The 119971-nt window shown below is 41.0% G+C and overlaps 3 protein-coding genes across 4 annotated transcripts; 2 read left to right on the top strand and 1 right to left on the bottom strand.

Annotated features, from left to right (window-relative positions):
- The first annotated feature begins 19076 nt into the window (after window positions 1–19076).
- Window positions 19077–26657, top strand: zgc:92380 (uncharacterized protein LOC445086 homolog). Of its 2 annotated transcripts, XM_061226192.1 has the most exons (8): window positions 19077–19573; window positions 19912–19994; window positions 20537–20693; window positions 20801–20965; window positions 21237–21362; window positions 22628–22863; window positions 24645–24679; window positions 26360–26657. In XM_061226192.1, exons 1-8 carry the CDS (start codon window positions 19181–19183, stop codon window positions 26536–26538), a joined length of 1374 nt encoding a protein of 457 aa, XP_061082176.1. In that variant the 5' UTR covers window positions 19077–19180; the 3' UTR covers window positions 26539–26657. The 2 variants fall into 2 exon arrangements, with proteins under 2 accessions (XP_061082176.1, XP_061082177.1); XM_061226193.1 differs by lacking the exon at window positions 24645–24679 and having other exon boundaries at window positions 19079–19573; window positions 26360–26512.
- Window positions 26658–27849: 1192 nt separating this feature from the next.
- arpc2 (actin related protein 2/3 complex, subunit 2) lies at window positions 27850–42185 on the bottom strand. Its single transcript, XM_061226429.1, has 10 exons — window positions 41943–42185; window positions 40407–40441; window positions 39133–39245; window positions 37189–37234; window positions 36706–36892; window positions 36156–36249; window positions 34760–34886; window positions 34088–34188; window positions 32838–32938; window positions 27850–28318 (listed from the first exon to the last, which is right to left on the bottom strand). The coding sequence occupies exons 1-10, from the start codon at window positions 42014–42016 to the stop codon at window positions 28297–28299; spliced, it is 900 nt and encodes a 299-aa protein (XP_061082413.1). The 5' UTR covers window positions 42017–42185; the 3' UTR covers window positions 27850–28296.
- A 24253-nt stretch (window positions 42186–66438) lies between these two features.
- On the top strand, window positions 66439–72255 carry LOC133116763 (C-X-C chemokine receptor type 1-like). The gene is made up of 2 exons (XM_061226679.1): window positions 66439–66535; window positions 70443–72255. The coding sequence occupies exons 1-2, from the start codon at window positions 66529–66531 to the stop codon at window positions 71519–71521; spliced, it is 1086 nt and encodes a 361-aa protein (XP_061082663.1). The 5' UTR covers window positions 66439–66528; the 3' UTR covers window positions 71522–72255.
- The last annotated feature ends 47716 nt before the right edge of the window (window positions 72256–119971 follow it).

Raw genomic sequence — 119971 nt, 5'->3', positions numbered from 1 at the left:
GAGACACTTGCATACAAAACAATCACATAAAAATAAAAACCAGAAAAACTATAACTGACACAATATTCTGACTTGCAAACATATTACTATATTATATAGATAAAAGGATAAAAGTGTCAGCTAAATAACAAATTGTTACTATTATTATTATTATTATTATTATTATTATAATTACTATTATATTTTTATTATTATTATATATGTTCCTATTCATATACTAATATTATTATATTACTATATATCTCTCTGAGTGGAGTTTGCATGTTCTCCCTGTGTTTGCGTGGGTTTCCTCCAGGTACTCTGGTTTCCTCCCACAGTCCAAAGACATGCAGGTTAGGCTGATTGGAGAGTCTAAATTGCCCATAGGTATGAGTGTGTGAGTGAATGGTGTGTGTGCCCTGCGATGGAGTGGCGCCCTGTCCAGCGGGTTAAGATAATGGATGGATGGGTCCTGTGTTTTTCACTGTCTAGTTTTTGTTTAAGTTGCCGTGTATTGTTACCCTCTAGGCTTTCCGTAGTCTGTCTCCCCCGTTCATTCACTGTTCTTCATTTCACCTGTTTCACTTCCTGATTGTTTCTCACACATGATTGCCATTCCGTCTCATTACCTGTGTTATTTAAACCCCTTTGTTTGTTCAATTCCCTGCCAGATTGTTATGTGTTTAGACCATACTCTCCCGCGGTTTCTGATAGATCTCTATTACAACCTGTTTCGTCCCCGAATTCAGTATTTAGATTTTCCCGTCTGCTTAATATTGAACCGTAGTTTATCTACCTGTTTTTGGATATCAACCTTTGTTTTCAAATTCAGTTTTTGTCTGCTTAGCCTGCCTGTTACTGACCCTTCGCTTGTGACCATGACTGCATGTTGGATTATCCGTATTGTACCTGTTTGCTGGAGAGTTGAACCATTTTCCGGACTACTAACCACAAACTGCCTTAACAACTGCTGATTCTGTTTGCTGGCTCTTGACCTTCGCCTGTTTGACCTGCCTGATAATAAAGACTTTTATTATAAAATCTACACCTCTGTCTCGCACCTGGGTCACTTGTTCTACGGACCTGATAATACCCAAAATTCATAAACACTAAGTACACAAAATGACATCTTATCACATATTAATATACATAATATTCCGATACATAGAAACATCGATAGCAATCTGAGCTGGAAGTGAGTTCCATGCAACCATGGCTCGATATACTACTGTGCCTTGCTTTGATTCCAAATTTAGGAACTGTGTAGAGTCCCCTGGTGGCATCTAGATACCAAATGAGTGAGTTACCAATATTAAATGTCATGCCAAAATGATACAAAAGTAGATGCTTGTGTTATTTCACTATGGCCTTACAGACCGCTGAAGTGAAAATCTGCGTTCAGGGCCACTAGGAAACAAAATACCAGCACCAAAAGTCAACTTCCCATTATGTGATACCAGTTACCATGTAATTTGCCTACAGCATTGTGATCCTGCCTTCTGGTTGGCACTGAGGTATGTTTTTGTCATCTTTTCGTTGGAAATACCACAAGTTTCTTGCCCAACCCAAATGAAAATCCACAAACGAAAAAAACATCTATTTGTTTCTGGACTTTGATTGGACTCATGACTGCGCTGTTGGAAACGTTGGCCTGCCCTTGCAGTGCCACTTGTGTGTGAAGGCTGGGGCCCGCTCCATAAGCTCGCTCCATAAGCTACACTTACATAAGCTGCCATAGCAGTGCCAACAGTTATGTATACTCTGGTAATCTGATCCTTCTCTGTTTTCTTCCCCGAGGCGTGTGGCTGCACCCTCAATCTCAGAGTACTTCAGCGCTGTCCCACGGACAAGCCCACGCCATTGCGCCACCTGTAGGCATAGATGCATCACTACACCCTTACTCATCTCTCTGTTTTACCACCGGCAGTGAATGAACTACCTCTGTCTGATTGCACCATTCCCTCCCTCACTGCACAGCGGCCGGGTGTTCCCTCAGGAGCCGGGTTCCTCCCAAGATTTCGTTGATCGCTCTGATTTTTGTTGCCCAATTCCACTGTAAAGCATCGCAGTAAAAAGCACAGCAAAAATGAATTAATTAAAATTCACTGTCTGACTTCGGTAAATATCCAAATGTTTTTTGAGTGATCTAGTGACAGTGAACGAGTTTACGCCAAACTGGCCAGGACCGCCATTTTATCTGGCTTATAGCACTACCAAGTGGCCAATCGGCACCAGAAAGATCTCGTCAGCAGTTTGGAGAGTTCATCTGACCGGCACAAAACTTTAATAGCGTATAATTACGTGACAGTAGCACCATGAGTAAACTGTTCAAGATCCTTTTTTTTTTTTTTTTTTTTTTACATTATCAACGTATGTACCAAAGCAAAAGCTGGGCCATGGCGACGACTACAATTCATAGAAATTAACTAAAATAGTTACTAAACGGGGCAAATTCACCAGGCCAATCATGTATTGCATATCCAAGAAGAATGCTTATATAAACTATGCAAATGACAGCGATAAGAAACCGGTTCTGCCACCTGTTTCATCCTACAGATGTAATAGTACATACAAATATAAATATATATATATAAATATAAGTTCAGCTTGTGTGGTCTAAGCTGCTCTGACTTTTGTTAAAATTTAAATAATCTTTTTGTACAAAAGATTTTTTACCTGTCAAATATGGTTATTTCTCATGAACAAGTATGATTTGCATGTCCTCTGAGCTTCAGCACCTGCTGCAGTCCCCAGAGCACCAACTAAGTCTACAGGCAGAGGTATGGTGAGGCTCTCATAACAAATATTTTATTACCTTGGTTAGTTTTTTTGGCTGTGTTCTTTACTTTATCTTGTGTTCTATTAAGAGAGAACCTTGCAGTGTCAAACATCTTTTAATGGATTGGTGAGTTCACAATTTTAATCTCTGAAATATAGCATTCATAAAAAGAGATGTAAATGGTATCAGAATGTGAGCTTGACTCTTTCTATTGTGACTTTTTCCTTCAGAGCTGAGTGGTCCCACATCAACAGTGTCCAGAGGGAGTCCTGTATATGTGCATGCCTCCTCCTTGCATGGTAAATATATTCATAACCATTACATAATTTTACTTGTTTATGCTGAAATTAGATCCTAACATAGATTTTTTTGCCTGAATAGCTTCTCCTGCACCATGTACAGCCTCCAAAAATCAGCCCACAGCCACTGTGTCAAGAGCAGAGGGTACTGATGTACCTTCAGCGCCAGTGAAGGCCCCCATTCCAGTCCCAGTGGAACTTCTGCCTGTGTTTGTGGAGCTCACTGAAGCAGTAGCGCAAATATGGCTTTGAATCTTACCCAATAGTAAATACTCCGTGAAGAGCCACTTCCATTGTGATAATATACTACAATTGTGGAAATGATACAATAGTTTGACTGATGACCCTTTGTCTCAAAGTTCACAGTGGAGTTGCTACAACAGCGCCACATCTCTCTGTCTCTGACAATATGTCCTCTTTTACATCCTCCAGCCCCTGCCACACATGAGCCAGAGACACGCCTGGATGAAGGTGAGCCTCACTCCGTAAACACAACTGAAGTGATTGTTGAGTGTTATTGTGTCAGCTCTTAGATACTTCGTGTTTTAAGTCAGTACCCCCATACTTTGTGTTTTGTAGCAGTAATACAGCCAGCAACAACTTCTCCCCCTCCGCCTCCACTCCCTGGTGTGCCTGGCAATTATATATACTGCCCAGCTAAGGTTTTTTCCCAATACCAAGCACAAGGCATGGCAAGGGAGATGACCTGGAGTGAGTTTCAGACCACTGCCTTTTATGAAAAGGAGAAACAAAGATCAATTATCATTGATCAGCTGAGAGAGGAAAATGAAGCACACACGTATGCACACACAGACACGCGCATGTACACACATGCACACACACACTACACACACACACACACACACACACGCATACACACACACACACACACACTCGCACGCACGCATGCACACACACGCACGCACACACAGATACATACAGTTCTTCCAAGCCCCCGCCCCCCAACATTGAACATTGGAACATTGCAAAATGCCTTTTTTTGGTACAGGTTTATATATTTGTGTGAGTCCCTTTGTTTAAGTGTATGTTTGTGTTGTTGCTGCACTTTTGTTTTTACATAGATGTTGCATACCTAGTAATTAAAGAGTATTGTATATGGGTGTCTTCATGTGTGTGTATTGGGTACTGTATCAGGATGTGTATGTGTGTCTGTTAATATCAGTGAAATTAATAAATTATGTCTGTATTAAAGCAATGACTCCAGTGTTGCTATGTGTAGGAATTTGGTCCTTTGTGAAGTAAAAGTCCAAAATTCAGATCAATAACTATTTATTAATACAGCAAAAATAGTCTTAATTACAGTATGAAGCATAGGCAGTTCAATCACAAAATCATGTTGTATTAGAATGAGCTTTTATGCCCCAAACCTCCTGAAGTAAAATGCTGAAATAAGATGCAGGTACCTGTCCCTGATGAGGTGACAGGCAGACGAATATGCATTATTTTGTACGCATGTGATGTGAGGAAGGAAACCAAATGGGCATTGTCACCAAAGCAAACAGTAATCTCCTGTTTCACACCCATCTACCGTCCTGGCATCCTCCCTGGTGGTGCACTGAAACAGGAAATGTATTCTTCTTGATGATATTCATTTTTCCTTTTTATTTTTATTTTACTGAAATTTTGTCAAGAAACTAAACTTTTTATCTTGAACCACTTTGTGTACTATAACCAATCAACTAAGAACATTTTGATTTAAATTATCAAAAGATCTAAATAAAATGACCTTTCAGAGAGTCATGCTCCATGTGCAGTTGAAGGTGGTTTTGGGGCCGACATGGCTCAGGCAGTAAGAGCAGTCGTCTGGCAGTCGGAGGGTTGCCAGTTCAATCCCCTGCCCGGGCTGTGTTGAAGTGTCCCTGAGCAAGACACCTAACCCCCAAATGCTCCTGACGAGCTGGTCGGGGCCTTGCATGGCAGCCTAATTATCTCTTAGGCCTGTATAAAATCACTGAATCATAAATGATTATGCTCATGATTTATCACAAAGCATTCAAATATCAAATATCTAATGAGTCTCAGGACCTCAAAGGAATTAGTCTTCCTTTGTTTATTAGCAAAGTATGGAATTATACAAAACAAATATAAAATGGAAATTATTTTATTAGTATCTGTATTTGACCCACTTGGCAGACTGCTTCATGTTTATTTGTCTCATGATAAGGTGTAAAAAAAAAAAAAAAAAAGGAGTCTTTTTAACAGAAAAATTATGTTTATCTGATGGAACAGCATTTGTCACAGATACAGGCAATGCACTCTGGATTCAGTGGATTTTCTTAATCCCGCTATTAGGAATAGCTTTGAATACCCTTTTCAGGCTGTTATCTGAGGGGGGAAACAAATGTTTATTCCAAAGACAGGAATCATACTCAAAACTAGAATTGAGTATTACACCCATCAGCATTGTCACTTTATATTTAAACATTTTCCTTTTTATAAGTTGCTATAAAAGGTTATTGTACAACATCACTTGAGTGGATCATATTAACTTAAAAAGGTGAGGTGTATAATGTTTAAATAACGGCCAGATCATATTCTGTTGATGAGTGGCTGGATTCGAACCCTTATTTCAAGAGAGGGGTCACCTTAGGCCACAAGATCTGTTACAGCAATTTGCGACTGGCCACCGTGTGATAGTCGGAGACCAATCCCCTAAACCACCAAGGAACTGAGGATGACTCAATTGCGGAGCAACAGCAGGTTAAGTCCAAAAATTTATTTCACAAAAATTCAAAAAGCTCAGAAGATATAGAACAAAAATCCAAAAGCAAAAGTTCAGTCTGTAAAACCAAAAAGGCAAAAAACATCTGACAGATAATCCAGAGGGTAAACCAAAAAAATCCGGGTACAGAGATTACAAAAAATATAAATCCAGGTACGGCAAACAAATCCACAAGGCAATCCAAGTATCACAGAGTACAACAGTCCAGGGTCAAAAAACAGGTGAGGCCATCAAAGTTTTAGCGGTTCAGGCAAAAATTACTCACAGAGGGTTCACTGAAGGCTCAACAAAGACAGAGTGAAAAGAACAACAAATCACATGACTGAATAACAGGTGAGTCTAACAAGATAATTAGGCAGTGAAACAAAATCAGGTTCAGTGACACCTAGTGGACAACAACCAAAAGTTCAACATTGTGACACTCACAAGATATGAAAGACTAGGATTACCCAAAGGGAGTCTGATAAAAGCAGAATTCATTTGGTTTATTGATGAGATACAAGTCTGCCTCAATGTTCAGTGTTGAACCAGTGTTAATGTCACGTTTTATGCTTGTCATGTCATGTTTCATGTTTGGTTTTTGTCTTTGTTATTTTATTGTCATGTCACGTATTATGTTAGTCTGGCATATCGTTGGTGCATATTTTGGTAAGCACTTCTTCAGGTAACCCCACAATTATGTACTCCTGTATATTGTAATTGAAATGCTAATTCTGTTATCTGTTTCCATATGTATTTCATATATCCGTGCCACCTAAAACGGAAACAGTTATGGGGCATTCTTGTCTGAAATGTACTGTTTGTGCATATTTATCAAGGAGGGGAAATTATTCTGGTGCAGTGGGTAGCACTGCCGCCTCACAGCAAGGAGGTCCTGGGTTCGAATCCCCATCGGCCGGGGCCTCTCTGTGTGGAGTTTGCATGTTCTCCCCGTGTCTGCGTGGGTTTCCTCCGGGTACTCCGGTTTCCTCCCACAGTCCAAAGACATGCAGGTTAGGCTGATTGGAGAGTCTAAATTGCCCGTGGGTATGAGTGTGTGAGTGAATGGTGTGTGTGCCCTGTGATGGACTGGCGACCTGTATTCCTGCCTTTCGCCCAATGTATGCTGGGATAGGCTCCAGCCCCCCTGTGACCCTGTCCAGGATAAGCGGGTTAAGATGATGAATGGATGGATGGATGGAAATAATTCTGGAGCCCACTGTAGGTGAAAAAATTAATGAATGACACTTTGGGATCTAGAATTAAGATGAGCAGAGTGCTGCTTGCAAACAGGAAAACCCATGTCCCTACCCAGCATAGGATGGGCTTCAACTGAAAGTCATTTCCCCATGAACTACACTAGATATTCCAGAACATGCAGTCGTTGAATACATTACATTAATTTAGTAGGTCCTCTTACCCAGTGCAATTCACAGTGTATGGAGGAAAAAATGAATACATTCACCCGATTAATTAGTACCAGACCAGGACAAGAACATGTCTAGACCAGGAAACATATCTCTAAAGCACCAATGCAAGCTAGCTATGCTAGCTAATATCCTACATGGTAAAATATCAAGTACAATACAGTCCAATAGAGACCATACGTTTATATTTATTCATTTATTTTTTACTCTGTGAAGAGTAAAGACAGAATCTGAATACAATCAGATTGCATCCATAACAAGCCTTAAGCCATTGCCAAGCCATTTACAGTGCCAAAATGAACCTGAAATAACATATTGCACTTTGCTGATACCTTGATGACTTTAAAAGCATCAATAAAATACACCTCTTGATTCATAATACAGCTTTCCTTTGGTCAGGGTTGCGGACTCAGGAGTGAAGGGAAATGGTCCAGGCAGTGCGTCAGGATCCAAGTGAAGAAGGGATCAGGCAAGTGGACGTTGAAAGGCAGGCAGAGTGAAGAAGGGTGCTGGAGGATCGGTCTGGGGCAATAAATGAAACAGGTTGGCTTATAAGCCACAATGATGAGACAATGAGTCAATAGGCAAAATATCCACCAAGACAGACACCAAAGGGCAGGAGTAGCAGGGAGGGCGGGTGAAATCAGGGGATGCTGGGAAACACAGAGCACATAGCATTTGGCAGACGCTCTTATCCAGAGAGACATACAGTTGATTAGATTAAGCAGGAGACAATCCTCCTCTGGAGCAATGCAGGGTTGTGCAGATTTTATTGTGGCTCCGGGGATCGAACCACCGACCTTGCGGGTCCCAGTCATGTAAATGGTAAATGGCAGGCATTTATATAGCACCTTTATCCAAAGCACATCTACAATTGATGATGCTTTTCCATTCACCCATTCATACACACACCGACACACCGACACACCGACCAGTTCGTCAGGAGCATTTCGGGGGTTGGGTGTCTTGCTCAGGGACACCTCGACACAACCCGGGCGGGGGATCGAACCGGCAACCCTCCGACTGCCAGACGACTGCTCTTACTGCCTGAGCCATGTCATGTACCTTAACCACTACACTACAGGCTACAGGCCAACATGCATTCAATCCGGCAGTGGTGGTTTGGGATTGAGGGGTATGGCAAATACAATATCAGATGTTATGCTTTTTGATATTAACAGGGATTGGAAATGTTCTTCTTTTTTTTATTTCAGGTTTACCTGGACAGTTGAGGCGAGTTGTCTGTTACAGGGCATTCTTCAGCCGGTGTACCGGGTGGGCAAGGGGGCTACCACGGCGGTCCCAGCACATCTCCAGGCCATCAACGAGTGGACAGCCACGAGCAGGCGCTGGTTGACTTCATTTTCAAGGAGCGCAGGACAGAGGAACGACTACTGGTACGTATGTGAGGAAACAAAGGTGGAGAAAATGTTCAGTGAGGTATGGGCGTGTTTCTGTGTTAGTTTCTCTCTGCATACACAGGCTGTGATCCCTGGAAAGGAGCCCTCCATGTGGCTGAAGGGTTTCCAGACAACGTCACCTCAAAGAGTCCCAGTGTACCTAGACAATGATGCCCAGCAGGACAGGTTGTTCTACTACCTCAAGACTATCCTGAAAAGTGCATCTCCACTACCTTTCATCCGGGATCATGTACTGTTCATTCTAGAGGTGTTGTTCCCATAGTGTTGTTCCCATAGCTATCACCGGTGCACTTTCTGCTCTTGGGAAGATGACCGGTGAACACTGCTCCAGGAGGGGCAAGGTTAGATTTAGATTATTAGTTAGTTGGGTCTAACCCTGATGTTACCATGATCCATTTGACACCTCTCATTTAATCCCTGTTTGTTTTAGTGAAAAAGACGACTTCGACAGGAAGGTGGAGAAGGATGCAAAGAGAAGTGGAGTATTTAAATTTTCTTTCTCTGTGCACTGTTTCTGCATGCTGTATGTCAATGTTCTTTCTCTGTGCACTGTTTCTGCATGCTGTATGTTAATGTTCTTTTTCTTTATTAATTTCTTCCCCCCGGGACCACATTTGGGAACCACTACCCTTGTTTATAATGTGTAAATAATGCTGTATGTGACAAGAAACATGTGCAGTCCAGGCCAAAAGCATTAGCTTACTAACATACAGACATCATCATTAATTTTCTGCTTAAATGAACACACAAAGATGCATTTTACTTCAAACATAATCGTAGGTCTTAATTATATAAGGTGGGAGGTGGATGGGTGGGATGCCAGTGGAGATATAGTTCAATTTGCTTTATCAACCTTAGATTTTCTTTCAAACGACAGGTAGCCAAATTCCTTTGGCCTGTACTATATTGTTGTGGACCCCAGGAAGACTAGCTCTCGGGGATCCTCATCAGAAACAATAAAACCAATTAATTAATAGATTTATTAATTGAACCGATGAAGCTCATGCGTGGAAGTGGGGAAATGACTGAAATAACACACGCAACTGTGGCAACTAGCAAATGCTCAAGTTTTAAAAATATATGTGAACAGTAATAAATATAAGTAATGCATGGATATGCTGGTGCACTGAACGATCACTGATCACAGAAATTTGAAGTTCTGTCTTCAACAGAACGTTGTTGGAAACAGCATGCTGAAATTGCATAGCTAAATCAATAAAACAGCATTACCGTTTTTATTTTGCTTTAATACGTGTTTCTGCAATGCGAGGATGAAGAGCCTGTTCTGCCAGCACAGGCAGACTTCACAATCATGTGGACCAGATGTCCTGTCCTGTTAGCGTATTGGTAAATGCTTGGAATTTATATAGTGCCTTTATCCAAACTGTACAATTGATGTTTCTCATTCACCCATTCATGCACACACTCACACACTGACACACTGACACACCGACCAGCTCGTCAGGAGCATTTGGGGGTTAGGTGTCTTGCTCAGAGAAAAAAAAAAAAAAAAAAGGTGTCTTGCTCAGGGACACTTTGACACAGCCCGGGCGGGGGATCGAACCAGCAACCCTCCGACTGCCTCTTACTGCCTGAGCCATGTCGCCCCGCATTGCACGATTCCACTGTACCGTCATTAGTATGCATTTACCCCTGTGCGTGTTTTTTGTGAACAGCATATGCTCAGTCATTCTGTCACTAAGCATGTATTTAGTGTATGCAGGTTAGCGAAACATATACATTTCCACTTCCCCTACAGTTTAATATAGCGATAGAGATAGTGCTCATCTTTCGGTGGACTAATATCAGTACCGTTAGCTAGTTAGCGAAATGGATGGTTAACCATTCAGCAATAAATATATATAGAGTAGTGGATAAGCAGGACATCTAACATTAGATAGACAGACTTAAGTTAGCTCCCTAGGTAGCTATTTGAAATAATAATTTATTATAATAAATAGCTAGCTAGCAAGACAGCCCGACGGATAGATCACTCACTAACTAGGAAGATAAGCCGAGCTAGGGATCTTTCTATCTAGATAGCTAGTGTTGTGTCTAGGAAACGACAGAATTCTAAGTCCAATCTCCAATTTGTCAAAAAACATCTTCACGAGGGAAAAGACACCACGGCAGCAAGCTCTTCAGGAAAATCAGACTTTATTAGCACAAGTGCATAAAGCTGGACCAGTTTTGCAGAAAAATGGACCTTGAATGTCATTTTTACACCAATTTTATACACTGTTCTTATCTCAACTCCTCCTACCTAAAACAGGTGGAAACATCATTGTGGCAAATCACCCACACTGTTCTTATCTTAACTCCTCCCAAAGCTCCTCCCACGGCTCCTCCCAAAACAGGTGCAAACATCATTGTGACAAATCGCCCACGGTCCTCATGCTCTGCCAACTACCTACAAAGTTCAGGACGCCCCCGCCCCCGAGAACTGCTTTCTAACAAACACATCATATTGTATTTTTCCATGGTTTTTTCTAAGCATACACGTCACTCTGTATTTTTCCACTCAGGTTACATATGAGTCACTGTTCTAACACAAACTTATCAGAAGTAAATCATTGAAAATATACCGACATACTAAACATTTGATTAATATTCTCTTCTAATATTCTTTTCTAATATACAGACATACTAAACATTTGATTAACATTCTCTTCTAAGTGAGTAAATGTACGTTGCATTCTTTGCATTCTTTGCTCTCATTTCAACAGTTTTCACTGTGGTTTCTTGCTTTTTCATAAGCTCAGCTGTAATTAATGTTCTAGGTTCATTTAATTTCATAACAAGCAGCGTACATGTGATATATTGATTATAAGCCACTTACATATAGATACACTGTTAGCATAAATCATCGAGAGTTTTGGAGGAACCAGCCTGCTCATCGAGGTTGAGTCTGATTTTGACTTGTGATTGTTTATCATGCTTTTAGGAGGGAGATTAGGAGGGAGATCTTTTGTTCTGTGAATTTTCCCCTACACTAGATGTAGCCTGTATCGTGGTTCAATGTAAATATACATATATATATATATATATATATGTATATATATATATACATACATTGAACACAAGCTATTACACATGCTAGCTTCGAGTGTAATATCTTGATTATATAATCGAGATATTACACACGAAGCTAGCGGATTCAGAGCCTACACACATAGCAGTAAACAAATATGATTGACGTCATTAGGGGGATATAATTTGTTGTGACACCGCCATTCTGACCCTTTTCAGTTATCAATGAATGGAGAACCCACTGCACCAGAACGATGTAAGAATTCTCACTGTTGCGTCATCTTGGCGTCAGCCAGTAGAATTTGTGATTTGCCTTAGGGGTGTGGCATTGAGCCCCAGTATTCCGTGATGATGTCACAAGAAATTCTGTCGAACTGGTAACGGAGAGCTGTCTTGACGTCTTCTTGCAAAATGAGAGAAACACCTTGTCTCATGCAATTACAGAGCATTGTCGCAGTTGTTAATTGTATTTTAAATTACAGCAACTTTAATCAGTCATTTTCCCTGGACAAGTACAGTACAGTTAAAATACAATAAAGTAAAGAGCATAAAGATGTCTGCACAGGCAAAGGAACATACTTACACAATTTGATTGGTGAGCTAGTGCATTAAAACTACAAAAAGGATTTTTAAGAAAATCCGGATTGGAATGAAACAGAAACTGATCATAGATTTAAGTGCGTAGCGTTAAGGTATAGCTTATTGTTTCAGTGATATTGTATATATATATATATATATATATATATATACAGTGGTGTGAAAAAGTGTTTGCCCCCTTCCTGATTTCTTATTTTTTTGCATGTTTGTCACACTCAAATGTTTCAGATCTTCAAACAAATTTAAATATTAGTCAAAGACAACACAAGTAAACACAAAATGTAGTTTTTAAATGAAGGTTTTTATTATTAAGGGAGAAAAAAAATCCAAACCTACATGGCCCTGTGTGAACAAGCGATTGCCCCCTAAACCTAATAACTGGTTGGGCCACTCTTAGCAGCAACAACTGCAATCAAGCGTTTGCGATAACTTGCAATGAGTCTCTTACAGCGCTGTGGAGTAATTTTGGCCCACTCATCTTTGCAGAATTGTTGTAATTCAGCCACATTGGAGGGTTTTCGAGCATGAACCGTCTTTTTAAGGTCATACCACAGCATCTCAATAGGATTCAGGTAAGGACTTTGACTAGGCCACTCCAAAGTCTTCTTTTTGTTTTTCTTCAGCCATTCAGAGGTGGACTTGCTGGTGTGTTTTAGATCATTGTCCTGCTGCAGAACCCAAGTTTGTTTCAGCTTGAGGTCACAAACAGATGGCCGGACATTCTCCTTCAGGATTTTTTGATAGACAGCAGAATTCATGGTTCCATTTATCACAGCAAGTTTTCCAGGTCCTGAAGCAGCAAAACAGCCCCAGACACACACCTTCCAAAAAGTTCAACTTTTGTCTCGTCAGACTTTTCCCAAAAGTCTTGGGGAACATCAAGATGTTTTCTGGCAAAATTGAGACAAGCCTTAATGTTCTTTTTGCTGAGCAGTGGTTTTCGTCTTGGAACTCTGCCATGCAGGCCATTTTTGCCCAGTCTCTTTCTTATGGTGGAGTCATGAACACTGACCTTAACTGAGGCAAGTGAGGCCTGCAGTTCTTTGGATGTTGTTGTGGGGTCTTTTGTGACCTCTTGGATGAGTCGTCGCTGCGCTCTTGGGGTAATTTTGGTCGGCCGGTCACTCCTGGGAAGGTTCATCACTGTTCCATGTTTTCGCCATTTGTGGATAATGGCTCTCACTGTGGTTCGCTGGAGTCCCAAAGCTTTAGAAATGGCTTTATAACCTTTTCCAGACTGATAATTCTCAATTAATTTCTTTCTCATTTGTTCCTGAATTTCTTTAGATCTCAGCATGGTGTCTAGCTTTTGAGGATCATTTGGTCTACTTCACTTTGTCAGGCAGGCCCTTTTAAGTGACTTCTTGATTGAGAACAGGTGTGGCAGTAATCAGGCCTGGGTGTGGCTAGAGAAATTGAACTCAGGTTTGGTAAACCACAGTTAAGTTATGTTTCAACAGGGGGGGCAATCACTTTTTCACACAGTGCCATGTAGGTTTGGATTTTTTTTCTCCCTTAATAATAAAAACCTTCATTTAAAAACTGCATTTTGTGTTTACTTTTGTTTAAATTTGTTTGATGATCTGAAACATTTAAGTGTGACAAACATGCAAATAAGAAATCAGGAAGGGGGCAAACACTTTTTCACACCACTGTATATATATATATATATATACATCATTGTTAGAATTACAAAGGTGTCAGCGTATGTAGCTCATATGGAAATGCACATGAACCTGCCACCCGAAGTCTTATTTTTATTCTTGTTTAATCTGCAAGTCTGCATGCTGGTCAGTCACTCCGGAAAACGAGCTGGTCAGTCACGCCGGAAAACGCCAGAAAATTCCTCCCAGTCCAAGACCGTGCTTGGGTCCTGTTAATCTCTCAAAGGCAAAGATTAGAAATAAAACATTATTTTCTCAAGACAAACACCATCCTCCACCTCTTACTCTTCGGGATTTATCTTTCATTCCTTTCATGAGAAATGAAAGACGGCAGGTGGTGATTGAGCATGTTTATACAGATTTATTTTTCCACGCAGAGTACACGTTTGGGAAAGGCATCAGTAGTAATTTAATCTGTAAAGTTTGTCAAATCAGGGACCCCATTACCTGTCATGATTCCCAGAACTTGTTGTGGTTTTCCAATCGAAAACATTTGCAGCTTTAAGATTTTCAATAAGGAGGATGGGGCAGAATCTTCAGAATATCAGACTTTATTCTCTAACAGCGATTATAAAGCCGTGGTGTCTCTGCAGAGTGACCCAAAATCGTTTAGTTACGGACAGGCTTTATACAGTTTCCAAACTGTGTCTCTTTTCACCTCGACACAATGATCTCACAATTCTAGGTAAGGATAGTTCAATTCTGATTGTTTGGCGGCGACCGGCCCTCAGGGCCCTAGGAGTTCACACACCACTTCACCAAGGTCAAGCACACCACTGTCATACTGCTTAAATCTGTACCACTGTGGTCGGCCAAGTCTTTCTTGAACAATGCAAGTTTATTTTTCTTTTTGGTAAAATAAAGACAACGTGAAACTTTACAGAGGCCAAAAACAAAATGTCTGAATTGGGCTGGAGGACCACACCCCTGCTTGTGTGATGCATGTGGCAATTCTGTCTCCTAGTACATACAGTAATTATACTGTCATACCCCCCCACAGTCTGCACCACTGCAAAGCCCGGGGATTTCCGGATCAACACACCTGACCAACAGGCATCCTGTGGCGTCCAGGCCTGTTGGTTCTCATACTCTCCTGAGCTCCACATCAGACTCAGTTAACACACAACACACTGTGGACTCCAGCTAACACACAGCACACTGTGGACTCCAGCTAACACACAGCACACTGTGGACTCCAGCTAACACACAACACACTGTGGACTCCAGCTAACACACAGCACACTGTGGACTCCAGCTAACCCACAGCACACTGTGGACTCCAGCTAACACACAGCACATTGTGGACTCCAGCTAACACACAGCACACTGTGGACTCCAGCTAACACACAACACACTGTGGACTCCAGCTAACACACAGCACACTGTGGACTCCAGCTAACACACAGCACACTGTGGACTCCAGCTAACACACAACACAGTGTGGACTCCAGCTAACACACAGCACACTGTGGACTCCAGCTAACACACAACACCACAGCACACTGTGGACTCCAACTAACACACAGCGCACTATGGACTCCAGCTAACACACAACACACTGTGGACTCCAGCTAACACACAACACCACAGCACACTTTGGACTCCAGCTAACACACAGCACACTGTGGACTCCAGCTAACACACGGGTTTGGTTTAATAAGACAAAATAGCAAGGTTGTATATTTACTTTACTGGTTTATATATTGCTTTATTGTCTATTACTGCTTATTTACTTTACTGGGAATAAAACTTCCTATCATTGGAAAAGGCTCAATGACATATTGACTCATCCTCTGCCAGTGTTTATAGTCCTTAAATTTAGGTTTCAAAATATACAGTTGACAGGCCAGCACTCTGTACCAAAACATCGTATAACTGTACAATAATTCAAACTCATTGGTTTAAAATGGGGTCTTATTGCACCAGCCAATTGTGTTTCAACGTCAGCACGTTCACAGGGAAGGGGTGGGATAAAGTGTTTAAGCGTGTTTGTTGCTGCAATTCCTCTCTTGACCGTTAGAAGTCCAAAATTACCTATTGTACCTTCAAGTATAACAAATGCCTCTACAGAATTCTGTTGCGTATATTACCCCAAATAACCCCAAAAAAGAAAACCACACACAAAATGGTGGGTGAGTAAACCTCACTATCCAGGGTGGATCAAGGTTGCTGCGTGTTCTACTGCCATACCCATAACCACCACTAGGAGGTACGTTTGGAGAACCACTATTCAGGCTAGCCAAGAGGTTCTAGCAAGGATAGGCCCTCAGCCCTGACACAGGCAAAACAGACAGCGCTACCAAGCCCCAAATTCGGCAGCAATTAGAGCAGAGAATTAAACAGGAGATTAAACAGGTTTAATAGGTTTTAATAGCATTTCTAGGTCTTTCTGCCACGATGACTTCCCTGGAGAAGACCGGATAAGAAACAACAATCCTGGGTGTTCCCGGTTCCTACCTCTTTTAAGAGCACAAGAAAGGGTGTGGTCACACCCTGATTGGCCATGAGGGGAACGCACACGGCTGCTCTCAATGATCATTTAAGAGCCAGTACCCACACCCTGAGCTGCAGGTCCATTAAATACTCTTCCAGTGAACTCAGTTGTAGTTTGCTCTGCTGCAAACCCAAAGAGGAAAAAGTCTCAGAATAAGCTAAATGAAAATAACTCAGTAAAGAAACGACTAATAAGCACCAGAGAATGGGTGACTGCTACAAAAATATATACTGGATTTGTGTGTTCGGATGAAGGCTCTGCTTGTTGTGTTAACATCCTGTTCTTCTGCAAACTCCTTGCTTTGCTATGCCAGCAGATAAGACAGGGAATGAGAATATATTCCCGCAAATTACTTGTAAAACAGAGCCATCGCTGCACAGTCAAATTCTTTAAAATACTGTAGGGTGCCACCCTTTTATACATCTTGTTTGTGATTTTTTCCCCCCATTATAGATCGTTGTCATGCAACACCATCACACATTATTATTTCACTACTATTGTCTGCCCCTTCTGCAGAGGTCCCATCCCTCCTGAAGTATTTTTGTGACTGGATGCAACTCAGTCATTCACCACTAGAGGGAGTATGTGGGGAATGTTGTCTCTGTGGTTATTGTAGGAGGGATTGTGTGCGTATTCTGTGTGTATGCAGAAGGGGATTTTCTGTTAGAAAGAAACGCTGGAAGGACACATCCCTATCATGGAAGACAGTCATGTCTTTCACAAGCACCAGTTTGCTTAACAGGTGTAACAACAAATAGCTAACCACAGGGATACTCTGCCCTCTTGACTATTTTGATTGTGCAGGGTAAATGGCAGCCACACCCTTATTGAATGAAGTCAGTCCTGTGAAATTTCCAAATCATGAGTAAATACGCAGGTATCAAGCAGGGTAGCCTTTTTTAAATTTACTATTTTGCACTTTTTATGTGTATTGCTTTTATCTTCAGTAACTGGACTTTAAATTGTATTCGTTTTTTTGTGTGTGTATTGTATGTTTTATTATATTGAGCATAGATGTATTGTGTATTTGCAAGGCTGTGTAATCTAATTGTTGTTGTTGTTTATTTTGTTGTTGTGTAGTATGACTGAATCGTGTGTTTGTATTGTTGTTGTGTAGTGTAAGTGAATTGTGTGTTTGTAGTGTTGTTGTGTAGTGTAAGTGAATTGTGTGTTTGTAGTGTTGTTGTGTAGTGTAAGTGAATCATGTGTTTGTATTGTTATTGTGTAGTGTAAGTGAATTGTATTTATATTGGTCTTGTGTAATGTAAGTGAATTGTGTGTTTGTATCGTTGTTGTGTAGTGTAAGTGAATCGTGTGTTTGTATTGTTGAGTAATGTAAGTGCTTTGTTTGTGTTAGGTTCATGTTTTCAGGATTGACCTGAATATTTACACACTAGTGCACACTAGGAGCTGTAATATTTTACTCCAGTGAACTGCCCCACAATAAAATACAGTATCAGTATTTTTATTGCCATTTTTTCCTGTTATCAATGACATTATGAGCTCTTTAATAAGCATCAGTTTGCATCAATGACTTATAATGGTATTATTATTATTATTATTATTATTAAGCATTGCGTAGTGCTGTCATGTTAGCATTACAGATTTTTTAAAATAAACTTAAATGTAAAATATGATATCAGAGAGCATTATAGCGTTTAATATGTCCATAAATAGATAATTGTCAATTACATTCACAAACAGAAACAAAAAAAGATTGGCAGTGTTGCACAAAAACCCTGCATCTTCAAATAATATAAATCATTTATTTCTCTTCATTCACCAAAGCAGCTCTATTGTTTAGTGGGATTTCAGCCTGCAGAACATGGTATGGAGTCACTGGACATTTAGACTGCAAAGGGTTAGATAGAACTTCCAAAAAGAAACTGCATTCAGATGGAACAGATGAGGAGGAGGACTTAAAACCGCCCAAGGAAGCCACAGCATTGTTTACAGTCAACTGTGCATCTCTGTGAAATCCTGAAGGAAAAAAAACTTTCATGAAATGTGGAAACTAGATTGTGCTGACTTTAGACATTATTATACCTGAGTGGATGTACATAATTTCAGGTTCAGTTGGCAATGTCCTATTGTCATCTCTGTGTGTGTGTGTGTGTGTGTGTGTGTGTGTGTGTGTGTGTGTGTGTGTGTGTGTGTGTGTGTGTGTGTGTGCATACTGTGTTTAAAACACAGAAACACATTGCCTGTAACAACACACTGCCTTATAATTCCTTCCACTTTAGACATTATTATACCTGAGTGGATGTACATAATTTCAGGTTCAGTTGGCAATGTCCTATTGTCATCTCTGTGTGTGTGTGTGTGTGTGTGTGTGTGTGTGTGTGTGTGTGTGTGTGTGTGTGTGCATACTGTGTTTAAAACACAGAAACACATTGCCTGTAACAACACACTGCCTTATAATTCCTTCCACTCAAATGTATTGGATTCGTCTGATATATTAAAGATAAAAGGCAGTATATTAGGAACTGCTAAATGCATTGTGGGAAGTACAGTTAAAGTTGCAGCCGTGACAAACGCTGTGTTTATAATGAATAACCGGTGAATGACAAAGACTTCTGTCGCGAATCTGGTTGGTCCACAGCCGCTGGGTTATCCAGCCCCCACGGCAGGTGGGACAGCACACATCACGATGAGGTAAACGTTCGTATAAAGGCGATTCCACAAAGCCTCCTGTACTACACACCTGTCCAGGTGAGAGATCTGCGCGACGTTCCTTCTGTTATCTAACCAAGACTCTTCGTTACAGTATGCCTTTCGTGAAATCCGCGGCCCGTAATTTCTCCAGCTTGAGTGCTTCAGGCGCGCCGGGTCGGCTGGGGAGTCGGCACAGCTCTGGCAGCCTGCTCGAGGGCCCCGGGGGATACGGCTCCCGCATCTCCATGTCCAATTTCCAGGGTGTTTCAAGCGCGCCGCGCCCGTTCGCCCAGCAGAACAGTGCGGATATGATCAGGGCGGACGACAAAGAAACGATGAAAGGCCTGAACTGCCGCTTGGACAAATATCTGTCCCGAGTGCGGACGCTGGAGGAGTCCAATAGACAGCTGGAAGACAAAATCAAGGAGGAGCTGTTGAAAAAGGGAGCTGAGGGTGGGCGAGACTGGAGCGTCTACGATGAGCCCTTAGCTAAACTTAGGGCACAGGTAGATGTTTATTCATTTATACGAATGTGAATCTCTTTGCATTATATGTGATGATGATATGCGGTAATCGTAACTATTATAATTGGTTATGGAAATTTTAAAATCAATTATAATTCTCACGCCCTAATTTAAGGTGGGAAGCCGGACTGTGGCCACACCCAGACAGACTTAAGGAAATAGTCTAAGAACTTTTAGAACTTTAGTCAAAATAGTAATTACTCTGTAAATAATAATTTTAGCACGTGACGACGGAAATAACCACTTCCCTTTACAACGGAGAGTCACGTCGCATTAACAAAAGTTGAGAAATTAAAGAATTTTTTATCTTTTCCCCGTAGATCCGAGACATGACCATGGAAAACGCTACACTGCTGCTGCAGATTGACAACGCCAGGCTGGCCGCCGACGACTTTAAAGTCAAGTGAGATAAATTAAACAGAGAAATAAATTAAATTTAACCTGTAATCCTTTATATATATATATTTAAAAACGAAAAAAAAATAATAATAATAATAAAAAATAAAATAATAATAATAATAATTATTATTATTATTATTATTATTATTATTATTATTATTATTTTATTTTGTATTATTATTATTATTAAAAATGTATTATTATTATTTTTTTTTTTTTTTTTTTTTTTATGTGATTCATTGATCGGGATATGAGCAACAGTACAAGAATTAGCGTGCGTGAGTGGGCGCGTGCGCATGTCTGAGTTTATTTTATTTTTTAATTCTAAGACCGCATTTTAACATGGGCGGTATATATCTCTCAGACAGGAAGGAAGCGTAACTTCCCGATTATGTGCCGAAAACGTAATCGAATTTAGGCTTCCTTTATACGAGTATAAAAAACGATGGATTTGTTTTAAGTTTTGAACAAGAGTAACTTTCATAACGTATGGGCGGTCTGAGTCGGTTGTTCGCTGTTGTATTTAAATGAACACTCCCTCTGCAGGTTAGAAGCGGAGCTCGCGCTGAGGCAGGGCGTGGAGCAGGACATTGCCGGCTTGCGTAAGATCATTGGTGACACCAACGCGACCCGCGTGCAGCTCGAGAACCAGATCGATGCGACTCAAGAGGAGCTGGCCTACCTCAAAAAGAACCACGAGGAAGTAGGCTGCCTCTTCTTTAAAATATCTGTCCTTCCCCCTTTTAAATCTCTCCACTACAAGGCGGGTCTGTTTCATCTTGCGTTTTGTCGCGGTGTATCCCCTTGTAGGACTTGGCCGACATACGCAGCCAGATAAACAGCGCCAACGTCTCCGTCGAAATGAACTCTCCTAAAGGGCAAGACATGAACGAGATTATCTCCAAGATCCGTGATCAGTATGAGAAGGCGGCCCAGAAGAACCGTGACGACACGGATGCCTGGTACCAGAGCAAGGTGTGGGCACTGACCCTTGCCATTCTTGAGATTGCAAGTACAGACTTGCTGCCTCTATGTACTGATCTGTCTCTCACTCTCTCAATTCAATGGTGCTTTAATGGACGATCAGTCAGAGATGCATTGCCAAACCACCATGTGAAGTATAACAAAACACAAATTACATAACTTTGACTGCTTGAATTATAACAACAACAGCAGTAACGATAACAACAACAACAACAAAACAACAACAATAATAATTATAATAATGACAATAACTGTGGCTCAGTTTGACAAGCTGACGGCGGAGGTGTCGGAGAACACAGAGGCTCTTCAGGAGGAGAAGAACGAGCTGAGCAGCCTGAGGAGGGAGAAACAGTCCTGCGAGGTGGAGCTGCAGGCCCTGCACAACATGGTGAGGGAACCCAAACCCTCTCACCCTCACACACTCACCCTCACACCCTCACACACTCTCACCCTCACACTCTCACCCTCTCACCCTCTCACCCTCACACCGTCTCACCCTTACCCTCTCACCCTCACACACTCACCCTCACACCCTCACACACTCTCACCCTCACACTCTCACCCTCTCACCCTCTCACCCTCACACCGTCTCACCCTTACCCTCTCACCCTCACACACTCTCACCCTCTCACACTCACACTCTCACCCTCTGACCCTCACACTCTCACCCTCTCTCACCCTCACACCCTCACACTCTCACCCTCACACTCTCACACCCTCTCACCCTCACACACTCTCACCTTCACCCTCTCACCCTCACACTCTCGCCCTCACACCCTCTCACCCTCACACTCTCACCCTCTCACCCTCACACTCTCACACCCTCTCACCCTCACACACTCTCACCCTCACCCTCTCACCCTCTCACCCTCACACACTCTCACCCTCTCACACTCACACTCTCACCCTCTGACCCTCACACTCTCACCCTCTCTCACCCTCACACCCTCACACTCTCACACACTCTCACCTTCACCCTCACACTCTCGCCCTCACACCCTCTCACCCTCACACTCTCACACTCTCACCCTCACACTCTCTCCCTCTCACCCTCACACTCTCACACCCTCTCACCCTCACACACTCTCACCCTCACCCTCTCACCCTCACACCCTCACACTCACTCTCACCCTCTCACCCTCACACTCTCACACCCTCTCACCCTCTCACCCTCACACACTCTAACCCTCACCCTCTCACCCTCACACCCTCTCACCCTATCACACTCTCACCCTCTCTCCCTCACACTCTCGCTCTCACACCCTCTCACCCTCACCCTCACACTCTCACCCTCTCACACTCTCACCTTCACACTCTCACACTCTCACACCCTCTCATCCTCACCCTCACACCCTCACACTCTCACCATCTCACACTCTCACCTTCACACTCTCACACCCTCACACCCTCACACTCACACTCTCTCTCACACACCCTCACCCTCTCACCCTAACTGTCTCATCATCTCACTCTCTCACCCTAACCCAACCAGGCACTCCTCTGCATTCCGCATCTCATATCCAGAAAATCTGGCAGTAGTGTTAAGGCAGCAGTGTGCACAGTAGTGTAGTGTGTAGTGTTAAGGCAGCAGTGTGCACAGTAGTGTAGTGTGTAGTGTTAAGGCAGCAGTGTGTAAAGTTGCCCTCCCCTCAGAACCACACCCTGGAGGACACGCTGGCCGACACGCAGAACCGCTACGCCCAGCAGATGGGCCAGGACAACCAGAAGCTGCAGCTGCTGGAGGCTCAGCTGGGGGACCTGCGGAGCCGGGCGGAGAGGCAGGGAGCCGAGTACCAGGCCCTGCTCAACCTCAAGAGCAAGCTGGAGGAGGAGATCGCCACCTATCACCAGCTCCTGGAGGGGGGCCACCAGGGAAGCCAGGGTGACCGGTAAGGTCCTGGGGGGGTCCTGGGCGGTCCTGGGGGGTTGATCATCAGTGCTTCAGTGTCAGACCTACCTACTGTATTTAATCCAGTGGTCTTAAACTCATAGCCATGGAGGATTGTGTGTATGCAGGGTTTCATTCCAACACATTAATGCTGCCTTCATTGATTCAGCCATATACACCATGCTGAAAAGATAGCTCAGGCTAGGTTTTGAAACCGCTGGTAGCTGGTTCTCCATGTCTGATCAGCTCCCAGCTTGACATGGTTTGACCAGCTCAAGCTATGTTTTGAAACAGCCTGTAGCTGGATGACCCAGCTAGACCCACTTATGAACAGCTTGGCCATGCTGGTTGACCAGCTCATACCCAGCTAGACCCGCTTATGAACAGCTTGGCCATGCTGGTTGACCAGCTCAGCACAGAACATAAGCAGCAGTTGTTCAGACAACACAGCATGTTTAACTGCATATGCATTGTGTGGAAGCCTACAGCACTAATTCAGCAAATAATTTAACAAGATCTGAGGCTGGAATAAAATCCAGTGTACGCACGGCACTCCATGGAGTTCCAGACCACTGACTTAATCCCTTAAGTGACTTAACTGACATACACCGAACTTCAGAACAAAATCTCTTCTTTCAGACATGTGTATTATGTCTTTGTTGGTCAGGGATTTTATTCAGTGAAATTTATCAGGGATCCGCAGGAATCCTATCAAATTTTACCCACTTCTAAAGACCCTAAAAAAAGATGCTTATCTAAATCAGATCTGTTCCATATGCTTTAGCCATCTTCCGTATTTCATTCAATTCTACACCACAGCGTGGGATCTAAGCCAGCAGAATGCTCCCCACTGATGAGTGTTCAGGCACAAAATGGCGTCTCTGCATTGGCTAGAATGACTCATAGATGTCCGTCCCCACCTCCCGCTGTGAAGCGCTTTCAGATCAATAAAATGTGCTGTGCACAGCCTCCAGTGATGCAGTGCGACTCACGCCCGTGGTTACAGTGAGAAGGTCCTCTTTTATATAGTCACACCTGTGGTGAAACTGGCTCATATACACCCAGGACATTTTCAAGTAATACATAATCTATTATCTATTAAATTATAATTATCTAAAATATGTTTTCTTTATCTCAATTACAATCAATATAAATAGTAATATATAGTTCATGCCATTTATCTTGCTAGCTGACATTTAACAGTGAAAGTCTCAGTTATTTGTGATTTATATAAAGAATCCGCTTTAATGAAGGCATTGGGGGCATGAATCATGTTTATCTTTATGAAATATTCCTGTGAATTAGAATGAAACAAGGTTCTCCCGCAGTAGATTATTAGTATTTGATTTGAACTGACATTCAATTTTTTTTCCACCTTTACCTTATTATCTTTAAATGAACCACGCAAACAGACATAAAGCCAATAAAGATGATGACCAACAAGCTCAAACACAAAACAAGAAACACATTTACACTAGTTTAATCACTCAGAAGTGTCATTGCGCTTTTACGAGACGTTTTGACCCAGGGGTGTCATGAAGGGCCAAGAGTATGCCGGTTTTAATTCCAACCAGTTTTTCTTCCTCTCTGGTTGACGGTGTGTTAATTAGGGTGTGTTAATTAGAGAAATCAGAGGGTGAGGTGGAATGTAATCCTGCATAATCTCAGCCCTCCGTGGGCACCCTGGTTTGGCCCTGGCTGAAGCGCCAGGCTCCCTGTGTTACTGGGCCGTGCCACGCCCCAGTCTGTTGAGAACGCTCTCCCTGTCTTCTCCTCCTACAGAGTGGAGTTTTCTTTAGATCAGGCCCTGCAGGCGGGTAAGTCATGGTCCTGTAGTGGTCGTTAGAGGCATGAGGGATTTAACTGCACCACTTCTTAAATTATCACTGTTCTGTCATAACCCCCTGTGTGTCCAGCATGTCTGTAACGTTAAAGAACAATACTTTCACTCCTAGACCAGGGATCAGCAACTAACGGTCAGTCTGCCCAATCAGTGGCACTAATTACCTGGAAAAAAAGAGAACCAGGGATAGATTTCGATTCCAGTTGATGATCCCTGTCCTAGAACCTAACCTGCACCCTTTACCTCTCTGCCTGCTCACCCTCTCTGCATGCAGAAAACTACTGAACCGGTGTCAAAACACACATTTCAGTCATGATTTCACCACTGAACCGGTGTCAAAACACACATTTCAGTCATGATTTCACCACTGAATCGGTGTCAAAACACACATTTCAGTCATGATTTCACCACTGAATCGGTGTCAAAACACACATTTCAGTCATGATTTCACCAGTAAACCAGTGTCAAAAGAACAATGATTCCAAGTGTCTACAGTAAATAAGAACAGTCAATTTATTGTGGGCATTTTGGTGTTTTTATGGAGAATGTAAAAATGGCTAGCAATAAATTAACCAGCAAAAGCACATTAGTACACTTACTGTATGGAGTCTGGTACAGTGCTATCCAGTGTTCATTGCCTACTGTGTGGCCTTTGTTTATGACATAGCCAGAGCTATAGGCTGTGTTCAAAACCGCATGCTTAGCATTCAACTCTACTACATTTCAATGAAAATGAGCCTGAACTTAGTATGAGTAGTATGCCCCGTACGCAGTTTTGACTGAGTCTCTGCACAGGGATACTGAAATCTATCCCTGGAGGTCAGTAGCACTGCTGGGTTTCTGATGCCCATAGTCCTATAATGTCACTCAACTGCCAGAGATTACAGCCACCCGGAGTGTTAGGTTAGGTTTGTCCCTGATTTGAGGGGAGGAATAAGCAGCAGCAGGGTCAGATTACAGGCTGTCCGTCATTATCAGGTGTGTCCAATCCTAGGGGTGTCCAGGGCTGGTGTGGGTGCATGTTTTTTTTAGTCCAGCATTACCACATCCAATTCAACCACTTAACTAATTAATCATAACTTCAGTCAGTTGTCTTGGTGCTGGGCTGAAAACAAAAGCCCTGTACGCACACCAATTTGTTTTTAAATAAGACAGGACACTGTGAGCTGGGGTCCTCACTCCTGGTCCCGGAGAGTCGCAGGGTGTGCTGGTTTTTGTTTGTTACTCAGCATTTAGTTAATCAATGAAAACAGGTAATTACATGGTTGACTCGCCTCACCTGGGTCTCAATTGGTTGCTGATATTAAGGTGAAAACGAAAGCCAGCACACCCTGCGGCTCTCCAGGACCAGGAGTGAGGACTACTGGTGTAATCCAACTCCACTCAAAGTTTGTCAGCATAGATCAGTGGCGCCCAATCACGCACCATAGAGAGTGCTGAGAGTGTGTATGTTCTCATTCCAGCCAATCACAAATGAATTCTCTCCTCTCTGGTTGAAAGTGTGTGAAATCAGGTGGCGTAGCGATTGGTTGGAATGAAAGCCTGCATATTCTCGACCCTCCGTGGGATATGCTTTGTTTGATGGTCTCCATGATGCAGTTTTCCACAGATTACCGCTCCACTGTGGAGCCTGACCGTCTGCTCTGTTCCACAGCTCCGCCCCCACAAACGCATAAGAAGGTGATCATCATCAACCAGGAGGTGGTGGACGGGGAGGTGGTGTCGGAGCAGGAGACGGAGGTGCCCACCCCGAACGGGGAGGCGGAGGAGGAGGAGGAGGAGGAGGAGGAGGGCACTCAGAGCCCCCCCGAACAGGAAGTGACCTCGGACTGAAGAACGAGCCGTCTGCCCGCCGCGCTGGACCATCCAGGACCCCCCTCCCTGTGTGTGCCTCATCTGCTGCGAAGTTAGCAGAGCCTTCGCTCAGTAATAAAACAGTGATTCACACCCCACTCTCCGTGTGTGTGTTCTCATTCAATATTGCATAAACCACTGCAGGCTTGCAGGGTGAGTTTCAAATGGCTGACATGATCGCTGTAGATGTGACAAACAGGCTGAATCTCCCCCGGTCGTACTGTACACCTTTAAAATGGCTGCCTTCAGTACACACGCCACTGGGGATTAACCACTCGTTGACCAGGTTCAGGTCATTTCAGTTTTTATGCAGTTGTACACCTGCCTTTAGATATGGACAGAACTATGAACTACCCATCCATTTTCAAACCCGCTTATTTCCGGTCAAGAATGCGGGGGAGCCTATCCCAGCATGCATTGGGTGAGAGGCAGGAATACACCCTGGACATGTTGCTAATCCATCACAGGGCACATACACCATTCACTCACACACTCATATCTACTGGCAATTTAGACTCTCCAGTCAGCCTAACCTGCATGTCTTTGGACTGTGGGAAGAAAGCACACAGCTAAACGTCACACAGAAAGACCCTCGCTAGGATTCACTTTCTTTCAGACGACTGGTAGTGACTGCACCACCACGCTAACTATGAAACACCTATTGATCAGAAATTACAAACAGTGCCCCAGGAATTTACCAAAGTTGTCAGAGTGCAATTATTTATACCTCAGGCTCAGCAACATTGGCTCAGGCGGTAAGAGCAGTCGTCTGGCAATCGGAGGGTTGCCGGTTCGATCCCGCCCTGGGTGCATCAAAGTGTCCTTGAGCAAGACACCTACATTTAGGGGAATGCTCCCAACGTGCTGGTTTGTGCATGACAGCCAATTGCTGTTAGGGTGAGTGTATGAATGTGTGAATGAGAAGCATCAATACAGCGCTTTGTACAGCGTTATATAAACACAGACCATTTACTGTTCACCTTGATAATGAGTAAATCTGATTTGTAGATGAAGCTCATGTTACAATTATACCTGATCAGAGGCCTCAAAGAATAACAGCTGTTTTTTTTGTTTGTTTTTTTATACATTTTTTTGACAATGCTTTATTATCGAGTCATAATTTCAGCAGAATAGTAAAATAATCATGATTGCTGACATACCAGGGACATACATTAAACACATGGCTGTCACAAAGTCACATACATACAGACGGGTCCCCCTACAGTGTGGGCAATATGTACACGAGAATTGCAGACATGATACGTTATACTATCATTAAAAACAACACCGTTTTTTTTTAATTTTTTTTATAAGACTGGTTTATTTTCTTACCAACACGTGATTTCAAAATGGTACAGACAATACATAGCCATAGTTACCAAAAGAAAAAAGGGATACTGCATTTTTCTAGCAACACTGTTGGGTATCAGCAGAGAAGTGGCAAGGCAAAGTGACCAAATGTCCAATAGAATAAAAGATCTTACTGTATCAAAAAAAACTCATTTATACACGGATACGTGACTAAGAGTGACCCTTCTTTCTAACTACGCAAAGTAATGAATGCTCTTATTGGATTCCTTATTTTCCTCACAGATCCCCCGCATGGAAACGTGAGCTTCTACTGGAACGCGCTGAACACGCTGGCCAAAGAGGGATCTGATTGGTGGCGGGGGGGTTGGGGGTGGGGGGGGGGGGGGGGTTGATGCTCGTCTGAAGTGTCCAGACTCGTCCGGCCGCTTAGCGCATGAATGTCTTGCCCCTGAAAAACAAGAAGTCAGTTCAGCCTTCAGTGGTTACATTATATTAAAGGCATTTAGCAGACGCTCTCATCCAGAGTGACGTACAACGAAGTGCAAAATGGACCCAGGGACAAGTGTGAAGAGGACCCAAGAGGAAAGCACAGTTCCGAGTCCTAGCGTGACCACATAGATACAACTCGAACCCTTGAAGAGTACATCACCTTCCATAGAACACCCCCCGAGTGTGACAATACTGTGATACAGGCGTGTGTGCGTGTGTGCGTGTGTGTGTGTGTGTGTGTGTGTGTGCGTGTGCGCGTGTGTGTGCGTGCGTGTGCTTGTGTGGATTTTGTGAAATTGTGCAAAAGGAGAAGCCCTAACCCAGGGGCCCTGGAGAGCTGCAGGGTGAGCTGGCTTTCGTTGTTACTCAGCACTGAATTGATCTATGAAAGTGGTTGATTAAGCTAAGCTCACATTACCTGGATCTGAATCGGTTGCTGATTTTAAGGTGAAAACAAAAACCAGAGCATCCTGCGGCTCTCCGGGGCCAGGGAAGGCGACCCCTGCCCTAAACACTACGGGATGAGAGAGGTGGTCTCAGGTCAGAGAGCAGGGCCTTGAACAAACGAGACCCGCTCAAACGAACCGATAACGTTCCGCCAACGTTCCCCGGAGTGATACTCCAGCCCTGACAGCCAGCACCGTCTCTGAGACACTGTCCCTACGCAGCTCCGGACACTCCGGACACGCTGGGGGAGTGGAAAATCCCCGTCGGGAGCAGAAGTGTGGGAAGGACATGGGAACAGCAGAGGAACGGCCCCTGGCTCTGCACAAACAGGATGTGGGCCAGCCGCACTGAGGCAGTCAGTAAGCCTGAATAAACAAGCCGTCCTGCACGGCTAGGCTATCATCGCCGCCCCGGCCCCCACAGGTACCGCCGTCAGTATTAGCACAGCAGGGGGGAAGGGCTTCTGTTCACCCGCCCAATCTCTCCATCCTGCAGAAATGCTAATGCTAATGGAGGAAAATCGAGTAAAAAAATAAAAAAATAAAAAACCCTTAAAAGCCACTTCAAAGCCGCCCACGGAATGTAAAAATACCTGCTTTCTTAGCTCAGGTGTCTGCCACATAAAAAGAGAAGAAAAGAATGAAAAGGTTTCACTGTGGCTTGAGTTTCTTCATCCAAGAGTCTTGGTTTCGTCGTAAACATTATTACCACAAAAGATTAATTGTACTTTGAAATAATAAAGTCATGTGTAATTACAGGGCATTTAAAATGTTTGCCCTTGGTTTGGCCATCTTGGTTTAGGCAAATCTGGAGCCATTTATAAAAAATTAAAAAAATTAAAAAAAAACGACCAACAATATTGTTGTGGAACTCAAAACACAGAGATGCAACAGGTCAGATTCGGCACGTGTTGCGCATTTGTTTTGATAATGCAAAGCTACCGAGCATATAGCTTAATGGAGTTGAGCAAGAATTGTTCATTGTTCTTTAATTGTGCCATTTACACCCAACCATAGAGTAAAGTGCAGCAGTGAGATTAACTTCTACCCACACACAGACATGACTGCAATCCCTGCCCAACCATCCCTACGTGTGCTCATCGCTGTCTGCCAGGAGCAGGCTGTTGTGGCCACTGCAGTGAGAACCAGGCCCTAATATAACAATTAAAACAACGATTTCATAGTTTAATCGTTGTAGCTCTACTCACCCTTAAACAGTTCTTATCCAATAGAAGTTATAAACCAATGATGACTCACAGACATTACACTTACATTACAGTGAATCAGCAGGCGCCTAAAGTGACTTACAGTTGATGAGACAGGAGCCAATCCCCCCTGGAGCACTGTGGGGTTAAGGGCCTTGCTCAAGGGCCCAACGGTTGCACTGTGCATCGTGGCTACACTGGGGCTTGAACCACCAGCTTTTCAGGTTGCAGTCATGTACGTTAGCCCCCAGGCTACAGGCTGCCCCAGTCATGTACCTTACCCACTACGCTACAGGCTGCCCCAGTCATGTACCTTAACCACTACGCTACAGGCTGCCCCAGTCATGTACCTTAGCCACTACGCTACAGGCTGCCCCAGTCATGTACCTTAGCCACTAGTCTACAGACTGACCCAGTCATGTACCTTAACCACTAGTCTACAGACTGACCCAGTCATGTACCTTAGCCACTAGGCTACATGCTGCCCCAGTCATGTACCTTAGCCACTAGGCTACAGGTTGCCCCAGTCATGTACCTTAGCCACTAGGCTACAGGCTGCACCAGTCATGAACCTTAGCCACTAGGCTACAGGCTGCACCAGTCATGAACCTTAGCCACTAGACTACAGGCTGTTCCAGTCATGTACCTTAACCACTAGGCTACAGGCTGCACCAGTCATGAACCTTAGCCACTAGGCTACAGGCTGCACCAGTCATGAACCTTAGCCACTAGACTACAGGCTGTTCCAGTCATGTACCTTAACCACTAGCCTACAGACTGACCCAGTCATGTACCTTAACCACTAGTCTACAGACTGACCCAGTCATGTACCTTAACCACTAGTCTACAGACTGACCCAGTCATGTACCTTAGCCACTAGTCTACAGGCTGCCCCAGTCATGTACCTTAGCCACAAGACTACAGGCTGCCCCAGTCATGTACCTTAACCACTACGCTACAGGCTGCCCCAGTCATGTACCTTAGCCACTACGCTACAGGCTGCCCCAGTCATGTACCTTAGCCACTACACTACAGGCTGCCCCAGTCATGTACCTTAGCCACTAGTCTACAGACTGACCCAGTCATGTACCTTAACCACTAGTCTACAGACTGACCCAGTCATGTACCTTAGCCACTAGTCTACAGGCTGCCCCAGTCATGTACCTTAGCCACAAGACTACAGGCTGCCCCAGTCATGTACCTTAGCCACTAGGCTACAGGCTGCCCCAGTCATGTACCTTAGCCACAAGACTACAGGCTGTTCCAGTCATGTACCTTAACCACTAGGCTACAGGCTGCCCCAGTCATGTACCTTAGCCACTAGCCTACAGACTGACCCAGTCATGTACCTTAACCACTAGCCTACAGACTGACCCAGTCATGTACCTTAACCACTAGTCTACAGACTGACCCAGTCATGTACCTTAGCCACTAGTCTACAGGCTGCCCCAGTCATGTACCTTAGCTACAAGACTACAGGCTGCCCCAGTCATGTACCTTAGCCACTAGGCTACAGGCTGCACCAGTCATGAACCCTAGCCACTAGGCTACAGACTGTTCCAGTCATGTAACTTAACCACTAGGCTACAGGCTGCCCCAGTCATGTACCTTAGCCACTAGGCTACAGGCTGCACCAGTCATGAACCCTAGCCACTAGGCTACAGACTGTTCCAGTCATGTAACTTAACCACTAGGCTACAGGCTGCCCCAGTCATGTACCTTAGCCACTAGGCTACAGGCTACACCAGTCATGAACCTTAGCCACTAGACTACAGGCTGTTCCAGTCATTTACCTTAACCACTAGGCTACAGGCTGCGCCAAAGAGATCCAGTGCTTCTCTCAACCCGTTATCTGTTACACTCCTGGAGTTCAAGCAAATTATTTGTTTTCCAACTAAATCCCAAGAGCAATTTATTTGCCTCTGTGGAATTTTTGTTTATGGCATAACCTTTTTATTGTTGTTCTTGTTGTTTCACTGTAGCTTTTTCCAATTGTGCATCAAGACTGCCTGAACTGGGATGGATGATAACAGTGTATTCCTGTGCCAGAATTAATGGAATATCGATGATTTACATAGTGAGGTGAATTTCATTTTAGGCTCAAGAAGTGAACACAGTTTTGTTGCTATATTAAATATTTGGCTCTCGTTTAATATTTAAGCCAGACCTGTATGGAGAATTAACCGACTGACCCAAGAAGGTAATCTGTGGAAGTCAAACCTGCTCCCACCCCAGCATGTATACACACACATACGCTACACACACGCTATACACACACACACACTATACGCACGCACGCACACTATACACACACACAAACCAGACTCATGTTTAACAGCCCGAGGGTCCTGTCTGCTGTGGGGAAAGCAGGGCTCCCCTACCTTTCACTCACTAATAAAACTGTGATTTACAGCCCTGTGTGTGTGTGTGTGTGTGTGTGTGTGTGTGTGTGTGTGCGCGTGTGTGTGTGAGTGTGTGCGTGTGTGATTGTTTGTGTGTGTGTGTGTGTGTGTGTATGTTCTCATTCAGTATCAAAATAAACCACTGCAGGTTTGCAGGGTGTTTTAAACTTCTGACATGATTACTGTAGATGCGTCACAAACTCAATCTCCCCAAGCGTACCGGATGACTTGGCACGACGGCTAGCCAGCTGTGTGAATGCACAGGCTGTGTAAAATGGCTGCCCTCCATACACACTCCACTGGGGATTTGTGAAAGTAAACAGCTCATGGACCAGGTTCAGGTCATTTCAGCTTTAGAAACTGTGAACCACGCATGAACTGAGCACGCCGATCTGGTCACGCAGAACGCTGGGCTCAGAACTTACGACATGGTCTTCATCTCCTTCTTCTCCGCGTCAGGCCGGGCGCGGTTCAGGACCTTGAGGAAGTCGGAGGTCTTGGCCCTCATGCGGGTGTGGATGTAGGCCTGCGGCGAGGGAAGACACGCCCGTAAAAACAGGGAACCAACCAGAGGACGGCCTGACTGCGGAGGCCACGCCCCTTAACCGAATGTTTGGCGACACAGACGACACAAAACAATGGAACAAAGACCACACGCACAGGCCCTGTGGGCTGAAAGCCTGCATTGTCTCTTCAGAGAAGGTAAACAGGAGGCACCGTGGAAGCTTTCTGCCTGTCATCAGTCATTCAGTCAGAATGCCACCGAAGGAGCGGTCTTGCAAATGTGTTCATGTGTATTTCTCGAGTGCAACCTTCCAGCACATTAATTTTTATATAAATAAAAAATGAACTACAGGACTAGAGAGAATGAACAGTGGGGTCTGCGGTCTACACACAGAGAGAGGGTGTACAGGGTGGTCTACAGGCAGGGAGAGGGTGTACAGTGTGGTCTACAGGCAGGTAGAGAAGGTGTACAGGGTGGTCTACAGGCAGGTGGAGAAGGTGTACAGGGTGGTCTACATGCAGATAGAGAAGGTGTACAGTGTGGTCTACAGGCAGGTGGAGAAGGTGTACATGGTGGTCTACAGGCAGGTAGAGAAGGTGTACAGTGTGGTCTACAGGCAGGTGGAGAAGGTGTACAGGGTGGTCTACATGCAGGTGGAGAAGGTGTACAGTGTGGTCTACAGGCAGGTGGAGAAGGTGTACATGGTGATCTACATGCAGGTAGAGAAGGTGTACATGGTGGTCTACAGGCAGGTAGAGAAGGTGTACATGGTGATTCTACATGCAGGTAGAGAAGGTGTACAGGGTGGTCTACAGGCAGGTGGAGAAGGTGTACATGGTGGTCAACAGGCAGGTGGAGAAGGTGTACAGGGTGGTCTACAGGCAGGTGGAGAAGGTGTACATGGTGATCTACATGCAGGTAGAGAAGGTGTACATGGTGGTCTACAGGCAGGTAGAGAAGGTGTACATGGTGATCTACATGCAGGTAGAGAAGGTGTACAGGGTGGTCTACAGGCAGGTGGAGAAGGTGTACATGGTGGTCAACAGGCAGGTGGAGAAGGTGTACAGGGTGGTCTACAGGCAGGTAGAGAAGGTGTACAGGGTGGTCTACAGGCAGGTAGAGAAGGTGTACAGGGTGGTCTACAGGCAGGTGGAGAAGGTGTAGTCTTACCTTGGAGCACTTTATGTGGTAGTGCAGGTAATCGCGGAAGGTGTGGATGAGATTGATGGTGTTATCTCTGGCGTTGGTGTTGGTATGACGAGGGAACAGGACTGCAGGAGGAGAACAGGACCTTTTAGAACAGGACCTGGCAACCCTGCGAGAGCGCCCGGCCCCACAGGCTACCCGAACACAGCACACAATACAGTATAAAACTGCGACTTATGAGCAAATGATAAATCATATTCAGAGAACATTTTGCTCTCCAAAGAACTTGGAAAACCAAGCAGAGTAACAGTGGGCGGTTGAGTGGCTGTAGTCGGGGGGCAGAGTGGCTGTAGTCGGGGGGCAGAGTGGCTGTAGTCGGGGGGCAGAGTGGCTGTAGTCGGGGGGCAGAGTGGCTGTAGTCGGGGGGCAGAGTGGCTGTAGTCGGGGGGCAGAGTGGCTGTAGTCGGGGGGTTGAGTGGCTGTAGACGGGGTCGGGGGGTTGAGTGGCTGTAGTCGGGGGGCTGAGTGGCTGTAGTCGGGGGGCTGAGTGGCTGTAGTCGGGGGGTTGAGTGGCTGTAGACGGGGTCGGGGGGTTGAGTGGCTGTAGTCGGGGGGCTGAGTGGCTGTAGTCGGGGGGCTGAGTGGCTGTAGACGGGGGGCTGAGTGGCTGTAGTCGGGGGTTTGAGTGGGGCTGACCGAAGGTGATGTATCCGATGTTGTCTCCCACCGCCGCATCGGTGTCCTTCAGCTCCAGGGGGGGCTCTCTGTGGCTGAACAGCACCTGGGGGGCGGTGTGGCTGGCACGCCGGCCCTCTTTGAACTCCTGCACAGACAACCAGTAAATGACACGCAATGAGGAAAGAGAGGGAGCCAGTCAGCACTTCCCACTGAAACATGACCGTGGATACAGTCCATCCCAATCCAATCCATACACGGCTGAGTACGAACGCCCATTCTGCCGCTCTGCCACCCTTTGGCTTGGTTTCAGGTTTTCGGTTTTTAAACCAGCACGGCCAACCGCAGACGCACACCAGAACGTTCTCAGGTTTCAGCATTGGGGCTCACCTGCATGAACACTTTCCCGATGATGACGTCGTCGTCGTCGTCCTTGAACACAGTGCTGAAGACCACCGTCACACGGCATTGTGGGGTTAAGGGCCTTACTCAAGGGCCCAATGGCTGCACTGTGCATCGTGGCTACACTGGGGCTTGAACCACCAGCTTTTCAGGTTGCAGTCATGTACCTTAGCCCCCAGGCTACAGGCTGCCCCAGTCATGTACCTTAGCCACTAGGCTACAGGCTGCCCCAATCATGTACCTCAGCCACTAGGCTACAGGCTGCCCCAGTCATGTACCTTAGCCCCCAGGCTACAGGCTGCCCCAGTCATGTACCTTAGCCACTAGTCTACAGGCTGCCCTAGTCATGAACATTAGCCACTAGACTACAGGCTGTTCCAGTCATTTACCTTAACCACTAGGCTACAGGCTGCGCCAAAGAGATCCAGTGCTTCTCTCAACCCGTTATCTGTTACACTCCTGGAGTTCAAGCAAATTATTTGTTTTCCAACTAAATCCCAAGAGCAATTTATTTGCCTCTGTGGAATTTTTGTTTATGGCATAACCTTTTTATTGTTGTTCTTGTTGTTTCACTGTAGCTTTTTCCAATTGTGTATCAAGACTGCCTGAACTTGGATAGATGATAATAGTGTATTATCAATTCTCAATTTCTTGTGCCAGAATGAATGGAATATTGATGATTTACAAAGTGAGGTGAATTTCACTTTAGGCTCAAGAATGATGGCTGAACAGTTTTGTTGCTATATGAAATATTTGGCTCTGGTTTAATATGTAAGCCAGACCTGTATGGAGAATTAACCGACTGACCCAAGGAGGTAATCTGTGGAAGCCAAACCTGCTCCCACCCCAGCATGTACACACACTATACACACACACACACTATACGCACGCACACACACTATACACACACACACACACACCCTTTGGCTTGGTTTCAGGTTTTCGGTTTTTAAACGAGCACGGCCAACAGCAGACGCACACCAGAATGTTCTCAGGTTTCAGCATTAGGGCTCACCTGCATGAACACTTTCCCGATGATGACGTCGTCGTCGTCCTTGAACACAGTGCTGAAGACCACCGTTACACGGTCCTTTTTCGCCTCGAGGTACCTGAGCCGCAAGCAAGCCAGAAACATCATCATCATCTCCTTACAAACACACAAATCCCAGAGAGAAAAAAGTTCCTGAATATTTCCTACATGAATCATCAGGAAAAAGCGATCCCAACAACCTATACCCATTCCCCATCACATTCAGGAGGTAAGGTTGCCGGTATGTTCCCCCACCCTGTGTGTGTCCCTGAGCTGAGACGCCAAAACCCCAATTGCTCCCAACGAGCTCGTTGGTGCCTTGGCGCCTATCGGCTTTTGTGGGTGAGCGTGTGTGTTTGCGAATGGCTGAATGATAAAATATATGAATGCCGTCCATTAAACATTTAAAAAACACACAAAGTGCAGAACCATGACCAGGGACGCTTGCACTGAAAGACCCAGGAGCTGAGGGCCACGGGGGCAGCAGAGGGGCAGCAGAGGGGCAGCAGAGGGGCCGCTTGGCCAGCTCACGCACATGGACTCGTCATCTCTGTAGTGGACGACGGCCCTCTTCTCTCCCTCACGGCCTTCCTCCTGGAACTTGAAGTACTTCTCGAAGACGGAGGCAAAGCAGTTCCTCTTCAGCATGCCCGCCTGGTGCACCACGTCCTCCTTATTGGCTGGCACAGAATCCAGGTCGAAGAGCAGGGACACGTTGTAGCCTGAGGGTTGGGCCATGATAAAATACATAAATTAAACAAGATGTCCGTCAGGAGCCATCCATCCTAGCAAGCACAGAAGAGACATCCATTCCCATCAGAATGTTAGTTTACGTGGGCCGCTCCCATTGGTTAAACAGCTTTTATAGCACACAAACAGGCCAGGCTTGCTGCTTTGATCTTAAAGCAAACAATCGGCCAGAATCTGAGAGATTAGTCGCAGAAGCTGGCCCACAGGGAGAATGCGAGGGCATACGTGCAAACGTGAGGTAATGATGTTTTTGACTGATGCCTCTTACCGTCTTCAGGAGCCACCAGAAAGTTCCCATACACCCTCTTCAACAGCTGAAAGACAAGTTTGTCCCATTACATCAATCACACATTTAACGGCGGATTTCCAAACACTGCTTTTTACTGCACAACAGCCCAAGGTATAATCACAGTCTTATCTTGTAGCCTACAGCACTCTTTTCTCGTCTATAGCCATGATGATGCAAGTGACCAAGAATTCCCGAGTTTAAAAACAACAGCTTAAGTGTACAGATCAAGGGATGACAGTGACAGGCAGTTTGGAAAAGAGATTATGTTAAGAAGTTATGCAACACCTGGAAAAAACAAGGCAATATTAAACCCTGCATATACCGTCTCCTCCAAAAGTATTGGAACAGCTAGTCAATTCCTCTGTGTTTGCTATACACTGAAGACAATTGAGTTTGATGTCAAAAGATGTACATGAGATTTCCTGGTATTTTTATCGATTTGTTAAACAACTTAGAACATATCACTTTTTTTCTTTTTTTATCAGACCACCCAATTTTTAGGTGATCAAAATATTAAGTGTTATTTACTTTACTTAAGTTAAGTAGTTTATCACATCTATTAAAACGCAGAGCAGAAAATAAGGTCCTTTACGCTTTAGTTTAGTTTTAGTTTTGGATCAAACCTTCACCCAATCTAGCATCAGCGAAAGGCACATTCCGCCCTTACGACTCCCAGTGCACAACCGCCAAGCGCAGCGTGACGATATATCAGGTCACAAAGCAGCACATTCCACACCGTGCCTGCACAGACACGCAGCGGAACCACCGCCCGAGAGGGGTGTCCGACAACAACACTCAACACAAACGCTGCAGTGGGGTCCGTTTAACAAGCTGGTCAACTGTCAACTAATCTCAACCGTTTCCCCTTTATGGCCTCAAGACTCTAATAAGCAGCTCAGTGAGGAGGTGCTTCTCTGAAGAGGGGAAAAGAGCCTTGTGAGGGCCGGTCAGGGAGAAGGGGGGAGTGTGGGCTGGGTGTATTTGCACTACATTTCCCTGTGGCCAGAGGGTCGGTGGGTGAGCTCAGGGATGGCACAGGTGCACTGGAGACAGGGCTGCACCATGTAGCTATATCCAATAGATTTTTCAGAACCATCTCTGGCTGGTGGCAGTAGGTTTCGTTCCTTCTTTTCATCTCTAATCAGACTTGATACGGTAGCACATCTCCAAACTTCAGTGAAATGCTTCCGGGGGAGAAAAACTGGTTCCCTTGTGCATCAATGTACGTTTTCACTCTTTATCCGTGTAGTCATGTTTTTATCTACCACATGGAAACAGCATGGGCCTGCTGCTGTCATATCAACATTGAAAAGATACGAGTGATGTTTTTTCCCCCGGAAGCATTTCATTTGGCTCAGAAAATTTCAATAATATAAAAATAAAAATACTGAAAGAAATCTCACACTGTGTGCCGGAGACAGTGGTTAGTGAATGGTTATACCGTGATGGCTACATGGCCCAGCCCTAGATGTGACAGTTGGTTTGATGGATTAAAAAGACCAGCACTGCCTCCAGGCCTCAGTGCAGACTTCACACACCCAACATGGCCCCAGTCCAGGCACCAAACACCGCAGGCTATTTGAGGCCTACTACTTCCTCTATGAGGCAGTGAGTCAGACTGCATTTCCTCTCTGCCTTCTCTGCACTTCTTCCTTACATGGAGAGATTCTGACTGCTGATTCTGCTGGCAGTTTGGAGAAGTTCAGACAAGGTCAGAGAAAAGGAAACCCTTAAATGCAGTCATTTTTGGTCTTTAACTTTGAGGTGGGCTTTTTTTCTTTTTTTTTTCTTTAACTTTGTTCCGAATGTTGGCAGCACATCAAAGCTCCTACTGAAACGGGTCCCTAGCAGGCACGTATTTGACTACCAAATGGGCAGTAGATCTGCGAGGTGCAGCCGTGAGCCGGGGACCTGCAGCCTCACCTCGTCAGCACCGTGCTCCTGCAGCTCCTTGTAGAACTTCAGTGAGATGCTGACCATCACTTTGGTCTTGTCACCATTAGGGTTGGAAATGTGGTAAAGGACGCCATCGAAGTCTGCATAAAGGAAAAACACATTTCAGACGCCATTTCTGAAGTTTCACTGGAACAATGATAAATAATAGTAATAATTTGTTATTTAGCCAAAGTGACTTACAGTTGATTAGACTAAACAGGGCGCAATCTTATTGTGGCCACACGGGGCTTGAACCACCAACCTTCCAGGTCTTAGTCATGCACCTTAGCCACTAGGCTACAGGCTACCCCAATGAGACGCAAAAAAGGAAAGTGAGAGATTCTTACATTGCCTTTTAACTCGACATTTACTCAAAGATGCATTCAAGCAGAACTTAATTTTACCCCACATTGCTATCGAGGGGACTGTCTCCTGCTTAGACTAATCAACTGTAAGTCGCTTTGGAGAAAAGCAATAAGTCATCAGTTATAGTTGTGACAGATGAAGCAGAATCCACACCCTGTATACTGCTTCCAAGATAAAAAATATTTACTAATGCCACAAATGTGATGTTTCCAGCTCTTCAGACATTTGTCGAGTTTATCTATCGTGATTAATTTCCTGTCTGGCACCTGTTGAGATTTTGGATGTGTAATGACTACTGTAATGCAATGAGCCACAGCCAGTGCTTTAACAAACTGAACATCATATAATAAATCCAACTGCAGACTGGTAGCATTTCAGGCTAGCTGAGGCTTAGCATGCCTTTTTTATTAAAAGTTATATTACAACAGTTGCTAATTAGCAGAGAGGCAGGAATACAGGAACTAGGCCAGGAACAGGCTATTTCTGTGGTGATTGGTTGCACTGTTTTACAGCATCCCATACTGTTAGGAACTGATTCATATAGAGGGTAAACCAGATGACCAAACCAAATTAAATGGTTGCTGCGATTAAATAAGTCGATAAAATCAACAGCTGGGCACACCACCCTGATGGAGTGAAGCTACCCACCTCTGAAAGAGTGTCCAGTTCACTACACAAAAGGTTTTGATTTCAAATAATTTTCTGTGCTCAACTGATCTTGCCTGGTACAACTGAACCGACCAAGAGGACCAGAAGGTGGGGTTTGAACTTTTTGAGAATATTTCATAGGTCCCAATACACCAGGCAAGCTCAGTAAAATTCCAAAAAACCGTCACTGACCAAGGTATGGGTAAAATAACACTAAACTGAGTTGTATGGAACTCAGTGGGAGTTACCTGCAAATGTGACTTCCACCGCTTCAGGCTTGTTCCTGAAACACGTGTAAAAGGCAACTTTCAGTTCTTCAATTCAACAAAAAACACTTCAATGACAGGATGAAGGGATGCACACTCAAATTCACAGCTAATTTTGACGGTTAAAGACAACATTGTATAGGCGGCACAGCGGGTAAGATACAATCAGGTACCAGTCCCCAGCACACAGAGTGGTCAATTCATCAGACCTCCTCAAACCGGTCCCACTGGTTGACATGCGATCCCTTTCTGGTACGCAGGCAAATATAATCAAGGTGGTGGTGGTGGTACATGTTTCCAAAACACTGAGAGTGGTTTAACGGAAGAGAGAAGAAAGTGTGTATTCATTCATACTTCAGCACTAGTGCAGGATATTGTACTTGGAATATACGCATCCTATCATCAATAAAATTTTAATCGAAACACAATTTAAAACTCTATTGCAGACTGTTCCTCCTGTTGCTTGTTGCGCCAGTGGCAAATGGGTTTTTAGATCGTGATACATTTCCTACCAGCAAGAGCTTTGTCGAATGTGCACCAAAAACTCCCGAGGCATGCATATTTGTTCACCAGAATCAACTACCACCCCCTGAAAAGGGCAGCAGTGATATGATATAAGAAAAAGGATAGAGATCGAAAGAGGGTAATTCTAGGGACACGTATACGGCACGGAGAGAGGGAGAGGGGGAGAGGGTGAGAGGGGGAGAGGGGGGGAGAGAGAGAGAGAGAGAGAGAGAGAGAGAGAGAGAGAGAGAGAGAGAGAGAGCATTTCATACAATTGCCCTGTAGGTACATATTTGGAGAGAGAGAGAGAGAGGGAGTGAGAGAGAATTTCATACAATACGCGCCTGCCCGAACACCGCCCATACCTGAACCACCACCGACCAGACCCGCGGATTCCGGAATGCGGAAGTAATGCAACAGAATGCATTACAATGAGAAAGAAATCGACAAATGGCAGCAAGCAAGAAAAACTAAAGTCACAACAATGCTAATTTATGCTCAAAATATTATACAGCCAGCAATTTTACCATCTCATAACATCAGTAGCCTACTGAGCACAAGATGCGGAACTAGCCTACTGGTCAACAAGTTTGCTTGCTAGCTAACTAGCTATGATGGGCAGCGTTAGCTAGCTAGCGATTGAGAACTCGAGTGATTATTGCAGATTCATGCAAAATGCGTATACAGAAGTAACATTACACACATCTGTGATCATATTAGCTAACCAACAAAAGATCCAGTTCACAGTGCACGGCGGCTGCCACGAAGCACATCACGGCTAGCTAGCTGCGGCTACCTGGCGGAGACACACCCCGTACTGCTAACTAGCAAATCAGATATGAAGGAATCGAATCGGAATAATGTATTTCAGGTCCCGGCTAGCACACGACCCAAGAAATCACTGGGTGTCCATTCAATTAAAGAGTATGTAATAAATGATGTAATCAATGAACCAACTAGCTTAGTCAGCTAACAGAACTGCTAAAAGAGAGAAACAGGAAGACGCCGCCTCACCCGTTTGAAGCGCTCTCAAATTTGAGTGACAGCGTCTCCTCAATAATGCGGTTGTTGATTTCCAGTAGAATCATTGCAACGGAGGTTCAGCGGATTGTAATTTAAAACAAGTTGTAAAATATGTTCGGTAGCTGTATCCCGTTCCAATCCTACTGGCTAGCTAATTTTCTACCTCGCAGAAGAGCTTCCTTCCGGCTGTCAGATCTTCCGCCTTCTCCGAAGGACCGATCGAAAAGCTGTTTGCAATTCTGCCTGTTACAATTTACCCGAGGGGAGGAAGTGGTCATCGTAGTCGCTAGCTAATGACATCTATATCTAGCATTAAACGTTTCCCATGTCCTAAACAATTCCAAAATTATTATTGCTTTTTTAAGTTTTGGAAACAAGTAGATAACGAACGCTAACTAACTAACCCCCGTATAGTCCCATAACTTCATCGCACATAACACTTTGATCATATAGAAATATTACAAATATATTACAAGTGTAGACTTTGATTCTTTTTTGGAATGAAGGTGAAACGAAAATTACCTCGCATGTTTTAATTTTTCGTACACCACCTGTAATATCCCGCGAGTGCACCTTGCTTCAGATAATCAACACACAGCAACCTAACTTTCTTTCGTTTTTATTATGTGTGTGCCAATGTATTTTTAACACATGTCAGTTGACTACTGATTTCCAGAGCGGCAGTTAAGCGATTCTAATCAGCACACGTTTAGTTTAGGTGTGCACTGTGCAGACATTCGCAACATGAATATGCGACAGTATTTTAGCAGGATTATGTTAGCGTTGTTTTTTTTGTTTTTTTTTCTGCCGGAGTCTGTTTGCATATGACAGAATGGAAATGTCTACATCCATGGTCTGTTTTAGGTGGCGCATAGCCAGCTCAACTGAAATAACTATGTTCAACTGAAATAAGTACACAGCGCCGCATGCTGGTAAAAGTTAGATTTGGATATCCTCATTGAATCCTATTTTTTACACACTGGGACTGCGTCATTCCGCGTTGGATTGTGTGTATTTTATTGCTTATTATAATTTTCTAAGAGGGAAATGTGTTTACTGGGGACAATGCACACTGAAGTTCAACAAGCGTAATCTGATACATACTGCCAGATACATACATACTTTGCATGTGCAAAACCTGTGTGGAATTCTGGGACATGTACGAACAGGTCCTGTCCCCCATCTGGAAGAAGCAACAATGTGAGACATCGCCCCTGTGCTCAGAACGTTTGTTGGCTTATATGATATAGGGTACTTGACACATATGACACACAGTGGAAGCTACATACATGTGGGAGGGGGTGGGGATTTGCAACAAAGATCAGCCGTTTCAGAGGTTAAGCTATTGATGTAAGCATGCTGAACACATCTGTTACAGGTAGCCTACTGAGAAATGATAGAAGTGCCCTGGGCAAGTGTCCGATTTGTTCACGCACTGTGTGTAATTATATACTACACTTCCAACTGTAGAGAGGAACAGTTGTATTTCATTATGTCCTTATCCGTCATATATTCATTTCTGTGTGCTGGAAAGTTGGAATTCCGGTTGGAAAGTGTTTTTTATATTACACTGGATATGACAGCACCTGACCAATTACTGAGCAACCAGCATCATCGATATCCACTGAAGACATGTACTGGTGCTCCCATAAGATAACCCAGCAATAATTGTAAAAAGAAAGTGTGCAATACTTAATGATGTCTCATATATCTGAATGAAAAATCACATTTAAATTACTTTGCATTTTTTGGTGTTTTGACTAGTCTTATGTATTTTTCTCATTTTCCACTGAAATCATGTCCGTATCTTGAAAAACATTTTTTATTCATTCATTACACCATGATTCTTGAATAAATATGACTTCTCATATCACTGAATGTCACCGGTGATCCTGGGAGCTATGTTGCCTGGGGCATTAGCCCCTCGGAGGGTCTCCCAAGGCAAATTGGTCCCGGAGGAGGGGCCAGACAAAGAGCGAATTAAAGACTCCACTACACAGCCACACAAGTACCCAGGTACCTCGCCTGGAAAAGGGAAACCGGGGCCCCCTCCTGGAGCCAGGGGAGCTTGTCGGCGAGCCTCTGGTGGCCGAGCCTTATCCCATGGGGCCCAGCCGGGCACAGCCCGAATTGGGAACGTGGGGTCGCTGCCCTGTGGGCTCACCACCTGCAGGGGTCGGCATCGGAGTCGGGTGCTTTGTCAAACGGACGGTGGGCAAAGGCGGGGATCCGGGCGTGCTGATCCCCGGCATCGCAGACTGGTTCTGAGGATGTGTAACATCACCTCTCTGGCTGGGAAGGAACCGGTGCTGGTGCAGGAGGCGGAACGGTACCAACTAGATATAGTTGGGCTCACCTCCACGCACAGCACTGGTTCCGAAACCAAACTCCTGGAGAGGGGCTCTCCAGGAGTTTGCCCAGGATGAGAGGCACCGGGCGGGTGTGAGGATACTCACAAGCCACCAGCTGAGCACCACTGTGTTGGAGTTTCACCTGGGGAATGGGAGGGTCGCCTCTTTGCAACTACGTGTCGCTGGGGGGATAGCTCTGACTGTTTGTGCTTATGCAACAAACTCTTCCAGCAAGCTCTTCCAGCTCTTTGAGCCCTGCAGAAAAAGCCAAAGCACCTTTTACCAGGTTGGCAGGCAATTGCCTGTGCAATAGCTAACACCCAGGATGCAACACCAAAGCAGCCCGATTAAATGGCTGTTCGCTAGCTTAATATACCCAAGTATACTGAAATGGTTTTCACACATAAATAAAATGCATTATTATGGAATTATTATGACCTATTGTGACCCTTTTATCAACCAGATGAAAACACTTTAAACATATTTTAAATCCAACCTCAGAGACACAAGGTCAGGTCTGAGGAGTGGTTATACTATTAGGGCCTGCAAACCAACCTGTCAAAATATGAAAACAAGAAAAAAGGGAATAAGTCATTTTCTTTGACAACTAAGGTACAGGACAGTCGTCAATCATCACAAATATATGCTTTTAAGACTCACAGAGATAATTTTCACTTGACTCCTTTTCCTGCAGTTTTTCAAAGATGTTTCTGGAAAGACATTTTCTGAAGTCTGTGTGCAGACCCTTGCAAAGCCTGCTGTTTTATAAGCTTGTAAAGAAGAGATTGACCCAGAGTCACCCACACCCCGTCCATCTCTTCTTCTATCTAGCGGGGTTATTTATAGAAGCAAAGAAATTAAATTATTGAATGAAATGAGAATACAATTTATGGGGCCTCTCTGAGATTTGTCTTGTGTCAGTTTATGATATTAATGAGCTACTTCTCCTCACTAACACTGTATTTTTTGGTCTGGTGTAATCTGGAGATTTTAATGATGTGAGCACTTTATTAGGTATTTATTAGACTTATTTTTTAGACTTCTACTGCTGTAGCCTATCCACTTAGAGTTATGATGTGTGTTCAGAGATGCTCTTCTGCATACCACTGTTGTAATATGTGGTTATTTGCATTACTGTCACCTTCCTGTCAGCTTTGACCAGTTTGCCCATTCTCCTCTGACCTCTCTCATTAACAAGGCATTTCTGCCCGCAAGGCAACTGCTGTTCACTGGTTTTTTTGTTTTTGTTTTTTGCACCATTCGTTGCAAACTCTAGAGACTAGTGTGCATGAAGCAGGACATCAGCAGTTGACACTCAAACCACCCTGTCTGCCACCAACAATTATTCCACGGTCAAAGTCACATTTCTTCCCCATGCTGATGGGTTGATGTGAACATTAACTGAAGCTCCCATCTTGTATCTACATGAGTGTATGCATGGCACTGCTGCCACACACTTTAGATGATTGCATGAATACATAGGTGTAATAAAGTAAAAATTTTCCTAATAAAGTGCTCGGTAAGTGTAATGTGAGAAGTAAAATACATTTTTAAAATCTGTCCACAGCTAAAGCAGCTGCTTTAAATCCCTTAGCTTAAGACCCATACAGTCTTTCTTTTTTACAATCCCTCTGCAACTTCCCTTTTGACAAGTATTTAAATAGATGCAAATTAAGTAATTTAAATAATTTTTGAATGAAATCTCAACCACAGCGTTTTGTGGAAAAACACTCATGAGCCACACATCCTGGTGCTGTTGTGAAAATGTATCCTCTAATTTATACTTCTTATTCTTCTTATTTTACCACGAACTCTGCAATAGATCTGAGGCAGATGTTTCATGTTGTGTTTTCATTCAGCTACTTCTACATATCAGTAACCTCTACATTTTAGTGCAGGACGATATCATCAATGATATACTGTAGGACCAGTGTACAGTAGGTGATGAAATAGTCAGACATCTCAAATATCAAAATATATTTCATTTTATGCTGTGATACACTGTGAAGAAAAAGATGTGTACAGTGGTTGTTGATGCTGTATTGAGAGGGATACTGGCCATGGCAGTGCCAGTTGTTACAAGGATGAGCCTCTGTTTGCCACAGCTATGGTGAGAGGGCTTTAGTTAGCGGTTCTGCTGGTTAACTAGAATACACATTTAAGGCGCAGTAGGAGTATTGAAACCAGTGTGTTGGCTCCCCCTAATGGTTGGTTAAATTTCTTCAGTGTAAGATGGGTTGTTTCTGGAAAGCTGGGAGAGTGTAGCAAAGCTAGACATTAGTAAGGCTGCACATTCTGCCACAATCACAACCAGCAGGTAGCACGCATTTATGTCTGAGAAGGATACCCACATAAGACAGGTATCGGATTTTGGGTCAGGATTTACCTGCATTATGCACTGGTAGAATGCTGGAATAGACAGGAGAATGTATTATTTATTCATTTATTATATATCACTTTGTGTGCTGCCTTGAGGAATAGCAGATTTAGTAAATATTAGTGTAACACCTATCTCGATAGGAACCAGTAGAGGAAAGAATACATTTTAACATTTTAATCCAGATAGCAAGCCGAGACAGCAACATCCAAACTGTACTCTGTTTATGACTCAAATCTGGGGACCTGGGCCAACAATGCAGACAATTAAATAATCAACAAGCTTAAACCTGGTTATATTAAAATAATAGATGGGCCCACATACTACACATATCACAACACACAGCTGGTTAAATTAAGAAAACGTTATACTTTGCATATAAAAATAAAACATACAAAATTAAAAGAAGAAAAAACTTGTTGCCGTGCTTATCCTTGGAGCCCAGTGGCCAGTGCACTCACGAACCCTGAGAGGGAGAGTGAAGATCTTTACTTAGGAAATGGCTGAGCCCATTCCACATGTCGGCCTAGTTAAATTCCAGCTTAAACCAGTTTAGGAGGGTATTTTCAACAGTTTTAGCTGGTCAACCAGCTGACCAGTCTATACAGTCAGCTAGTCCACCAGGTGACCACCAGCTTCTCGACTAGCTTTATCAGCCTTGACCAGCAGCATATCTTATTCTTTTGAGCATTCTAAAAATGTTTGTGTCATTTTTTCTTAGCATTTTCACATCCATGTCTCCCTGTCATGTCTGGACATGGCTAGATTTTAACAGCTGTCACTTCCTGATTTTAAACATGGGAAGTGCAGGTAGCATAGCATAGACGTGTAACATAAATAACTTTCTTTGTTCAAATTTCATTTTCTTTTCTTAAATTTTTTATTTAATTCTGCATTTTCCCCTTTTCTCCCAAATTGGTAGCCAATTGTACCCCATCTAATCCAATTAGTGTTAGTGTTAGATACACCGCCCACACCCTGTCCCTCAGCGGCCCGAAGGAGAGCGACACGCCTTCTTCAAGCCGTCTCGTCTCATGCTCATGACCGTGATTCTGAGGCGCCCGAGGTGCTTCTTGTGCGGTGATCAGCTGACCCTGCCAAGTCCCTCCCTCTGGAGTAGCGAGCCAATTATGCCGCTCCACGAGAGCCGGCCAAACTTGGCTTTTGGCAGGACCGGGAATCGAACCCTGCAAGTCCGCTGCATAGCCTGTTGAGCCACCACGGCTCACCAAATTTCATTTTCAATATACAGTGAAGGTTCATGGTACTGATGACCAAGGAGAGAATTAACATCAGGGAATTGGAAATAATCAGTACTTAACAGCTGTGTAGGAGGGTTACGTTAAAAGAGCAATGTTCCCGGCAGTCACCTCACCCATTACCACACACTGTGGGCTCAGACAAATTAGGCAACTTGATCAGTCAGGAAATGTGGAGAAATACTGTGCAGAAGTCTTAGGCACCCTAGACTTTATTATATATATATATATATATATATATATATATATATATATATATATATATATATATATATATATGTTTATTTTTTTGTGTATAAAATAACACATTTGAGATTACCAAATATTCATTTTCCAAAATTAACACATTACTGTAAGCAATTGACTACTTTTTACATAAAAACTTGATCAAGGCTGTCTGAGATCAGAAGCAAGGCGCCAACCAAAGTCTGCAGAAGAACTGTGGCAAGTTCTCCAACATGCTTGGAACAATCTCCCTGCTGATTGTCTTAAAGAACTGCTGGACAGTGTTGGCTATCTCAGAGAAGTGATGCATTTTTAACGCCGAAGGATGGTCACAAAAGCTATTGATTTGATTCAGTTTTTAACTATTCTGCCAAATTACTGACATGTAAAATGTATAGTATGTTTATTTAGGACCTTTCATTGAATTATTTTTGAAAGAATCTTGTCTGTACAGAATGTTATACAGATGCCTAAGACTTTTGCACAGTAGCTACTGTATATAGGTCTCTACCTGACGTAGATGTATTGTATGCGATCTGTACCGTAACTATACACTATACTTCATTAGCATGAAGCCATGAACAGTAATATTGACTTCCGTAGGAAATGGATCCTTGTAAAATAATTGCAGATTTATTTTATAGGAATACGGATGCATCATGAAGTGGTTCCCTAGTGGTTCACTGTACACATGTGTATACAGTGTATATTTATGTTGAATATTCTCCTTCTCTTTCAATCGCAGTTGCATGGCATTCACTTAGCAGATCTCTATGAGTCAGTTTTCCATTCTTGTACCAGCTATAAAATTTCAGTTTCAATGGATAAAAGACGCGTAGACACAGCTTGCATTCGTATCCACATGTGTATGTTGATAAATTGATAAATACCAAGTAATCGTAAATCAAAGGCGCGTGCACCAAATTTCTGATAAATTGACGCCCCTAAAACACCATATATGGACTTTCGGCTTTTTAAAGAGATAGTCGAAAAAAGAAAAAAGCTTCTCTGAAGCGGTGATTGAAGTTCTGTTAATGGAAGTACAACAAGCCAAAAAACACACACAGATCAGCCATAACATTAAAACGATTAAAAAGGCTTTAAACTGTATAAACTTAATATTGCATTTTTTTGTTATTTAAATATCTTGGTACGTACTGGTGTTCATGATCACGTCTGTCTTAAGTGCTCCAGGACGTGTAGATTTTTTTCATATAAAAAAAGAAAAAAGAAAATAGAATGTAAATGTAAAAAGGTCCGCCATATTAAAAAATGCATGGGATCTATTCCGACATATATTTCACCACATGCATTACTATGTAATTCCAACGGAGGGAAGAAGGGTGAAATTGATGTAGGATTAGATGCCATGCATTCTAATCCTACGGTGGGTGATCTTTATTTCTTTTTAAATTCTACAGGTCCTGGAGCATCTGTTAAGATAGACCTCATCGCGTACCAAGGTATTTAAATAACAAAACTATGCTTACAAAAAATAAGACTTCAATTTTAATTTAAAACTTAAACTTTTGAATGCAATTCACTTATGATAATCTTCTTATATAAGTAAGAGCAGAGTTTCAAATTAACCCGGATTCGTCTACTGCTATTCTGTTTTTTCCTCTTTACGATTAGACATACAATCGCTTGTCTGTAAACAGGTGAAAATGAGTAAAACACAGCGACGATTGGACCTGTGCCTATACTTCTTTTTAATTGGTAGCAAAAATACGAAAGTTTACCTTATCACCTAGCAACTGCTGCACGGGCTGTCAGTATTGCGCGTGCATTCACTTCAACGACCCCACCGTGGGAAAGTTCAGCTAGCTACTAGCCTCGAGGTAATCGCCTAATACTTGAGATTTATTTTGTATATAGGCAACTATATATATATATATAAAGGATGCTCAAACAAAAATAAACAAACATGTATATAAATCTGCAAGGCACTTTTGCGTCCTCAACAATAAAGTGTTATGTTGTCAGTATTGTGTGATGTCTGTGTGATGTCCTGGGAAAACACTTATTTACTACAAGATCATCAAGCTACTCTCTTTTACTCTGATAATTAAATATAGTCTATTTGTATACATTTTGAAACAAATGAAACGAACTTTTTGCAAAGCTTGTCGGCCTAAAATGTGCACAGCTTATTCAGTCTTAGCAACACTTACCTTAAAATTGCTCTACAAGTCGCTGGCGTGTCTGTATAGCAGCCGCATTTCGAGGCCAAAGAGCTGGTTCCGGAGGCAGTCGTTCCTCTGCATTGGGGACTTCAGGCAGGGGAAGGCCCTGTTTAATGGCCACATTGTGCAGGACACAGCAGGCTAATATTATTTTGCACACCTTCCCGGGTGCATAAAGAAGGGTACCACCTTTATTGTCCATGTTATGTTCCTGTGTTCTGTGTGTTAGTGTATCATTGTTTAGTATTATTTATTCTTGTAATTTATTATTTTTCATATTTCATGTCTGGTTCTGTTTATATTTGTTAGTCTTTGCACTCGTCTTCCCCTGCGATGTCTGAGTCTGAATGTTTTCTAGTTCAGTCACTCCCTTGTCTGCGTGCCCCACTATTCGGGTGTTGACGGTAGTTCCGGGGTTCAGTCTTCCTTCCAATCTTACATTACTTACTTCCTGCTTTCTCTCCATTTCATGTTTGTACATAGCACTAATATACTAATCCCAACTAACATAGAATTTGTACAGTACTAATTATACTAACACACTAATATGTTTGTCAAACTAACATTCACTAGTTTTGGGTATTTGTAATTTAAAGCACTTAACTAACTTACTAATGCATCTCCAGTTTCAATTCTGTTCTGTAACTCCACCTCCCTATTCTATCACTGATTACTTGCTTAGTTTCAACGAAGTATTCGCACCTGTCTCTCTGTATCTCTGCATCTCCTGATTCTCTGCAAATTGTCTGCTCCCTAGTCCGGAGCCCCTGTGTCTGCTTCTGGTTCCTCTGTCCTCCCCGCCGTAACAGTCCAGGCAGATCCATCTTGCCTTCAAGACCCCGTTTGTGCGCTCCACAACGGCCTGAGTAGCAGCATGTGCCTCATTGTATGCCAGCTCCTGTGGTGTCTGCGGGTTGGTCAGTGGGGTCATAAGCCACGGCGTCAGTGGGTAACCCCTATCCCCTATGGATACAGAAGGGTAAATCCATATATAAACACACATGCAATTGTATAGGCAGGCTAATTCTTACCAATGAGCCAGCCGTTCCTCACAGCTCCATCCTCCAAACGCGTGCCAACTGCGCTATTACGCAGGATAAATGCATCATGCGTCCCACCAGGCCACCGTGCCACAAGGTTTAACAGCATACACTTTGCATTACAGATCAGTTGCACATTAACCGAATGAAAGTTTTTCTGGTTTATGTAAGCAAATGCATCACAAAGAATGTGTAATCTATTGAGTCGATTGACATAGATAATTCACAATCATGAACCTAATCTGGATCTTAAACCTGCTAATTGCCAACTAATTTAATGATGTCTCATATATCTGAATGAAAAATCACATTTAAATTACTTTGCATTTTTTGGTGTTTTGACTAGTCTTATGTATTTTTCTCATTTTCCACTGAAATCATGTCCGTATCTTGAAAAACATTTTTTATTCATTCATTACACCATGATTCTTGAATAAATATGACTTCTCATATCACTGAATGTCACCGGTGATCCTGGGAGCTATGTTGCCTGGGGCATTAGCCCCTCGGAGGGTCTCCCAAGGCAAATTGGTCCCGGAGGAGGGGCCAGACAAAGAGCGAATTAAAGACTCCACTACACAGCCACACAAGTACCCAGGTACCTCGCCTGGAAAAGGGAAACCGGGGCCCCCTCCTGGAGCCAGGGGAGCTTGTCGGCGAGCCTCTGGTGGCCGAGCCTTATCCCATGGGGCCCAGCCGGGCACAGCCCGAATTGGGAACGTGGGGTCGCTGCCCTGTGGGCTCACCACCTGCAGGGGTCGGCATCGGAGTCGGGTGCTTTGTCAAACGGACGGTGGGCAAAGGCGGGGATCCGGGCGTGCTGATCCCCGGCATCGCAGACTGGTTCTGAGGATGTGTAACATCACCTCTCTGGCTGGGAAGGAACCGGTGCTGGTGCAGGAGGCGGAACGGTACCAACTAGATATAGTTGGGCTCACCTCCACGCACAGCACTGGTTCCGAAACCAAACTCCTGGAGAGGGGCTCTCCAGGAGTTTGCCCAGGATGAGAGGCACCGGGCGGGTGTGAGGATACTCACAAGCCACCAGCTGAGCACCACTGTGTTGGAGTTTCACCTGGGGAATGGGAGGGTCGCCTCTTTGCAACTACGTGTCGCTGGGGGGATAGCTCTGACTGTTTGTGCTTATGCAACAAACTCTTCCAGCAAGCTCTTCCAGCTCTTTGAGCCCTGCAGAAAAAGCCAAAGCACCTTTTACCAGGTTGGCAGGCAATTGCCTGTGCAATAGCTAACACCCAGGATGCAACACCAAAGCAGCCCGATTAAATGGCTGTTCGCTAGCTTAATATACCCAAGTATACTGAAATGGTTTTCACACATAAATAAAATGCATTATTATGGAATTATTATGACCTATTGTGACCCTTTTATCAACCAGATGAAAACACTTTAAACATATTTTAAATCCAACCTCAGAGACACAAGGTCAGGTCTGAGGAGTGGTTATACTATTAGGGCCTGCAAACCAACCTGTCAAAATATGAAAACAAGAAAAAAGGGAATAAGTCATTTTCTTTGACAACTAAGGTACAGGACAGTCGTCAATCATCACAAATATATGCTTTTAAGACTCACAGAGATAATTTTCACTTGACTCCTTTTCCTGCAGTTTTTCAAAGATGTTTCTGGAAAGACATTTTCTGAAGTCTGTGTGCAGACCCTTGCAAAGCCTGCTGTTTTATAAGCTTGTAAAGAAGAGATTGACCCAGAGTCACCCACACCCCGTCCATCTCTTCTTCTATCTAGCGGGGTTATTTATAGAAGCAAAGAAATTAAATTATTGAATGAAATGAGAATACAATTTATGGGGCCTCTCTGAGATTTGTCTTGTGTCAGTTTATGATATTAATGAGCTACTTCTCCTCACTAACACTGTATTTTTTGGTCTGGTGTAATCTGGAGATTTTAATGATGTGAGCACTTTATTAGGTATTTATTAGACTTATTTTTTAGACTTCTACTGCTGTAGCCTATCCACTTAGAGTTATGATGTGTGTTCAGAGATGCTCTTCTGCATACCACTGTTGTAATATGTGGTTATTTGCATTACTGTCACCTTCCTGTCAGCTTTGACCAGTTTGCCCATTCTCCTCTGACCTCTCTCATTAACAAGGCATTTCTGCCCGCAAGGCAACTGCTGTTCACTGGTTTTTTTGTTTTTGTTTTTTGCACCATTCGTTGCAAACTCTAGAGACTAGTGTGCATGAAGCAGGACATCAGCAGTTGACACTCAAACCACCCTGTCTGCCACCAACAATTATTCCACGGTCAAAGTCACATTTCTTCCCCATGCTGATGGGTTGATGTGAACATTAACTGAAGCTCCCATCTTGTATCTACATGAGTGTATGCATGGCACTGCTGCCACACACTTTAGATGATTGCATGAATACATAGGTGTAATAAAGTAAAAATTTTCCTAATAAAGTGCTCGGTAAGTGTAATGTGAGAAGTAAAATACATTTTTAAAATCTGTCCACAGCTAAAGCAGCTGCTTTAAATCCCTTAGCTTAAGACCCATACAGTCTTTCTTTTTTACAATCCCTCTGCAACTTCCCTTTTGACAAGTATTTAAATAGATGCAAATTAAGTAATTTAAATAATTTTTGAATGAAATCTCAACCACAGCGTTTTGTGGAAAAACACTCATGAGCCACACATCCTGGTGCTGTTGTGAAAATGTATCCTCTAATTTATACTTCTTATTCTTCTTATTTTACCACAAACTCTGCAATAGATCTGAGGCAGATGTTTCATGTTGTGTTTTCATTCAGCTACTTCTACATATCAGTAACCTCTACATTTTAGTGCAGGACGATATCATCAATGATATACTGTAGGACCAGTGTACAGTAGGTGATGAAATAGTCAGACATCTCAAATATCAAAATATATTTCATTTTATGCTGTGATACACTGTGAAGAAAAAGATGTGTACAGTGGTTGTTGATGCTGTATTGAGAGGGATCCTGGCCATGGCAGTGCCAGTTGTTACAAGGATGAGCCTCTGTTTGCCACAGCTATGGTGAGAGGGCTTTAGTTAGCGGTTCTGCTGGTTAACTAGAATACACATTTAAGGCGCAGTAGGAGTATTGAAACCAGTGTGTTGGCTCCCCCTAATGGTTGGTTAAATTTCTTCAGTGTAAGATGGGTTGTTTCTGGAAAGCTGGGAGAGAGTGTAGCAAAGCTAGACATTAGTAAGGCTGCACATTCTGCCACAATCACAACCAGCAGGTAGCACGCATTTATGTCTGAGAAGGATACCCACATAAGACAGGTATCGGATTTTGGGTCAGGATTTACCTGCATTATGCACTGGTAGAATGCTGGAATAGACAGGAGAATGTATTATTTATTCATTTATTATATATCACTTTGTGTGCTGCCTTGAGGAATAGCAGATTTAGTAAATATTAGTGTAACACCTATCTCGATAGGAACCAGTAGAGGAAAGAATACATTTTAACATTTTAATCCAGATAGCAAGCCGAGACAGCAACATCCAAACTGTACTCTGTTTATGACTCAAATCTGGGGACCTGGGCCAACAATGCAGACAATTAAATAATCAACAAGCTTAAACCTGGTTATATTAAAATAATAGATGGGCCCACATACTACACATATCACAACACACAGCTGGTTAAATTAAGAAAACGTTATACTTTGCATATAAAAATAAAACATACAAAATTAAAAGAAGAAAAAACTTGTTGCCGTGCTTATCCTTGGAGCCCAGTGGCCAGTGCACTCACGAACCCTGAGAGGGAGAGTGAAGATCTTTACTTAGGAAATGGCTGAGCCCATTCCACATGTCGGCCTAGTTAAATTCCAGCTTAAACCAGTTTAGGAGGGTATTTTCAACAGTTTTAGCTGGTCAACCAGCTGACCAGTCTATACAGTCAGCTAGTCCACCAGGTGACCACCAGCTTCTCGACTAGCTTTATCAGCCTTGACCAGCAGCATATCTTATTCTTTTGAGCATTCTAAAAATGTTTGTGTCATTTTTTCTTAGCATTTTCACATCCATGTCTCCCTGTCATGTCTGGACATGGCTAGATTTTAACAGCTGTCACTTCCTGATTTTAAACATGGGAAGTGCAGGTAGCATAGCATAGACGTGTAACATAAATAACTTTCTTTGTTCAAATTTCATTTTCTTTTCTTAAATTTTTTATTTAATTCTGCATTTTTCCCCTTTTCTCCCAAATTGGTAGCCAATTGTACCCCATCTAATCCAATTAGTGTTAGTGTTAGATACACCGCCCACACCCTGTCCCTCAGCGGCCCGAAGGAGAGCGACACGCCTTCTTCAAGCCGTCTCGTCTCATGCTCATGACCGTGATTCTGAGGCGCCCGAGGTGCTTCTTGTGCGGTGATCAGCTGACCCTGCCAAGTCCCTCCCTCTGGAGTAGCGAGCCAATTATGCCGCTCCACGAGAGCCGGCCAAACTTGGCTTTTGGCAGGACCGGGAATCGAACCCTGCAAGTCCGCTGCATAGCCTGTTGAGCCACCACGGCTCACCAAATTTCATTTTCAATATACAGTGAAGGTTCATGGTACTGATGACCAAGGAGAGAATTAACATCAGGGAATTGGAAATAATCAGTACTTAACAGCTGTGTAGGAGGGTTACGTTAAAAGAGCAATGTTCCCGGCAGTCACCTCACCCATTACCACACACTGTGGGCTCAGACAAATTAGGCAACTTGATCAGTCAGGAAATGTGGAGAAATACTGTGCAGAAGTCTTAGGCACCCTAGACTTTATTATATATATATATATATATATATATATATATATATATATATATATATATATATATATATATATATGTTTATTTTTTTGTGTGTGTTAGTATAAAATAACACATTTGAGATTACCAAATATTCATTTTCCAAAATTAACACATTACTGTAAGCAATTGACTACTTTTTACATAAAAACTTGATCAAGGCTGTCTGAGATCAGAAGCAAGGCGCCAACCAAAGTCTGCAGAAGAACTGTGGCAAGTTCTCCAACATGCTTGGAACAATCTCCCTGCTGATTGTCTTAAAGAACTGCTGGACAGTGTTGGCTATCTCAGAGAAGTGATGCATTTTTAACGCCGAAGGATGGTCACAAAAGCTATTGATTTGATTCAGTTTTTAACTATTCTGCCAAATTACTGACATGTAAAATGTATAGTATGTTTATTTAGGACCTTTCATTGAATTATTTTTGAAAGAATCTTGTCTGTACAGAATGTTATACAGATGCCTAAGACTTTTGCACAGTAGCTACTGTATATAGGTCTCTACCTGACGTAGATGTATTGTATGCGATCTGTACCGTAACTATACACTATACTTCATTAGCATGAAGCCATGAACAGTAATATTGACTTCCGTAGGAAATGGATCCTTGTAAAATAATTGCAGATTTATTTTATAGGAATACGGATGCATCATGAAGTGGTTCCCTAGTGGTTCACTGTACACATGTGTATACAGTGTATATTTATGTTGAATATTCTCCTTCTCTTTCAATCGCAGTTGCATGGCATTCACTTAGCAGATCTCTATGAGTCAGTTTTCCATTCTTGTACCAGCTATAAAATTTCAGTTTCAATGGATAAAAGACGCGTAGACACAGCTTGCATTCGTATCCACATGTGTATGTTGATAAATTGATAAATACCAAGTAATCGTAAATCAAAGGCGCGTGCACCAAATTTCTGATAAATTGACGCCCCTAAAACACCATATATGGACTTTCGGCTTCTTAAAGAGATAGTCGAAAAAAGAAAAAAGCTTCTCTGAAGCGGTGATTGAAGTTCTGTTAATGGAAGTACAACAAGCCAAAAAACACACACAGATCAGCCATAACATTAAAACGATTAAAAAGGCTTTAAACTGTATAAACTTAATATTGCATTTTTTTGTTATTTAAATATCTTGGTACGTACTGGTGTTCATGATCACGTCTGTCTTAAGTGCTCCAGGACGTGTAGATTTTTTTCATATAAAACAAGAAAAAAGAAAATAGAATGTAAATGTAAATGTAAAAAGGTCCGCCATATTAAAAAATGCATGGGATCTATTCCGACATATATTTCACCACATGCATTACTATGTAATTCCAACGGAGGGAAGAAGGGTGAAATTGATGTAGGATTAGATGCCATGCATTCTAATCCTACGGTGGGTGATCTTTATTTCTTTTTAAATTCTACAGGTCCTGGAGCATCTGTTAAGATAGACCTCATCGCGTACCAAGGTATTTAAATAACAAAACTATGCTTACAAAAAATAAGACTTCAATTTTAATTTAAAACTTAAACTTTTGAATGCAATTCACTTATGATAATCTTCTTATATAAGTAAGAGCAGAGTTTCAAATTAACCCGGATTCGTCTACTGCTATTCTGTTTTTTCCTCTTTACGATTAGACATACAATCGCTTGTCTGTAAACAGGTGAAAATGAGTAAAACACAGCGACGATTGGACATGTGCCTATACTTCTTTTTAATTGGTAGCAAAAATACGAAAGTTTACCTTATCACCTAGCAACTGCTGCACGGGCTGTCAGTATTGCGCGTGCATTCACTTCAACGACCCCACCGTGGGAAAGTTCAGCTAGCTACTAGCCTCGAGGTAATCGCCTAATACTTGAGATTTATTTTGTATATAGGCAACTATATATATATATATAAAGGATGCTCAAACAAAAATAAACAAACATGTATATAAATCTGCAAGGCACTTTTGCGTCCTCAACAATAAAGTGTTATGTTGTCAGTATTGTGTGATGTCTGTGTGATGTCCTGGGAAAACACTTATTTACTACAAGATCATCAAGCTACTCTCTTTTACTCTGATAATTAAATATAGTCTATTTGTATACATTTTGAAACAAATGAAACAAACTTTTTGCAAAGCTTGTCGGCCTAAAATGTGCACAGCTTATTCAGTCTTAGCAACACTTACCTTAAAATTGCTCTACAAGTCGCTGGCGTGTCTGTATAGCAGCCGCATTTCGAGGCCAAAGAGCTGGTTCCGGAGGCAGTCGTTCCTCTGCATTGGGGACTTCAGGCAGGGGAAGGCCCTGTTTAATGGCCACATTGTGCAGGCCACAGCAGGCTAATATTATTTTGCACACCTTCCCGGGTGCATAAAGAAGGGTACCACCTTTATTGTCCATGTTATGTTCCTGTGTTCTGTGTGTTAGTGTATCATTGTTTAGTATTATTTATTCTTGTAATTTATTATTTTTCATATTTCATGTCTGGTTCTGTTTATATTTGTTAGTCTTTGCACTCGTCTTCCCCTGCGATGTCTGAGTCTGAATGTTTTCTAGTTCAGTCACTCCCTTGTCTGCGTGCCCCACTATTCGGGTGTTGACGGTAGTTCCGGGGTTCAGTCTTCCTTCCAATCTTACATTACTTACTTCCTGCTTTCTCTCCATTTCATGTTTGTACATAGCACTAATATACTAATCCCAACTAACATAGAATTTGTACAGTACTAATTATACTAACACACTAATATGTTTGTCAAACTAACATTCACTAGTTTTGGGTATTTGTAATTTAAAGCACTTAACTAACTTACTAATGCATCTCCAGTTTCAATTCTGTTCTGTAACTCCACCTCCCTATTCTATCACTGATTACTTGCTTAGTTTCAACGAAGTATTCGCACCTGTCTCTCTGTATCTCTGCATCTCCTGATTCTCTGCAAATTGTCTGCTCCCTAGTCCGGAGCCCCTGTGTCTGCTTCTGGTTCCTCTGTCCTCCCCGCCGTAACAGTCCAGGCAGATCCATCTTGCCTTCAAGACCCCGTTTGTGCGCTCCACAACGGCCTGAGTAGCAGCATATGCCTCATTGTATGCCAGCTCCTGTGGTGTCTGCGGGTTGGTCAGTGGGGTCATAAGCCACGGCGTCAGTGGGTAACCCCTATCCCCTATGGATACAGAAGGGTAAATCCATATATAAACACACATGCAATTGTATAGGCAGGCTAATTCTTACCAATGAGCCAGCCGTTCCTCACAGCTCCATCCTCCAAACGCGTGCCAACTGCGCTATTACGCAGGATAAATGCATCATGCGTCCCACCAGGCCACCGTGCCACAAGGTTTAACAGCATACACTTTGCATTACAGATCAGTTGCACATTAACCGAATGAAAGTTTTTCTGGTTTATGTAAGCAAATGCATCACAAAGAATGTGTAATCTATTGAGTCGATTGACATAGATAATTCACAATCATGAACCTAATCTGGATCTTAAACCTGCTAATTGCCAACTAATTTAACTAAATGTGTTATATTTTTAATTGTTTGTCATGTTCATATCACGTGTTTCAAAGGCATCTGCGTATTGTTTACATAACAGAGCGCAATATGAATTAAAATGTAAATTTCCAATAGTGACAAGCATTATTTATGTGCATTCTTGATTTTTACACAAGCACTGCGCGTGGTCAGCAGCAGGTGTAGATTTTGTTAGTAGCTACGAAAAGAGCCCTGATCTCAACATAATCAAGTCTGTCTAGGATTACATGAAGAGACAGAAGCATTTGAGGCTGCCTAAATCCACAGAAGAACTGTGGCTAGGTCTCCAAAATGTTTGGAAAAACCTACCTGCCAAGTTCCTTCAAAAACTGTGCAAGTATACCTCGAAGAATTGATGCTGTTTTGAAGGCAAAGGGTAGTCACACCAAATATTTATTTGATTGAGATTTTTCTTCTGTTCATTCGCTTCTTCTGTTCATGTATTTTGTTAATTGGTAAAAATAAACTATTAACATTTCTATTTTTGAAAGGATTCTTATATCTATATATATATATATATATATACACACATATACACACACACATACTGCTGGACCCCCACCAGTCCGGCTTCAGACCTGGCCACTCAACGGAGACTGCACTCCTCTCTGTCAGTCCCTTCAGGCTGCACGAGCAACCTCTCTCTCCTCTGTCCTGATCCTCCTTGACCTCTCTGCAGCCTTCGACATGGTCAACCACTCCATCCTCCTATCCTCCCTGGCATCCACAGGGATCTGTGGAACAGCCTTAGACTGGATTAAATCTTATCTCTCTGGCCAGTCCTCCCAGGTGTCCTGGGCTGGAAGAGTGTCAACCCCGCGCCCCCTTGTTACAGGAGTCCCCCAGGGCTCAGACCTCGGGCCCCTCCTCTTCTCCGTTTAAACCAGATCCCTTGGCCCTGTTATCTCTGCTCATGGCATCTCATATCATTGTTATGTCGATGACACCCAACTCTTTCTCTCCTTCCCCCCCATGGGACACACAGGTCTCTACCCGTATCTCCGCCTGCCTGATAAATCCCACATTATTTGTGGAAATGCATTGGTCAGTTCATCACATGTTAGTAGACCACATTGGTCAGTTCATTCTGTGTTAGTAGAGCACATTGGTCAGTTCATTGTGTGTCAGTCGACCACATTGGTCAGTTCACCACATGTTAGTACACCACTTTGTTCAGGTCATTGTGTGTCAGTCGATCACATTGGTCAGTTCATTGTGTATTAGTGGATCACATTGTGAAGTTAATGCTGACTTACAAACAGGGTCATGCTCAGCCTGGTTCCCTAGTGCAGAAAATGAAGTTTCCTACAACCCAGAGGTGCAGTCCTAGGTGTTAGTGACCCTGATTGGTTTTCTCCCAGTCACTCACTAGCCAGTCCCTCACTACATAACAGAACATGTCCAGCCGCACACCTTTGTTTCCTGCTAGTATTTAATTGTGGTTATGGTGCAGTTCGGAACTGTGTTACTTTAAAATACATCCTTCCTTCCTTCCTTCATTCATTATTTGATTGTTACGTCCTTTCCAACAAACAAACATTATGCATCCATTGTGGTTCAAGTGAATAGATGAGTATCTCATTTGTACACTACACACAATCTCAGTTTTTTAAAAGCAATGTACAGCAGATATATGGGTGAATGGATGTCCTGGTACCTGGCAGAATTAAAGAGGTTTGTGTTTCTGAAGAAGCCTCTATCTCTTGACTCATTTCCTGCCTTGCACAAAGTGCTTCCTGTGTTCAGACAGCCGTTTCCAAGAACTGACTACTTCATTACCCCTGACATTCTGGTCGCAAAGGGTGTTCACATAACTCGGGGGGATTTTGAAAGAACGGCGTTGTGTCATGAGACATGAAACATGATGTTTCATGATGAGAATGATGCATGGAAACAGTGCCAGACCTTAGCTTTCGGTGATCTAGGGTTTTGGTGACCCTAGGCTTTTGGTGGCCCTGGGCTTTTTGTGACCATAAACAAGGATGTTGTTGTGGTCCTAAAGGGCTCCAACACAAATGACACTCACCACCTAACAGCATGAATGATTGCATTTACTTCCCGATAGCAGTCCATCAAAAAACAAAGATCACTTTGCTTCCATGCTTTGGCAGGATGAAACTCTATTTCTGTTGCTGTAGGGAAGGTTGCGGGCCTAAAACACTGCACAGCCTTTAAGCCCACAGATAGCTCTGCATGGAAAAAACACAAATGCACACAAATGTATAATGAATGTGGTATGTGCAGAGGGGGTGGTTCTGGGTGCCCAAGCACCATATTGTACAGTTTGGAGCCAGAGACTGCGCAGTACTGAAATGGGAAGCCCTGTGTAAGAAACCCCCCAAACAAAACGCGTGAAGTCTCACCAATGCTTCTGGAACAGGGTTCATTTTAGTTTGTTCTCGTTTATCCGACTCCAAAAGATAAGTTCAACTGCTCCTCTGTTCTAACAGTTCAACAAAAGGAACTGCAAATGTCCGCCAATAGTGTGGCTCTATATGATCGCTATCTATTTGTATAGACGCGGACATGCCTGTGGCTTGCATAGCCTATAATGATACACTTAGTATGTATCTTGTGACGGCACTGGTGTATAGGTGAGTGACTATGGGGTGCAGGTATCCTAGGCTGTCTATATCTGTGAGGACTCTAAACTGCTAAGTGAGAGTCGAGAGGATGCCGGTTCAAATGAATACAATTTATTCAACAATGTGCATTGCAGAAATAGAATGACAATGTGTTACAAGTTGTAATATGAATGGCTATATGCAAATGGTGCGCAGGAGATCGTATTAGCGAGTCTCCTCTAACCATTCCACGTTCCCCTCTATATACCCAGGGTTTACAGGAAAACAACAAATCATCAAATTAAGAGTCACAAGATGGCATTAACAATGGTCCTGCTGATATTATCTCTGTATGTCCAACAAACCTGGTTAACCTTTGTATCACAGCTGGATGCTGACTCACAGGTAACTTGCATTACCTGTGGTTTATTCCTACAAGAGCTTTATTCAGCAACCAGTGAACTATATCACCAATTACACCAAACTATTTCCCACATCATTAGCTATCTAAAGACACCAAACACTGTATGTGGAAAACCCATGGTTTATACAGTGCTATTTCAACTCATCAGTTCTGGGAGCATTCCACTGAGGTGGCAGAATTGCGCAGAGGCAGTACAATGATGGGAGCAATAGTCCTGTATTGACGAGCACTGATTGGGACGACATTTTCCTGTGGGGGAAAAAGTTAGCATTTTTTACATATTGTAACCACTGACCTATACATATAAATCAAGGCCAGGCAATGAGCTTCAAAGAGACAATGGCCAGTTTTGACCCCTTGGTTAGAACATGTGTGTTAGAGGATTCAGCTCCACTCATGACAGATGGTGACCCAAAATGATACCCAGAACGAAAGAGGATGTAGACTCTTTCCCACATCATTAGCTATCTAAAGACACCAAACACTGTATGTGGAAAACCCATGGTTTATACAGTGCTATTTCAACTCATCAGTTCTGGGAGCATTCCACTGAGGTAGCAGAATTGCGCAGAGGCAGCACAATGATGGGAGCAATAGTCCTGTATTGACGAGCACTGTCTTTTCATCAAACCTTGCTGACCCTGTGTCAACATGGTCAACACAGTCTGTTTCGTTTTGGGGGTCTGCAGAGAGGCACACTTATGTAAAATGCCCTACAGCTGGAATAAGAGTAGAGTGACTCGGCAGTAATGGAAAACTGTCCCTAATTTGTCTACAATGTATTACTGTATTGAGCTTTAAGAATCAGCTCGTGGGAGACATTAGATGAAGAAAAAACACTGATTGGGACTACATTTTCCTGTGGGGGAAAAAGTTAGCATTTTTAACATATTGTAACCACTGACTTACATTGAAAAGGGTGGCTGAAGCACCTATACATATAAATCAAGGCCAGGAAATGAGCTTCAAAGAGACAATGGCCGGTTTTGACCCCTTGGTTAGAACATGTGTGTTAGAGGATTCAGCTCCACTCATGACAGATGGTGGCCCAAAATGATACCCAGAATAAAAGAGGATGTAGACTCTCTCACAAGCAGTTTCCTCTTTTATTTGGCTACTTCATGTCCTCTCCATTGCTTGTTTTGTTGTAAAGGAGTAAAGGGAAAGACGGCAGATGCGGACACAGGGCAAACTTTTAATGAGTCGGAACAGTCCTAGTACGAGCTGGACCCACAGCCCTGGTATGAGCTGGACCCACAGCCCTGGTATGAGCTGGACCCACAGCCCTGGTATGAGCTGGACCCACAGCCCTGGTATGAGCTGGACCCACAGCCCTGATATGAGCTGGACTTACAGCCCTGATATGAGCTGGACCCACAGTCCTGGTATGAGCTGGACCCACAGTCCTGGTATGAGCTGGACCCACAGCCCTGGTATGAGCTGGACCCACAGCCCTGGTATGAGCTGGACTTACAGCCCTGGTATGAGCTGGACCCACAGCCCTGGTATGAGCTGGACTTACAGCCCTGGTATGAGCTGGACCCACAGCCCTAGTATGAATTCTGCTTTGTATCAGAAAAATCTTTCGGAGAATATCTAGTCAGATGTCTGTGAGCTGAAGCTGAAGCCCAATTGTGTTATCCAGCAAGACAATGATCCAAAACACAACGGCAGGTTTTGATGTAGCCCAATAGAGATGCTGTGGCAGGACCTGAAATGAGCTCAAAAACCTACCAACTTCTGAAATGAATGAATGGTTAAAAAATGTGACAATGAATCATGAAACTTTGATTCAAAATCACAGCTGTTTTGCAACCACTGTCATGTAAGAAACAACATATAGGGAAGTAATGAGGCTGACGGATATATACACGAAATTAAAATAGCTGTCTAACTTCCATTTAATAATATCACATGCAGATTGTGGTCACAGAACTTTAGACTGTTTTCAGTTGAAGTTGTCTTTGGATTTGAAAGCCACTATGAGATAGAATTAAATAAATGAAAAATGACAATGATTAATCAAAGTATTTTTTCTCTGAATAAAGCATGTTGAGAAATAAAAGGGTGTTATTTAGAAATAATTTTCTTTTCATTAACAGAACCACAATAGTTTGATAGTGTCCGAACCACACTTGCATTCAAAACATGAAAATCGCCAACCTTGTCATTTCGCCGTTCTGGGACCAATATACATGAAAAATCTTTTGGTAAGGCAAACTGATTGAAATGAATCCTGAAAATTTCTGAAAAATCAGTTGGTAGTTTTTATTAAAAAGATGATCACCCAGGTAGAACACGTCCTATGTCCAACTAGTGCTTTCAACAGTCACAACAGCAAAAAAAAACAAAAAAAACTTCTAGGCTCTGCTGCCTACTGACGAAGGCATGTGAAGAATGTGAATAGCAGGCAGTGTTTTCCGTGTCATTTAACCAAGGTTCGAACACATAAAGTAAATGGTTGGTATTATATAGCGCCTTTTGACAATTGATGCTTCTCATTCACCCATTCATACACACTCTCACACACTGACGCCAATTGGAAGGCAAGGCACCGACCAGCTCGGCAGGAGCATTTGAGGGTTAGGTGTCTTGCTCAGGGACACTTCGACACAGCCCAGGAGGGGGATCGAACCGGCAACCCTCCGACTGCCAGACGACTGCTCTTACTGCCTGAGCCATGTCGACCCCAGTAAATGTTTGTCGAGCCAACACCTATTCCCATAGCCAATTAGAGATGTACATGTGGTCAGCCGATTAAAAAAAATAAATTGCTTGTAAGTTTCAAGCACAAGTTGCGTGGTAGGGTATGGTAGCCTGCAAAACACATAAAATTACGGTTCACCTTGAGACACTAAATAATATGCAACCAGCAACATTGGCTCAAACTAAAAATCTATACATCAACATAACTATTTACTGTAATCACAGAATCCCAATGTGTCCGATCTGAACACCGTGTAACAGTTTATGTTCTTGGCTATTGTCAGTTGCATCCCACATACGGGAATTCAGAAACATTTCTCAAATGACATGTTAACTAGCTATGTAACAAGGTAGGACAACGGGTGGCATGCTATCGACCAGCACACAGACCAGCTAGCCAGAGCTAACGTATAAGCTTAGCTAAAATCTTTGCTAATAGTTAATTAGCTAGCTAAATGAAAATTAAGAAGTTAGGCTACTTACCTAGCTATCTATTTTTCAGGCTTAAGTTGGGCTACAGTTCTAGGATATGATTTCCTAGTAATGTTATGTCTGAGCCTGGATCAATGGGTAACATACACCACAAACAACAGCATCTCTGGTCTGTAACTATTATAGCTATCAAAAGTCTCTATCAGTATGTCTTGTTGGATAATTTAGGTATCGGCCATCAGCAATCAGCCATCGCAATGCTAACGGTCAAGAGAGCAATAGCAGCAACAAACACTTTCAAACCACAACACTGTTCATCCCTCCCCCTTCTCTGTAACGCATTGGTTGTGGCAATTACTGAGCTTCAATTATTGTAGTTATACAATGTTTTGGTACAGAGTGTCAGGCCTTCAACTGTATATTTTGAATATACAGGGTGGGTGACTCAACATGCCAGTGAGCCTTGTAACAATGTTTGTACACAAAAATCTTACCTATTATACCTTTAAACTACTTCTGGTTCTCTTTTCAAATGGTCAAATACATCAGGAATATTACACAGTGAGCCAGCATTGAGCAAACAGGAACAGGCGTCATTTCTACCGCTGAGTTTCCGATGCAGCAAAGATCCCAGCACACTGACACAGCTCCTCACCACTGAAAGGAACACTGTCGCTATGACTGGTAAGCCCTGAGATACATTATATATTTTGTACATGCTTATTAACCACAAGAGAGAAATACTTAAAAACTTCAGTGAATTACAGTATTACATACAGTATATCAAATATATGCAGTCAAGCATTAAGTTCACTTTACTTGTAATAGCATATATACGGTAATAAAAGCATACTGTATATACAGTATGTCATAGTAGTAATCTCTGAGGGGTGACATTTGCTCAGGAGGTCTGGCAGAGTTGCCACTTCGATCCTCCGCCCTGAGTGGGCGGCCTGTAGCGTAGTGGTTAAGGTAAATGACTGGGACACGCAAGGTCAGTGGTTCTAATCCCAGTCTAGCCACAATAAGATCCGCACAGCCGTTGGGCCCTTAACCCTGCATTGCTCCAGGGGAGGATTGTCTCCTGCTTAGTCTAATCAACTGTACGTCGCTCTGGATAAGAGTGTCTGCCAAATGCCAATAATGTAATGTAATGTAATGTAATGAGTATCAAAATGTCCTTGAGCAACCCCCAATTGCTCTTGACAAGCTGGTGGTACCTTGCTTGGCCGCCTCTTGCTGTAGGTTTGTGAGTGAATGGGTGAATGAGAGGCACTTTGGATAAAAGAAGTCAGTTTACCATCTATGCACTTTACATTTACTTTTCCCACGCCATAAGTGAGTGGTGAGAATGTTCTGGAAAATGTGGTACAGTGTGTTGGAGATTTTGATGCAGTGGGAATTTTCTTGGAATGTCTTAGCTTCATCATATAGCTACAGTAAATCCTCAAATTGTGTCCGGGATTCTATTTGAAGCGTGGCCGATTCGGACAAATGAAAGCCGGCCCCCAAATACAAGCCGGGTAATATTGCCTACCAGTAGGGCTATCAGTCCATGAGCACTAGAAGAGATTGTTTCGATTTAACTCAATGAAATAAAAGAGCTCTTCTTAATCTTAATATTGTTGGTTGGTTTAATACTGTAGCCAATGAAAAGTCGTTGTCCTACACCATGGGTCTCCAACATGTTGCTCTCAAGCTACCAGTCGCTTGCCGCCCCCTTCGGAGTAGCTTGCCAAAGGCTGAAGCAGTATACATTTAAACACAATTGTTGCCGCGAGGCATTCCAGCCTACGAATTTAATAAAAAGTAAATCAGGCAAAATTAAAAAATAACTCAATTTAGGCAACTTGGCTACGAAATAAGGTTTTCATGTATTTACAGCACAGCGCACGTTCAATGAATGAATGAAAGCTGCCTTGGCTCGCAATAAACAGACGGGTGGAAATCCCGACACTCTTTCAACTACATAAAACTTAACAGTGAACCATCAAATACCCCCCAGATTTCAGTGCCCATCAGTCCCAACATTTAGCAATAGAATCAAACAGTCCAAAAGTAAATTAAATCCCAAACCAAAGCGAAAATCTTTTGATAGCCTACCGGTATGCTGCTCCAAACGAAACGCATGTCTCACAATAAAACGCACTTTAGGAAAAAAAGATCCTTAACTTGCTGTTATCTATGCTAATTTGTTATTGTTCATGAAGGCGTGTGTGGCAAGTTGTTATTTTATGGATTCTGGACTTGCATGTGATTTATTGTGTTTGAGAATATTTGCAATAAACTAAGTCTGTTATGACAGACACTATGACTCACCAAACGGTGTTTCCTGATTAGCCTACACTAATTGATTTCTGAATGGTTACAGGAAGTGTTGAACAGTGTTGGCCCACTTTAAGTGTAGCCTTTTACTTTATTTCTTTTTTTTTCCAGATTTTTCCCTTTTTCTCCCAATTTGGTAGCCAATTGTACCTCGTCTGATTCAATTGGAGGTAGTCGTATTAGATGTACCGCCCGTACCCCGTCCCTCGGCGGCCCGAATGAGAGCGACACGCCTTCTTCAAGCCGTCTCATCTCGTGCCCGTTGCCGTGATTCCGAGGCGCCCGAGGTGCTTATTGTGCGGCGATCTAATAACCCTGCCAAGTCCCTCCCTCTGGAGCAGCGAGCCAATTATTGCTGCCCCACGTGAGCCGGCCAAACTTGGCTTTTGGCAGGACCGAGAATCGAACCCCGGTCCCCGGTGTGCAACTGCAGCAATTTTACTTTATTTCTAAGAATAAAATTCTACAACAGAAGCCTAATAAGAAATAAAGGCCTGCGTCGAATACAAGCCTGCCCCAAATAAAGGCCTGTGCTTTGTACAGCCTAAGTAAATAAAAGACCCCGGAAACAATTTGAGGATTTACGGGACTTCAGAGGTTTTTTTTCCAGGAATAAACTAATAAAAGATCTACACTCACTGAGCACTTTATTAGGTATTTATTGGACTTAGACTTCTACTGCTGTACCCTATCCACTTAGAGTTATGATGCGTTGTGTGTTCAGAGATGCTCTTCTGCATACCACTGTCGTAATGTGTGGTTATTTGCATTACTGTCACCTTCCTGTCAGCTTCGACCAGTCTGGGCCTTCTCCTCTGATCTCTCTCATTGACGCATTTCTGCCCGCAGAACTGCTACTCACTGGATGTTTTTAGTTTTTTTGCACCATTCTCTGCAAACTGTAGAGAGAGACTATTGTGCATGAAATTCAAACCACCCTGTCTGGCACCAACAAACATTCCACGGTCAAACTCACTTAGATCACTGTAGTTGAAAAACTTTGTTGCAAAAAAGCTTTTAGATCTCCTATAAAGAAATGCTTTATATAATGATCATTTCTATATCCATTTGCAAAGATGATTCTTTTATTGATGATTTTTTACACTTATAAACGGTTTATGTTTTTATACAGCAGTCTCTTCATATATTGTTAAATAAAGAATATTATTATTTGTATGTCTTATTCTAAGCAGATAAGTTGTTAAATTTATTATAGAATAATTTATTGTAGAACTTTATTCATAATGCATAATACATTTATCTTAAATAGCATGGTTTATTTATTCATACTTTTCATGTTATGAGAATATATTTGTCAATGTTGTGTGTGTGTGTGTGTGTGTGCGTGCATGCATGTCAATTAAATGTGCTAGAGCAGCTTATATACAAAATAAATGTGAAATATTACTCCATAATACAAACTTGCCGGCAAATAATATCATGTATTGAAAATATTTGTTTCAAAATCAATTCAGTACTACTAAGTTCCTGAGGGCACTAAGCTCATGAGGGCACAACATTTATGATGTGGCCACTTCATGGGAACAAGATACTTACCTCATGGCCACCCGACTAAACTAATTACCACATCGGCAAGAAGACCCCAATTGACGGACATTGATGTGGACACACGACCTGCCTACCTCTACACATTTCTCAACCAGTTTTGATGTATTTTATCCTGCTGATGTCTTGATCACACCCACTGCTGAAGAATCTCAGAAATCCAGTCCGGTCAACCGAATAGGGCATGGAAATCGGAAGTAGCGTATACAAAATGATGACTGCAAAACACTATGAACACTATTAGTTACACTATTATTTGAGCAAAAATAATGTCAGAATTAGGCAAGGGAGTGAGCTTAATGGCTGTTGCTAAAGAGTAGCCGTTTTGACATAAAAAAGGACCAGGACAAACTTTTCTGTTGGATGGAAGCGAGAAGCAGGTGAATAATTTTAAATCCAGGAGATCACGTCGCACTGATGGCTACAGTGGCAACTTCTACTTATCGAATACATAGCAATGGGAAAACTATCTGCCTCTATTAAAAAACAAACCGCTGACTTTATCAATCTGGAATCCGTTCATCGATACCCTTCTGTTCTGTTTTGAATGTCAAATTTTTGTCTCCTGTCTTTTTAACACCATTTTTAACACTTGTATTGCACTTCAGCGCACAAAAACAAAACAAACAAAAAAACACTAAAATAACACTAAACTAAATTAATTAGTTTGTGTAATAATATGTGACTTTGTTTTATACAGCAACGAAAAAGATTGTGTTCGTGGCTGACTTTGATGACCTTTACGGGGACTTATTCACCGCCGTGGCGAATGACAGCATCGAGATTGATCTGGAAACGGTGGTCTGCGAGATCCCCCCGCTGCACTCTGCGGTCTACACCATCATGTGCACCTTCTACATTCTCATCTTCCTGATGGCCCTGCCGGGAAACCTGCTGGTCGGGCTGGTGATTCAGTCCTGTAGGCAGACTCTCTCCCCCTCCGACATATACCTGTTCCACCTGGCTGTGGCTGACACCCTGCTGGCCCTCACCCTGCCCTTCCGAGCTGCGTCTCTGATGCAGGGCTGGGTGTTCGGAGACGCGGCCTGCAAGCTCTTCAACCTGGTGCTGGAGGTGACCTTCTACAGCAGCGTGCTGTTCCTGGTGTGCATCAGCGTGGACCGCTACCTGGTGATCGTGCGCGCCATGGAGACGCGTAAGGAGCGCAGGCGTCTGTGGAGCTGGGGCGTGTGCGGAGGCGTGTGGGTGGCGGGGGCCGCGCTCTCGCTGCCTGCTCTGTACAGCCGGGCCGTGGCCCCCCCCGGGCAGGGCCGGGAGGAGTGCACGCTGCACGCTGGCGACCCGGAGAACGCCTCGCTGAACCGGCTGGTGATGCGCGTGCTGCGGCACACGCTGGGCTTTCTGCTGCCGCTGGCGGCCATGTTGGGCTGCTACGGCGTGACGCTGGCGCGGCTCCTCCGCACGCGCGGCTTCCAGAAGCAACGCGCCATGCGCGTCATCGTCGCCGTGGTGGCCGCCTTCCTGCTGTGCTGGACGCCCTACCACCTGTCGGCCATGGCGGACACGCTGATGCGCTTCCAGCTGGTGGAGCGCTCATGCCGGGCTCGGCAGGCGGTGGACAGCGCCCTGTTCGCCACGCAGAGCCTGGGGCTCGTGCACTGCTGCATCAACCCCGTGCTGTACGCCTTCATCGGGGAGAAGTTCCGCAGGAACCTGCTGCTCCTGTGCCACAGGACGGGGGCCCTGGAGCGGACATCCGCCTCCCGCTACAGCCGCTCCACCTCCCACACCTCAGAGGCCAGCTCCCCCGTCATGTGACCAGTGTAAGGACCACATTTCCCACAATCCCACAGGACAATTCTGCAGGACATCTAGTTTGGTTCAGCCAATCCCCAAATGGCGGGAGCAATAAACTTTCCCAATATAACAGCATGGCACGCTCTTGGGATTTTTGTAATGTCACACACACATTCCTAACATACCCCACTAATGTCCCGTTAGTTCAACCCCATATCTGTTCTGCATTTGTACGTTTGCTTAATAAATATATTTTATTAAACCCGGTGTCTGTTTTGCCATCACAGACATAGTTAAAGCAGTCTTTCAAAGAATTTACAACCTTCAGGTTATCGGTATGTTTAATCATTGATATTGGTTATTTTAATTATTAATTAAAATACAAAAATTTGTGGTTAGATATTTCTGATAACAGTACTTTTAAAAGACTGATTACTTTTTGCAGTTATTCTGCTACATAACCCGTACGTTAGAGGCCAACTCCCCCGTCATGTGACCAGGGACACTGCTCACACCTCAGAGGCCAAGTCCCTCGTCATGTGACCAGGGAGACTGCTCACATCATGTGACCAGGGACATTGATCCTGTATTTCTCCAGGGGAGGATTGTCTCCTGCTTAGTCTAATCAACTGTATGTTGCTCTGGAGAAGAGTGTCTGCTAAATGCCATTAATGGAATGGAATGTAAAATGCAAATGCTATGTAAGTTGTGCTGAATAAGAGCATCTGCTAACCTGTATTTTAATGTAATTTTGGGTTGGGTGGGAGTAGGGGGGGGGGGCATTGCAGAAAGCATAGAACTGGCCTACAGATCAAAGAAAAACTAGGCTAAGGCTTATTTTCATTTTGAGTAAATACATTTGTTTCCATATGAATTCAATCTAATTTTATTTTTCTTTGAATTAAACATTGGAATTTATTTATTTCTGATGGCAGCTGCAATTAATTAACTATTGCAAGCAACAAAGCTAACACTGCTAGTCAATTTCACAAGCAAGTGATATCTGTATTACATTTTAAATTTTGTACAGTAGTTAGCTAGGTGAAGATGTCATGCTCAAATTAAATTAAAATGCATTTATTTGCTACTGTCTATTAAACATGGTTTCAAGCGTTGCATGCTGGGATATTCCACTTACTGTCACTCGCACCCACACCCACACACACACACACACACACACACACACACACACACACACGTGCACAGACACAAACACATGCACAAATACACACACGCGTGCGCACACACACAGACGCGCACACGCACACGCACATGCACACACACACACACACGTGCGCGCACACACACAGACACACACGCGCTCACACACACACACGCACGCACGCACGCGCGCGCGCGCGCAAAGTGCAGACAATGACCAAATATAGTTTTTTCTCCATTGTTTGGATGCATCGTTAGAAAATATAGTGCAGGTTTTGAGAATAGGTGACAAGCAACAAAATTGTGTCTTAGTAAATGCATGGTGAAAATGTAATTGTGATCAACAGTTCACACCATTAAAACGCCGTTTTATAATACCCCCCTGTCATTTTCCTTAAGCCATAGATTTACATCCACACAGTCCAATAGGATACCAAATGATTCCATACAATACAATGAATAACGCATTGTTCCTTCAGTATGGCACTGTACCGTTCAAATGGCTTATAGACTTGCATCATGGTTAACCCTACGTTCCTCTTCAGAACTCGGTCCATAGTGACCAAACTGACAGTGGTAATATTTTGAAAGACAACATGGTCGTGAATGATTTCATCTTTATGTCTTTCAGGCTGAGGGCATTGTTTTCAAGGGCCATTTACATTTTAGTAATTGGGTCGACGCTTTTAATCCAAAGCGACTTACAAGTGCATAGGTTCTTCCACAAGTTAGAGCATCAAATCCATAACTAGTAAAATACACATGAAGTGCTGTTCTAAACAAAACAATTAGTCATTGTAAGTGCAATTTTTTTCTTTTCTTTTTTTTGGGGGGCGTTAGACAAGAGGAATATCAGAAAAGGGGGGGAAATCAGGAGGGAGGACTAAGGTACAGTTTGAAAAGGTGTGTTTTTAGTCTGCGTCGAAATAGGGGGAGGGATTCTGCTGTCCTGACAGTGGTAGGCAAGTCATTCCACCACTGAGGAACCAGAACGGAAAACAGGTGTGAACGTGCAGCTCGACCGCCAGGTGCTTGTAGTGAAGGAACCATAAGGCGACCAGAGCTAGCAGATTGGAATGATCTAGCTGGGGAGTAGGGAGTGATTAAGGATTGGATGTAAGGTGGGGCAGTCCCCTCAGCAGCCTAAAATGCCAACAGTAGGGTCTTGAAGCGGATGCGTGCAGCAATAGGAAGCCAGTGGAGGCCAATGAGGAGTGGGGTGACATGAGCTGACCTAGGCTGACTGGTGATCAGGCGGCCTGCAGCATTCTGGACCAGCTGGAGGGGCTTGATGGCACAAGCTGGGAGACCGGCTAGGAGGTAGTTGCAGTAATCCAAGCGGGAAATGACAAGCGCCTGGTTGGCTTTCTCCGTCAGATACGGTGTATATTGTAGAGGAAGAACTTGCAGGTTCTGGCAGTGGAGGGTACTTGTAGAGCCAGGGTGAGGCGGTTATCAAGAGTAACCCCAAGATTATTGGCCGTATGGGAGAGGGAAACTACAATCCCCCCACAGTGAGATGTCGGGGGGGGGAAGAAAGTGTTGGGTGTCATTGGCATAAGAATGGTAAGAAAAGCCTTGGGAAGAGATAACAGAACCAAGAGACATGGTGTACAGACAGAAGAGGGGAGGACCAAGAACTGAGCCCTGCGGGACTCCAGTTTGTAGGGGGCGGGGGTCAGAGACTGATCCCCTCAAAGGACCATATTTTACAGTCGCCGGTACAGCCAGCAAAATAACGAAAAAAGCGAGCGACAGCTTTTTAGCACACCGAATCTCGCAATATTGTATATATTTCTCAAGTGTTTTACTGCATTGAAAGTAGTCACATTAATAACTGATGGTGAGTTGACACAGTGCTTCAGGTGAATTGAAATAAATTATCATAAAGCAGAATGATAGGTCTCTATATTTAGGCATTTTTTAGACCTTAGCACACAGGGCGGCCTGTAGCATAGTGTAGCATTATAGATGCGCTTTGGATAAAGGCGCTATATAAATGCCTGCCATTTACCATTTACATGACTGGGACCCGCAAGGTCGGTGGTTCGATCCCCGGTGTAGCCACAATAAGATCTGGACAGCCATTGGGCCCTTGAGCAAGGCCCTTAACTCTGCATTGCTCCAGGGAAGGATTGTTGTCTGCTTAGTCTAATCATCTGTAAGTCACTCTGTGTCGAGTTATTTGGGTTTTTATTGCCTCAATGCCTGCCTAAACTCGAAAATGGCCCAGAGAACAAGAGGACGCTCTGGACAACTCAACTGCATTTCTTTGAACAATTTTCCAAGTCCACAGCAGTTGTATTCCACACAATCTGTTTAAGTTGGAGTTTAAGTTAGCTTGGAGTTTTGAGTTAGGTTGAAAACCAATAAAACAAAATAAATTAAACCATATCAGCTGCTGTTATTATTAACATGCTAATAACATTAATTAATCAGGATTAAAACATGCTTGATATAAATTGAGGCTACAATTAGTTAAGTCTTTTTTACTCCACAAAATAAATGAAAATATATACAACTAGTTTTTATAATTTAATCACACATTCTCCGTCATTTAAACATCATTAACCAACTGCACCTCAAATATCACTGCACATTTTAGATGGCATGATAATGTAATTGAAACAGCAAACACCACAAATCACAGTACTCTTAATACAACCCCACATTACTGCATCAAACGCTACATATATAAAATAATTTAAGTGTAATTGGACGCAGCGCCGTAATAGCAAAAACCCAGAAATAAAGTCCTGCCAAACTGCACAGTGCGCACCGCCTTTATTTGGCGATCAAAACGGCTAGTTTGTTCCGTGCTCAATTGCTTAATTACTTCAGCTGATCAATGCAGAAACATGAATGAGGACATTAAATGCATTGTATGTTTTCTTTAGCATTGTCTAATGTTGCATTCATAAGGTTTTACATTTTACAAGCGGAGGTATACCGTAACAGTTCTTAAATGTGCAGAAACATCAGCAGTTTCTATAAATAAAATGAAAAAATGGTAAATCACATTTTCTAAATTAACATCCTTAGGTTAACCAAAACATACCAATAGCGTCTCCGAGGTAGACTATGCAATGAGATAAACCCTAATTCTGTGACTTGTTCCCTCCGGGAATATCTACATCACCCAGACAAACAGGACCCGTTTGCTTGTTTGACTCCATTTTATTGTAAAATTCGCCGTGCACCTGGTTCAGCGGAAGCATGTGTAATTGATCAGACCTCTGACGAACCCAGCAACTCAGCGCTGCCCTCTGGTGCGATATTTAATTATTTATTTTAGTATTCACAGTGCCAAAATGAATTGAAAAAAATGTAAACATAAGTACTCTGATTTTGTTCTCCTTGTGGGGTGTGCTACCTAATTCATTTTTGAGTAACAATACGATTCACTCAGTGAGAGCAACACACATCGATCTTGAAGAAATATGATTCACCCAGTGAGATCAACACACATCAATCATGCATTAATATCATTCCCCCAGTGAGATCAACACACATCAATCATGCAGAAATATGATTCACCCAGCGAGATCAACACACATCAATCATGCTAAAACATGATTCAGTAAGTGAGATCAACACACATCAATCATGCTGAAATATGATTCACTCAGTGAGATCAACACACATCGATCTTGGAGAAATATGATTCACCCAGTGAGATCAACACACATCAATCATGCTGAAATATGATTCACTCAGTGAGATGAACACACCTAAATCATGCAGAAATATGATTCACTCAGTGAGAACAACACACATCAATCATGCTGAAATATGATTCACTCAGTGAGATCAACAGACATCAATCATGCAGAAATATGATTCACTCAGTGAGATCAACACAACTAAATCATGCAGAAATATGATTCACTCAGTGAGAACACACATCAATCTTGTAGAAATATGATTCACCCAGTGAGATCAGCACACATTGATCTTGCAGAAATATGATTCACCCAGTGAGATCAACACACATCAATCATGCTGAAATATGATTCACTCAGTGAGATTAACACACCTAAATCATGCAGAAATATGATTCACTCAGTGAGAACACACATCGATCTTGAAAAAATATTATTCACTCAGTGAGATCAACACATATCAATCATGCTGAAATATGATTAACCAGTGAGATCAACACACATCAATCATGCTGAAATATGATTCACTCAGTGACATCAACACACAACGATCTTGCAGAAATATGATTGACCAGTGAGATGAACACACATCAATCATGCAGAAATATGATTCACTCAGTGAGAACACACATCGATCTTGCTAAAATATTATCCACTCAGTGAGATCAACACACCAAAATCATGCAGAAATATGATTCACTCAGTGAAATCAACACACATCGATCATGCTGAAATATGATTCACTCAGTGAAATCAACACACATCGATCTTGGAGAAATATGATTCACCCAGTGAGATCAACACACATCAATCATGCTGAAAGACGATTCACTCAGTGAGATCAACACACATCAATCATGCTGAAATACAATTCACTCAGTGAGAGCAACACACCTAAATCATGCAGAAATATGATTCACTCAGTGAGATGAACACACATCAATCATGCAGAAATATGATTCACTCAGTGAGATCAACACACATCAATCCTGTTGAAATATGATTAATCAGTGATATCAACACACATCAATCATGTACAAATATGATTCACCCAGTCAGATCAACACACATCATGCAGAAATATGATTCACCCAGTGAGATCAACACACATCAATCATGCAGAAATATGATTAACTCAGTGCGATGAACACACATCGATCATGCAGAAATATGATTCACCCAGTGAGATCAACACACATTGATCTTGCTGAAATATTATTCACTCAGTGAGATCAACACACATCAATCATGCAGAAATGTGATTCCCTGAGTGAGATCAACACACATCAATCATGCTGAAATATGATTCACTCAGTGAGATCAACACACATCAATCATGCTGAAATACGATTCACTCAGTGAGAGCAACACATATAAATCATGCTGAAAAAGGATTAACCAGTGAGATCAACACACATCAATCTTGCTGAAATATGATTAACCAGTGAGATCAACACACATCAATCTTGCTGAAATATGATAAACCAGTGAGATCAACACACATCAATCATGCTGAAATATGATTCACTCAGTGAGATCAACACACATCGATCTTGCAGAAATATGATTCACTCAGTGAGATCAACACACATCGATTTTGCAGAAATATGATTCACCCAGTGAGATCAACACAAATCAATCATGTTGAAATACGATTCACTCAGTGAGAGCAACACACATCGATCTTGCAGAAATATGATTCACCAGTGAGATCAACACACAGCAATCATGCAGAAATATGATTCACTCAGTGAGATCAACACACCTAAATCATGCAGAAATATGATTCACTCAGTGAGATCAACACACATCATGCAGAAATATGATTCACCCAGTGAGATCAACACACATCATGCAGAAATATGATTCACCCAGTGAGATCAACACACATCAATCATGCAGGAATATGATTCACCCAGTGAGATCAACAAACATCAATCATGCAGAAATATGATTCACTCAGTGCGATGAACACACATCAATCCTGCAGAAATATGATTCACTCAGTGAGAACACACATCAATCTTGTAGAAATATGATTCACCCAGTGAGATCAGCACACATTGATCTTGCAGAAGTATGATTCACCCAGTGAGATCAACACACATCATGCAGAAATATGATTCACTCAGTGCGATGAACAGACATCAATCCTGCAGAAATATGATTCACTCAGTGAGAACACACATCAATCTTGCAGAAATATGATTCAGCCATTGAGATGAACACACATCAATCATGCAGAAATATGATTCACTCAGTGAGATCAACACACATCAATCATGCTGAAATATGATTCACCCAGTGAGATCAACACAAATCAATCATGTTGAAATACGATTCACTCAGTGAGAGCAACACACATCGATCTTGCAGAAATATTATTCAACAGTGAGATCAACACACATCAATCATGCAGAAATATGACTCAGTCAGTGAGATCAACACACCTAAATTATGCAGAAATATGATTCACTCAGTGAGAACACACATCGATCTTGCTAAAATATTATTCACTCAGTGAGATCAACACACATCAATCATGCAGAAATGTGATTCCCTGAGTGAGATCAACACACATCAATCATGCTGAAATATGATTCACTCAGTGAGATCAACACACATCGATCTTGCAAAAATATGATTCACCCAGTGAGATGAACACACATCTATCATGCTGAAATACGATTCACTCAGTGAGATCAACACACATCAATCATGCTGAAATACGATTCACTCAGTGAGAGCAACACACATCGTTCTTGCTGAAATATGATTGACCAGAGAGATCAACACACATCAATCATGCAGAAATATGATTCACTCAGTGAGATGAACACACATCAATCATGCAGAAATATGATTCACTCAGTGAGAACACACATCGATCTTGCTAAAATATTATTCACTTAGTGAGATCAACACATATCAATCATGCTGAAATATGATTCACTCAGTGAGATCAACACACATCGATCTTGCATAAAATATGATTCACCCAGTGAGATCAACACACATCAATCATGCAGAAATATGATTCACTCAGTGAGAACACACATCGATCTTGCTAAAATATTATTCACTCAGTGAGATCAACACATATCAATCATGCTGAAATATGATTAACCAGTGAGATCAACATACATCAATCATGCTGAAATATGATTCACTCAGTGAGAACACACATCGATCTTGCTAAAATATTATTCACTCAGTGAGATGAACACATATCAATCTTGCAGAAATACGATTCACTCAGTGAGATCAACACACATCAATCATGCTGAAATACGATTCACTCAGTGAGAGCAACACATATAAATCATGCTGAAATAGGATTAACCAGTGAGATCAACACACATCAATCTTGCTGAAATATGATTAACCAGTGAGATCAACACACATCAATCATGCTGAAATATGATTCACCCAGTGAGATCAACACAAATCAATCATGCTGAAATACGATTCACTCAGTGAGAGCAACACACATCGATCTTGCAGAAATATGATTCACCAGTGAGATCAACACACATCAATCATGCAGTAATATGATTCACTCAGTGAGATCAACACACCTAAAGCATGCAGAAATATGATTCACTCAGTGAGATCAACACACCTAAATCATGCAGAAATATGATTCACTCAGTGAGATGAACACACATCAATCATGCAGAAATATGATTCACTCAGTGAGATCAACACACATCAATCATGCTGAAATATGATTCACCCAGTGAAATCAACACATATCAACCATGGTGAAATATGATTAACCAGTGAGATCAACACACATTGATCTTGCTGAAATATGATTAACCAGTGAGATCAACACACATCAATCTTGCTGAAATATGATAAACCAGTGAGATCAACACACATCGATCTTGCAGAAATATGATTCATCCAGTGAGATCAACACACATTGATCTTGCAGAAATATGATTCAGCCAGTGAGATGAACACACATCTATCATGCTGAAATACGATTCACTCAGTGAGAGCAACACATATAAATCATGCTGAAATGTGATTCACTCAGTGAGAACACACATCGATCTTGCTAAAATATTATTCACTCAGTGAGATCAACACACATCAATCATGCAGAAATGTGATTCCCTGAGTGAGATCAACACACATCAATCATGCTGAAATATGATTCACTCAGTGAGATCAAAACACATCGATCTTGCAAAAATATGATTCACCCAGTGAGATGAACACACATCTATCATGCTGAAATACGATTCACCCAGTGAAATCAACACATATCAACCATGGTGAAATATGATTAACCAGTGAGATCAACACACATTGATCTTGCTGAAATACGATTCACCCAGTGAGATCAACACACATCAATCATGCTGAAATATGATTCACTCAGTGAGATCAACACACATCGATCTTGGAGAAATATGATTCACCCAGTGAGATCAACACACATCAATCATGCTGAAATATGATTCACTCAGTGAGATGAACACACCTAAATCATGCAGAAATATGATTCACTCAGTGAGATCAACACACATCGATCTTGGAGAAATATGATTCACCCAGTGAGATCAACACACATCAATCATGCTGAAATATGATTCACTCAGTGAGAACACACATCAATCTTGCTGAAATATAATTCACTCAGTGCAATCAACACACATCGATCTTTCAGAAATATGATTCACCCAGTGAGATCAACACACATCAATCATGCGGAAATATGATTCAGTCAGTGAGATCAACACACCTAAATTATGCAGAAATATGATTCACTCAGTGAGAACACACATCGATCTTGCTAAAATATTATTCACTCAGTGAGATCAACACACATCAATCATGCAGAAATGTGATTCCCTGAGTGAGATCAACACACATCAATCATGCTGAAATATGATTCACTCAGTGAGATCAACACACATCAATCTTGCAAAAATATGATTCACCCAGTGAGATGAACACACATCTATCATGCTGAAATACGATTCACTCAGTGAGATCAACACACATCAATCATGCTGAAATACGATTCACTCAGTGAGAGCAACACATATAAATCATGCTGAAATGTGATTCACTCAGTGAGAACACACATCGATCTTGCTAAAATATTATTCTCTCAGTGAGATCAACACACATCAATCATGCAGAAATGTGATTCCCTGAGTGAGATCAACACACATCAATCATGCTGAAATATGATTCACTCAGTGAGATCAACACACATCGATCTTGCAAAAATATGATTCACCCAGTGAGATGAACACACATCTATCATGCTGAAATACGATTCACTCAGTGAGATCAACACACATCAATCATGCTGAAATACGATTCACTCAGTGAGAGCAACACATATAAATCATGCTGAAATTGGATTAACCAGTGAGATCAACACACATCAATCATGCAGAAATATGATTCACTCAGTGAGAACACACATCGATCTTGCTAAAATATTATTCACTTAGTGAGATCAACACATATCAATCATGCTGAAATATGATTCACTCAGTGAGATCAACACACATCGATCTTGCATAAAATATGATTCACCCAGTGAGATCAACACACATCAATCATGCAGAAATATGATTCACTCAGTGAGAGCAACACATATAAATCATGCTGAAATAGGATTAACCAGTGAGATCAACACACATCAATCTTGCTGAAATATGATTAACCAGTGAGATCAACACACATCAATCATGCTGAAATATGATTCACCCAGTGAGATCAACACAAATCAATCATGCTGAAATACGATTCACTCAGTGAGAGCAACACACATCGATCTTGCAGAAATATGATTCACCAGTGAGATCAACACACATCAATCATGCAGAAATATGATTCACTCAGTGAGATCAACACACCTAAAGCATGCAGAAATATGATTCACTCAGTGAGATCAACACACCTAAATCATGCAGAAATATGATTCACTCAGTGAGATGAACACACATCAATCATGCAGAAATATGATTCACTCAGTGAGATCAACACACATCAATCATGCTGAAATATGATTCACCCAGTGAAATCAACACATATCAACCATGGTGAAATATGATTAACCAGTGAGATCAACACACATTGATCTTGCTGAAATACGATTCACCCAGTGAGATCAACCCACATCAATCATGCTGAAATATGATTCACTCAGTGAGATCAACACACATCGATCTTGGAGAAATATGATTCACCCAGTGAGATCAACACACATCAATCATGCAGAAATATGATTCACTCAGTGAGAACAACACACATCAATCATGCTGAAATATGATTCACTCAGTGAGAACAACACACATCAATCATGCTGAAATATGATTCACTCAGTGAGATCAACAGACATCAATCATGCAGGAATATGATTGACTCAGTGAGAACACACATCAATCTTGCTGAAATATAATTCACTCAGTGCAATCAACACACATCGATCTTTCAGAAATAGGATTCACCCAGTGAGATCAACACACATCAATCATGCAGAAATATGATTCAGTCAGTGAGATCAACACACCTAAATTATGCAGAAATATGATTCACTCAGAGAGAACACACATCGATCTTGCTAAAATATTATTCACTCAGTGAGATCAACACACATCAATCATGCAGAAATGTGATTCCCTGAGTGAGATCAACACACATCAATCATGCTGAAATATGATTCACCCAGTGAGATCAACACAAATCAATCATGCTGAAATACGATTCACTCAGTGAGAGCAACACACATCGATCTTGCAGAAATATGATTCACCAGTGAGATCAACACACATCAATCATGCAGTAATATGATTCACTCAGTGAGATCAACACACCTAAAGCATGCAGAAATATGATTCACTCAGTGAGATCAACACACCTAAATCATGCAGAAATATGATTCACTCAGTGAGATGAACACACATCAATCATGCAGAAATATGATTCACTCAGTGAGATCAACACACATCAATCATGCTGAAATATGATTCACCCAGTGAAATCAACACATATCAACCATGGTGAAATATGATTAACCAGTGAGATCAACACACATTGATCTTGCTGAAATATGATTAACCAGTGAGATCAACACACATCAATCTTGCTGAAATATGATAAACCAGTGAGATCAACACACATCGATCTTGCAGAAATATGATTCATCCAGTGAGATCAACACACATTGATCTTGCAGAAATATGATTCAGCCAGTGAGATGAACACACATCTATCATGCTGAAATACGATTCACTCAGTGAGAGCAACACATATAAATCATGCTGAAATGTGATTCACTCAGTGAGAACACACATCGATCTTGCTAAAATATTATTCACTCAGTGAGATCAACACACATCAATCATGCAGAAATGTGATTCCCTGAGTGAGATCAACACACATCAATCATGCTGAAATATGATTCACTCAGTGAGATCAAAACACATCGATCTTGCAAAAATATGATTCACCCAGTGAGATGAACACACATCTATCATGCTGAAATACGATTCACCCAGTGAAATCAACACATATCAACCATGGTGAAATATGATTAACCAGTGAGATCAACACACATTGATCTTGCTGAAATACGATTCACCCAGTGAGATCAACACACATCAATCATGCTGAAATATGATTCACTCAGTGAGATCAACACACATCGATCTTGGAGAAATATGATTCACCCAGTGAGATCAACACACATCAATCATGCTGAAATATGATTCACTCAGTGAGATGAACACACCTAAATCATGCAGAAATATGATTCACTCAGTGAGATCAACACACATCGATCTTGGAGAAATATGATTCACCCAGTGAGATCAACACACATCAATCATGCTGAAATATGATTCACTCAGTGAGAACACACATCAATCTTGCTGAAATATAATTCACTCAGTGCAATCAACACACATCGATCTTTCAGAAATATGATTCACCCAGTGAGATCAACACACATCAATCATGCGGAAATATGATTCAGTCAGTGAGATCAACACACCTAAATTATGCAGAAATATGATTCACTCAGTGAGAACACACATCGATCTTGCTAAAATATTATTCACTCAGTGAGATCAACACACATCAATCATGCAGAAATGTGATTCCCTGAGTGAGATCAACACACATCAATCATGCTGAAATATGATTCACTCAGTGAGATCAACACACATCAATCTTGCAAAAATATGATTCACCCAGTGAGATGAACACACATCTATCATGCTGAAATACGATTCACTCAGTGAGATCAACACACATCAATCATGCTGAAATACGATTCACTCAGTGAGAGCAACACATATAAATCATGCTGAAATGTGATTCACTCAGTGAGAACACACATCGATCTTGCTAAAATATTATTCTCTCAGTGAGATCAACACACATCAATCATGCAGAAATGTGATTCCCTGAGTGAGATCAACACACATCAATCATGCTGAAATATGATTCACTCAGTGAGATCAACACACATCGATCTTGCAAAAATATGATTCACCCAGTGAGATGAACACACATCTATCATGCTGAAATACGATTCACTCAGTGAGATCAACACACATCAATCATGCTGAAATACGATTCACTCAGTGAGAGCAACACATATAAATCATGCTGAAATTGGATTAACCAGTGAGATCAACACACATCAATCATGCAGAAATATGATTCACTCAGTGAGAACACACATCGATCTTGCTAAAATATTATTCACTTAGTGAGATCAACACATATCAATCATGCTGAAATATGATTCACTCAGTGAGATCAACACACATCGATCTTGCATAAAATATGATTCACCCAGTGAGATCAACACACATCAATCATGCAGAAATATGATTCACTCAGTGAGAGCAACACATATAAATCATGCTGAAATAGGATTAACCAGTGAGATCAACACACATCAATCTTGCTGAAATATGATTAACCAGTGAGATCAACACACATCAATCATGCTGAAATATGATTCACCCAGTGAGATCAACACAAATCAATCATGCTGAAATACGATTCACTCAGTGAGAGCAACACACATCGATCTTGCAGAAATATGATTCACCAGTGAGATCAACACACATCAATCATGCAGAAATATGATTCACTCAGTGAGATCAACACACCTAAAGCATGCAGAAATATGATTCACTCAGTGAGATCAACACACCTAAATCATGCAGAAATATGATTCACTCAGTGAGATGAACACACATCAATCATGCAGAAATATGATTCACTCAGTGAGATCAACACACATCAATCATGCTGAAATATGATTCACCCAGTGAAATCAACACATATCAACCATGGTGAAATATGATTAACCAGTGAGATCAACACACATTGATCTTGCTGAAATACGATTCACCCAGTGAGATCAACCCACATCAATCATGCTGAAATATGATTCACTCAGTGAGATCAACACACATCGATCTTGGAGAAATATGATTCACCCAGTGAGATCAACACACATCAATCATGCAGAAATATGATTCACTCAGTGAGAACAACACACATCAATCATGCTGAAATATGATTCACTCAGTGAGAACAACACACATCAATCATGCTGAAATATGATTCACTCAGTGAGATCAACAGACATCAATCATGCAGGAATATGATTGACTCAGTGAGAACACACATCAATCTTGCTGAAATATAATTCACTCAGTGCAATCAACACACATCGATCTTTCAGAAATAGGATTCACCCAGTGAGATCAACACACATCAATCATGCAGAAATATGATTCAGTCAGTGAGATCAACACACCTAAATTATGCAGAAATATGATTCACTCAGAGAGAACACACATCGATCTTGCTAAAATATTATTCACTCAGTGAGATCAACACACATCAATCATGCAGAAATGTGATTCCCTGAGTGAGATCAACACACATCAATCATGCTGAAATATGATTCACTCAGTGAGATCAACCCACATCAATCTTGCAAAAATATGATTCACCCAGTGAGATGAACACACATCTATCATGCTGAAATACGATTCACTCAGTGAGAGCAACACATATAAATCATGCTGAAATATGATTCACTCAGTGAGAACAACACACATCAATCATGCTGAAATATGATTCACTCAGTGAGATCAACAGACATCAATCATGCAGAAATATGATTGACTCAGTGAGAACACACATCAATCTTGCTGAAATATAATTCACTCAGTGCAATCAACACACATCGATCTTTCAGAAATAGGATTCACCCAGTGAGATCAACACACATCAATCATGCAGAAATATGATTCAGTCAGTGAGATCAACACACCTAAATTATGCAGAAATATGATTCACTCAGAGAGAACACACATCGATCTTGCTAAAATATTATTCACTCAGTGAGATCAACACACATCAATCATGCAGAAATGTGATTCCCTGAGTGAGATCAACACACATCAATCATGCTGAAATATGATTCACTCAGTGAGATCAACACACATCAATCTTGCAAAAATATGATTCACCCAGTGAGATGAACACACATCTATCATGCTGAAATACGATTCACTCAGTGAGAGCAACACATATAAATCATGCTGAAATGTGATTCACTCAGTGAGAACACACATCGATCTTGCTAAAATATTATTCACTCAGTGAGATCAACACACATCAATCATGCAGAAATGTGATTCCCTGAGTGAGATCAACACACATCAATCATGCTGAAATATGATTCACTCAGTGAGATCAACACACATCGATCTTGCAAAAATATGATTCACCCAGTGAGATGAACACACATCTATCATGCTGAAATACGATTCACCCAGTGAAATCAACACATATCAACCATGGTGAAATATGATTAACCAGTGAGATCAACACACATTGATCTTGCTGAAATACGATTCACCCAGTGAGATCAACACACATCAATCATGCTGAAATATGATTAACCAGTGAGATCAACACACATCAATCTTGCTGAAATATGATCAACCAGTGAGATCAACACACATCGATCTTGCAGAAATATGATTCATCCAGTGAGATCAACACACATTGATCTTGCAGAAATATGATTCAGCCAGTGAGATGAACACACATCTATCATGCTGAAATACGATTCACTCAGTGAGAGCAACACATATAAATCATGCTGAAATGTGATTCACTCAGTGAGAACACACATCGATCTTGCTAAAATATTATTCACTCAGTGAGATCAACACACATCAATCATGCAGAAATGTGATTCCCTGAGTGAGATCAACACACATCAATCATGCTGAAATATGATTCACTCAGTGAGATCAAAACACATCGATCTTGCAAAAATATGATTCACCCAGTGAGATGAACACACATCTATCATGCTGAAATACGATTCACCCAGTGAAATCAACACATATCAACCATGGTGAAATATGATTAACCAGTGAGATCAACACACATTGATCTTGCTGAAATACGATTCACCCAGTGAGATCAACACACATCAATCATGCTGAAATATGATTCACTCAGTGAGATCAACACACATCGATCTTGGAGAAATATGATTCACCCAGTGAGATCAACACACATCAATCATGCTGAAATATGATTCACTCAGTGAGATGAACACACCTAAATCATGCAGAAATATGATTCACTCAGTGAGATCAACACACATCGATCTTGGAGAAATATGATTCACCCAGTGAGATCAACACACATCAATCATGCTGAAATATGATTCACTCAGTGAGAACACACATCAATCTTGCTGAAATATAATTCACTCAGTGCAATCAACACACATCGATCTTTCAGAAATATGATTCACCCAGTGAGATCAACACACATCAATCATGCGGAAATATGATTCAGTCAGTGAGATCAACACACCTAAATTATGCAGAAATATGATTCACTCAGTGAGAACACACATCGATCTTGCTAAAATATTATTCACTCAGTGAGATCAACACACATCAATCATGCAGAAATGTGATTCCCTGAGTGAGATCAACACACATCAATCATGCTGAAATATGATTCACTCAGTGAGATCAACACACATCAATCTTGCAAAAATATGATTCACCCAGTGAGATGAACACACATCTATCATGCTGAAATACGATTCACTCAGTGAGATCAACACACATCAATCATGCTGAAATACGATTCACTCAGTGAGAGCAACACATATAAATCATGCTGAAATGTGATTCACTCAGTGAGAACACACATCGATCTTGCTAAAATATTATTCTCTCAGTGAGATCAACACACATCAATCATGCAGAAATGTGATTCCCTGAGTGAGATCAACACACATCAATCATGCTGAAATATGATTCACTCAGTGAGATCAACACACATCGATCTTGCAAAAATATGATTCACCCAGTGAGATGAACACACATCTATCATGCTGAAATACGATTCACTCAGTGAGATCAACACACATCAATCATGCTGAAATACGATTCACTCAGTGAGAGCAACACATATAAATCATGCTGAAATTGGATTAACCAGTGAGATCAACACACATCAATCATGCAGAAATATGATTCACTCAGTGAGAACACACATCGATCTTGCTAAAATATTATTCACTTAGTGAGATCAACACATATCAATCATGCTGAAATATGATTCACTCAGTGAGATCAACACACATCGATCTTGCATAAAATATGATTCACCCAGTGAGATCAACACACATCAATCATGCAGAAATATGATTCACTCAGTGAGAGCAACACATATAAATCATGCTGAAATAGGATTAACCAGTGAGATCAACACACATCAATCTTGCTGAAATATGATTAACCAGTGAGATCAACACACATCAATCATGCTGAAATATGATTCACCCAGTGAGATCAACACAAATCAATCATGCTGAAATACGATTCACTCAGTGAGAGCAACACACATCGATCTTGCAGAAATATGATTCACCAGTGAGATCAACACACATCAATCATGCAGAAATATGATTCACTCAGTGAGATCAACACACCTAAAGCATGCAGAAATATGATTCACTCAGTGAGATCAACACACCTAAATCATGCAGAAATATGATTCACTCAGTGAGATGAACACACATCAATCATGCAGAAATATGATTCACTCAGTGAGATCAACACACATCAATCATGCTGAAATATGATTCACCCAGTGAAATCAACACATATCAACCATGGTGAAATATGATTAACCAGTGAGATCAACACACATTGATCTTGCTGAAATACGATTCACCCAGTGAGATCAACCCACATCAATCATGCTGAAATATGATTCACTCAGTGAGATCAACACACATCGATCTTGGAGAAATATGATTCACCCAGTGAGATCAACACACATCAATCATGCAGAAATATGATTCACTCAGTGAGAACAACACACATCAATCATGCTGAAATATGATTCACTCAGTGAGAACAACACACATCAATCATGCTGAAATATGATTCACTCAGTGAGATCAACAGACATCAATCATGCAGGAATATGATTGACTCAGTGAGAACACACATCAATCTTGCTGAAATATAATTCACTCAGTGCAATCAACACACATCGATCTTTCAGAAATAGGATTCACCCAGTGAGATCAACACACATCAATCATGCAGAAATATGATTCAGTCAGTGAGATCAACACACCTAAATTATGCAGAAATATGATTCACTCAGAGAGAACACACATCGATCTTGCTAAAATATTATTCACTCAGTGAGATCAACACACATCAATCATGCAGAAATGTGATTCCCTGAGTGAGATCAACACACATCAATCATGCTGAAATATGATTCACTCAGTGAGATCAACCCACATCAATCTTGCAAAAATATGATTCACCCAGTGAGATGAACACACATCTATCATGCTGAAATACGATTCACTCAGTGAGAGCAACACATATAAATCATGCTGAAATATGATTCACTCAGTGAGAACAACACACATCAATCATGCTGAAATATGATTCACTCAGTGAGATCAACAGACATCAATCATGCAGAAATATGATTGACTCAGTGAGAACACACATCAATCTTGCTGAAATATAATTCACTCAGTGCAATCAACACACATCGATCTTTCAGAAATAGGATTCACCCAGTGAGATCAACACACATCAATCATGCAGAAATATGATTCAGTCAGTGAGATCAACACACCTAAATTATGCAGAAATATGATTCACTCAGAGAGAACACACATCGATCTTGCTAAAATATTATTCACTCAGTGAGATCAACACACATCAATCATGCAGAAATGTGATTCCCTGAGTGAGATCAACACACATCAATCATGCTGAAATATGATTCACTCAGTGAGATCAACACACATCAATCTTGCAAAAATATGATTCACCCAGTGAGATGAACACACATCTATCATGCTGAAATACGATTCACTCAGTGAGAGCAACACATATAAATCATGCTGAAATGTGATTCACTCAGTGAGAACACACATCGATCTTGCTAAAATATTATTCACTCAGTGAGATCAACACACATCAATCATGCAGAAATGTGATTCCCTGAGTGAGATCAACACACATCAATCATGCTGAAATATGATTCACTCAGTGAGATCAACACACATCGATCTTGCAAAAATATGATTCACCCAGTGAGATGAACACACATCTATCATGCTGAAATACGATTCACCCAGTGAAATCAACACATATCAACCATGGTGAAATATGATTAACCAGTGAGATCAACACACATTGATCTTGCTGAAATACGATTCACCCAGTGAGATCAACACACATCAATCATGCTGAAATATGATTAACCAGTGAGATCAACACACATCAATCTTGCTGAAATATGATCAACCAGTGAGATCAACACACATCGATCTTGCAGAAATATGATTCATCCAGTGAGATCAACACACATTGATCTTGCAGAAATATGATTCAGCCAGTGAGATGAACACACATCTATCATGCTGAAATACGATTCACTCAGTGAGAGCAACACATATAAATCATGCTGAAATGTGATTCACTCAGTGAGAACACACATCGATCTTGCTAAAATATTATTCACTCAGTGAGATCAACACACATCAATCATGCAGAAATGTGATTCCCTGAGTGAGATCAACACACATCAATCATGCTGAAATATGATTCACTCAGTGAGATCAGAACACATCGATCTTGCAAAAATATGATTCACCCAGTGAGATGAACACACATCTATCATGCTGAAATACGATTCACCCAGTGAAATCAACACATATCAACCATGGTGAAATATGATTAACCAGTGAGATCAACACACATTGATCTTGCTGAAATACGATTCACCCAGTGAGATCAACACACATCAATCATGCTGAAATATGATTCACTCAGTGAGATCAACACACATCGATCTTGGAGAAATATGATTCACCCAGTGAGATCAACACACATCAATCATGCTGAAATATGATTCACTCAGTGAGATGAACACACCTAAATCATGCAGAAATATGATTCACTCAGTGAGATCAACACACATCGATCTTGGAGAAATATGATTCACCCAGTGAGATCAACACACATCAATCATGCTGAAATATGATTCACTCAGTGAGAACACACATCAATCTTGCTGAAAAATAATTCACTCAGTGCAATCAACACACATCGATCTTTCAGAAATATGATTCACCCAGTGAGATCAACACACATCAATCATGCGGAAATATGATTCAGTCAGTGAGATCAACACACCTAAATTATGCAGAAATATGATTCACTCAGTGAGAACACACATCGATCTTGCTAAAATATTATTCACTCAGTGAGATCAACACACATCAATCATGCAGAAATGTGATTCCCTGAGTGAGATCAACACACATCTATCATGCTGAAATACGATTCACTCAGTGAGATCAACACACATCAATCATGCTGAAATACGATTCACTCAGTGAGAGCAACACATATAACTCATGCTGAAATGTGATTCACTCAGTGAGAACACACATCGATCTTGCTAAAATATTATTCTCTCAGTGAGATCAACACACATCAATCATGCAGAAATGTGATTCCCTGAGTGAGATCAACACACATCAATCATGCTGAAATATGATTCACTCAGTGAGATCAACACACATCGATCTTGCAAAAATATGATTCACCCAGTGAGATGAACACACATCTATCATGCTGAAATACGATTCACTCAGTGAGATCAACACACATCAATCATGCTGAAATACGATTCACTCAGTGAGAGCAACACATATAAATCATGCTGAAATTGGATTAACCAGTGAGATCAACACACATCAATCATGCAGAAATATGATTCACTCAGTGAGAACACACATCGATCTTGCTAAAATATTATTCACTTAGTGAGATCAACACATATCAATCATGCTGAAATATGATTCACTCAGTGAGATCAACACACATCGATCTTGCATAAAATATGATTCACCCAGTGAGATCAACACACATCAATCATGCAGAAATATGATTCACTCAGTGAGAGCAACACATATAAATCATGCTGAAATAGGATTAACCAGTGAGATCAACACACATCAATCTTGCTGAAATATGATTAACCAGTGAGATCAACACACATCAATCATGCTGAAATATGATTCACCCAGTGAGATCAACACAAATCAATCATGCTGAAATACGATTCACTCAGTGAGAGCAACACACATCGATCTTGCAGAAATATGATTCACCAGTGAGATCAACACACATCAATCATGCAGAAATATGATTCACTCAGTGAGATCAACACACCTAAAGCATGCAGAAATATGATTCACTCAGTGAGATCAACACACCTAAATCATGCAGAAATATGATTCACTCAGTGAGATGAACACACATCAATCATGCAGAAATATGATTCACTCAGTGAGATCAACACACATCAATCATGCTGAAATATGATTCACCCAGTGAAATCAACACATATCAACCATGGTGAAATATGATTAACCAGTGAGATCAACACACATTGATCTTGCTGAAATACGATTCACCCAGTGAGATCAACCCACATCAATCATGCTGAAATATGATTCACTCAGTGAGATCAACACACATCGATCTTGGAGAAATATGATTCACCCAGTGAGATCAACACACATCAATCATGCTGAAATATGATTCACTCAGTGAGATGAACACACCTAAATCATGCAGAAATATGATTCACTCAGTGAGAACAACACACATCAATCATGCTGAAATATGATTCACTCAGTGAGATCAACAGACATCAATCATGCAGAAATATGATTGACTCAGTGAGAACACACATCAATCTTGCTGAAATATAATTCACTCAGTGCAATCAACACACATCGATCTTTCAGAAATAGGATTCACCCAGTGAGATCAACACACATCAATCATGCAGAAATATGATTCAGTCAGTGAGATCAACACACCTAAATTATGCAGAAATATGATTCACTCAGAGAGAACACACATCGATCTTGCTAAAATATTATTCACTCAGTGAGATCAACACACATCAATCATGCAGAAATGTGATTCCCTGAGTGAGATCAACACACATCAATCATGCTGAAATATGATTCACTCAGTGAGATCAACACACATCAATCTTGCAAAAATATGATTCACCCAGTGAGATGAACACACATCTATCATGCTGAAATACGATTCACTCAGTGAGAGCAACACATATAAATCATGCTGAAATGTGATTCACTCAGTGAGAACACACATCGATCTTGCTAAAATATTATTCACTCAGTGAGATCAACACACATCAATCATGCAGAAATGTGATTCCCTGAGTGAGATCAACACACATCAATCATGCTGAAATATGATTCACTCAGTGAGATCAACACACATCGATCTTGCAAAAATATGATTCACCCAGTGAGATGAACACACATCTATCATGCTGAAATACGATTCACCCAGTGAAATCAACACATATCAACCATGGTGAAATATGATTAACCAGTGAGATCAACACACATTGATCTTGCTGAAATACGATTCACCCAGTGAGATCAACACACATCAATCATGCTGAAATATGATTCACTCAGTGAGATCAACACACATCGATCTTGGAGAAATATGATTCACCCAGTGAGATCAACACACATCAATCATGCTGAAATATGATTCACTCAGTGAGATGAACACACCTAAATCATGCAGAAATATGATTCACTCAGTGAGATCAACACACATCGATCTTGGAGAAATATGATTCACCCAGTGAGATCAACACACATCAATCATGCGGAAATATGATTCAGTCAGTGAGATCAACACACCTAAATTATGCAGAAATATGATTCACTCAGTGAGAACACACATCGATCTTGCTAAAATATTATTCACTCAGTGAGATCAACACACATCAATCATGCAGAAATGTGATTCCCTGAGTGAGATCAACACACATCAATCATGCTGAAATATGATTCACTCAGTGAGATCAACACACATCAATCTTGCAAAAATATGATTCACCCAGTGAGATGAACACACATATATCATGCTGAAATACGATTCACTCAGTGAGATCAACACACATCAATCATGCTGAAATACGATTCACTCAGTGAGAGCAACACATATAAATCATGCTGAAATGTGATTCACTCAGTGAGAACACACATCGATCTTGCTAAAATATTATTCACTCAGTGAGATCAACACACATCAATCATGCAGAAATGTGATTCCCTGAGTGAGATCAACACACATCAATCATGCTGAAATATGATTCACTCAGTGAGATCAACACACATCGATCTTGCAAAAATATGATTCACCCAGTGAGATGAACACACATCTATCATGCTGAAATATGATTCACTCAATGAGATCAACACACATCAATCATGCTGAAATACGATTCACTCAGTGAGAGCAACACATATAAATCATGCTGAAATAGGATTAACCAGTGAGATCAACACACATCAATCTTGCTGAAATATGATTAACCAGTGAGATCAACACACATCAATCTTGCTGAAATATGATAAACCAGTGAGATCAACACACATAAATCATGCTGAAATATGATTCACTCAGTGAGATCAACACACATCGATCTTGCAGAAATATGATTCACTCAGTGAGATCAACACACATCGATTTTGCAGAAATATGATTCACCCAGTGAGATCAAAACAAATCAATCATGTTGAAATACGATTCACTCAGTGAGAGCAACACACATCGATCTTGCAGAAATATGATTCACCAGTGACATCAACACACATCAATCACGCAGAAATATGATTCACTCAGTGAGATCAACACACCTAAATCATGCAGAAATATGATTCACTCAGTGAGATCAACACACCTAAATCATGCAGAAATATGATTCACTCAGTGAGATGAACACACATCAATCATGCAGAAATATGATTCACTCAGTGAGATCAACACACATCAATCATGCTGAAATATGATTCACCCAGTGAGATCAACACAAATCAATCATGCAGAAATATGACTCAGTCAGTGAGATCAACACACCTAAATTATGCAGAAATATGATTCACTCAGTGAGAACACACATCGATCTTGCTAAAATATTATTCACTCAGTGAGATCAACACACATCAATCATGCAGTAATGTGATTCCCTGAGTGAGATCAACACACATCAATCATGCAGAAATATGATTCAGTCAGTGAGATCAACACACCTAAATTATGCAGAAATATGATTCACTCAGAGAGAACACACATCGATCTTGCTAAAATATTATTCACTCAGTGAGATCAACACACATCAATCATGCAGAAATGTGATTCCCTGAGTGAGATCAACACACATCAATCATGCTGAAATATGATTCACTCAGTGAGATCAACACACATCAATCTTGCAAAAATATGATTCACCCAGTGAGATGAACACACATCTATCATGCTGAAATACGATTCACTCAGTGAGAGCAACACATATAAATCATGCTGAAATGTGATTCACTCAGTGAGAACACACATCGATCTTGCTAAAATATTATTCACTCAGTGAGATCAACACACATCAATCATGCAGAAATGTGATTCCCTGAGTGAGATCAACACACATCAATCATGCTGAAATATGATTCACTCAGTGAGATCAACACACATCGATCTTGCAAAAATATGATTCACCCAGTGAGATGAACACACATCTATCATGCTGAAATACGATTCACCCAGTGAAATCAACACATATCAACCATGGTGAAATATGATTAACCAGTGAGATCAACACACATTGATCTTGCTGAAATACGATTCACCCAGTGAGATCAACACACATCAATCATGCTGAAATATGATTCACTCAGTGAGATCAACACACATCGATCTTGGAGAAATATGATTCACCCAGTGAGATAAACACACATCAATCATGCTGAAATATGATTCACTCAGTGAGATGAACACACCTAAATCATGCAGAAATATGATTCACTCAGTGAGATCAACACACATCGATCTTGGAGAAATATGATTCACCCAGTGAGATCAACACACATCAATCATGCTGAAATATGATTCACTCAGTGAGAACACACATCAATCTTGCTGAAATATAATTCACTCAGTGCAATCAACACACATCGATCTTTCAGAAATATGATTCACCCAGTGAGATGAACACACATCTATCATGCCGAAATACGATTCACTCTGTGAGATCAACACACATCAATCATGCTGAAATACGATTCACTCAGTGAGAGCAACACATATAAATCATGCTGAAATAGGATTAACCAGTGAGATCAACACACATCAATCTTGCTGAAATATGATTAACCAGTGAGATCAACACACATCAATCTTGCTGAAATATGATAAACCAGTGAGATCAACACACATCAATCATGCTGAAATATGATTCACTCAGTGAGATCAACACACATCGATCTTGCAGAAATATGATTCACTCAGTGAGATCAACACACATCGATTTTGCAGAAATATGATTCACCCAGTGAGATCAAAACAAATCAATCATGTTGAAATACGATTCACTCAGTGAGAGCAACACACATCGATCTTGCAGAAATATGATTCACCAGTGAGATCAACACACATCAATCATGCAGAAATATGATTCACTCAGTGAGATCAACACACCTAAATCATGCAGAAATATGATTCACTCAGTGAGATCAACACACCTAAATCATGCAGAAATATGATTCACTCAGTGAGATGAACACACATAAATCATGCAGAAATATGATTCACTCAGTGAGATCAACACACATCAATCATGCTGAAATATGATTCACCCAGTGAGATCAACACAAATCAATCATGCAGAAATATGACTCAGTCAGTGAGATCAACACACCTAAATTATGCAGAAATATGATTCACTCAGTGAGAACACACATCGATCTTGCTAAAATATTATTCACTCAGTGAGGTCAACACACATCAATCATGCAGTAATGTGATTCCCTGAGTGAGATCAACACACATCAATCATGCAGAAATATGATTCAGTCAGTGAGATCAATACACCTAAATTATGCAGAAATATGATTCACTCAGAGAGAACACACATCGATCTTGCTAAAATATTATTCACTCAGTGAGATCAACACACATCAATCATGCAGAAATGTGATTCCCTGAGTGAGATCAACACACATCAATCATGCTGAAATATGATTCACTCAGTGAGATCAACACACATCAATCTTGCAAAAATATGATTCACCCAGTGAGATGAACACACATCTATCATGCTGAAATACGATTCACTCAGTGAGAGCAACACATATAAATCATGCTGAAATGTGATTCACTCAGTGAGAACACACATCGATCTTGCTAAAATATTATTCACTCAGTGAGATCAACACACATCGATCTTGCAAAAATATGATTCACCCAGTGAGATGAACACACATCTATCATGCTGAAATACGATTCACCCAGTGAAATTAACACATATCAACCATTGTGAAATATGATTAACCAGTGAGATCAACACACATTGATCTTGCTGAAATACGATTCACCCAGTGAGATCAACACACATCAATCATGCTGAAATATGATTCACTCAGTGAGATCAACACACATCGATCTTGGAGAAATATGATTCACCCAGTGAGATCAACACACATCAATCATGCTGAAATATGATTCACTCAGTGAGATGAACACACCTAAATCATGCAGAAATATGATTCACTCAGTGAGATCAACACACATCGATCTTGGAGAAATAGGATTAACCAGTGAGATCAACACACATCAATCTTGCTGAAAAATGATTAACCAGTGAGATCAACACACATCAATCTTGCTGAAATATGATAAACCAGTGAGATCAACACACATCAATCATGCTGAAATATGATTCACTCAGTGAGATGAACACACATCGATCTTGCAGAAATATGATTCACCCAGTGAGATCAACACACATCGATTTTGCAGAAATATGATTCACCCAGTGAGATCAAAACAAATCAATCATGTTGAAATACGATTCACTCAGTGAGAGCAACACACATCGATCTTGCAGAAATATGATTCACCAGTGAGATCAACACACATCAATCATGCAGAAATATGATTCACTCAGTGAGATCAACACACCTAAATCATGCAGAAATATGATTCACTCAGTGAGATCAACACACCTAAATCATGCAGAAATATGATTCACTCAGTGAGATCAACACACATCAATCATGCTGAAATATGATTCACCCAGTGAGATCAACACAAATCAATCATGCAGAAATATGACTCAGTCAGTGAGATCAACACACCTAAATTATGCAGAAATATGATTCACTCAGTGAGAACACACATCGATCTTGCTAAAATATTATTCACTCAGTGAGATCAACACACATCAATCATGCAGTAATGTGATTCCCTGAGTGAGATCAACACACATCAATCATGCAGAAATATGATTCAGTCAGTGAGATCAACACACCTAAATTATGCAGAAATATGATTCACTCAGAGAGAACACACATCGATCTTGCTAAAATATTATTCACTCAGTGAGATCAACACACATCAATCATGCAGAAATGTGATTCCCTGAGTGAGATCAACACACATCAATCATGCTGAAATATGATTCACTCAGTGAGATCAACACACATCAATCTTGCAAAAATATGATTCACCCAGTGAGATGAACACACATCTATCATGCTGAAATACGATTCACTCAGTGAGAGCAACACATATAAATCATGCTGAAATGTGATTCACTCAGTGAGAACACACATCGATCTTGCTAAAATATTATTCACTCAGTGAGATCAACACACATCAATCATGCAGAAATGTGATTCCCTGAGTGAGATCAACACACATCAATCATGCTGAAATATGATTCACTCAGTGAGATCAACACACATCGATCTTGCAAAAATATGATTCACCCAGTGAGATGAACACACATCTATCATGCTGAAATACGATTCACCCAGTGAAATCAACACATATCAACCATGGTGAAATATGATTTACCAGTGAGATCAACACACATCAATCATGCTGAAATATGATTCACTCAGTGAGATCAACACACATCGATCTTGGAGAAATATGATTCACCCAGTGAGATAAACACACATCAATCATGCTGAAATATGATTCACTCAGTGAGATGAACACACCTAAATCATGCAGAAATATGATTCACTCAGTGAGATCAACACACATCGATCTTGGAGAAATATGATTCACCCAGTGAGATCAACACACATCAATCATGCTGAAATATGATTCACTCAGTGAGAACACACATCAATCTTGCTGAAATATAATTCACTCAGTGCAATCAACACACATCGATCTTTCAGAAATATGATTCACCCAGTGAGATGAACACACATCTATCATGCTGAAATACGATTCACTCTGTGAGATCAACACACATCAATCATGCTGAAATACGATTCACTCAGTGAGAGCAACACATATAAATCATGCTGAAATAGGATTAACCAGTGAGATCAACACACATCAATCTTGCTGAAATATGATTAACCAGTGAGATCAACACACATCAATCTTGCTGAAATATGATAAACCAGTGAGATCAACACACATCAATCATGCTGAAATATGATTCACTCAGTGAGATCAACACACATCGATCTTGCAGAAATATGATTCACTCAGTGAGATCAACACACATCGATTTTGCAGAAATATGATTCACCCAGTGAGATCAAAACAAATCAATCATGTTGAAATACGATTCACTCAGTGAGAGCAACACACATCGATCTTGCAGAAATATGATTCACCAGTGAGATCAACACACATCAATCATGCAGAAATATGATTCACTCAGTGAGATCAACACACCTAAATCATGCAGAAATATGATTCACTCAGTGAGATCAACACACCTAAATCATGCAGAAATATGATTCACTCAGTGAGATGAACACACATAAATCATGCAGAAATATGATTCACTCAGTGAGATCAACACACATCAATCATGCTGAAATATGATTCACCCAGTGAGATCAACACAAATCAATCATGCAGAAATATGACTCAGTCAGTGAGATCAACACACCTAAATTATGCAGAAATATGATTCACTCAGTGAGAACACACATCGATCTTGCTAAAATATTATTCACTCAGTGAGGTCAACACACATCAATCATGCAGTAATGTGATTCCCTGAGTGAGATCAACACACATCAATCATGCAGAAATATGATTCAGTCAGTGAGATCAACACACCTAAATTATGCAGAAATATGATTCACTCAGAGAGAACACACATCGATCTTGCTAAAATATTATTCACTCAGTGAGATCAACACACATCAATCATGCAGAAATGTGATTCCCTGAGTGAGATCAACACACATCAATCATGCTGAAATATGATTCACTCAGTGAGATCAACACACATCAATCTTGCAAAAATATGATTCACCCAGTGAGATGAACACACATCTATCATGCTGAAATACGATTCACTCAGTGAGAGCAACACATATAAATCATGCTGAAATGTGATTCACTCAGTGAGAACACACATCGATCTTGCTAAAATATTATTCACTCAGTGAGATCAACACACATCGATCTTGCAAAAATATGATTCACCCAGTGAGATGAACACACATCTATCATGCTGAAATACGATTCACCCAGTGAAATCAACACATATCAACCATGGTGAAATATGATTAACCAGTGAGATCAACACACATTGATCTTGCTGAAATACGATTCACCCAGTGAGATCAACACACATCAATCATGCTGAAATATGATTCACTCAGTGAGATCAACACACATCGATCTTGGAGAAATATGATTCACCCAGTGAGATCAACACACATCAATCATGCTGAAATATGATTCACTCAGTGAGATGAACACACCTAAATCATGCAGAAATATGATTCACTCAGTGAGATCAACACACATCGATCTTGGAGAAATAGGATTAACCAGTGAGATCAACACACATCAATCTTGCTGAAATATGATTAACCAGTGAGATCAACACACATCAATCTTGCTGAAATATGATAAACCAGTGAGATCAACACACATCAATCATGCTGAAATATGATTCACTCAGTGAGATCAACACACATCGATCTTGCAGAAATATGATTCACTCAGTGAGATCAACACACATCGATTTTGCAGAAATATGATTCACCCAGTGAGATCAAAACAAATCAATCATGTTGAAATACGATTCACTCAGTGAGAGCAACACACATCGATCTTGCAGAAATATGATTCACCAGTGAGATCAACACACATCAATCATGCAGAAATATGATTCACTCAGTGAGATCAACACACCGAAATCATGCAGAAATATGATTCACTCAGTGAGATCAACACACCTAAATCATGCAGAAATATGATTCACTCAGTGAGATCAACACACATCAATCATGCTGAAATATGATTCACCCAGTGAGATCAACACAAATCAATCATGCAGAAATATGACTCAGTCAGTGAGATCAACACACCTAAATTATGCAGAAATATGATTCACTCAGTGAGAACACACATCGATCTTGCTAAAATATTATTCACTCAGTGAGGTCAACACACATCAATCATGCAGTAATGTGATTCCCTGAGTGAGATCAACACACATCAATCATGCAGAAATATGATTCAGTCAGTGAGATCAACACACATCAATCTTGCAAAAATATGATTCACCCAGTGAGATGAACACACATCTATCATGCAGAAATATGATTCAGTCAGTGAGATCAACACACATCAATCTTGCAAAAATATGATTCACCCAGTGAGATGAACACACATCTATCATGCTGAAATACGATTCACTCAGTGAGAGCAACACATATAAATCATGCTGAAATGTGATTCACTCAGTGAGAACACACATCGATCTTGCTAAAATATTATTCACTCAGTGAGATCAACACACATCGATCTTGCAAAAATATGATTCACCCAGTGAGATGAACACACATCTATCATGCTGAAATACGATTCACCCAGTGAAATCAACACATATCAACCATGGTGAAATATGATTAACCAGTGAGATCAACACACATTGATCTTGCTGAAATACGATTCACCCAGTGAGATCAACACACATCAATCATGCTGAAATATGATTCACTCAGTGAGATCAACACACATCGATCTTGGAGAAATATGATTCACCCAGTGAGATCAACACACATCAATCATGCTGAAATATGATTCACTCAGTGAGATGAACACACCTAAATCATGCAGAAATATGATTCACTCAGTGAGATCAACACACATCGATCTTGGAGAAATATGATTCACCCAGTGAGATCAACACACATCAATCATGCTGAAATATGATTCACTCAGTGAGAACACACATCAATCTTGCTGAAATATGATTCACTCAGTGAGAACACACATCGATCTTGCTAAAATATTATTCACTCAGTGAGATCAACACACATCAATCATGCAGAAATGTGATTCCCTGAGTGAGATCAACACACATCAATCTTGCAAAAATATGATTCACCCAGTGAGATGAACACACATCTATCATGCTGAAATACGATTCACTCAGTGAGATCAACACACATCAATCATGCTGAAATACGATTGACTCAGTGAGAGCAACACATATAAATCATGCTGAAATGTGATTCACTCAGTGAGAACACACATCGATCTTGCTAAAATATTATTCACTCAGTGAGATCAACACACATCAATCATGCAGAAATGTGATTCCCTGAGTGAGATCAACACACATCAATCATGCTGAAATATGATTCACTCAGTGAGATCAACACACATCGATCTTGCAAAAATATGATTCACCCAGTGAGATGAACACACATCTATCATGCTGAAATACGATTCACTCAGTGAGATCAACACACATCAATCATGCTGAAATACGATTCACTCAGTGAGAGCAACACATATAAATCATGCTGAAATAGGATTAACCAGTGAGATCAACACACATCAATCTTGCTGAAATATGATTAACCAGTGAGATCAACACACATCAATCTTGCTGAAATATGATAAACCAGTGAGATCAACACACATCAATCATGCTGAAATATGATTCACTCAGTGAGATCAACAAACATCGATCTTGCAAAAATATGATTCACCCAGTGAGATGAACACACATCTATTATGCTGAAATACGATTCACTCAGTGAGAGCAACACACATCGTTCTTGCTGAAATATGATTGACCAGAGAGATCAACACACATCAATCATGCAGAAATATGATTCACTCAGTGAGATGAACACACATCAATCATGCAGAAATATGATTCACTCAGTGAGAACACACATCGATCTTGCTAAAATATTATTCACTCAGTGAGATGAACACACATCTATCATGCTGAAATACGATTCACTCAGTGAGATCAACACACATCAATCATGCTGAAATACGATTCACTCAGTGAGAGCAACACACATCAATCATGCTGAAATACGATTCACTCAGTGAGAGCAACACATATAAATCATGCTGAAATAGGATTAACCAGTGAGATCAACACACATCAATCTTGCTGAAATATGATTAACCAGTGAGATCAACACACATCAATCTTGCTGAAATATGATAAACCAGTGAGATCAACACACATCAGTCATGCTGAAATATGATTCACTCAGTGAGATCAACAAACATCGATCTTGCAGAAATATGATTCACTCAGTGAGATCAACACACATCGATTTTGCAGAAATATGATTCACCCAGTGAGATCAAAACAAATCAATCATGTTGAAATACGATTCACTCAGTGAGAGCAACACACATCGATCTTGCAGAAATATGATTCACCAGTGAGATCAACACACATCAATCATGCAGAAATATGATTCACTCAGTGAGATCAACACACCTAAATCATGCAGAAATATGATTCACTCAGTGAGATCAACACACCTAAATCATGCAGAAATATGATTCACTCAGTGAGATGAACACACATCAATCATGCAGAAATATGATTCACTCAGTGAGATCAACACACATCAATCATGCTGAAATATGATTCACCCAGTGAGATCAACACAAATCAATCATGCAGAAATATGACTCAGTCAGTGAGATCAACACACCTAAATTATGCAGAAATATGATTCACTCAGTGAGAACACACATCGATCTTGCTAAAATATTATTCACTCAGTGAGATCAACACACATCAATCATGCAGTAATGTGATTCCCTGAGTGAGATCAACACACATCAATCATGCTGAAATATGATTCACTCAGTGAGATCAACACACATCGATCTTGCAAAAATATGATTCACCCAGTGAGATGAACACACATCTATCATGCTGAAATACGATTCACTCAGTGAGATCAACTCACATCAATCATGCTGAAATACCATTCACTCAGTGAGAGCAACACACATCGTTCTTGCTGAAATATGATTGACCAGAGAGATCAACACACATCAATCATGCAGAAATATGATTCACTCAGTGAGATGAACACACATCAATCATGCAGAAATATGATTCACTCAGTGAGAACACACATCGATCTTGCTAAAATATTATTCACTCAGTGAGATGAACACACATCTATCAGGCTGAAATACGATTCACTCAGTGAGATCAACACACATCAATCATCCTGAAATACGATTCACTCAGTGAGAGCAACACACATCGTTCTTGCTGAAATATGATTGACCAGAGAGATCAACACACATCAATCATGCAGAAATATGATTCACTCAGTGAGATGAACACACATCAATCATGCAGAAATATGATTCACTCAGTGAGAACACACATCGATCTTGCTAAAATATTATTCACTTAGTGAGATCAACACATATCAATCATGCTGAAATATGATTCACTCAGTGAGAACACACATCGATCTTGCTAAAATATTATTCACTCAGTGAGATGAACACATATCAATCATGCAGAAATATGATTCACCCAGTGAGATCAACACAAATCAATCATGTTGAAATATGATTCACTCAGTGAGATCAACACACATCAATCATGTTGAAATATGATTCACTCAGTGAGATCAACACACATCAATCTTGCAGAAATACGATTCACTCAGTGAGATCAACACACATCAATCATGCTGAAATACGATTCACTCAGTGAGAGCAACACATATAAATCATGCTGAAATAGGATTAACCAGTGAGATCAACACACATCAATCTTGCTGAAATATGATTAACCAGTGAGATCAACACACATCAATCTTGCTGAAATATGATAAACCAGTGAGATCAACATACATCAATCATGCTGAAATATGATTCACTCAGTGAGATCAACACACATCGATCTTGCAGAAATATGATTCACTCAGTGAGATCAACACACATCGATCTTGCAGAAATATGATTCACCCAGTGAGATCAACACAAATCAATCATGCTGAAATACGATTCACTCAGTGAGAGCAACACACATCGATCTTGCAGAAATATGATTCACCAGTGAGATCAACACACATCAATCATGCAGAAATATGATTCACTCAGTGAGATCAACACACCTAAAGCATACAGAAATATGATTCACTCAGTGAGATCAACACACCTAAATCATGCAGAAATATGATTCACTCAGTGAGATGAACACACATCAATCATGCAGAAATATGATTCACTCAGTGAGATCAACACACATCAATCATGCTGAAATATGATTCACCCAGTGAAATCAACACATATCAACCATGGTGAAATATGATTAACCAGTGGGATCAACACACATTGATCTTGCTGAAATACGATTCACCCAGTGAGATCAACACACATCAATCATGCTGAAATATGATTCACTCAGTGAGATCAACACACATCGATCTTGGAGAAATATGATTCACCCAGTGAGATCAACACACATCAATCATGCTGAAATATGATTCACTCAGTGAGATGAACACACCTAAATCATGCAGAAATATGATTCACTCAGTGAGAACAACACACATCAATCATGCTGAAATATGATTCACTCAGTGAGATCAACAGACATCAATCATGCAGAAATATGATTCACTCAGTGAGAACACACATCAATCTTGCTGAAATATAATTCACTCAGTGCAATCAACACACATCGATCTTTCAGAAATATGATTCACCCAGTGAGATCAACACACATCAATCATGCAGAAATATGATTCAGTCACTGAGATCAACACACCTAAATTATGCAGAAATATGATTCACTCAGTGAGAACACACATCGATCTTGCTAAAATATTATTCACTCAGTGAGATCAACACACATCAATCTTGCAAAAATATGATTCACCCAGTGAGATCAACACACATCTATCATGCTGAAATACGATTCACTCAGTGAGATCAACACACATCAATCATGCTGAAATACGATTCACTCAGTGAGAGCAACACATATAAATCATGCTGAAATGTGATTCACTCAGTGAGAACACACATCGATCTTGCTAAAATATTATTCACTCAGTGAGATCAACACACATCAATCATGCAGTAATGTGATTCCCTGAGTGAGATCAACACACATCAATCATGCAGAAATATGATTCACTCAGTGAGATGAACACACATCAATCATGCAGAAATATGATTCACTTAGTGAGATCAACACACATCAATCATGCTGAAATACGATTCACTCAGTGAGAGCAACACATATAAATCATGCTGAAATAGGATTAACCAGTGAGATCAACACACATCAATCTTGCTGAAATATGATTAACCAGTGAGATCAACACACATCAATCTTGCTGAAATATGATAAACCAGTGAGATCAACATACATCAATCATGCTGAAATATGATTCACTCAGTGAGATCAACACACATCGATCTTGCAGAAATATGATTCACTCAGTGAGATCAACACACATCGATCTTGCAGAAATATGATTCACCCAGTGAGATCAACACAAATCAATCATGCTGAAATACGATTCACTCAGTGAGAGCAACACACATCGATCTTGCAGAAATATGATTCACCAGTGAGATCAACACACATCAATCATGCAGAAATATGATTCACTCAGTGAGATCAACACACCTAAAGCATACAGAAATATGATTCACTCAGTGAGATCAACACACCTAAATCATGCAGAAATATGATTCACTCAGTGAGATGAACACACATCAATCATGCAGAAATATGATTCACTCAGTGAGATCAACACACATCAATCATGCTGAAATATGATTCACCCAGTGAAATCAACACATATCAACCATGGTGAAATATGATTAACCAGTGAGATCAACACACATTGATCTTGCTGAAATACGATTCACCCAGTGAGATCAACACACATCAATCATGCTGAAATATGATTCACTCAGTGAGATGAACACACCTAAATCATGCAGAAATATGATTCACTCAGTGAGAACAACACACATCAATCATGCTGAAATATGATTCACTCAGTGAGAACAACACACATCAATCATGCTGAAATATGATTCACTCAGTGAGATGAACACACTTAAATCATGCAGAAACATGATTCACTCAGTGAGAACAACACACATCAATCATGCTGAAATATGATTCACTCAGTGAGATCAACAGACATCAATCATGCAGAAATATGATTGACTCAGTGAGAACACACATCAATCTTGCTGAAATATAATTCACTCAGTGCAATCAACACACATCGATCTTTCAGAAATATGATTCACCCAGTGAGATCAACACACATCAATCATGCAGAAATATGATTCAGTCAGTGAGATCAACACATCTAAATTATGCAGAAATATGATTCACTCAGTGAGAACACACATCGATCTTGCTAAAATATTATTCACTCAGTGAGATCAACACACATCAATCATGCAGAAATGTGATTCCCTGAGTGAGATCAACACACATCAATCATGCTGAAATATGATTCACTCAGTGAGATCAACACACATCACTCTTGCAAAAATATGATTCACCCAGTGAGATCAACACACATCTATCATGCTGAAATACGATTCACTCAGTGAGATCAACACACATCAATCATGCTGAAATACGATTCACTCAGTGAGAGCAACACATATAAATCATGCTGAAATGTGATTCACTCAGTGAGAACACACATCGATCTTGCTAAAATATTATTCACTCAGTGAGATCAACACACATCAATCATGCAGAAATGTGATTCCCTGAGTGAGATCAACACACATCAATCATGCTGAAATATGATTCACTCAGTGAGATCAACACACATCGATCTTGCAAAAATATGATTCACCCAGTGAGATGAACACACATCTATCATGCTGAAATACGATTCACCCAGTGAAATCAACACATATCAACCATGGTGAAATATGATTAACCAGTGGGATCAACACACATTGATCTTGCTGAAATACGATTCACCCAGTGAGATCAACACACATCAATCATGCTGAAATATGATTCACTCAGTGAGATCAACACACATCGATCTTGGAGAAATATGATTCACCCAGTGAGATCAACACACATCAATCATGCTGAAATATGATTCACTCAGTGAGATGAACACACCTAAATCATGCAGAAATATGATTCACTCAGTGAGAACAACACACATCAATCATGCTGAAATATGATTCACTCAGTGAGATCAACAGACATCAATCATGCAGAAATATGATTCACTCAGTGAGAACACACATCAATCTTGCTGAAATATAATTCACTCAGTGCAATCAACACACATCGATCTTTCAGAAATATGATTCACCCAGTGAGATCAACACACATCAATCATGCAGAAATATGATTCAGTCAGTGAGATCAACACACCTAAATTATGCAGAAATATGATTCACTCAGTGAGAACACACATCGATCTTGCTAAAATATTATTCACTCAGTGAGATCAACACACATCAATCTTGCAAAAATATGATTCACCCAGTGAGATCAACACACATCTATCATGCTGAAATACGATTCACTCAGTGAGATCAACACACATCAATCATGCTGAAATACGATTCACTCAGTGAGAGCAACACATATAAATCATGCTGAAATGTGATTCACTCAGTGAGAACACACATCGATCTTGCTAAAATATTATTCACTCAGTGAGATCAACACACATCAATCATGCAGAAATATGATTCACTCAGTGAGATGAACACACATCAATCATGCAGAAATATGATTCACTTAGTGAGAACACACATCGATCTTGCTGAAATATGATTGACCAGAGAGATCAACACACATCAATCATGCAGAAATATGATTCGCTCAGTGAGATGAACACACATCAATCATGCAGAAATATGATTCACTCAGTGAGAACACACATCGATCTTGCTAAAATATTATTCACTTAGTGAGATCAACACATATCAATCATGCTGAAATATGATTCACTCAGTGAGAACACACATCGATCTTGCTAAAATATTATTCACTCAGTGAGATGAACACATATCAATCATGCAGAAATATGATTCACCCAGTGAGATCAACACAAATCAATCATGTTGAAATATGATTCACTCAGTGAGATCAACACACATCAATCATGTTGAAATATGATTCACTCAGTGAGATCAACACACATCAATCATGCTGAAATACGATTCACTCAGTGAGAGCAACACATATAAATCATGCTGAAATAGGATTAACCAGTGAGATCAACACACATCAATCTTGCTGAAATATGATTAACCAGTGAGATCAACATACATCAATCATGCTGAAATATGATTCACTCAGTGAGATCAACACACATCGATCTTGCAGAAATATGATTCACTCAGTGAGATCAACACACATCAATCATGCTGAAATATGATTCACCCAGTGAGATCAACACAAATCAATCATGCAGAAATATGACTCAGTCAGTGAGATCAACACACCTAAATTATGCAGAAATATGATTCACTCAGTGAGAACACACATCGATCTTGCTAAAATATTATTCACTCAGTGAGATCAACACACATCAATCATGCAGTAATGTGATTCCCTGAGTGAGATCAACACACATCAATCATGCTGAAATATGATTCACTCAGTGAGATCAACACACATCGATCTTGCAAAAATATGATTCACCCAGTGAGATGAACACACATCTATTATGCTGAAATACGATTCACTCAGTGAGAGCAACACACATCGTTCTTGCTGAAATATGATTGACCAGAGAGATCAACACACATCAATCATGCAGAAATATGATTCACTCAGTGAGATGAACACACATCAATCATGCAGAAATATGATTCACTCAGTGAGAACACACATCGATCTTGCTAAAATATTATTCACTCAGTGAGATGAACACATATCAATCATGCAGAAATATGATTCACCCAGTGAGATCAACACACCTAAATCATGCAGAAATATGATTCACTCAGTGAGATGAACACACATCAATCATGCAGAAATATGATTCACTCAGTGAGATCAACACACATCAATCATGCTGAAATATGATTCACCCAGTGAAATCAACACATATCAACCATGGTGAAATATGATTAACCAGTGAGATCAACACACATTGATCTTGCTGAAATACGATTCACCCAGTGAGATCAACACACATCAATCATGCTGAAATATGATTCACTCAGTGAGATCAACACACATCGATCTTGGAGAAATATGATTCACCCAGTGAGATCAACACACATCAATCATGCTGAAATATGATTCACTCAGTGAGATGAACACACCTAAATCATGCAGAAATATGATTCACTCAGTGAGAACAACACACATCAATCATGCTGAAATATGATTCACTCAGTGAGATCAACAGACATCAATCATGCAGAAATATGATTCACTCAGTGAGAACACACATCAATCTTGCTGAAATATAATTCACTCAGTGCAATCAACACACATCGATCTTTCAGAAATATGATTCACCCAGTGAGATCAACACACATCAATCATGCAGAAATATGATTCAGTCAGTGAGATCAACACACCTAAATTATGCAGAAATATGATTCACTCAGTGAGAACACACATCGATCTTGCTAAAATATTATTCACTCAGTGAGATCAACACACATCAATCTTGCAAAAATATGATTCACCCAGTGAGATCAACACACATCTATCATGCTGAAATACGATTCACTCAGTGAGATCAACACACATCAATCATGCTGAAATACGATTCACTCAGTGAGAGCAACACATATAAATCATGCTGAAATGTGATTCACTCAGTGAGAACACACATCGATCTTGCTAAAATATTATTCACTCAGTGAGATCAACACACATCAATCATGCAGTAATGTGATTCCCTGAGTGAGATCAACACACATCAATCATGCAGAAATATGATTCACTCAGTGAGATGAACACACATCAATCATGCAGAAATATGATTCACTTAGTGAGAACACACATCGATCTTGCTGAAATATGATTGACCAGAGAGATCAACACACATCAATCATGCAGAAATATGATTCGCTCAGTGAGATGAACACACATCAATCATGCAGAAATATGATTCACTCAGTGAGAACACACATCGATCTTGCTAAAATATTATTCACTTAGTGAGATCAACACATATCAATCATGCTGAAATATGATTCACTCAGTGAGAACACACATCGATCTTGCTAAAATATTATTCACTCAGTGAGATGAACACATATCAATCATGCAGAAATATGATTCACCCAGTGAGATCAACACAAATCAATCATGTTGAAATATGATTCACTCAGTGAGATCAACACACATCAATCATGTTGAAATATGATTCACTCAGTGAGATCAACACACATCAATCATGCTGAAATACGATTCACTCAGTGAGAGCAACACATATAAATCATGCTGAAATAGGATTAACCAGTGAGATCAACACACATCAATCTTGCTGAAATATGATTAACCAGTGAGATCAACATACATCAATCATGCTGAAATATGATTCACTCAGTGAGATCAACACACATCGATCTTGCAGAAATATGATTCACTCAGTGAGATCAACACACATCAATCATGCTGAAATATGATTCACCCAGTGAGATCAACACAAATCAATCATGCAGAAATATGACTCAGTCAGTGAGATCAACACACCTAAATTATGCAGAAATATGATTCACTCAGTGAGAACACACATCGATCTTGCTAAAATATTATTCACTCAGTGAGATCAACACACATCAATCATGCAGTAATGTGATTCCCTGAGTGAGATCAACACACATCAATCATGCTGAAATATGATTCACTCAGTGAGATCAACACACATCGATCTTGCAAAAATATGATTCACCCAGTGAGATGAACACACATCTATTATGCTGAAATACGATTCACTCAGTGAGAGCAACACACATCGTTCTTGCTGAAATATGATTGACCAGAGAGATCAACACACATCAATCATGCAGAAATATGATTCACTCAGTGAGATGAACACACATCAATCATGCAGAAATATGATTCACTCAGTGAGAACACACATCGATCTTGCTAAAATATTATTCACTCAGTGAGATGAACACATATCAATCATGCAGAAATATGATTCACCCAGTGAGATCAACACACCTAAATCATGCAGAAATATGATTCACTCAGTGAGATGAACACACATCAATCATGCAGAAATATGATTCACTCAGTGAGATCAACACACATCAATCATGCTGAAATATGATTCACCCAGTGAAATCAACACATATCAACCATGGTGAAATATGATTAACCAGTGAGATCAACACACATTGATCTTGCTGAAATACGATTCACCCAGTGAGATCAACACACATCAATCATGCTGAAATATGATTCACTCAGTGAGATGAACACACCTAAATCATGCAGAAATATGATTCACTCAGTGAGAACAACACACATCAATCATGCTGAAATATGATTCACTCAGTGAGAACAACACACATCAATCATGCTGAAATACGATTCACTCAGTGAGAGCAACACACATCGTTCTTGCTGAAATATGATTGACCAGAGAGATCAACACACATCAATCATGCAGAAATATGATTCACTCAGTGAGATGAACACACATCAATCATGCAGAAATATGATTCACTCAGTGAGAACACACATCGATCTTGCTAAAATATTATTCACTTAGTGAGATCAACACATATCAATCATGCTGAAATATGATTCACTCAGTGAGAACACACATCGATCTTGCTAAAATATTATTCACTCAGTGAGATGAACACATATCAATCATGCAGAAATATGATTCACCCAGTGAGATCAACACAAATCAATCATGTTGAAATATGATTCACTCAGTGAGATCAACACACATCAATCATGTTGAAATATGATTCACTCAGTGAGATCAACACACATCAATCTTGCAGAAATACGATTCACTCAGTTAGATCAACACACATCAATCATGCTGAAATACGATTCACTCAGTGAGAGCAACACATATAAATCATGCTGAAATAGGATTAACCAGTGAGATCAACACACATCAATCTTGCTGAAATATGATTAACCAGTGAGATCAACACACATCAATCTTGCTGAAATATGATAAACCAGTGAGATCAACATACATCAATCATGCTGAAATATGATTCACTCAGTGAGATCAACACACATCGATCTTGCAGAAATATGATTCACTCAGTGAGATCAACACACATCGATCTTGCAGAAATATGATTCACCCAGTGAGATCAACACAAATCAATCAAGCTGAAATACGATTCACTCAGTGAGAGCAACACACATCGATCTTGCAGAAATATGATTCACCAGTGAGATCAACACACATCAATCATGCAGAAATATGATTCACTCAGTGAGATCAACCCACCTAAAGCATACAGAAATATGATTCACTCAGTGAGATCAACACACCTAAATCATGCAGAAATATGATTCACTCAGTGAGATGAACACACATCAATCATGCAGAAATATGATTCACTCAGTGAGATCAACACACATCAATCATGCTGAAATATGATTCACCCAGTGAAATCAACACATATCAACCATGGTGAAATATGATTAACCAGTGAGATCAACACACATTGATCTTGCTGAAATACGATTCACCCAGTGAGATCAACACACATCAATCATGCTGAAATATGATTCACTCAGTGAGATGAACACACCTAAATCATGCAGAAATATGATTCACTCAGTGAGAACAACACACATCAATCATGCTGAAATATGATTCACTCAGTGAGAACAACACACATCAATCATGCTGAAATACGATTCACTCAGTGAGAGCAACACACATCGTTCTTGCTGAAATATGATTGACCAGAGAGATCAACACACATCAATCATGCAGAAATATGATTCACTCAGTGAGATGAACACACATCTATCATGCAGAAATATGATTCACTCAGTGAGAACACACATCGATCTTGCTAAAATATTATTCACTTAGTGAGATCAACACATATCAATCATGCTGAAATATGATTCACTCAGTGAGAACACACATCGATCTTGCTAAAATATTATTCACTCAGTGAGATGAACACATATCAATCATGCAGAAATATGATTCACCCAGTGAGATCAACACAAATCAATCATGTTGAAATATGATTCACTCAGTGAGATCAACACACATCAATCATGTTGAAATATGATTCACTCAGTGAGATCAACACACATCAATCTTGCAGAAATACGATTCACTCAGTGAGATCAACACACATCAATCATGCTGAAATACGATTCACTCAGTGAGAGCAACACATATAAATCATGCTGAAATAGGATTAACCAGTGAGATCAACACACATCAATCTTGCTGAAATATGATTAACCAGTGAGATCAACACACATCAATCTTGCTGAAATATGATAAACCATTGAGATCAACATACATCAATCATGCTGAAATATGATTCACTCAGTGAGATCAACACACATCGATCTTGCAGAAATATGATTCACTCAGTGAGATCAACACACATCGATCTTGCAGAAATATGATTCACCAGTGAGATCAACACACATCAATCATGCAGAAATATGATTCACTCAGTGAGATCAACACACCTAAAGCATACAGAAATATGATTCACTCAGTGAGATCAACACACCTAAATCATGCAGGAATATGATTCACTCAGTGAGATGAACACACATCAATCATGCAGAAATATGATTCACTCAGTGAGATCAACACACATCAATCATGCTGAAATATGATTCACCCAGTGAAATCAACACAAATCAACCATGGTGAAATATGATTAACCAGTGAGATCAACACACATTGATCTTGCTGAAATACGATTCACCCAGTGAGATCAACACACATCAATCATGCTGAAATATGATTCACTCAGTGAGATGAACACACCTAAATCATGCAGAAATATGATTCACTCAGTGAGAACAACACACATCAATCATGCTGAAATATGATTCACTCAGTGAGAACAACACACATCAATCATGCTGAAATACGATTCACTCAGTGAGAGCAACACACATCGTTCTTGCTGAAATATGATTGACCAGAGAGATCAACACACATCAATCATGCAGAAATATGATTCACTCAGTGAGATGAACACACATCTATCATGCAGAAATATGATTCACTCAGTGAGAACACACATCGATCTTGCTAAAATATTATTCACTTAGTGAGATCAACACATATCAATCATGCTGAAATATGATTCACTCAGTGAGAACACACATCGATCTTGCTAAAATATTATTCACTCAGTGAGATGAACACATATCAATCATGCAGAAATATGATTCACCCAGTGAGATCAACACAAATCAATCATGTTGAAATATGATTCACTCAGTGAGATCAACACACATCAATCATGTTGAAATATGATTCACTCAGTGAGATCAACACACATCAATCTTGCAGAAATACGATTCACTCAGTGAGATCAACACACATCAATCATGCTGAAATACGATTCACTCAGTGAGAGCAACACATATAAATCATGCTGAAATAGGATTAACCAGTGAGATCAACACACATCAATCTTGCTGAAATATGATTAACCAGTGAGATCAACACACATCAATCTTGCTGAAATATGATAAACCAGTGAGATCAACATACATCAATCATGCTGAAATATGATTCACTCAGTGAGATCAACACACATCGATGTTGCAGAAATATGATTCACTCAGTGAGATCAACACACATCGATCTTGCAGAAATATGATTCACCCAGTGAGATCAACACAAATCAATCATACTGAAATACGATTCACTCAGTGAGAGCAACACACATCGATCTTGCAGAAATATGATTCACCAGTGAGATCAACACACATCAATCATGCAGAAATATGATTCACTCAGTGAGATCAACACACCTAAAGCATACAGAAATATGATTCACTCAGTGAGATCAACACACCTAAATCATGCAGGAATATGATTCACTCAGTGAGATGAACACACATCAATCATGCAGAAATATGATTCACTCAGTGAGATCAACACACATCAATCATGCTGAAATATGATTCACCCAGTGAAATCAACACATATCAACCATGGTGAAATATGATTAACCAGTGAGATCAACACACATTGATCTTGCTGAAATACGATTCACCCAGTGAGATCAACACACATCAATCATGCTGAAATATGATTCACTCAGTGAGATGAACACACCTAAATCATGCAGAAATATGATTCACTCAGTGAGAACAACACACATCAATCATGCTGAAATATGATTCACTCAGTGAGAACAACACACATCAATCATGCTGAAATATGATTCACTCAGTGAGATGAACACACTTAAATCATGCAGAAATATGATTCACTCAGTGAGAACAACACACATCAATCATGCTGAAATATGATTCACTCGGTGAGATCAACAGACATCAATCATGCAGAAATATGATTGACTCAGTGAGAACACACATCAATCTTGCTGAAATATAATTCACTCAGTGCAATCAACACACATCGATCTTGGAGAAATATGATTCACCCAGTGAGATCAACACACATCAATCATGCTGAAATATGATTCACTCAGTGAGATGAACACACCTAAATCATGCAGAAATATGATTCACTCAGTGAGAACAACACACATCAATCATGCTGAAATATGATTCACTCAGTGAGATCAACAGACATCAATCATGCAGAAATATGATTCACTCAGTGAGAACACACATCAATCTTGCTGAAATATAATTCACTCAGTGCAATCAACACACATCGATCTTTCAGAAATATGATTCACCCAGTGAGATCAACACACATCAATCATGCGGAAATATGATTCAGTCAGTGAGATCAACACACATCGATCTTGGAGAAATATGATTCACCCAGTGAGATCAACACACATCAATCACGCTGAAATATGATTCACTCAGTGAGATGAACACACCTAAATCATGCAGAAATATGATTCACTCAGTGAGAACAACACACATCAATCATGCTGAAATATGATTCACTCAGTGAGATCAACAGACATCAATCATGCAGAAATATGATTCACTCAGTGAGAACACACATCAATCTTGCTGAAATATAATTAACTCAGTGCAATCAACACACATCGATCTTTCAGAAATATCATTCACCCAGTGAGATCAACACACATCAATCATGCGGAAATATGATTCAGTCAGTGAGATCAACACACCTAAATTATGCAGAAATATGATTCACTCAGTGAGAACACACATCGATCTTGCTAAAATATTATTCACTCAGTGAGATCAACACACATCAATCATGCAGAAATGTGATTCCCTGAGTGAGATCAACACACATCAATCATGCTGAAATATGATTCACTCAGTGAGATCAACACACATCAATCATGCAGAAATATGATTCACTCAGTGAGATCAACACACATCAATCATGCTGAAATATGATTCACCCAGTGAAATCAACACATATCAACCATGGTGAAATATGATTAACCAGTGAGATCAACACACATTGATCTTGCTGAAATACGATTCACCCAGTGAGATCAACCCACATCAATCATGCTGAAATATGATTCACTCAGTGAGATCAACACACATCGATCTTGGAGAAATATGATTCACCCAGTGAGATCAACACACATCAATCATGCTGAAATATGATTCACTCAGTGAGATGAACACACCTAAATCATGCAGAAATATGATTCACTCAGTGAGAACAACACACATCAATCATGCTGAAATATGATTCACTCAGTGAGATCAACAGACATCAATCATGCAGAAATATGATTGACTCAGTGAGAACACACATCAATCTTGCTGAAATATAATTCACTCAGTGCAATCAACACACATCGATCTTTCAGAAATAGGATTCACCCAGTGAGATCAACACACATCAATCATGCAAAAATATGATTCACCCAGTGAGATGAACACACATCTATCATGCTGAAATACGATTCACTCAGTGAGAGCAACACATATAAATCATGCTGAAATGTGATTCACTCAGTGAGAACACACATCGATCTGTCTAAAATATTATTCACTCAGTGAGATCAACACACATCAATCATGCAGAAATGTGATTCCCTGAGTGAGATCAACACACATCAATCATGCTGAAATATGATTCACTCAGTGAGATCAACACACATCGATCTTGCAAAAATATGATTCACCCAGTGAGATGAACACACATCTATCATGCTGAAATACGATTCACCCTGTGAAATCAACACATATCAACCATGGTGAAATATGATTAACCAGTGAGATCAACAAACATTGATCTTGCTGAAATACGATTCACCCAGTGAGATCAACACACATCAATCATGCTGAAATATGATTCACTCAGTGAGATCAACACACATCGATCTTGGAGAAATATGATTCACCCAGTGAGATCAACACACATCAATCATGCTGAAATATGATTCACTCAGTGAGATGAACACACCTAAATCATGCAGAAATATGATTCACTCAGTGAGATCAACACACATCGATCTTGGAGAAATATGATTCACCCAGTGAGATCAACACACATCAATCATGCTGAAATATGATTCACTCA

Source organism: Conger conger, chromosome 17, assembly GCF_963514075.1.
Source record: "Conger conger chromosome 17, fConCon1.1, whole genome shotgun sequence".
NCBI lineage: Eukaryota > Metazoa > Chordata > Actinopteri > Anguilliformes > Congridae > Conger > Conger conger.
The sequence above is the reverse complement of the archived record's forward strand: the minus strand, read 5'-3'. Positions and strand labels throughout refer to the sequence as shown.

Bases quoted from the DNA above. Each gene is read 5' to 3' on its own strand.
- arpc2 (XM_061226429.1), bottom strand. From the start codon at position 42,016: ATGATTCTACTGGAAATCAACAACCGCATTATTGAGGAGACGCTGTCA. The intron at 36,893-37,188 runs GTAAGAGGCATC...CCCAACCCTCAG, and splicing joins TCTGGTGGCTCCTGAAGACG to GCTACAACGTGTCCCTGCTC. The intron at 34,887-36,155 runs GTGAGCCCTAAT...TTGTCTGTGCAG, and splicing joins TCGGGAAAGTGTTCATGCAG to GAGTTCAAAGAGGGCCGGCG.
- zgc:92380 (XM_061226192.1), top strand. From the start codon at position 19,181: ATGCCTTTCGTGAAATCCGCGGCCCGTAATTTCTCCAGCTTGAGTGCT. The intron at 19,574-19,911 runs GTAGATGTTTAT...TTTTCCCCGTAG, and splicing joins TAGCTAAACTTAGGGCACAG to ATCCGAGACATGACCATGGA. The intron at 24,680-26,359 runs GTAAGTCATGGT...TCTGTTCCACAG, and splicing joins AGATCAGGCCCTGCAGGCGG to CTCCGCCCCCACAAACGCAT.